General features: G+C 35.9%; 1 protein-coding gene across 6 annotated transcripts; it reads right to left on the reverse strand.

Annotated features, from left to right (window-relative positions):
- Nucleotides 1–31,086: 31,086 nt before the first annotated feature.
- On the reverse strand, nt 31,087–114,105 carry CEP120 (centrosomal protein 120). 6 transcript variants are annotated; one of them, XM_032476593.1, is made up of 21 exons: nt 113,974–114,105; nt 113,654–113,731; nt 111,183–111,339; nt 109,384–109,498; nt 106,375–106,516; nt 92,502–92,650; nt 76,487–76,684; nt 74,587–74,814; nt 73,374–73,590; nt 71,974–72,151; nt 69,696–69,845; nt 68,845–69,027; nt 67,027–67,123; nt 66,790–66,942; nt 66,125–66,214; nt 59,908–60,000; nt 58,696–58,857; nt 55,858–55,980; nt 49,193–49,291; nt 36,746–36,891; nt 31,087–32,918 (listed from the first exon to the last, which is right to left on the reverse strand). In XM_032476593.1, exons 2-21 carry the CDS (start codon nt 113,700–113,702, stop codon nt 32,684–32,686), a joined length of 2,964 nt encoding a protein of 987 aa, XP_032332484.1. In that variant the 5' UTR covers nt 113,703–113,731; nt 113,974–114,105; the 3' UTR covers nt 31,087–32,683. The 6 variants fall into 6 exon arrangements, with proteins under 6 accessions (XP_032332484.1, XP_032332485.1, XP_032332483.1 ...); XM_032476594.1 differs by having other exon boundaries at nt 113,654–113,734; nt 113,974–114,094; XM_032476592.1 differs by having other exon boundaries at nt 113,927–114,086.
- Nucleotides 114,106–144,179: the final 30,074 nt, after the last annotated feature.

Here is a 144,179-nt window from a genome sequence, read left to right on the forward strand (position 1 = left end):
TGTTCTATATAGAAAAGGACAATAAACAATCATCATAATAAAAGGAAAATGAGGTGAAATGGTGGAAGATATTAAGTGTATAAAGAAAAAAATAGTGCAGGTTGATTAATGCGGTCTGAGATGCTAGGACAGAGTAGAGGGGGTTGTAATTTTTTTTTTAATAGGGTAGAGAAATAGTTTTATTTAGTCAGTGGAATACTTCTTATTTTTTATGGTGTTTGTCTTTCTCTGACTTAATTCTACTTAGCATAGTGCCCTCAAGTTCCATCTATGTTGTCCCAAATGGCAAGATTTCATTTTTATTTAAATGACTAGAGAATATTCGTGTGTGTGTGTCACAGTTTATCTATTCATCTTGTCAGTGGACACTTAGGTTGCTTCCATATCTTGGCTATTGTAAATAATGCTGCACTGGACATGGGGGTGCATGTATCTTTTCAAGCAAGAGTTTTTGTTTTCTTCAGATAAATACTTGAAAGTAGAATTACTGGATTGTATGATAGTTCTATTTCTAAATTTTTTGAGGACGCTCCATATTTTTTTCCCTAGTTATTGCAGCAGCGTACATTCCCACCAACACAAGGGTTCCCTTTTTCCACATCCTCACGAACACTTGTAATTTTTTGTCATTTTGAAGATAGCCATTCTGATAGATGGGAAACGATACTCACTGTAGTTCTGATTTGTATTTCCCTGATGATTAGTGATGCTGAACATCTTTCATGTACCTATTGGCCCTCTCTGTCTTTGGAAGAGTCTATTCTGATCCACTGCCCATTTTTCAATTTGAATTGTTTGAGGTTTTATTTTTTGATTTTTGGTTTTTCTTTTGAGGTGTATGAGTTCTTTATATACTTTAGATATTAGCCCCTTATCAGATATGTGATTTGCAAATTTCTACTCCCATTCTGTAGGTTGTATTTACATGTTGTTGGTAGTTTGCTTTGCTGTGCAGCTGTTTAGATCGATGTCATCCCACTTGTTTGTTTTTACTTTTGTTGCCTTTGCTTTTGGTATCAAATCCAAAAAATCATTGCCAAGACCAATGATAAGTTTACCATCTATGTTTTTCTGTAGGAGTTTTATGGTTGCAGATCTTACATTCAAGTCTTGCATTCATTTTAAGTTTTGTGTATGGTGTAATAAAATAGTACAGTTCCCCCCCCCCCCTTTTTTTTTTTTTGCATGTGGCTGTCAAATTTTTCCAACAGCATTTATTCAAGAGACTGTCCTTTCCACTTGTATATTCTTGACACCTTTGTTGTAAATTCATTGACCATATGTGCATTAGTTTATTTCTGAGCTTTTCTATTCTGTCCCATTGATCTATGTGTTTTTAGGCCAATACCATACTATTTTGATTACCAGAGCCTTGTAATACAGTTTGAAACCAGGGAGTGTAATTCCTCCAGGTTTGTTCTTCTTTCTCAGAATTGCTTTGGCTATTTGAGGGTCTTTGTGGTCACATACAAATTTTAGGGATGTTTGTTTTATTTGTGTGAAAAATGCCATGGGTATTTTGACAGGGATTGCATTGAATCTGTAGATTGCTTTATATAGTATGGACATTTTACAATATTGACTCTTCCAATCCATGAGCATGGAATATCTTTCCATTTATTTGTGTATTCTTTGATTTCTTTCATCAATGTCTTACATTTTTTTGGTAGCTCACAGAGAAAAAAATGTGACAATGATTATATATATGTTCATGTGTAGCTGAAAAATTGTGCTCTACACTGGAATTTGACACAACATTTTAAAATGATTATAACTCAATAAAAAAATGTTAAAAAAAAAGTCTTATATTTTTAGTGTATAAGCCTTTCACTTCCTTGGTTAAATTTATTGGTAGGGTATTTTATTATTTTTGATATACTTTACATGGAATTATTTTCTTAATTCCTCTTTCTGATGGTTCATTATAGTTCTAGAAATGTGACAAATTTCTGGATATTGATTTTGTATTCTGCAACTTTACTGAATTTGTTGATTAGTCCTGACGGTCTTTTGATGGAATCTTTACAGTGTTTCTATGTAAAATATTATATCATCTGCAAATAGTGGCAGTTTTATTTTTTCCTATCTTATTTAGATGATTTTGTTTCTTTTTCTTCCATAATTACTCTGGCTATGACTTCCAATACTATGTTGAATGCAAATGGTTAGAGTGGGCATCCTTGTCTTGTTCCTGATCTTAGAGGAAAAGCTTTTAGCTTTTACCATTAAGTATGGTGTTAGCTCCAGGCTTGTCATAGATGGCCTTTATTATATTGAGGTAATTTCCCTCTATACCCGCTTTGAGAGTTTTTAGTCATAAATGGAAAATTAATTTTGTCAAATGCTTTTTCTGCATATATTCAGGTGATGATATGATTTTTATCCTTCACTTTGTTAATGTGTATCACACTGGTCATTATGCAGATGTTGCAACAGTCCTTGCATCCCTGGAATAAATTCTAGTTGACCATGCTGTGTGATCCTTTTGGTGTATTGTTGAATTCAATTTGCTAACATTTTGTTGAGGATTTTGCTATGCTTATCAGGGATATTGACCTAAATTTTTCTTTTCTTGTGACATCCTTGTCTGGTTTTGGTGTCAGGATAATACTGACCTCGTAAAAGGAGTTTGAAAGTGTGTTCTTTTTGGATAAATTTGAGGATTGATATTAATTCTTCTTTGAATGTTTGGTGGCATTCACCAGGCAAACCATTAAGTCCTGGACTTTTGTTTGTTGAGAGTTTTTGATTACTGAGTCAATCTTATTAGTACTAATCAGTCTGTGTAGATTTTCTTTTATTTTCATGATTTACTTTTGGTATGTTTGTAGAAATGTATCCATTTCTCCTAGGGTCAGGGGAGGCCTTATTGAAAGGTGATACTGGAAAATTGATGTTAATTGGGATGATTTCAAACAGCCTGCTCTACAGTTTGCTTTAATCATAACATTATTCTTTAAAATGTGATTTTTTAATGGATGCACATCATTCTATCTTATGAGTGAGCATAATTGTTTTAACTCCATGGTTGGACATTGGTATCAAGTCTACTTATTTTTTCTGTGGTACATTCATAAATGTAACATTTGTGACTTCTCTGTTTAATTATTGGAATTAAGAGGATAAAGGTAAGATTTAGCTCAGAAAAGAGACCCAGCACTAAGAATGTTAACTTTGTGTTAAATATGTTGAAATAGTTTTCTCAGTTGTCATTTACTTCTAAACTATTTATGATGTATTTTTAAAATAGCATTTGTGATTTCAGTTAATATGTATTCATTGTTAAAATTTTGGAAAACATAGAAAAGGAAAAGAAAACTCAAAATACCCATAATCACGTCTTCCAGAGTTAACCATACTTTGTGAAAATACACACTTACATAAAATTTGTACCATATTAAACATACTGTGTTAAAACATTATGTTCACTTAATTAAATGTGAACATCTTCTAAGTATTATTTTAAGTATTATAAGTATATTTTAAGTATACCATTCTACAGTATTCTTTTACAATATAATTTTTAATAAATGCATACTCTTCATTTTTTAGCCAGTTCCATAAACTATCCCCATTTTATTTGCTTAATTTATCACAATTATAAAATCTTTTCACATAATCCTTGCCAACAACTCTTTATTATTTCCTTCTATAATAAAGGCATAAATCTGTCATATATATTGCACATATTTTTCCTAATTTGTTGTTTTCCTTTTAGTTTTATTTATGTTGTCTTTTCGACTAAAAGAAATTAAATCTATCAATCCTTTCCATAAGGGATTCTTCCTTTGCCTTATGTTTTAAAAATCCTTTAGCACCCTGAGGTTTTTTTTTAAACCCTTTTCCCTGGTGGGATTTATTTTGGCCTATGATATGACATTTAGTGAACCAACTTTATTTCTTTTGGAATAGTTATGGCTTTGGTTAACCTTCAACAGGCCTTTCTTTTCTTTATTTTATTATTGTGTCAGTCAGAACTGTGTTCTGAATACCCCTTCAAACCATTTGTAAGATCAAAGGAGGTGCTTCTATAAGTATGCACATACTTTAGAATAGGAAAAAGATGGATTGAAAAGGGGAAAGAATTGTTTTAAAGAGAACAAATAAGTAAAAAGAATTTTAAATTTTCAATGAGACGTGCTAGGAAATAATGCATAATTCCAGAAAAAAGTCTTTTAATTTAACCATGAACTTCAAAACACATTTTTATATCTCCTTAGGAGTAGATTCACAAGCTGGAAAGTTGGTTTTCTCATTAGGACTTACGTAATGTATCAGTAAGTACTCTCTCGTTGCTCTGAGAATATGATAATAAGAGCTATCATATAGTCGGAACTTAGTGTATGCATTGTGCTAAGTAGTTCACATGTGCTATTTATTTAATCCTCCAAATACTCTAGAAAGGAGGTACTGTTACGATGAGGAAACAAAAGCTGAGTAGAGTAGAAGAAAAATTCCATAATCATGCAGCTAGCTGATTGTGTAGAGAGGTATCCTCAACTATTTCTTAGCAAAATTTACTCAGTGCAATAGTAAATACAAAACTGTAAGGGAAAGCCCTAATTGGATACACCGTATGGGATCCCCAACTTCCCTTCTCCAAGATGTCTTAAGCTAGTTTAAGTCACCCCTGACTGGTAAACTACTACATTTGATAATGATTTATATTTTATAAAGCACATTCACCTAAGAGAGTTGATGCTTACAGCATAAATCTTTGAGTTACCATTTGGACAGCTCAGAAAGTAGAGGTGCTAAGAGGTTAGGGAGCAGAGCTGGGATTTAAAACCAGGACTCCTATCTCTGCTATCAGTGCTTCCCATGACCTCCACACTGCAAGTTTAGGAGGTTTCTCTTCGGGAGTTTTTTTGATCCAAACCTCAAAGTGTTAGGACTTGTTGTTGTTGCTGCTTATTACCTGACCACCTCTGACATTTTTAGCAATGAATATGCTGTATTTTAAATTCTCATTACTGTAATGATCTAGGCCATCTGATACTTTATTATATATATTGAATAAGAAATACTATAGGTGTTCTTTTATCTAGTAAATTCTTGAGTGAATAAGTGATACAGTTTGGATTTTCCTGTGTAATATGTCTCCTGAGAAGACATAAAATAAAATTACATGCTGTTAATAAATGTATCATTATGGATATGATATTTAACACTTCATTATAATTACGTTCTTTTTTGGTAGTGCATACATTTACACAGAAACAGTTTTTCTTTATGTAGAAATATAGAAAATTTTCAACAACTGCATTGAAAACAATGACTTCTGAGCACTTCAGAGAAAAGAAGAGTAATTTTTAAATTGAAGTACAGTCAGTTACAATGTGTCAATTTCTGATAAACAGCAGTGTCCCAGTCATGCATATACATACATATATTCATTTTCATATTCTTTTTCATTAAAGGTTATTATAAGATATTGAACATAGTTCCCTGTGCTATACAGACGAAACTTTTTAAAAAATCTATTTTTATATATAGTGGCTAACATTTGCAAATCTTGAACTCCCAGATTTATCCCTTCTCATCCCCTTTCTCTGGTAACCATAAGATTGTTTACAATATCTGTGAGTCTGTTTCTGTTTTGTAAATGAGTTAATAGTGTCCTTTTTCTTTCTTTCTTTCTTTCTTTTTTTTTTTTTGGATTCCACATATGATTGTTACCATATGGTATCTGTCTTTCTCTTTCTGGCTTACTTCATTTAGAATGACGATCTCTAGGTCCATCCATGTTGCTGCAAATGGCAATATTTTATTCTTTTTATGACTTAGTAGTATTCCATTGTATAAATATACCACAACTAAAAGAAGAGTAATTTTAAAGGAAATAATATAAGGGAATTCTAAGTTTTTCATCTTTTATGGCCTGTTCAAATGCTGCCTCTTAGATGAACTTCCTGCTCCGAAGTATTTGTATCCTTTAAGCGTCATTACAATAGTTTTTAACATTCAATTCCATTATAGCTCTAATCCCACAGTATACCTTGTACAGGTGATTTGTGCACATGACTATTTAGATTGCAAACCCCATGTCTTAGTCTTCTTTCTCTCACAATATCTGCACAATTGCCTGGTTTAAAAGATGTTAAATTGAGTAAGAGTTAATCAAAGTTTAAATAATGAAGAATATATATAAACAGTAATCTTAGGACTTTTGCTAGTTATATAATTAATATGAGGCATGCCTAACAAGAATGCAAGTCTCTTAAAGCTGGTTCTAAAATAGAATGGACAACCTAAATATTTTTAAATATCACTAAGAACAGAATATTAAATCTGTTATGGTAGAAACAGGATGTATGTTATAACTTTTGATTATATGAAATTTCTGTAGACAAATTAGTATATATTCCCAGGTGATATTTTAAGATTTTAAAACGTTGATACCAAGGTCAATAACTTTATTTACAAAAATCCATTGTAGGGGGAGCAGTAAAAGTGTAAAGTTGATTAAAATTGTTACCAGCTTAAAATAGGATGTTACACTTTTAAGATATTTTACATAAGCTTCATAACCACAAGGAGAAAGCCTGTAGTGGTGATGCAAAAGAAAATGGTAAAGAAGTCAAAGCACACTGATACCAAAAGGCATCAAAACATGATAAAAGCAGGATAAGAAGCAAGGAACAATGGATCTACAAAACAACCAGAAAAACAAATAACAAAATGGTGATAGTAAGTCCTTACCTATCAATAACTACTGTAAATGTAAATGGAGTATGGATAGAATTATCCAATCAAAAGACTTAGAATGGCTGAAAGAATAAAAACAAGATACAATGATATGCTGCCTATAAGAGAACTCACTTTAGCCTTTGAGACACACATAGACTAAGAGTGAAGGAATGGAAAAAGTCATTTCAAGCAAATGATAACCAAAAATTTAAAAAAGGCATGGGTAGCTATACTTATATCAGACAAAATAGACTTTAAACTAAGAATGGTAAAAATAGACAAAGAAGGTCATTACACAATGATAAAATGGTTAATCCATCAAGATGATGTAAATATTTGTGTGCCCAGCATCAGAGCTCCTAAATAAATAAAACAAACTAACAGAGCTAAAAGGAGAAATAAACAGTAATACTTGGGAACTTTAATACCCCACTCTCAACAATGGAAAAATCAGAGAATCAATTTAAAAAAACAGATTTGAACAAGAGTATAGACTAAATGTATCTAATAGACATATACAGAGCAATAGCAAAATATGCATTCCTCTCAAGTGGAACATGGTCTAGGATACACCAAATGTTAGGCCACAAAACAAGTCCTAGCAAATTCAGGAAAATTGAAATCATACCAAGAATCTTCTTTGACCACAATGGCATGAAACTAGAAATTAATAACAAGAGGAAAATTGGAAAGTTCACAAACACATGAAAATTAAACAACACTCATTAAACTATGGGCAGAGGCTCTAAATAGATAATTTTCCAGAGAAGGTACAAGAAAGGCTAACAGGTACATGAAAAGATGCCCAACAATGTAGTTATTAGGGGAATGCAAATTTAAGCTTCAGTGAGATACCACCTCATGACTGTTAGAAAGACCGTCATCAAAAAGATAAGAGCTAACGAATACTGGTATGGAAATGGAGAAATAAGAATGCTGTGTACTGCTGATGGGATTGTAAATTGTAAAGCCACTATGGAAAGCAATTTGGAGGTTCTTCAAAATAGTGAAAATAGAATTATCATAAGATTTAGCAATTCCACCTCTGGGAAATTATCCAAAGAAAATGAAACACTAACTCAAAAATATGTCTACACCTCTATTTTCCATAGCTTTATTTACAAGAGCCAAGATATAGAAACAACCTGAGTGTCCATCAAATGGGTGAATGGATAAAGAAGTTGTGACTGACACACACACACACACAGAGTGGTAATTATTCAGCCATAAAAAAATGAGGAAGTGCTACCATTTATAACAACATGGTTGGGCCTTGAAGGCATTATGCTAAGTGGGACAAATCAGACAGAGAAAAACAAATACTGTATGATCTCACTTACATGTGGAATCTTAAAAAGCTAAAGCAAAAACAAATCCCCCCCAAAAAACCAACCAATCAACCAAACAAACAAAAAAGCTCATAGAAATAGCTCAGACAACTGGTGGTAACCAGAGGTGGAGGGTGGAGGAGGTGGTATTGGATGAAGGTGGTTAAAAGGTATAAACTGCCAGTTATAGGAAAAATAAGTGCTAGGAATGTAATGTACAACACAGTAACTATATTTAACACTGCTGTACAGGAAAGTTGTTAAGAGAGTAAATCCTAAAAGTTCTCCTCACAAGGAGAAAATTTTTGTTTTTTAATTTTATCTATATGAGATGATAGATGTTAGCTGAACTTAGTGTAAATATACAAGTCAAACCATCGTGCGGCACACCTTAAATTATACAGTGATGAATCTCAATTACTTCTCAATAAAACTGGGGGAAAAATCCAGTGCAATGGCAGCACAATGCATATATACTAGTATTAAGTAACTTTAAAGTGGTACAGGCATAATGCTGATTGAAGGATGAAGATATTAATGCTTTTTTCCCTAAGGTAATTTTAATAAAGTATCCCAACTCAAAATATGTGTGATCTCCAGTCTCGAAGGCAAAAGAGATAAAAGCAAAAATAAACAAATGGGACCTAATCAAACTTATAAGATTTTACACAGCAAAGTAGACCATAAACAAGACAACCTACAGATTGGGAGAAAATATTTGCAATGTGACCAACAAAGGCTTAATTTCCAAAATATACAAACATCTCATACAATGCAATATCAAAAAAAACAAAACTGATTAAAAACATGGGCAGGAAGACCTAAACAGACATGTATCCAAAGAAGACATCCAGATGGCCAACAGGCACAGGAAAAGATGCTCAACATTGCTAAGTATTAGAGAAATGCAAATCAAAACTATAATCACCTCACACTGGTCAGAATGGCCATCATTAAAAAGTCTACAAATAATAAATGCGGAGAGGATGTGGAGAAAAGGGAACCCTCCTACACTATTGATGGGAATGTAAACTGGTGCAGCCACTATGGTAAACAGTATGGAGGTTTTTTTTTATCTAAAAACAGAGTCACCATATGGCCTAGCAATCTCACTCTTGGCCATCTAACTGGAAAAGACTAAAACTCTAATTTGAAAACCCAGTATTGATAGCAGCACTATTTACAATAGCCAAGACGTGGTAGCAACCTAAGTGTCCATCCATGCAGGAATGGATAAAGAAGATGTGGTATACATACATACATATATTACTAAGCCATAAAAAAGAATGAAATATTGCCATTTGCAGCAACACGGATGGTTCTAAAGATTATTATACTAAGTGAAGTAAGTCAGACAGAAAAAGACATATGATGTCACTTATGTGGAATCTAAAAAAATAATACATCTTAACTTATTTACAAAACAGCTACAGACTCACAGACATAGAAAATAAACTTATGGGTACCAAAGGGGAAAGGAGTCAGGGAAGGGATAAATTAGGGATTTAGGATTAGCAGATACACACTACTATACATAAAATAGGTAAACAGTAAGTATTTACTGTATAACACAGGGAACTATATTCAATATCTTGTAATAACCTACAGTGGAAAAGAATCTGAAAAAAATATATAACTGAATCCTTTGCTGTACACCTGAAACTAACAAAATATTGTAAATCAACTATACTTCAATATCTCAAAATTGTCTTTAGACCTCAGAATAAAGTCCTTTCTGGAAAGTTGTATGATTATATAGCATTTTAGAACCTATAAATACCTTAAAGATCATGTAATCTAAATCACTCATTTAATAACATTATCTATTAGTAAATATCACTGAAAAGAAATATTCAGTTGTTCCTAAAGATTATACAATGAAGTTAAGTTTCTTTCTTATTCCAGGGGCAATGACTAGCAACAGTTTCCTGGGTATTCAGGAATTTTTCTGTATACAATGCAAGCAAGCTATGAAACTGTGATGGCTTGCAGTAAATCTTGGAGATAATTTTCTATTAATATATGAAGAATTTTCTATTAGTATATAAAGACCTATCTTGCTTTTTAATATGAAATATTTAAACAATGGTTACAGGCAAATATTTAACAAATACTCTTAAAGACCCCACCTAGATTTAACAAATATTAACATTTTATTATTTTTTAATCTTTGCCTTTTAAGAAAAAGTTGGAAACCCTTTCATATCCTTTTTAATCCCTTTGACCACTCTGCACTTCCTTTTCCTTTCTGAGTATTCTCTTAAATGTCTGCATTAATGTTCATATTCCTGTCCTTTTTTTAACTTTTATTATATATGTGTGTTCCATAAGCAACTGATTGCATCATTTTATGTGTAATTGAATGTTCCATAATGGGATTATAGCTGGTTTATTGAGCAGTCTCTTCTCAATACGATGTAAGTCTGAATCGATTTAATTTTTCTTCACTCACTGCTCGTACTCTGTTAAATCTCTCCTATGCTTAACTACATCCTTGGACAAATGTCAGAACTTTCCAGTTACTTCAGGTTATTAAAATTCTGTTTAAAATTCAAATGTCATCCTATTTAAATCTAAACTTGTATGTTTTTATGGCACTTTATTAAGATATAATTCACATACAGTAAGATGTAAAAATATTAGGGATTACATCAAGAAAATTGAGAACTCTACTGTACAGTGGATTACACAGTATAGTGTGTAAATTGTATAAATACATTTGTACACATGTACCTACCCATGTGATCACCACTCAGAACAAGAACTAGAACATTCCTTCTCCCAGAAATTTCTCTCGAGGCGATATCCCTCGCTCCCCTCCTCTCGAAACAAAACATCAACACTGTTCTGACTTCTATCATCATCAATTAGTTTTGCCTATTCTTATGTTTCATGTAAATGGAATCATACCATATAATGTCTGGCTTCTTTCACTCACCTAATGTTTCTGAAATCCGTCCATGTTGTTTCATATATCAGCAGTTCATTCTTTTTCTTTATGGTGTTTTTGAGTGGTATTCTGTTGTGTGAGTATTTGTAATTTAGTCCAGTCTGCTGTACATGGGTTTGTGTTATTTTTAATTTTGGGATACTATGAATAAAGCGACCATGAACAATTTGTACAAATCTTTTGTGCACATCTGCATTCAATTTTCTTGAGTAGATGGCTGGCTACAAGTGAAACTGCTGAGTCATAGGATTGTGTATGTTTAACTTTGTTAAAAACTGCCAGACACTTTGAAAGTAGTTGTGACATTTTACACTCTCAGCCAGTGATATATGAGGACTCTAGTTACCACATTTATGTCAACACTTTGTGGAGTCAGTCTTTTTTATTTTATCCTTTCTGGTAGGTGGGTAGAAGTATCTTATTATGGTCATTTCCTATTTTTTAAATGGGAAAAAAAAACCCCATACTTAACAGTCATTGTTGCTTGTACCTGTGCAGAATACCTCTGGAAGGATGCAAAGAATCTGAACATGCTGGGTTTTATTTGGTGAGGACTGGGGAGCCCCTGTTTTGCTGGCGCACTGGTGTGGGAGGTAGACTTTTCTTCCTGTAACCTTCAGTTACTTTGAATATTGAAACATGTAAATGTATTACATTTTGAAAAAATAAAATTACTTTAAAAATCACTCAGTTACTCACCAGGTAATAAGTCTCCAGCCTGCTCCCAGCTCAGACGAGGCCTGTGAGCTGGGGGAGTCTTTCTGGTTGCGCTTTCACTCCAGGCTTTAGCAACCCAGTAGCTCCTTAGACTGTGGCCATATTAGTTTCTAGGAAACTTCATCTCCTTCCTCTTCCTGGCTCTTGGCTGGTTGAGCCAAGAGAGTTAGAGGGGAAGGGATAGACTTCTGTTTTTGTCCTTCTTTGTGTCCTTCTCTTTAATGTATTACATTGATTTTTCGTATGTTGAACTATCGTTGCATTTAGGAATAAATCCCATGTGGCCATAGCTTATAATCCTTTTAACATGTTGTTGAATTTGGTTCACTAGTATTTTATTGAGGATTTTTCCATTATTACTCATCAAGGATATTGAGTTGCAGTTTTCTTTTAGTGTCTTTGTTACTTGGTTAATGCTGTCTCATAGAATGAGTTTAGAAGTTTTCCAAAAAAGTGAAGTGGGTGGAAGAGTTTTCAAATGATTGGTCTTAATTCTTTAAATATTTGGAAGCCATCTGGGCTTCCTGGGCTTTTTTTTGGTGGGAGAGATTTTTTTATTACTGGTTCAGTTCTTTACTAGCTAAAGTTTTATTCATACTTTTATTTGTAATATAGTCTTGGTAGGTTGTCCATTTCTAGCAATTTGTCTGTTTCATTTAAGTTATCCAATTTTATTTTTATAGTTGTCTATGGTTTGTCTATAGTTTTTTTTATTTATGCAAAATAAGTAGAAATGTCCCCTCTTTCATTCCTGACTTTGGTCATTGGAGGTCTGGAGTGTTTTTTCTTACCAATTTTGTTGATCATTATAAAGAATCAACTCTTGATTTCGTTGATTTTTCTCTGTTTTCTTTCCCTTTATCTGCTCTAATATTTGTTTTCTTTTTTCTGTTAGCTTTGGGTCTTGTTTACTCTTTTTTTAGTTACTTAGGGTATAAAGTTAGGTTACTGATTTGATATCTTCTTTTTAAATGTAAGTGTTTATAGCTATAAAATTTCCTCTTAGCACTGCTTTCACTGCATCCTATAAATTTTGGTATGCTTTGTTTTGATTTTCATTTGTCTCATGATATTTTCTAATTTATTTTATTATTTCTTCTTTGACCTATTGGTTGCTTAAGAAAGTATTATTTCCACATATAAATGAGTTTTCCAGATTTCCTTTTGTTTGATTCCTGTTTCATTTTATTGTGATAGCAAAAGACTTTGTATAATCTCAGTTTTGGTAAATTTGATTTGTAGCCTAGCAGAATGTTTCGTGTGTACCTGAGAAGAATATATGTCTGAGTGGAGTGTTCACTGTTTGTCTGTTAGATCAAATTGGCCTGCAGTGTTGGTCACGTCATCTATTTCCTTATCGATCTCCTGCCTCATTTTCCTATCTGTTATCAAAAGTGGACTATTGAAGTTTCATACTATTACTGTGTTTGTATTTTCTCCCTTCGATTCTGTCAAAGTTTGCTTCATGTTTTTAGGAGCTCTAGGGTTCAGTGCATAAATATTTCTGATTGTTATGTCTTCTTGGTGAATTAATCCTTTTATTAATATGTAAATCCTTTTATTAATATGTAAATCCTTTCTTTGACTCTCATAACAGATTTTGGCATAAAGTCTATTTTATCAGATATAATTATAGCCATTCTAACTCCTATTAATTAAAAAAATTTTTGTATATGTATATTTTTATTAAAGTATAGTCAGTTTACAATGTATCAATTTCTGATGTACAGCATAATGCTTCAGTTGTACATGAACATACATATATTCATTTTCATATTCTTTTTCACCATAAGTTACTACAAGATATTGAATATAGTTCCCTGTGCTATACAGTATAAACTTGTTTATCTATTTTATATATATTAGTTAGTATCTGTACTTACTCTCTTTTAGTTACTGTTCACATAGAGTGTCTTTTTTTTATCCTTTAACTTTCAATCTGTGTGTGTCCTTAGATCTAAATTGAGTCTCCTGTAGATAGAACACAGTTGCTTCTTGTTCTTTAACCCATTTTGCCAATCTGTTCTTTATTGATAAAGAAGTCTAACCTATTTACATTTAAAGTAATTACTGGTAGGAAGATATATTATTACCATTTTGTTATTTGTTTTCTGTATATCTTACAGGTTTTTTGTTTGTTTGTTTCCATATTGCCTTCTTTGGTGTTTTGTTCATTTTTTTTTTCTAGTGATGCATTTTAGTACCCTTCTCGTTTCCTTTTTGTGTACATACTGTAGGTATTTTCTTTGTGGTTATAACAACTTCAGTTACATAAAAAACTCTTCCTTTTTTTGTCGATTATACCTCAATAAAGCTGAAGGGGAAAAATTTCTGCTTTACGGCTACCCCCACCCAGCTTTATGTTATTGATATCACAAATTGCATATTTATGTATTACTACCCATTAACATAGATATATAATTTTTATGTTTTTATCTTTTAAATCCTTTTTAAAAATACTGGTTTTATCTTTGTTCATGTATTTACCTTTACTGGAGAACTTTATATTTTCATATGTCTTCAAGTTGTTGTCTGATGTCCTTTCATTTCAAGTTGAAGAATTCCCTTCAGCATTTCCTGTAGTGCAGTTCTAGTGGTAGTGAGCTCCCTTAGCTTTGATTATTTCAGAATAGTGTTCATTTCTCCTTGATTTTTGAGGACAGTTTTACTGCATATTGAATTCTTGATTGGCTGTTTTCTCTTTCTTGCAGGACTTTAAATTGGTCATTGTAATGCCTTTTAGCCTCCAAGGTTTCTGTTAAGAGCTCTGCTTTGACTCTTACAGAGGATCCCTTGTATGTGATTAGTCACTCTTCTCTTGCTACTTTGAAGACTTTTTCTTTGTCATTGATTTTCAACAGTTTGTTTGTAATAGGTTTTTCCTACTTAGAGGTCTTTTATCTTTTTATATGTATCTCCATGTATTTCCTCAAATTCAGCTATTATTTCTTCACATAAAATTATTGTCCTGTTCTCTTATTCGACTGAACTCCTAAAATGTGGATATTGATCTTCTTAATGATATCCTGTACGCTTCTTAGGCTCTGTTTACTTTCTACATATTTTTCCTCCTCAGAATTGATCATTTCAAATGACCTGTCTTAAAATTTGCTGATTTTCTTTCTTTTACACATTTGAGTAGGCAGTTGAACACTTCTAGTGTATTTTTTAATTCAGTTACTGTATTTCTCAGACCAGAATTTCTTTTTGGTTCCTTTTTATTTCTATCTCTCTGTTGATATTCTCATGTTGATTATGGCTTTCATGATTTCCTTTAGTCCCTTGATCATGTTCTTCTTTAACTTTTTAAACATATTTAATATAATTTTGAATTTTTTACTATTTGCTTTCTTATAGTTTTATAGACATTTGATCAACATAGCACTGTTTAAAACATACAGCATAATGATTTGACTTACGTATATTGTGAAATGATTATCACAGTAAGTTTAGTTATCATCTATCATATAGATAAAAAAAAGAAAAACTTTTTTTCCTTGTAATCATTGGTTGGTTGTTTTTTTGCTATTGAATTGTGTAAGTTCTCTATGTATTTTGGATATTAACCCCTTACCAGGTTTATGTGGTCTGCAAATATTTTTCCCATTCCTTAGGTTGTGTTTTCTTTTCTTTTTTAAATTATGTCTTTTGCTATTCAGAAGCTTTTTAGTTTGATATCATCCCACTTGCTTATTTTTCATTTTGATGCTTGGACCTTAGGTGTTATATTGAAAAAATTATATGACCCATGTGAAAGAGCTTTTACCCTATGATTTCCTCTAGAAGTTTTATGGTTTTCCCTCTTAAATTTAAGTCTTTAATCCATTTCAATTTAACTTTTGTCAATAGTGTGAGATAAGGATACAGTTTCATTCTTTTAACTATGAGTATCCAATTTCCTCAGCACCATTTACTGAAGGGACTTGTCTTTTTTCCACAGAGTATGCTTGGATCCATTGTCAAATATTATTTGACTGTATATGCTTGGGCACTTAACAGATTCCAGGGATTAAGTTGTTTGGTTATTATCTGTCTATCATGTATATATTTTATTGGGATATACCTGACATATACCATTGTGTAAGTATAGAGTGTACAACACATTGATCTGATAAATTTGTATATTGCAATACGATTGCCACCGTAGTGTTAGTTATGTATCTCTGTCGTGACAGATAATTATCATTTCTTTTCTGTGGTGAGAATAAGTAAGAAAAAAAAAGAAACTTCATAGTGCCTATGATTCTTTCCTCAAACAAGGACATTTATTTTCTTTACAGACTTCAGGAAATAAAAGTATACTTGCAATTTTGCAAATTACATTTAAATTTGCAAAATATTGCCTATCAAGCCAGGGAGTTGGGCTCAGCAAACCTACTTTCAAAGCTAATGGTTCTAATGACAAGTCCTTTTAATTGAAAATTCAGCATGGGAAAGAGAGGTACACATATGCCTGAACTTGCTAGTTGCTCACAGAGTGCTATACTGTTTTAATTAATATAACATTGTAATATAGCTTGAAATCAAAAAGTGAGATGCCTACCAGTTTGTTCTTTCTCAGGATTGCTTCGGATATTTGGGGTCTTGGGTAGTTCCACGTAAATATTAGGAGTGTTGTTTTCTACTTCTGTAAAAATTGCCAGTGGAATCTTGACAGGAATTATATTGAACCTATAGATAGCTTTTGGTAATATTGACATTTAAAAGATACTAATTCTTCCAATCCATGAGCATGAAATATCTTCCCATTATTTGTGTCTTCTTTGATTTCTTTCATCACTGCCTTGTAGTTTTCATTGTAGAAGATATCTGACCTCTTTGGTTAAATTTATTTCTAAGAATATTATTGTTTATGATGCTGTAGGAAATGGGATCAATTTCTTCATGTCAGATAGTTAGTTTCTAGTGTATAGAAACACTACTGAATTTTTATGTTAATTTTGTGTCCTGCAACTTTTCTATGGCTTAATATGCACTCAATTTTTCTGCTTATTTCCATGAACTTGTAAAGATTTATTTACTGTTTTCTGGATATAAAATGCACACATATATTATATCTATCTTATTAATAATATTTAGATCTTCTACATCCTTATTTTTTCACCCCTTAATGTGTGGAAAGAAGGAGTCTTCATGTGCACGGAAGCAAAGATAACAACATACAGAGAGAATACTAATGAAGTTAATCTCAAGTCCATTCCCATTTCATTACTGCCATTGTTTTTAGTGTGGTGGTTATAGCCTCTTTAGTGCCTAGGCACTTCGAAAGCTGAATTTTCTGTCACTTAACAGGAAGACACTTAATTATGACTATGTCCTTTCTCGCTGATATTTTCTCTGGCATTAGTATTTGCCATTCTGTATTTTTCTCTCATCTTGGTTCCTTCAGTTATTTGTTACTTCCTTTTGAATTAAACTTAATTTTGTAACTCATCTGAAATTTCTTGTAAAGGGCAGCAAATATAAACCTGTACGTAATATCAAATAACTTCAAATATAGTGCTTTCCTACCTCTGATACGGCTGTCATAAACTACTTGTTTCTATATTCTCTGTTTCAAAAAGCAAAGATGACTGTGATACATTAAATAAATGTTTATCTTTAAAATAGTTAAAATAAGCAAGTTTCAGTGTGGTAAATGCTAAGCCTCAGTTATCTGGGAAATCCACTTAGATGGAAAAGTACAGTTGATCCTTGAACAATGCAGGAATTAGAGGCCCTGACCTTCCTCACAACTGAACTTTATGGTCGGCAGTCTGTATCCAATGTTCTGCTGTGGAATCAGCCATCTGTAGAATCCACCAACCATTCATCATGTAGTACTGTACTGTGTGTTTATTGAAAAAAGTCCACATGTAAGTGGATCTGCACAGTTCAAATCCATGTTGTTCAAGGGTCAACTGTATATGCCGTAATATGGACAATAGATACATTATCACTATACTGAATAGTATATTAAAAACTTAATGTGGTTGAGGAAACAACCAAGAATACCTTGGCAGCTGTTGTTCTAATAGTGCTATTTTGAAAAGTTTAACAGCTTTATTAAGGTATAATTGACAAAATAAACAGCAAACATTTAAAGTATACAGTTCAGGAAGTTTTGACATATGTTATAAACCAGTGAAATCGTCACCTTAATCAAGATAATGAATATATCTGTTACCCCTGAAAGTTTCCTTGTATCACTTTATAATTCCTCCACTCTGTTCCTTTTCTTTCATGTTCCTTAACCTTAATATAAATCGACTGGTGATCTGCTTTCTGTCACTATAGGTTAATTTTAACTTATAAGAACTCTCTATAAATATAATCATTCATTATGTGCTGTTTTTTGTTTGGACTTCTTTCAGTCTGTGCATACACTCTACTTTGAGATTAATCCTTGTTGCATCTATGAATAACTTATTGCTTTTAATTGGGGAATAGTATTCCACTATATGGATATGCCATAATTTCTCCATTCTCATGCTAATAACCATTTGGCTACAAATGAAGCTTCTATGAACATTTGTTTACAAGTGTTTGTGTGGACATATGCTTTATTTCTTGAGTAAACACCTAGAAGCTGATTGATCTACTTAGTTTATTTAGTCTATCAAGTATATTTAATTTTAACCATATTAACTGTTGTGTAGTAATATCTCATTGTGGATTTAATTTGCATTTTAATGACTATTGATATTGAGCATCTTTTTATGTACTTATTGGATATCCATGTCTTTCTTCAATGAGGCATTTGTTCAAAGGCTTTAACTTTTTTTTTTTTAACATTTTTTATTGAGTTATAGTTATTTTACAATGTTGTGTCAAATTCCAGTGTAGAGCACAATTTTTCAGTGATACATGAACATACATATATTCATTGTCACATTTTTTTTGCTGTGAGCTACCACAAGATCTTGTATATATTTCTCTGTGCTCTAAAATATAATCTTTTTTATCTAGTCTATAGATGTAGTAATTTTCTTTTCTTTTTTTCTTTAACATTTTTTGATTTATAATCATTTTACAATGTTGTGTCAAATTCCAGTGTAGAGCACAATTTTTCAGTTATAGATGAACATATATATATTCACTGTCACATTTTTTCTCTTGTGAGCTACCATAAGATCTTGTATATATTTCCCTGTGCTATACAGTATAATCTTGTTTATCTATTCTACATTTTGAAATCCCAGTCTATCCCTTCCCACCCCCTGCCCTCTTGGCAACCACAAGTTTGTATTCTCTGTCTATGAATCTGTTTCTTTTGGTTTTGTTTTTGTTGTTTTTTTTTAGATTCCACATAGGAGCGATCTCACATGGTATTTTTCTTTCTCTTTCTGGCTTACTTCACTTAGAATGACATTCTCCAGGAACATCCATGTTGCTGCAAATGGCATTATGTTGTCAGTTTTTATGGCTGAATAGTATTCCATTGTATAAATATACCACATCTTTATCCAGTCATCTGTTGATGGACATTTAAGCTGCTTCCATGTCTTGGCTATTGTAAATAGTGCTGCTATGAACATTGGGGTGCAGGTGTCTTTTTGAAGTAGGGTTCCTTCTGGATATATGCCCAGGAGTGGGATTCTTCAGTCATATGGTAAGTCTATTCCTGGTCTTTTGAGGAATCTCCATACTGTTTTCCACAGTGGCTGCACCAATCTGCATTCCCACTAGCCGTGTAGGAGGGTTCCCTTTTCTCCACAGCCTCTCCAGCATTTGTCATTTGTGGACTTTTGAATGATGCCATTCTGACTGGTGTGAGATGCTACCTCATTATAGTTTTGATTTGCATTTCTCTGATAATTAGGGATATTGAACAGTTTTTCATGTGCCTATTGACCATTTGTATTTCTTCCTTGGAGAATTGCTTGTTTAGGTCTTCTGCCCATTTTTGGATTGGGTTGTTTGTTTTTTTCTTATTAAGTCGTATGAGCTGCTTATATATTATGGAGATCAAGCCTTTGTCGGTTTCATTTACAAAAATTTTCTCCCATTCCATATGTTGTCTTTTTGTTTTACTTATGGTTTCCTTTTCTATGCAGAAGCTTGTAAGTTTCATTAGGTCACATTTGTTTATTCTTGCTTTTATTACTATTGCTTGGGTAGACTGTTCTAGGAGAACATTTTTGAGATGTATGTCAGATAATGTTTTTGCTTATATTTTCTTCTAGGAGGCTTATTGTATCTTGTCTTATGTTTAAGTCTTTGATCCATTTTGAGTTTATTTTTGTGTATGGTGTAAGGGACTGTTCTAGCTTCATTGATTTACATGCTGCTGTCCAGTTTTCCCAACACCATTTGCTGAAGAGACTGTCTTTATCCCATTGTATATTCTTGCCTCCTGTGTCGAAGATTAGTTGACCAAAAGTTTGTGGGTTCATTTCTGGGCTCTCTATTCTGTTCCATTGGTCCATATGTCTGTTTTTGTACCAATACCATGCTGTCTTGATGACTGTAGCTCTATAGTATTGTCTGAAGTCTGGGAGAGTTATTCCTCCAGCCTCTTTCTTTCTCTTCAGTAATGCTTTGGCAATTCTAGGTCTTTGATGGGTCCATATAAATTTGATTATGATTTGTTCTAGTTCTGTGAAATAAATCCTGGGTAATTTGATAGGGACTGCGTTAAATCTGTAGATTGCCTTGGGCATTGTGACCATTTTAACAATATTGCTTCTTCCAATCCAAGAGTATGGGATTTCTTTCCATTTTTTAAAGTCTTCTTTAATTTCCTTCATCAATGGTTTATAGTTTTCTGTGTATAATTCTTTCAGCTCCTTGGTTAGATTTATTCCTAGGTATTTTATTACTTTGGGTGCTATTTTAAAGGGGATTGTTTCTTTACTTTCTTTTTCTGTTGATTCATTGTTAGTGTAAAGAAATGCAACTGATTTTTGAATGTTAATCTTGTAGCCTGCTACCTTGCTGAATTCTTTGATCAGCTCTAGTAGTTTAAGGCTTTACCTTTTTAAAAATTGAGTTTGAGTGGTTTTTCTTACTATTTTCTTGGAATAGTTATTTATATATTCTGAATATAAATCCTGTATCAGATATGTGATTTGCACATATTTCGCCCAAGTTGTGACTTGCTTTTGTCATTCTCTAATCAGTGTCTTTGAAGAGCAGAACTTTTAATGTGGATGAATTTCTATTTATCAGTTTACTCTTTTATGGATTGTGCTTTTGGAGTTATATGTCTAATCCCAAACCACAAAAATTTTCTTCTAAAGCTTTATAGTTTTATATTTTACATTTAGATCTATGAACCATTTGGAGGTAACTTTTGTATATGGTGTGAAGTGTGAAAAGAAGTTCAGTTTTTTACTTAAGAACATTGAGTTTTCCCAAAATCATTTGTCAAAGACAATTCTTTACTCACTGAACTGACTTCTCATTCTCTTCAAAAATCAGCTTTCTGTATATATGTGGTCTTATTTAAAAAATAATCAAATAAACCTAATTACCTCCCCCCACCAAAAAAAAAAAAACCCAACAAGTGTATGGTTACCAGTGGGGGAATGGTGTCAGGTCAGGAGGGATAAATTAGGAGTTCGAGATTTGCAGATACTAATACATATAAAACAGACAAACTAGTGTCTTCTGTACTGCACAGGGAACTATATTCAATACCTTATAGTAACCTACAATGAAAAAATATGAAAAGGAATATATGTACATACATGTATGACTGAAACATTATGCTGTACGCCAGAAATATACACATTATAAAATGACTAAATTTCAATAAAAAATGTTTTTTATGCAAAAAAACCACACACAAAAAAACCCCAAGGTAAATTGTAGATGATGGGATTTTCAAAGCTATTCAACATCCTCAACCTGGAGTGATTCCATATAAATAAGTAAAGGCAGCTCAAAGGGGGAAAAATAGTCTATTTTGTCTGACATGAATATGGCACTTCAGCTTCTTATTGTTTCTATTTGCATGAAATATTTTTTCTTTCCCCTCACTTTCAGTCTGTATGTGTCTTTAGCTCTGAAGTGAGTTTATTGCAAGCAGCATATAGATGCATCTTGGTTTCTTTAATCCAGTCGGGCACCCTATGTCTTTTGATTGGAGCATTTAGTTCATTGACATTTAAAGTGATTATTAATAGGTATGTACTTATTGCCAGTTTTGTTACTTGTTTTCTAGTTGTTTTCGTAGTTCTTACATTACTGTCTTTTTCCAGTTTCTACCTTTGTGGTTTGATTATTTTCTTTAGTTGTATGCTTGTTCCTTTCTCTCTAGGTTTTGATTTGTGGTTTGTATATGTTGACCTATAATTGTATCTACTTGTTTTAAACTGGTGATAATTTAAGTAGAAACACATTCTAAGGTATCTACACTCTTGTACTCCCCTACCCTACATTTAGTGTTTTTGATGTCACATTCTACATCTTCATGTTTATCCCTTAACTGTTTATTGTACTTATCATTGATTTCACTATTTTTTAGCTTTTAATCTTTATACTAGCTCATCTAAGTGATTGATCCACAGCCTTTACTATTTATTTGCTTTTACTAGTAGGTTTTTTTCCTTTCCTATAAATTTTTACTTCTCATTGTAGTCTTTTCTTTTCCACTTAGAGAAGATCTTAACATTACTTTTAGGGTCAGTTTAGTATTGATGAACTCTTTTAGATTTTGCTTATCCAAGAATTCTTTATGTCTCCTTCAATTTTGAAGGATAATCTTGCTGGGTAGAGTCACCAAGGTTATGTAGGTTTTCCCCTTTCAGCACTTTAAATATATCATGCCCCTCCCTTCTGGCCTCCAAAGTTTCTGTGGAAAAATCATCTGATAACCTTTTGTGAGTTCCTTTGTATGTGACTTTTTTTTCTCTTGCTGCCATTAGAATTCCCTTTACCTTTGCCATTTTAATTATGATATGTTTTGGTGGTTTTTGTTGTTTTTAGCGAAGTATAGTCCATTTACAATGTTGTATCAGTTTCTTGTATCTGAATATCTATTTCCTTCTTTAAGTTTTGGAGGTCTTCAGACATAATTTCATCAAATACATTTTCTAATCCTTTCTTCTGTCTCGGACCCCTGTAATGCAAATATTAGTATATTTGTTGTTGTTCCACGGGTCCCTTAAACTGTTATAATTTTTTTTAATTTGTTTTCTCTTTGCTATTCTGAATGGATGGTTTCCATTATTCTGTCTTCTAGATTACTTACGCATTCTTCCATATCACCTAGTCCAATTTCAATTCCTTTTAGTGTGTTTTTCATTTGTTATTGTGGTATTCAGCTCTGTTTCATTTTCAATTTTCTAGTTCTTTGTTAAAATTCTCACTGTCTGTTTTACCTAGTTCAATGTGCATTCTTATTACTAATGCTTTGAACTGTATGTCTGGCAAATTATTTGTTTCATTAGTTGTTTTTTCAGAAGTTTTTTTCTTGTTTGTTCTTGCATTTGAATTCCTATGTCTTCTCATTTTGAGTATGTTTCTCTGTCTCTGTGAAATTAGGTTAAAACAGTTACCTATCATGGTCTTGAAGAGGTGTCCTTGGGTGGGTGTGCCCCTTTGTAGCCTGTGTGTCCAGTGACTATGGTGAGACAGCTGGGTCCGACATGAACAAGAGTTATATCTTCCCCCAGGGTATGCTGGCAGCTATCACCAAGGTGGGGCTGGAGATGGTGCAGCTAGAGCCAGAGCAAGGTGTGAGCTGGGGCTTCTGTGTTCAGTGGCTGACACTGCCCTATTGGAAAATGGGGTCAGGTCCCAAGGTGCTGCAGGGGAAGCCTGAAGTTTGCAGGCAAATGCTCTACCTAAGCTGTACCCCCTGAAGCCTGAAGTTTGGATCCAAGCTGGTTCTGTTCCTTTAAATGTGTGCTGCCCTCCCCCTCAGCATTGGCACCCTTCTCTCCAGAAGGAAGCAGGGCTGGAGCAAGAGGGGCCAGAGCACATACTGGGGTAGTCTTGGTATACCAGTCGGAGTTCCAGACCACTCCTAATCTGCTGCCTGTAAGAGTGCCAGCAGTGGCCGACACTGGCCCATTCAAATGTAGCGCCAGGTACAAGCCAACTCCATCCCCCACAAGGAGGATCTCCAAGTCCATGTAATCCCCGCCTTCCCACCCCACTGCTACCTTGTGTCCCCTAACAGGGGTGCAGGTCCTGACATGCTCGCTTCCTCTCCTTCCTACTCGACTTTGTGTGGACTTTTCTTCATAGTCTTGGTTTCTTTATAGCCTTTTTGTCTTTGAGCTTCTCATTTGGTTCATGTATTGTTTTCCTAATTTTATTGTCTTATTTGTGTTTTCCTATAGCTCACTGATCTTCCTTAAATCAATTATTTTTTGTATGTAAACTTTTTTTATTGAGTTATAGTTAAACCAATTATTTTTGATTCTTGGTCAATTCGTAGTTTTTTATTTCTTTAGCGTTGATTACTGGAGAATTGTTTCTTTAATGATATCATGTTTACTTGATTTTTCGTGTTTCTTGTACCCTTGTGTTGATGTCTTTGCATTTGACAGAATAGGACCTTTTCCAGATTTTATGGACTGGTTTTGGTGGGAAAGGGCCTTTATCAGATGGTGGGTGCCAGAGCACTGGCTGAGTGGGGTGTTGTGGTTCTAGCTCCAGGGAAGTCCCAGTGGTGGTGTTCCATGCAGCTCTGTCAGCTGAGGTCAGTGTTGGCAAAGACTAATGAGGTCTTGACCAGCCAGGGCCATGGTTGTCTGAAGCAGTGGTGGGGTCTGATGGAGTCTTTGGTGGTGAACGCTGCTGGGAACCTCCTGATCTTTTTTCTATTGCTGGAGGTTATGGCTGAGGGTATTCCTTTTGAATCCAGGTGCAGCTCATGAATGCCCTTGTGGTAGAGTTGGCACTGGTGTCTGATAGGCACCTTGGGACAGCTGTGAAGCCGAGCTCTGGCGTGTGGATGCTCACCAAGTAGCAGCGGGCCCAGGGCATGAGGCACCGGCCGGCTCACGGCGGTGGTTACCCTGGTGTCTGAGATGTACGTGCAGGCTGCGCAGCCGTGGAACCATGAGCCAGAGAGCGCGTGCATTTGTAGAAATGGTAACTCTGGCGTCTGGAGCACCGCCTCGCCCTCAGTAGTGATGGCTCCAGGCCTGAGATATGGGTGCACACAGAGCCCATGCATAGTCAGGGTCTAAAGTTCAGGGACTTGTTGAGCAGCTGAGACTCTGGGGTCTGGGACAGGTGTAGGTTTTGAAGGTGGGATGGTGCCCCTGGTCCCAGGGCACCACAACAGCAGCTCATTCTTGGGGGGTTGCAGTGTCTCCTGAGGTCACGATGGCATTGTCTGTTGGTTACCTCAGTGTTGAAAGCCATCGATGTCCTCTTTGGAGCAGGCCATTGGGATCCAGACGAACAAACACGATGGGGTAGTTCATAGCTGTTGTGGGGGCTATTGAGGTCCTCAGTGGCAAAGGCTGCTGGGGTCCTCCGCAGAGCATGCTGTGGGGAATGTGGTCGCCTTTGCCGTGTGGCTGATACGGAAAGCCCCCACGTTTTTTATCTCTTGGTTCCTAGCTGTCTCTGAACACCTCGGCTGTGCTGATCTCCCCAGAGAGCACTTCTGTGCAGTTTTCTCCAGTTTGGCTCCACTATGTTGCTATATATAAGCTCTTAATTGGACTCTTGGGTCCTCTCAGGGCTGTGTTCACTCCTGGGTAGCTGCATACTTGTATTTTCTTCAGGGACAAAGGCTGATATCTCCTATTCCACCATTTTGTTCTTTTCTGCCTTATTTCACTGGTTGTGAACCTTCCATACAATCTTGCGTCGAGATGGTGAAAGCAGATACTGTTCTTGCTATTGAGGGAGCGCACTCACTCTTTCACCATCATGTATGTTAGCTGCAGGGTTTTCGTAGATGTCTTTTATCAGGTTGAGAAAGTTCCCTTCTATTTTTCGTTTTCTGGGAGTGTTTATCAGGAATGGATGTTGGATTTTGACAGATGCTTTTTCTAACTTGACCACTGTTATCACTTGTACTCCAAACTGGCTGTTGCCGCCATGTTCTGTGAAATGCTTTGGACCCTATGGATTTTAAGGCCATCTTAGATTTCTGACTGAGTTTGCCTACACTCACACCTCCCTTTGCTAGTTAACTTTTAGGAGCACAGGCTTATAAACACACTGGTTTTTGTTGTTGTTGTGTTTCATTCTCATATACTTACCTCTGAAGTTTCAGAGTGACTAGCAGATATTCTAATGTTTATAGCATAATTTGTTCCTCTAGTTCAAACAGGTTTGATGCTACTTTTAATATCACATTTATTATCCGAACACATGAAATCTGAGAAAAAGTCTCTTGAAATAAAATAATTAACATGCACTAGCAGAGCTTTTGGTAATAATGCCGTGATTGGAAACTTGCTTACTCTGCTTTATAGTAACAGAATTGATCAGAGGAAAGGTAGAACAGTGAGTGTAGATAAAGGACGAGGAGAAGGAAAAGGCACAAATGCTGTTTTGGTCATTCTTTGCTGTTGATTACATGAAGGGATTGGAGCCCAAAAGTCACCTGTAGTTTACCAATAACCATAAAGGGCATAATCTCTCTCCAAGATATCATAGTAAGAAGAACAATATTAATGCTTGATACATGACTACAGTTGACCCTTGAACCACATGGATCTGAACTGTGCAGATCCAGTTACACAGATACCTACTGCAGTACTGTGTGGTCTGTGCTGGCTGAATCTGCAGATTCAGAACCAGAGTGGAGGGCTGACTAAAGTTATAGGTGGATTTTTGACTGTATTGTAAAGGGTCAGCTGTGTATAGAGTTTTATACTGAAAAAAGCACTGCCACATTATGTGTGTAAAAAAAAAATATATATATATATATATGTAAATATATGTAATGAATTTCTCAGTTTAGTTGATCTCAGTGGCATGGGTAGATGATTCTCTTTCACTTGGTAGAACGGCATGTGACTGGGAATTGCTAAATTTTCACACCCCCTGAAGGTAGTGTTAACATGACTACTGCACATGTGTTCCGGATTTTAAGTTTGGGTTCATACAAGAACATACTAGGTTGACAGTGGCTTTTCTTGGGTACGTATACTGCTGGATTTGTAGACAGATCTGGACAGTGACACTGAAATTCAGGTGATAATGTAAGGGGTCAAGAATAATCGAACCAGTGAAACCACTTGACAATTTTATAGACCTTAGAGAGGAAAAGGACAGGTGGCCAAAGGAAGTTGTCTCACAAGCTTTGCTTTCCCTCCCCTCCCCTTCCCTTCTTTGAGGGGTTTATAAAGAATCTCTTAGGGACAATTTCAGGTGTCATTTGTTCCTGGCAAGCGCACACTGACAGGGAGATAAGAGAGAAAGAAGTGCGGATTGATAATAGGGAAAGAGGCCCTAGGCTGAACACGGCCTGGCTAACACAATTTGTCTTGGCGAAAAAGGTCTGTGGGTTAAGTTACTTCTAAAGACTATTTGTCAAACTTTCCTATTTGGTACCTTTATTTTCTTTGTGCAAATTTTACAAATTTCAGTTGGTTACCTAAATAAACTTATGTCAGAAACCAAGACAAGACCATTCATCTCGTCTGCCAACCATCAGGAATTGAAATTTCCTTCCTTGAGGCAGCAATCAGGAGAGACTACACCAGTCTGCTGTACTGGCTCATCCAGTCTAAACAGGTGCTGAGTATTAACACCTCAAGTTCTGGATCTGCCATCCCATCTTCAGGGCATCACATTTTGCATGCACACCATCTGAGAACTGAACTCCGGTAGTGCAATACTAGCCTTGCTTGAAATCCAGGATTTCTCTCAAGGATTAGTAACCAAATCTTTCTCAGTTTTTCAGATTACAGAAAGAAGTCATAGAAATGAAGCCAGTTCTGTAATGGTTTCAGTCCTGCTCCATCTAGTCATTAATACGAGAATTTGCTGAAGAATTGAGCAAACCTGCTAGGCCTAGACTCTCTCACTGTTAGGTTGGCATTCACTAAAATTTACAATAATGTCAAAGGAGGATTTTGCAGTAATATTTCATTTGCTCTGGCCAAGTTTTAATCTCAAATATTGAGGAAAAATTTAGCACTCATCCAATGTATCTGCATGCTTTTGACTAGTTAACATGTTAATCAAAAAAAGGGTTGTGCTGTCCAACTATTAGATAAGCTGTTTGGAAAAGAGAAAATATTTGTCTATGAATTTGTGGATGAAATGTTTCCAAGAAGAAATTATAAATGGGCCCTATTTTAGTTCTCTCCTATTATGAATGACAGGTTTAACATTCTTTGAAACCCTAAGAATATAATGACTACATCTTTAAAAGCCTCTAGGGATTATTGTACATTAATGTATCAGAGTCAGTAAATTATTTATCTATAAATTCATCTTTCTAAACAGATTTCCACCCCCTTTCAATTTGAAAGCTAAACTTCTGAGTCTCTGTTTCAGCAACTTTATATCTGAAGAGCCTCCATCTGTAAAAACATTTCTAATGAAAACATGAAGACAACCCCCAGAGAAGCAAATAAAATGAGATTTAAGTATAGAGCAGCCTTTCTACGGTTACATTCCTAACAATGGTGGATTCTAATTTGATGCCAAATAGAGGTTATATAACAAAGTCAGTGAGCACTTGTGTTCTTTTGGTTTCAGTGAAAAATGTAGGTGCTTTAACAATTCCATCTGTATTTCCACATTTACAAAAAGATGGAGGAATTACATGTTCCTCTGCCTAGTCACAGAAGCAGAGGGCCCACCGGGTAGGAGATGCACGGTTGTGCTCTAGAGCAGGCTGCAAAGTCTGGGCTCCGAGGCCTTTGTCCCGGTTGCCCAAACACAAATAGGGAAGACAGATTTGAATTTTCAAGTCATAGTGTATTAAAAATTATCCACTCAGACTGTTCAGCACTCCCACCCAAACCACTTCATCAGGTAAGACCATGAACCAGCAATAAGACTACCTCCTAACAAAAAGATACTAAGTCTAATTTAGGGAACTAGGAATCCATTGTGAAAAATTACCACTCACTTTTATGTCCATGGTGTGGACTAATCTGCTCAATTAAATAACCAGTATTTTGTTGCCATTTTTCTTTTTAGAAAGGATTAATAGACCTTAATTTTATAAAGCATGAAGGCATTATAATTCCAAGTTTCAAGGATGCTCCAATTTACCCTTAGAAGTTGGGATGAAAAAGTAGCCATTCATTTTCACTAATTTCAGATTTTGCTAACAAAGGTGCTACAGACATAAAATGAAGTATCTGACCCATTCCTACAATTAAAAAGAAGGTAGTATCTTCAAAAATGGCTTGCCAGGAGATCATGTACAAAACACTTTCAGTGTTTAAACCCTGGGTATGCAGATCTGAAACAGTTTAAAAACTTGTGGTAAAATATACATAAAATGTTAACTATTTTAAAGTGTCCACTTCAGTAGCATTAAATATATTCACAGTTCTGTGTTTCCACTATCATCATCTTAAACAGAAACTCTGCCTAGTCAACTCCCCACTCTTGCACCCCCTCTGCCAGGTAACCTCCTACATTTTGTCTCAATGCATTTGAAACGTACTTAAAAAAGAAAAAAATCCAACAGACCAAACCCCTCAGTTTCAATAACGCCTGAGCAGTGAAGCCAGGAGGGCCTATTTTGTCAGCACTTCATTTCCCAGCATCATCATCATTATTATTTTTTTTGGCATTCTTTTTTTTTTTAAGTGGAGGTGCTGGGGATTGAACCCAGGACTTGGGCATGCTAACCATGTGCTCTACCATAGAGCTAGTTCCCTTCCCCCATCAATTTTTATGTCTATTTTGACTGGCAGACCATACACAATTTTTTTTCATTTATTTCTTCATGGATGCAGCAAAAATTGAGTGCCTACATGTGGCCATCACTATTTTAGCCCTGACATATGGCAGAAAGTAAGACAGACCTAACCTCTGTCCTCATGGACCTTATATTCTAGTTAACCATGATTCTCATTATCCCTGCTCTATAAATCATGTGAGAAAGTGTGCAATTTTGATAAGATACCGGTGGCATGACACAAGCCTTGGATTGGTAATGCATTTCCAGCACCACAGCAGCACTCAGGAGGTGTTACAGCAGAACATTAGCTACCTTTCACTATTTCTGGTCACTGCTTTACTAGGTAATAGATGATGGAACAGTGGAGCTACATTAACTGACTGATGAATGTTATACCCTTATTTTGGCCTTCTCCATCTCTGTATCATTGACCATCTGATAGAATGCTCTATACCATAGAAACTAGGCATAGAAAAATACTTCAGGTTTCCAATTTTAAATATCAAATTTGAAATTTCATTTGTATGAAATGAATAGGCAAATCCACAGAGACAGAAAGTAGATGAGGGGTTGCCAGGGCTGGGATGGGGGGAGGGAGCGTGGGGGCATGACTGCTAACATACCGGGGTTCTTCGGGGGATGATGAAAATGTTTCGGTATTAAATAGTGGTGATGATTGCATAACCATGTGAATATACTAAAAACCACTGAATTCCATACTTTGAAATGGTGAATTGTATGGTATGTGAATTATATCAGTAAAAATAATTATGTATTCAAGCCAGACAGATTGGTAGTGAGAGGCCGAATTTTAAAAGTCTATGTCAGCTAGCTAACAGAGGACCCTTCTTACAGACTGAGAACCAGGTCATTCCATTCTGAGGTGGCCGAGGACAGGCACGCTGAGAAGTCAGACTCGGGCTGGGCAGTAGCTGGACAGAGCAGTAAGTGGACGAGTCATCCGGTCAGACCAGTCTGGGTACGCTAGGGTGGTTTGTGCAGCGCCTTGATGCGTCCTTAAATCGTACTCAAAACTCCCACATCTTCTGGACACAGCAGGACCCCTGGTTTGGATAGAAGTCACTGGGATATACCTATAAAGGGACCCTTCAAATTTATACAGACGTGGCCCCACATATATGTGGAAGACAGCTACACCTCCCATGCAGTTATGTGTAAGCCTCAGACATGGAAACTAGACTTTCTTCCTGAGAAGGAATCACAAACATTTTAAAGGTAAACTTCTTTTCACATTTAAATATTTGACGAAAGGTCTGCGGTTACATACAGTTCTGGGGAGACTTAGTACTCGCTCACCTACTTGCACGCTCACTCGCTCATTCATTCATCTGCTGTAGTCACAATCAACTCCCAAGCACTGACTGATGATCATTTAGTAGAACAAATCGGTGTAAATACATTAAATGCCATTTACGAATGAAAGAGCTGCTGCTGAAGAACCACAAAAAGGTGTTAAAATTTTAGACTCTCCCAGTCAATTTTAGGACATAGAATCTAAGTATCTGCAGTGTAAGCACTTAAAAATCAAAACTACAAAGCAACCTGATACAGGAAGTGCCAGGCACTTGCCCAGTCTGTTTGAAACAAAAGTAGCAGACTACTCAAACTCAAATATGCACACAGTTAGGCTTTTTATTTGTTAAAATACACAGCCAAAAGATAACTTTACAGACGGCAAACCACACATCCATTTTAGAAACGTCCTTTTTGTTTCTTTAAATCTAAGGCCCCCTCTAGTGTTTGAAAACAGTCACACGCAGCACACAGTGCAATTGAAGGCACATTTTACCCGAGAGCTTCTGAAACAAAAAGAATCCATTCATGTGGCACAGAAATCAGTGAGAGAAAATGTCTAGCCATAATTAGTAATCCATATTCCTGCTAAAATTCACATATTCATTATTCCCTCATTCAGTAATTTCTCTCTTTACTGCTGGGTTGTGTTTAGATTAATACTTGTTAACAAGGGGGAAAAAAGTATGAAGTGTGTAGGGCCTTTTTAATTTCCCAAACAAGAAGTACGTCTCCTTGAACACAGCAGGAAGTTCAGTGTTACCGCACAGCCTGTTCTGCCTTTGTAGCAGCTATCAGTAAACAGCATGTACTTCCTGAACTACAGACAAAGGTATTACATTTGGGAATAAGAAATTTTAAACTACATACATTTCAGGACTCATCTAAAAGCATAAAGCTTTTCATTACCCTGTAAAATGAGGTGGAAAATGTTGCTTTGAGGGCAAATGTTGCCTTTGAAGAATATGATGTACAGGAATTCTTAAAAATGTATATACTGTCATGGCACTACATGAATCCAATGACTTAATCTCTGGTACTTTTTGTAAGACTGATTAAAATTAGGGGGAGTAAAAAATAGCACGTTTCCATCACTCTACTTTCTTAGCTAAAGCGTTTATGCATCTGTTTCCAAGTTATATTACAGAGGGTTTGAGTTAACAACTTGTATAACAATTACTGGAAAATGAAACTTCTATTTTCAACAAAAGAAAACAATGTAAGCTTGAGCAGGAAACTGACAGAAAAGACCTTATTAAGCTATTACTTCATATTCCTAAAAATTAAGAGTGCACTAAAAATTTGAAAAGTCAACAGTTGTTGAAACAAATTTAAACTCTAGTAACTATTTAAATAAATGACTAATTTGTCACTGAATAGATCACATATGGCTTCTCTGCACTGATCCCGCTTTCTGTTTTCAAACGTGTCACCTGCAAATGTTATGAGTTAAAAAGTGATTTTTACTGATGTAATTCACATACCATTTACAAGTGGTCTCAACTTTTAAGATATCTATATTCAAATGAACAGGACAGCATTTTTAAAGTGCAACATATACTCTTCTGGCTGAACATAAAAAATTATGTAACTGGAAATTACTTAAATCATTTCTCTGAGAGCGAATTTAGTGAAAAGCTGTTTTGAAAGTTAGCCATGAAATTATAAATTCTGAGAAACTCTGAAAAAGTCATTTAAAATGAGTAGATAAAATGCAGTTACAATAAACCAGAGTGGAGAGGTAGCATAAAGTAAATAAAATCAAATAAATACTATACAGTAACATAAAAAAAGTTTGCTTATAAAAAAATTAAATTGCTTTTTAAAATATCCATTTTCCCTTCTTTTGAGGGTTTTACAATTAAATCAAAATTTAGAACTGGAGTCTCTGTAAAGATTTTCCAAATGTTATTAATTACTGGCATTTTTTTTTGCCAAAACCTCTCTGATCTGTCGGTCGAGTTCACTTATTATTCGATCCTCGTGATTATACACACCCGTCTTCATCAAAGTATCCCTTTCTTCTATGAGGCGAGTCAAATAATCATCCGAGCCTTCTTCCAGTGTACTGCCATGTGGGCCGTCCGTTTTTCCACTCGCAATCTCTCTGGAATCCTGGTACTGTTTTTCTTCTTGTTGCCTTAACCTGAGAAAGTCAAGAACAAATGCTACTCTAGCAGGCAACAATCACTGTTTGGGTTTCTGGTTAACAACACCACTTAAAAACAAAATGATTTAATGGTAAAATGTTTTTAGTAATAGTTGCAGGAACAAAACAAAAACCACTTGGCTAGCCAGTTAGCACACACAGAACTAACTGTAGAAATGAAAACTGTAGAAATTTTGGAAATGTGTAGAAGCAAATAATTATAACCTTACCAGAGATAATCAATCTGAGTAATAGTTGTTTTGTATTTCTTTTCAATTAAAAAAAAAATGCATGTATTTTAAACATATTTTTCTAAAAAGTTAGTGATATATATGCAATGCTATATGTGTATCACTTATTAATGTTTTCCTATAACATTAAGTGTTCATTACGTGGCTTCATTACATTCCATCATTTGGAATATACCATTATTTAATCATCCTTTATTATTGATCTTTAGGTTGTTATTAAACCTTTGTTGTTTTTTGAACATAAAATTTTTTTCTAAATTAATTCCACAAGTATTTGTACCAAGCAGTGCTAGGTTTTAGGGATACTGCAGAGCATCAGAAAGATTATTTTCTGTTATTGTGAAGTTTTGTCACTAATTATTCATAGAAAGTGAAATTCTACAGCTATGAATGCCTGGTTCAAAGCTCATGTACATTTTAAGAGTCTGTATTGATAGCTTCAAGTTACGTTTATGACGATCTTATCTAGGAGATGAAGAAAGGGGAGCAGATGCCAGTCTGGGGTTTGGGCATTTCCAGTGGAGTATCATTAATCAGACTGCCTTGAAAATGGGGAGTATACTTGGCGTTACCATCACTTAGTCAGTGGACCAAGTTTGGACGTGGAGTAGGTTTTCATTTAATTTGGAATGTACAACTGAGACATAACTAACTTTATACTCCTCTATATAACTGGCTACAAAAATAATTTGTAACAACTCCAAAATTTTGCCTTTGTAAGTAAGATAAAAAGCAGCTGAGTCTAAGCCCCTGCTTTTAGGTGGTCTTCACAGTAAGTAAGCCAACAAGAACCAAATCCACTTCTGAATTTACACGTGGCATGCGGGAGAGGGGGGAAGAGCCAGCAGGTGAGTGTCCTGCCCTGACCGACAAGGAGCTCTGGGCCCCAGAAAAGGTGCAGGCTGACTGGTAGGACACAGTTGTGTTTGTTCAGATGACTCTCTGACACTTGGATTCCTAAGATTTCCCACAAAAGAATAGGAAACTGAAGTATGCAGTCCAAGAAAGACACCAAAAACTCCATCTGTTCTAAGAAAAAAAAGCCTAGTGAGGGCCCTGAGCTTTGGAACTGGGGTGGAAATCAAGTGATTAATGGGATACCGGTAAAATTGAGCAATTCACGGGGAGGAGTAAGATAAGATTACTGGATGGTAGTTTCTCCCTCTCCAATTCTTACAGCTTTCCTGGAGGAAGAGGTGTCCTCTAGGTAGAATAAGGACACACCATGCCAAACTGTACCAGGAAGTCCAACCATTTCCCTGTTCATCTGTTTATGCATGTTATGATAAATGAAATTTTTACCCAACTGAGTATCCCTGAGAATTCTTACTAAAATGCAAATCATCATTCGTGATCACAACAGGATTTGAGAACACTGTAGCTGAAGCCCATAAAGTTATCAAAGGAAACCTGACTTCCTTGAAACACCACGTGTGGACTCCACTCGCCCAGCTTTGTGTCGCTTTGTAGAACTGCCCTCTTAGAAAGTTCCTTTTTATTATTGAACTCAGTATGTGTCTTTATACTTTCCAATAACTGGCTATGATTCTGTTCAAGAGGCTATTAAATGGCAGCCCTCTAGATATTTGAAGAGAGCTTTCTCATACTTTGCCCAAGAGTTCTTCACAAGGTCAATATCTCTCACTCTCCTGAACACTTTTTGGTCCCCTTCCTTTGGGAGCTCTCTAGGTAGCTGATTTCCCTTGAAGTCCGTTGCACACTGGTAAGAACCCAGAGGTGGCTTTACCACAGTGAGTGTTGGACCCTCTTTCTATGACTGTCCCCAGCTGCACCGGCTCTTTGCCACTCCGTTCTTAGTCGCCACTTAAATCCTCCTAGGCTTCTTCACTTCAACTGCTTTATTATGTCTTCTCTATCACTTAAGAAATGTTTTTTATAATTTATAGAGAAAACTCTGCTTTTGTTTCTAATATATGTAATCTTGTTGGTTTCAGTCTTCCCTAAATCTTAATTTATTAAGATACTAATAATAAGATTCAATTTTGCATGACCTACACATTTGATAGGCGGATGGCTATCTTCATTTAAACCACCAAAACAGTGCTTAGCAAACAGCAGGGGCTTAACAGGTATTTGCTAAACTAAAAGCAAACATGTGCTATATATTACAGCAAAATATTGGAAGGCAAGGGGCATGTTATAATTAATTTGTAACATCTTTCAAGTCTATGACATAGTAGACACCAAATAAATACTTGCTGAATAAAAAGAGAGTAAGAATAATAGTGTGAATTGTGCCCTGTAGTATATGCACTGTAGACCTCGACCTTTTCCAACTGACATTTATACGTAAATGTTCTAAATGCAGTTGTGTAATTCAGCTCCAAATCCACCAAATATGGTGACTGAACTTTCCCAGTTTATACAGGGCTGTATCGTGGGATGTTTTGTCAAATCTATGAGATACGCACTGAGTGGTGTCTTCCCAAAATTCATACACTGAAGCTCTAGCCCTCAGTGTGATGGTACCTGGAGGTGGGCCTTTGGGAGATGCTAGCAGGGACCTCGGGATGAGATTAGGGTCCTTATTAGAAGAGACACAGGAGAGCTTGCTCTCTCTCCCCCCACGGCGAGGACTCAGTGGGAAGCTGACTGTCTACAAGCCAGGAAGAGAGTCCCCACCAGAAACTAACCATGCTTACACTTGGATCTTGAACATTTAGCGTCCAAAACTGTGAGAAAATAAATTTCTGTTGTTTAAGCCCACCCTATGGTATTTTGTTATGCCAGCCTCAGCTAAGACAGTATGATTTGCTGCAGCAAAAATACTAGTCTCTTGATAAACTAAGTTAAAAAGTCTTCCTGTAAACTCCGCTCCAAAATAAGACAGTAATTTTTTTCTTAGACTGCTTCCTAGTGATTATTCTCCTAACGTGAGATACTTGTGACATTGTTCCTAAGACGGACATGACACTACAGAGGAGCCCAGTGTTGCCTAGCAGTTAAAAACGCAACCTCTGCAATCAGGTCTGAGCTCTGGCTCCTCCATTTACTAGCTGTGTGACCTTGGAAAGGGTGCTTAAATCTCTTTAATCCCTGGTTTCCTCATCTCTAAATGGGGATAATATCTTCCTCAAAACGTTGCTTTGAAGATCAAAAACAGTGGAGACAGGCATATGAGACATTTAAAATAGTTCCTGACACACAGTAAGGGCAATAATTAAGAGCTATTCTTTTATTTACATTAATAATATAACTATTTGAAATTTCTTGTACTTTATATAATTAAAAATTCAGGATAATCAGTTACCTTGAAATAGTAACAATAATCCTGAAATTGTCACACAAGAATAAACTTTACTAATGTTATGAGTGGAAACAAAAAAGCTGAATAGATTTGATACAGCTACACTCATGGCAAAAAATGTGAGTGTAATGGTCTTTGGCAAAGACTTCGTATCACACAGGTCAGCTACGTTTTACACACGATGTACCCTATTCTTGAAAGGCCTGATGTACTTTTCCTGGACCAATGACCAATTAAAAAGTTGTCCTATTTAAACTTTAGTTTTTGTATGGAGAAAACAAAAATAATTTTTTAAGCTATTATACCTGTTCAGTTCGTTTCTTATATCCAACAATTCTTGTCGCTCAGTTTTTACTGTGTCTTTTTCCTCAGCAGCCAGGTAACGTAGTCTCATTTGTTCCAATTCTTCTTGCTGTTTTTTGAGACGAGCCATTTGACTTTCTTGCTCTCGCTTGAAAGAAACAAGCCAGATTTCTAATGTTAGGAATAAATATATTTCTATGACTGTGACTTGTGATTCTAATCCTGTTAGACAGTAACCGTGATACTGCCACACACTGCAGATTTTGTGAGTCGCATCTTATCTAGAAATGCCCAGGTTGTCTTTAAAAACTCCATGACTTTCCTTCCTGTTATAAGCCGTAAACATTCATGGTCCAGTCAGGACGGAGGTTAGCTGAATATCATACGGTAACAAGTTAAAGGCAAGAAAGAGTCTGCTGTCAACACAATGAGTTGCCACAGGACCAATGGTAAGAGCAGCATCGAAGAAATGGTTAATTACACAAAATTATCTAAGAAATTAAAATTATACAAAGAAATGGTAAACTATACAAAATACAAATTATACAAAGAGGTACCAAGAAAAATTCAATACTTGGCCCTGCACTAGTAACTAACCCCACTCCTACCTCAGGTAATAATGTATCTTTTCTACTCTTCCCTCCAGGCTCACACAAAAATCTATGTACATGATAAAATTTCTTTAATATAAATATGTAACACTACACAGAATGGATATTCCATAATTTATTCAACCACTCTCTCAAAAACAGACATTTTGGTACAAACAATGCTACAATAAAACATCCTCTCACCTAACAGTTTATAAATCTTTCTACATATTTCTTTAGGGACAAGAGCTTTTCTTTCTCTAGGACAGAACCCCAAAATGGGAGAGCCAGATCAATAGGTAATGTCATCTTTTTTTAAAAAGAAAACAATGAATGATAACAGAAAACTGCCAAATATTTATAAATGTACATTTTGATCAACTTTCACAAAGTGAACTACTCACATAACCACCAGCCAGATCAAGACACACAAGATTATCACAACCCCAGAAGTCCCCCATGTTTCTTTCCTTGTCACTAACCATTCATCTTTAGTAAAGATAATTACTATTCTAATTTCTAACAGCACCAGTAAGTTTTCACTGCTTTGAAGTTTATATAAATGGAACGGTGCAGTGTGTGTAGTTGATGATTCACATTACTGTGTCGCATTCCACTGGATGATTGCATGGTTTCTTCATTCCCCTGCTGAGGGACATTTGGGTTAGTTTCCAGTTTTGTACTGCAGAGCTGATGTGACCATTGTTGTACGTGCCTTTTTGCACTTATCTGTGTGCACTTCTATTGAGTATATACCTACGATTCAAACTGCTTGGTCATAGGGTATGAGAATTTCAGTATTAGTAAATATTGTCAGACAGTTTTCAAAGTAGTAGTGATGATTTATAACCATTCCGGTGCTCGATATTCTTGTCAGTACTTGGTAATACCATTTTTTTCCCATTTAAACCATTCTGATAGGTTAGTAGTGATATTTCATGATTTTATTTTGCAATTTTTTCAAATACTGATGAGGCTGAACTTGTTTTAATACTTTAAATGGTATTCTTCTTTGTAAAGTTCTTGGTCAGCCATTTGGCCCTTTGCTCTCCTTGGCCATTCGTCTTTCCTTATTGATATGTTTGTAGTTCTTTATATATACTGGGTAGGTCCTGTGTTAATTATTCAAATTGTAAATATTTTCCATGTGTCTTCGTCTTGTGTTCTAACTCCTTTAAAGGTGTTTTTAACTTAATTTTAATATGATCCAAATTTAGCTTTCTGTTCTTTACTGGGTAGTGCTCTCTATGTCCAATTTAGGGAAATTTTTGCTGCCTCAGTCTTGAAGATACTACTTTATGTTACCCCTTGAAGCTTCATTTAGATCAAAAATTCATATGCAATTGGTTCTATGCATGCTGAGATCAAGTTTCTTTTTCTATCCATAGAGAATTACAATTTTTAACCCATATAGAGTTACCAATTTACTAGCAATATTTACTGGAAAACAATCTTTCCCCCCACTGCCTGGGCTGTGTTCACTGTCATACCTCTGTCCTCTTATGTATGAGTTTATTTCTGGATTCTCAAGCCTTGCATTAAACTTGACTGTCTTAATTACTGGAACTCTTGTAACAATAGCTCTGGATATCTGATAGTAGAAGTCTTCTATCTTCAAAATTCAGTTATTCTTGATTTCTGTATTTTCATATAAATCTGAATTTCAAGGGTTGAAAAAGAAAAGGCCTGCTGGAATTAGGATTATGCTGAATCTACAGTTCAATTTGTCCAAAACTATTATCTTTACAATATTGATTATTCAATCACTGAACACAGTTTACCTCTCCATTTGTTCAGATCTTCTTTAATTTTATACTTCCCTATATATTAAGAGTAGCATTTTTCTTTGAATAGTGTGCATAGGTATTTCAAGTTTTTAAATGCTATTGCAAATGGCAGGGTGTAAATTTTTTCGTTTAATTGTCTCTAGAGAATCAAAAATGCTATGTATATTCTGATTTTGTTTCCAGCAAAAAACTTATTAATTCTTAGTTAATATCACTTATTAATTCTAATAGGTCATCTGTAGATACTTTTTGGTTTTCTAAGTATAAAACAATTGTCATCTGTAAATGATGACAGTTTTATTTTTCCCTTTCCAACTGATAACACCCTTTCTTTTGGCCTGTTTCACTGGTAACAAAGTTTTTAAGAAATGGTAATAGATGGCATCCTTCTCTTGTTCTCATCTCGGGAAAAACTTTAAGATTTGTCATAGATTCTATGTAAGTATCCTTTATTAGATTAAGAAATGTCCCCTACATTCTTAGTTGGCTAAGTATTGTTATTATAAATGGGTACTGACTTCTGCACTTTTGATCACTTGATTTTTTTTCCTCCTTTATTTTTTAAGGTGGTAAATAGCCAACTTCCGCTGTTTAATAAACTTCGTTGTGATGCTTACAAGTTTTATATCTATATTCATGAGACTGACTAGCCAATTAATTTTCTTATAACTTCTCTGTCAGATTTTAGGATCAAGGTTACGCTGGTCTCATTTTTAAAGAAGTCAGACGTATTCTCTCTTCCTAGTTTCTGAAACTGTTTGTGTAACATTAGTGTTATTTCTAAAATATTTATTAAAATTGTTATGTGAAGCCATTTGGGTCTGGAGCCTTCTTTCGGTGAAGACTTCATTACAGATTCTATTTCTCTAGTAGTTGTAAGACTACTATCATGTTTCTGTGTAAGCTTTGTAAGTTCTGTTTCCTTAAACACTCCAACTTCGCTGACTTTGTTTTTCAGTTTCCCCATAATTCATTTATTCATGTTGATTATTTCCTTCCTCCTAATTTCCTATTCGTTTACTGACTACTTGACAGGGATATTTAGAGAATAGATTTTTATGCTTTTCTTATTTTCCAAGTGAACTTGAGGTTAAAAACTTCCGTAAGGACTGCTTTCATTAAAGCTCATGTCTTGATAGGTTTTAATTATTCAGTTCAAATTCACTTGTGGTCTCCAGTTTAGCCATGGGTTATTAAGAAGTGTACTATTTTCAATATTGTGAACGTTGATTATCTCTTTTTATTAGTAACTTCTAGCTTAGTTTCACTGTGGTCAGAGAACATATTCTGAATTACAACTTCCTGAAATTTGTTCAAAATTGTTGTTCAGTTTGACATATGAGCAATTCGGCTAAATGTTCCAGTGCGTAGAGAACGATTTGAATCCTGGACTTTTTTAAGTATCCTTCTGTGCACACCGATGGTGACAGTATCTAGCTCTTCTAAATCTTCATTTTCTGTTGTTGATTTGCTCTAGCAGGTCCCAGGAGAATTACAGTAAAATAAACCATTATTATGAATTTTTCTATTTCTCCTTTTAGTTCTATAGATTTTTGCTTTATATAAATTTGTGGCTGTTACCAGGTACACACAAATGTACAACTGTTGTCATCTTCCAGGTGACTGACCCTTTTGATTATAAAAACTCAAATCTTTAACTACAGTAAGCCTCTTGCTGTAAAGTCTTAAGTACTGTTGAACGTTCATTCTTTGAGTTAATATTAAGGTATTATATACTTTTTCCTCTTTTTAAATTCAGCCATTCTGTATCTTTATATTTACGGCATCCTTATATCTATCTAAGTAGCATGCTATTGTTTAAGTCAGTTGTTAATTGATTGTTTTTAATGACAATGCTTAGTTTTTATCTATATTTAAAGCAATTGGTAACATACTATATGGGTTTAAATTTTTACCTGCTACTATTGTCTGCTTGTTCCATCTATTTTGTATTGTTTCTCTTCTTTTGTCCTTTTCAAGATGAATCTAATATTTTGTCATTCCATTTTCCCCTTCTTTCAGCTTGTTACTCATTCTTACTCTTTTAGAAATAATATAAATTAGGACTTCTACAACCTCACGGATAATGCAACACTTTTAACATTTTAACCCTATTTATCCCGTCATCTCTTTTGTACTGTTATTTTTGTCATGAATTTTAATTCTCTATACATTTTAAATTCAATATGTTGGGATTATTGTTTTCTCCCAGTTTTTGTTAGTCTGAAGAGTCTCATGTCATTTTGTGAAGGGCATTTTCACTGGGTACAGAATTTTAGGCTGGCAGTTATTTTCTTTCAGTACTTTAAGGATGTTATTCTGCAGTCTTATGAATTCCTTTGTTTGTTTATTTAAAGTTCATCTGTCAGTCTCATTGTTGCTCCTATGAAGGCAATGTCTCCCTCTACCCTCCATGGCTTTTAAGATTTTCTTTGCTTTTTGGCTGTTTTAAATCAGCACTGTTATTAAGGCTCCCCTGGCCACCCTTCTATGTGATGGCACAGCAGAGAGATGGCCATTTATGACCTGGGAAGCAGGCCCTCATCAGACAGAGCCTGACCCTTTGTACACTTGGATCCCAGACGTCCAACCTCCAGAAAAGTGAAAAATAAATTTCTGTAGTTCACGAGCCGCCCAAACTAACGCAGGGGTCTGTGCTCACACCAGAGGTAGTCGCTCTCATATACCCTTATCCTGTGTTGTACTTATGTTCTTTGTTGTATCTTCTATCCTTTTTTCTCTTCCAGCTTGGATACTTTTTATTGGCTTGTCTTCAGTTCACACATCCCTGGTTCTGCTGTTAATTCATCCACTGAATTCTTACATTTCATTTGTAATAATACTTTTTCAGTTCCATATGTCTGTATGATTGAAAAGATTCCACTTTCCTCGCACATTTCTCCATCGTATCACCTATTTTCTAGAACACAGTGGTAGTAGTTATTTCTAACTCTGTGTCTGGTGACTCCAAAATCTGGTTTACCTGTTGATTTATTTCTATTGAGCAAAAGACATAAAAAGGCATTCCACAGTAAAGACATAAAAGTCTAATAAACAAAGAAAAAGATGCTCGAAGTCAATAGTCAGGGAAATGAAAACTTAAGCCACACAGTGATACTATTTCAGACCCACCACACTGGAAAAAACTAATACGTCTGATAACAGCCAAGCATTACACATGTGACACATGTGTGAAGAATAACAACAATTATATACCACTCTTGGGAACTGCAGATTCACGCAACCACTTTGGAAAGTGAAGCAGAAATGAGGGAACCCTATTACCAGAAGCTCTACTTTTAGATACAAACACTAGAGAAACTCTTACATGTTAAAAAAAAATTTTTCAGTGTTGTCTTATTGTAAGAAAACTGGGAATACTCATTTTTATAAAGCAATAAAAATAAACTCTAGCTATCTGCATCAGAATAGCTAAGTCACAAAAACAACTTTGAATCACACAAGGTAGTCACAGAAGAATGATTCAAAGAGAATATTTTCATGCATAGTTTAAAAACAAAAGTGAACAGTGTTGTTTACCAATATTTTAAATATATCTTATAACATTATGAAGAAAAGCAAAGGAATGATAAATAACAAATTCAGCAAAGTGGTTACCTATGGAGAGGATGCAGGTAAGAAAGGGCACACAGAACACTAATCCTGTTTCTTAAACTAAAAGGTAGGGGTTGAGGTGCATAAAAATCCTTTTTTTCCCTCTTTGAAATATATGATATATTGAATGTATGATATATTTCATTTAAAAAGAAAGAAAAAGACATCCAGATAAAAATACAGTCAACTGTTATCTCTGCTTGAAGAGGTGATAAGGTTTAAGGTTTTTGGTGATTTTTATTTTCTATGTTATGATGCTCCAAAATTTGGATTTTTTTACACTAAGCAAATATAATTGCAAGCAGGAAAAAAAAAGGTCAATTATTAAATTTTAGGTTACTTTGTAAAACTGTAACTTTATAAAAGTTGAAACACTTTAATTCTAAAACACAAGAAAAGCCTTTAAATGCCTTGAATTTTTAATTAAGTACACAGCATTAATAATAATCACACATGCACACACAAAAATTAGAGGTTAGAGGAAGAAATCCTCTCTGCTGCCAGGTGCTTGGGTTAAAGGCTCCTCAATCAAGTAAGTATAATCTCTATTTTGCCTTGGCTGCCTATAAATCCCGAGAGGAGATGTAAACACACATACACTAGACTAAACAGCGGCTAAAACGTGGCCACTACTTACTCTCCCACTCACACACGCCATGGAAGTCTGTGGGAAAAAACTTACAACTAAACTAAGGAACTCAAGTCAAGTTTTCTGAAAATAACCCAGAGCTGACAAGTCAGTAGGAGGGCCTGGATGGTTTCAAGACACAGTTTTTAACCAAGACTTGGACCTCCAACTGTTTTCTTAAACAAAGATTTATACCCCATCCTTGGCTAAATTACTTATAAATTAATCAAATTAATTACTCTGAGTGGATAAGCAGGAGGCTGGACAAGATAGGGCTAATGTCAGCCAATGAAGTCTGTGTTGTTTTAACTAAATATATCAGCTTAATTTTAAACAGATCTACTGTGCACAAATATGGTAAGGGACCCACATCCTACCCAAAATCCTAGTTCTGTTTCCTGTCCCATGAACAAACGTACCTACTTTTAATATATCTGACATGATAAAAATGTTAAATTTCCTACAACAACAAATTCATACCTGTTAACAATGCTTCATTTATTTTTAAAAAGTGGTGGCTGTTATTCTTCTTACATAACTATATTCTAATGTATCAAGAAGTGTTTTTAAGTAACTACGGTATTTAGAACACAGGAGTAAAGTGATCATCTTAACTTGGAGATTGGAAAAAAAAGCAAACTAACTTACCTCTTACATGTCTAACAACTAGAACTCTTTTTTTTTAAAGTCAGTGTTACACATCATACCAGAGATACCAAATCCAGAACGTAGGGGTATCACTTGTCTTCTAGATTAGGACCCATTTTGTGCTATACTTACTTAGATTTCACAGCTGTCGCCTACCCAGTTACCAAAGAACAAAAATAGTTTACAACTTGGAAACACAGGCTTTTATGGTTGTGAATCAGAAGAAAAGATTTTTTCTAAATAATTGGAAGATTATGATTTTTTAATTCACAAATTGACTACACTAGGTCACCTGTGAGTAATGGAAATCTCTGTTTAAACATTCTTTTGGCAATAGGCGCTGAGCATTAGGTCTTATTTCCAAGCTTTCCCAGCTGGATTTTGTCATTAACATTTATTAACAATCTAAGATATGGCCGTCCCCGTCTAATCCGTACTACACAAATGTTTTGTATGGCCCTCCAGAGGATTTTGCCGTGACAAATTACTGGCAGAGATTATAGCCCCGTGGCTATTCACCAGAGGCAATGTAAAATTAACATGGTACTAATCCAATTTAAACAAGAAGTTGCACAAACAATCCTCTGAACAAAAGTAGACAGAAGATTCCAGTTTTATAGTTGAACACAATAAATGTGTTTTGAATAAAAAAAGTTTTAGGAAAAAAACTGAAGTAACTTTACACATACGAATTGTGCCTATTTGATAACGTTTATTAATTTTCATCCTCCAAGAGCAGTTAGTGGCAGAGCACAATTCCGTACGGTAATCCCAAAGTCTGTTACACTTCCTAAAGTGTTGCATCTCAAATGTGGTCTGTAGAACATCAGTGATTCCCAGTGACCTTGAAATTTGTTTACAGTGTTGTTTCTAAAGCAGAAAGTGTGTGGGATAAGGAATAGAAGTGGTCTGTACTGAAGATTACTGCACTCATGAAGGAATGAGACTATTTTCTTTCATGAAGCAGAAGTTTGGAGTTGAACCAGTGATTTAACACTATGTTTTCTTAGTACAATTACAGTAACAAGACAAAGGAGGCATCTGAACTTTCGTGATAGCGTCTCTGTTATGAGGCACAAGTAGCTAAAATTACTTTGCCAATGGTTTTTAGGCAAAAGGGTAGAAAAAAAACAGGAAAAGAGAGTAAGCAGAAAATAATGGATTAAATGGAAATATTCAGAAGATAGCAAAAGTGGATGTATGAGGACGCATGTGTTACGAAGGAGGGGCGCTTTGCTGGGAGGGAGCCTTTTACACTGAATCTCCTTTTAAAAGAGTCTACCTCTCGGTCCATGAACTGAGGGGAGTCTATTTAGAACACTGTTTTCTTATCTTCTTACATTAAAAAACCATCTCAAACAGTGAAAACAATGTTATCTGTCAATATACACATATGAACGAAACTTAAAAATCAACTTACTTAAAGTAATTAAGTTCTTGCCTGGATATTTCTTAATAAGAAACATGACAAAGATAATGAAATTATGTTTCAATAATTAATTACTCATTTCTCCAGAAGACATGCCCTTATCAACAGCTAACAGTTTTCCAGCTTTTCATTACTGATTCTGGTAATGCCTTATGATTAATTACCATTGCATTAGTCTCTTATCTTTCATAAGTTGCATACACTTCTTCAATGGCAGGCACTGTCCTCCACTTCTTCCCTATTTACTATTTTAAAGCTAGAATGATTTCAGATCTAATACTGATGCTTAAAACATTTTTTTAAACCATTTCTTCCTTAGCTATGAGTGACAAAATACAATGATAACCCCACTATCTTGATTTTCTAATAGCTGTTTTCTCTTAATTTGCTAACTTCATTTGCATTTCTTACCACTCTGCCATATTCTTGCTAAATATCAACCCTCCCAGCTGAACTGTAAGCTCCCTGAGGGAGAGAAATGCATTTAGAGCACCTGGCATCTGCTAGGGACGTACGTGGTAGGCTGTGTATAATAAGTGCCTGCTGAAGGAATGAACAAATAATTATAGATGTTTCTTCACACTCAATGCAGTCTCATCTCTTTACACCCCAACTTTAGGAAATTCACGTACTGACACTATTGCACGTCTGCACATTTAGCCCTTATATAGGTTTTTTCCTTCTATCAGATTCTACAGAACATCTATTAAAATACCATCCAAATACTAACTACTATTATTACTGAAACTTTACGAAATCCCACTTCCCTACCACTATTATTATATAACAACATCCTCCTAATCTCTACATTTAAACATTTTCAAATTATTGTTGGTGTTCTATTGTTTCCTGAGACAGCTAGTCAGTCACAAATCCTTCCACTATTTGTTCTGTTCATCAATATCCAAAGCTACCATCTAGTTAGGTTCCCATTGACCAAAACCAAGAACACTACACAATAGCTTTATGGCTCATGTCCTTTTAACAATGGTTACATTTACTGAGCACACACTATGTACCAATATCTGTATTAAATGCTTTACAGACTACTCATTTAATTCTCAGAAAAACCTGTGAGAAAAGACTTTTCGTTGTACAAAAGATGAGACTAATCAGAGAAACTGGTATTTCCCAAGTCGCAGAGGTAGCTAAGAGGTAGCGCCAAGATTCAATCCAGCCCTCTTGACTCCCAGGCTGTGTTCTCAACTATGTGTATGCTGCCTCTGATAGAATTTGTATCCCATTATTTTTAGCAGCCACTCTCATCACATGACTTGCTTGCTCCTAATTCCACAGGGACGCCTCCCTATGGTACTACAGATAACCTAAATATTTTGGCATCATGACTTTATATTAGCTTCTTTTTCAAAGTCACTTTAATTCTCATTGCCAGAGCCACTCTATCTAACAGTCAGTGATGGCATTTTCCTTCCTACCACAGGCCAAGTCATGACTTCTGCTTCAGTACTCAGTCAGAAATCTCTGAAGTCTTCCATGGCTTCTCTTTGAAATTCTTTCATTATTTGGCTTCCATGGAATTAAACCATAAGATTATAAAGGGGAAGAGGCTCAGCCTGGACTCTGGTCAAGTAATTCCAATCCTAGCTCTATTCTGTCACTTAGTACTGTGTGATCATGCGTGATCAACTTAACTTCAAGTCTCAGTTTCTTTCATTAATGGAAATAATACCTGCTATACGGGGATCTTGGTTGGGATTAAATGAAAAGATACGAAAGGCTCAGCACAATGCCTGGCACGCAGTAAGCCTTCAGTTACCGCTGGCTGCTCTGTCAGTACCGTTGTAATTATCCTCTTTCTCGCTAGGTGCCATTTCCTTTATCAGCTTTCTTTCCTCCTCCTTAAAACATTTCTACATTCTATCTGCCACAGCTTCAATTATCACCACTGCAAAGGATTCCCTTCATCTGTTTTTAATTAAGCCCAATTATCCTTCCAACATCAATCCATATTTCTTAACTGCTCACTGAATTTCCTTCTGTAAAAATCAAAACTCCTTCCCATGCCCCAGTCAGCTCTTGGTCTTAATAACTGTATTTCCAATGCTGGAAAACTCTCTTTCCATACACTAAGGCTTGAACCTTTGACATCCCACTCTGCATTCTGATCAGGTACATTGCACTGTATAAAATCTACCAAAACCAGTTCTTTTATTTTATTTTATTTTTTTAACATTTTTTATTGATTTATAATCATTTTACAATGTTGCATCAAATTCCAGTGTTCAGCACAATTTTTCAGTCATTCATGGACATATACACACTCATTGTCACATTTTTTTCTCTGTGAGTTACCATAACATTTTGTGTATATTTCCCTGTGCTATACAGTGTAATCTTGTTTATCTCTTCTACAATTTTGAAATCCCAGTCTATCCCTTCAAAACCAGTTCTTTTAAAAGAATCTCCTTGTCACATTCCCACTGCTACCACTCAAGTTCTGGTCCTTATTTCCTGAAATGACTTCTAAAATGGGACCTCCTCTGTTCTCCAAGGAGAATCTATACTTTCTGAATTCATGCCTCTCCACCAGAATCATTCTACTCATTGTATTTACAACAGTTTCCCCATTACTTTCCTAAATCACAACCAGTTCTCCAGAGGTCCATCTCAAGTACCTCCTCTTCTAAGACACTTTCTCTAAGTTCTATCAAATAGATACACTTCCCCCTCCTGAGTACTCCAAACTGCAAGCTCCCTTTAAAGGCAAAGACCTGTTCTACTTCTATAAATCTAAGGTAGTGCCTTGAACACAGGAGGCCCTTATTCACTCATCTATCCTTAGTCTTTATGAACATTTATAAAACTTATTCACTGTGTGTAATATTTTATGCTTAAGCTTACATCTCAATTCATCTACAAGCTATGTTAAGGCAGACGGCACTATTTAGTCTCATGCAGTCTAGTACGTACTCCTCTATGAATGCGGTGAGCATTTAGTACAATACCACAAAGATTGTCTAATAGCATTTGAAGTTTTTGGAGACATTAAAAAAAAATACAGATCTGAAAGACGCTATGGACCAAACTTCACTCAGGACACAACAGATACATTTAAGAAAAGCAAAACTTAGAATAAACTAACCACGAGTGAGCCTTAAAAGTTTTAGGTCAAATACATGAGATTCAAAATAAAAATCTTATTCATGTTTTATTTGATCTTAATCATTTGAAGAAATTAAGAGCCCAAATGAAGATTAATTCCTTATGAAGCTAACAGCATTTGTTACTAAACAGCAGGAAGAAAAAAAAAAAAAAACTTAGTAGTTTCCTGAATTCTTCTTACCTAACACTTTTAAGTTCTTGAAAAATTATGCAAAAATACCCTGTGATTCCTTTCTCAATGAATAGATTACTGTGTCTTTCCAGGAATAACATTTAAAATACGTTCTTAAGTTCCTCCCCCAAAACGCACTCCTGATGGAAGGAAATTAATACTAAAGGAAAAAGAATGGTAGTTTTATAAGTGAAAGTAAAAGAAATTATTCCCAATTTCCTGTGTAGAGGATAATTGGCAATTTAAAAAAAGGACCTAGAAGTTTCAGTTTTTAATTAAGAAAAGGAGGATCTAATATGTAACATTTTTTTAAAAAGCCCCTAATCTCAAATGTAGCACTGAAGCTTCAAACGCAGACAGCTGAATATAACAGATACTGCCAAATATGCACACATGTAAAGAATCAAGGGAAAAGGACATAAAAAGAATAATCCATCATCAGCTATAAACTACATACCTGTTTAAGTCTGGCAAGTTCTTTCAAAGCTCGTCCCCACTGCTGCTTGTAATGCAGTTTAGACTTAGTTGCAGATTCCAACTTTCTTTCAAGTTCAACCTAACAGTGATTAAAATCATATCAAGTGAAACACTATACCACTGTGTACAATCACTGAAAGATAATATATACAAAGAGTCTGGCTTAAGAAAAGAGTTTATATAGTGTAACATACGACATCATCTAAAACTGTTATATAATTTACTGTAAATATTATGGCACGTGAACATTTTCTTGTTTAAAATATAGTTGTATTTTTACTGCCTTACAGCCCATACTAAAAGGAACTGAATCAGTCTTAACCTCCAGACAGTTGCTATAAATGTATTTTAAAAATACATATTACATAAAGATCATAGAGTGAAAAATACATTCATTTTTTACAAAAAGCAGTTCTGTTAGCATTCCAATTTAGCTGACACTCTCAATCTTAGAAACCAAATTATTCCTTTTGGAAGCCTGTCATTACGTGGAATTTTGTCTTACAATGATGAGAGCTAGTAGAGATACTTCTATAAGTCTATTTTGGCAAAAATCATAGAATACTGAAAACAGTGAAATGTTTTTATCAGAAAGCAGTTTACTAAGAAAGAGTACAAAGTCAAAAATATTTTAAGAATGGTAAAATAAACCCAAGAGGAAGAAAAATAATTTTCCTAATAACACTCAACTAACTTTTATTTTCTATTTTTCCTCAAATATATAAAGAAAAACACGAAAGAGATTCAATTAAAAAAATATGGTTATTTATACTTGCAGCAGGCAATCTGTTGTGCATGAACTGAAGCCAACTTGGCTATATTTTGGAATGTACTCTCTGTTTCAAACCAAGTACCAAACAAATTCATGTAGCCAACAGACAGTTTTACTATTTAAATGATAAGGTAATAATATGCCTGAATTATAGTAAAATACTGTTAACCAGTGTAATATTTTTATATCAAGTCTAGTTTTTCCCGTACACAAAACTCCTGATGTTTTGCAGAAAAATAAAACCCAAGACACTAGCCAAAAATTCAAACTTCAGAAAACTCAAGAAGAAAATGAAATGAAAGGAAAAGCAGATTGCCAAAATCCTTTCACAAAAGACCAGAACATTCTCTGCAGTAATATATGACTTCATGGAGTTAAGGTCTTTCCTGCTTTACAAATCCCTAGTGCTTGGATTTAAATGTGTTGACATTTCACAACTAGACTCATACATCTTAAGTTGAATAATACTCTGAGATTATTAAAGATGATCTCTCCCACTTATGCCCCAAAGATTTATACATATTACTGTGTAATTTAACAAGAGGACATATGTCAGAGGAAGAGCAAAAATCTGTTTTTTAACTGAGATAAAAGTAGTATTCAACTATAAAAGTGATATCGTGTCCCTGGGTTTTGGAGAAGGTTGAGTGTCCGGGAGAAGCCCCCGGATGAGGGTTAGGACAGATGAACCTAAAGAGATCGCTTATACCCACCAGACTCCATCAGGAAAAGCTGGGTTGGACGTATCAATTTTGCCATGATTACCAAAATAATTCATATTTGCCTAGTTATTCACAGTAATGTCAATCATGTATAATCAATACATGTAAATTTTTTATTCTTAACAAAGAAACGGTAGCTAACAAATCTGAGACACATAATATCATTTTTCTTATTCATCCCAAGTACCAAATCAGTGATTCCTAACTTTTTTTTAAGGATACAGATGCTTCTTTGATTCTACAGAAGTATATGGACCCAGTTCTCAGAAAAGTGTACACAACCAAAGTTTTGACATAATTTCAGGGCATTCAGAGACCTCACATTAAGAGCCCTTTTTGTGAGTAGATAAGAGACTAGGGGAAGCCTTTATTTGCATTATTTATGTATTCTTATAAGCCAAGTTATAGACTCTTGAAATGCAACCTTGGCGCAAGACCCAGAGTCAATTCAGAGGCACAGCAAGCACAGACTTTCACTGGTTCTTAGTTACCCTGTTTCTATCCTTGATACACCACAGCTCTAATTCTGTAGTGGAGGTATGGCATTTGCCTCTAATCTATTCTGCAGTTCCAATCTGTCCCAAGGAATTCAAGATTTCTCCCCTGAACTATTTTTCAAGTTTGATTCTTTTACATTCTGACTGCCATTTGCTAAGCTCAGGCTCGTCTTGTCTTCTCTTGTCTCCTCAGCCTCAGATGTATTCTACCTACAAATCTTGCAAACCACTATCATATCAATCTATTCTCTACTAAAAAATACCCTACAACATCTACTACTTGCCTCCAATATTGAGCCTGATCTCCTCTGCCTCGGTTTGGAGGCAGTCTGAAATAAAATTTCCATCCCACTTGCTTAACCTGCTTTCTTGGTATTCCTCAACAGGAAACCCTCTACTCCAACCACCAGGTTTGGGTCCCCTACACCCACCTCCTTATCCAAGTTACTTCCTGAGCCTATCAATTCTTTCTTTTCTTCACTGCTTACTTTAAAACTTCAGGTTCAGATCAAATTCTTCCTCTACATGGAGCTGTCTTAAAACTACTGTATTCTGGACACCAAATGATTTCTCCTTTCTGAATTGCAAAGAGTTGCTAGTTCACTCCCTGGTATTTGATTATTCATGGTCATTTAAGGTTCTATGAGCCATTTCCCCAGTCATATTACAAACTCATTAAAAGTGAGATCTGAAAAGATAATGTACTTTTCCTCTTACTCTTTTCTTTTTTCTCATTTTCCCCTTTGCCCTAAGACATGGGTCGGCACAGTAGCTACTTGCCAAATGTTCTTAAATACACAAATTTCAGTTTCTATCTAATCCTCTGTATGCCCTACTAGATTACAATGTTTTGCCTATGTTATGCTTTTTAATTCCCAGCTATCTTTAAGCCATCTAAAAGTCACTTTGAGCTGAAAGCAAATCATAAACTTATTCACATAATAAAGAGAATGAAGAATTCTATCTGGTAAAACTATATCTTAATGTTAACTTATTTTTAGATCATTTCAGTGAAAAAATGGGAATATTTGTATTATATTGAAGAGAATGAGTAATCAGAAAAGAAAAAAGCTCTCAGTCACACATAATCAGAGGTTAGACTAAATCAGGTATTTTTTTCCACTTAAGTCTTCCTTTTTGTGCTTCTATGTCTTTATTACTTAAGAAATAAGATTCTGCCCTCTTCTGGCTCCAAAAAAACTTACAAAAAATTTTCAGAACAGCTGAAAAGCCTTTTACTAGGCATATAAATATACTGGATGAATGTGTTAGAGCTAATATAGAGGTAGTTCAGTTATGCTTTATTTTTTTCCACAAGTTCATGGTACTGTTTATACTCTTAATGTTTGGTGATTTTCATCCTTTTGGTAGAAGTGTACTTAAAAGAATTTTTTAAATCACTTACAATTTATTTCTATAGTGGATATTATCTAGTATATATTCAGAAAAGATGAACATGATCACATTGTTACAATTTTGAGATATTTGGCCCTGAATTTCCCCAAAGTAAAGTGGAAATACTCCTGACACCTACTTAATGGAGCTTGTAAGAACTGATGAGGTTATTGTCTGAATATCTCAAAAAGCTCTAATATGCCACACATTTTGTATTTATAAAAGAAAAAATGCTTTAAAACTTGTTTTAATCAAAAGGGTTGGGAAATGTGCAGCTGGATTCAAGGTCATTGGTAGAGAAATAAGGCGGCCAAAAATGGAGACTGAAGGAATGGTCCAAATATGTAAGAAGCAGAATCAACAAGACTTTGCAATTACATAGATATGGGGGTAAGAAGAGGAACCAAAAATAGCTTGGCTTTTGAAAAGCTGCAGAAGTAGTCCATGAATTCAGAAACATTAAAAGAAACCCAGTTAATACCCTTTACAACTCATTTTTTTAAACCACACTCTTATTCTTGTTTCCAAACTTTCTTTATATTCACCCTTTTTGCTTCTTTAATAGTTCTGTCAAGGACTAAAATTTATATCTATTCTTTGACCATCCCCTCCTCACTTAAAGCTTCAGTTTCTTCTAGCAGTTAATTCCTTATCCTCAATCTAAAAATACTCTGATTTTCCTACCTCTAAATAAGCTTTTCTCAAGAGTTTCAGAGCCTTGGGCTACATACATCTCTTCTTGTTTTCTTCTCCTCTAGCCTTCTGCAACTTGGCTTCTTAAAAATCAGTGACCTCTTAACTGTCAAGCACACGGTCTTTCCTCAGCCATTCTTGACATTTCCCTCATGCGGGATTGCTTTCACACACTCATCCTTGAGACTCCTTTTCTTCTGGACACAACACTAGGTTGTTTTTTTAAATTACTTCTCTAAATCTTTTTAGCCTCCTTCTCTAACTCTTGCTCGTTCTCAAAGCTAAACTTTCCCCCTAAGTTTTATTATCGGTGTCCTTCCTAAACACTCCTTAAGTAATTACATCTACCTCCAGAGCTGTTACTTTACTCAAATGACTCCCAAATCTGTATGTCTGTATTTTCTCATTTTTAACTGCTTAGATTATTCCATTAGCATCTCAAATGTATTATGTCTAAAATCAGAATTCCCTACAATTTCCACCTCCCCAAAAAGTTCATCAAAATTCATTTCTATTAACAACCCTTCTAAGCCAGTCTTCTAAACTTGACAGTCATCCCTGACTTTTCTTACCAGATGAAATATGAATTCTTTAAGCAAACAGTTCCCCCATCTGGCTGAAAATTACCTTTATTTCCAGCTTTCTTATCAGGCTTATATGTCTTTTAAAACTACAGCTGACATTTGCGCAATGAGGGGGTAACATGCGCTAACCCTCTGTGCAGTCAAAAATCTGCATATAACTTGACAGTTGGCCTTTAGTATCCTGTGGTTCCACATGTAGTACTACAGTACGTATTTATTGAAAAAAATCCGTGTAAAAGTGGATCCTTGCAGTTCAAACTCATGCTGTCCAAGGGTCAACTGTACTCCTATAATGATTAAACTCTAGTTTCTATTCAAGTAATTATCCAGATATGCAACAGACTTTTTCATCTTCATACTGCTGTTCAGTATCTCTTGTTGGAATAGCCTTACCCATAGATTTACCTGTTTAAAGTTTCACCTATTCTTTAGGTTCCATATCCAATCTCATTTCTTTGTTATACTTAATGTGTTGATTTCAGCAGAATTGACTTTGTTTTCCCTTTGCATTCATGGTATATAGTAAGAAAAGGTTAGATGGTATCTGTTATTGTTTGTCTTTCACTCTAAGTATTTGGGTAAGTTCTTGTCTCCTTTTGTAACTCACTACTTATGTGACTCTATCCTGCACATTTGTGAATCATTCATAATGGCAGTTAGCATGGTAACATAAATAGGATACATCCTTGCTGGAAACTGAAAAACCAATTGTATCAGTCGGCATCCTGCCAGGAAGCCAGAGGTAATTTAATACAGGAAACTAGTTATACAGATAATGCAAGACCAGAAATGCCAAAGAGGATATGGTGAGGCAGTCTAGTGATCAGCAGCAGCAAGAAGCCCCTAACTCTACTGGGTAGGAGGGATTACAAAAGGGTACCAGGAAGCAGTAGTTTTTAATACCAGGAACCCACAAACTGGGGGTGTCCAGTGGGCTAGAAACACAGAGGGAACTGCCTAAAGGCGAGAAGGGCTGTCTGGTAGGAAATGGAACCACAAAAAGATATAACTACTACCAGAGAAAATAAGGGAGGCAGAGAGATTTAAAAAAAAAAAAAAAAAAAAAGAGTAGAAAGAACTACCTTGGCGTCTTCCCAACTGCCATCCAGCGATCCTGTTAGTGGCCCCTAGCCCCTAGTGGCTGCATGTATAGAAGAGAAAGGGCGAGGAAGCCTTCAATACAAAGCTGAGTGCAGACAGGCAATGGCTGACACAATTAAATTGTTAAACTTCTAAAGGTTATTTTCCTGAATATGCTGTATCTTTTTAATAATGCCTAAAAAATATCAAACTACAAAATGCAAGGGCATATACTGTCAAACTTAGATTGTCTGTGGGCATTACATGTTTTTTAATGCCTGGAACTTGAATATTCTTTCTATGTGGGCAAATCCAATATAAATGAGAATTAGCACGTGGCTTCCAGCCTTAGAAAACAAAATAGGGTGGCAATCCCTTCTTCCAAACTAAGAGTAGAATGCAGGCGTGTGATTTAAATACATGCTCCTATCCGGGACACTGCATTTACAGGGTAGTCATACGCAGAGAGAGAATTCACCATGGCGACTGCAAAATGAAGAGTTCCAAAGTATAACACTGGAACCCAGCAGACATGGCACCCAACAGTAGCATCCTGAGTAAACTTTTCGTACAGGATGGGCCCATGACTCGCTTTCCCCAGTTCCTGCCCATGTTTTGAAACTGATTCTTTAGCTTTCCTGATAGTTTTGTGAATTCCCTTAGTCCAAGAGTTAATTCAGTTCTATTGTTTGCAACCAAGGACTTTAGTATAGGCTGTAACTGATAAAAACCAAGAAATTCATGTATTGACAATGTCACGTGCCTCAGATTCTCTAATGTATTCTTTGATATCAGAAAACTACAGTTAGAGGTTACTAACATTGTATATGCAAGTATCATGTATTGATTTTATTAATTGATCACTAGGGCTAGTTAAGTTGCCATAAAATTGACACAAGTACCTTTTCCAAAGTGAGAAGATTTATCTCAGACTGTAGTCGGATTTCTGGTTTGTTGCTTTGCTGATCCTTGAACTGATGGAACTCTTTTTCCAAAATCTTATACTTATTTTCAGCATCATTAAGCTGCATTAAAAAAAAAATGTAGCCATTTTAAAACTACAGTATGCAAAGTTTAATATTACAGAATTCAACTGTTTTGTTTTTTTCTTACTCTAAGGCATGTTCATATTTAGAAAACTTAGAAAATACATAAATTATCATGAAGAAAATTAAGATCTTTAGGCATCTTAAAAATTTAGTAAAATCAACTGATTAACAATAAGACAAAAGGAGTATGAAATTTCTTATAAAAACAGTATCATGAGAACATCTTAAAATTTTAAGTGGCAAATGAAAAAGTCATAAAAATGCTAAAAATAACTTCTCAAAGTGTCATGTGTAAGATTGAAGATTACAAATAAACCTGATTATTAAGGAAAATAAGCTTAATTTGAATGCAGTATTTACTGTTCTAGTAATTTGATACTCTGGAATTTCATAATTCCAATACTATACAACTTAAGATAATTTACAATTATCCCTTCACACTTATACGTAAGAAAACTGAGGATCAAAGAGCTAATTACTGAGGCAGTGCCAAAGAGCCAGTGGGCTACTCAGTCGTATGAACGGAATTCAGATCTTTTCATCCCCTAGAATAATGCTCTAATGAAAGCAAGCAATACCTCCTTAAATTTAACAACAACAAAGAAGACTGCCTTAACTAAACACTTTAATTTCCCTTCAAACAGTTTCAGAACTACCAAAAAAAGGATATAAAGATGTTTTTCAAATCTGGGATTTTTTAAAATATCAAATGCAAATAAGTACTGTTAAAGATGCTTGCCGAAAACATACACCAATGTGACTATCTCCATCATTAGATAAAACAATTATCTATCTCTTTAGACATAAGACTTAACTAAATGTGAAACACTGAGAAAATCTGTAGCAAAAATGGAACTTATATTACGAATAATACTTGTTTTATGCTAATAATTACCAACAATTCTAATTAAGATTTATCTAGCATCTTTAGGTAATTAGTATTCCACAGATGGAAATTTTCCATGTAACTGAAGTTTACCTTTTGAACATGAAAACTTACATTTTTAAAGTCGAACAGAAACCTCTCCAAAGTATCTCTCACATTTTGTTTTAAACAAAAGCTAATAAACTTAATATTTGGCATTTTTTGACCATTCAGGGACATTATCAATCTACTACTGGGCATTATCAACCAAGCTACTAGGCACACTGGGCTCCTTTTCTTTTGCTAAGCGGTCCATAAATTGTATTAATGTATTAATAATGCATAATGTATTAATTAATTGTATTAATGTATTAACAAACTGCTGTAACATATCCTAAAGAAAGAGAATAGGAGAATGATATCTCAAGAAACCATAAAACAAAAACTTGACCTAGACTTGGGCAGCAGGGGTCAGGGAAGATTTCTCTGAGAAAGTGATGCTTCAGCTGGAAACTGAAGGATTAGTATAGTTCACTAGGCCCAGAAAAGACAGAACACACAAAGATCCTAAGGGTGACACATGCCCGGTATGCCTGAGGACCTGAACAAGACCAGCGTCGCTGGAGAGCACAGAGCAAGGGTGACAGGGTGGGAGATGAGGTGAGACAGGCAGGCTGGGTCCAAAGTATGCAGAGTCTTGTAGGGCAGGGTAGTAATTTGATCCTTACCCATGAGAGAAAGGTGTCATGATTCCCAAATTTCAAAAACATCACTCAGGCTGTGACAGGAATAACAGGTTACAGGGGTCAATTACTGAAATCCAGAACACTTACAGGAAGGTCCAGTATGGGTAGGAGGATAATGTTGGGTTTTAAAAGCCTTTTAAGACACCCAAGCAGAGATGTCAAAAAGGCGATGAGACAAATGAGTCTAGACAGGTTCGGGATAGCAGTGTGTAAGTCTCAGAGGTACAGATTTATCTCTGAAGCCAGGGGCATAAGTAAGATTGTTTTGCACAAAATAATTACTGAGCCTGAAGGAAGTACAACATTTAATGGCTAGATAAAGGAAAATAAGCCTGCAAAGGACCTGAGAGGTGGCCAGAAAAGTCGAAAAAAATAAGGAGAATGGTGTTACAAAAGCTGAGACAAGAGAATATACAAAAACAAGGACAATAGTGTTGATGCTGTCAGTAAGACTGAGTTACATGAGAAAAGAAAAAAACCCACTGAACTTAGTGACCGAGCCGCTGGTTGCTTCTCTGACAACTGGCTGGCTGGGGCGATGGGGATGGAAAGCTCAGGGGGTGGGTTGAGAGATGACTGAAGGAGAGAAAATGGAAAGGAGCATAGACAATTCTCTCATGGAATTTGGTTAACTGAACTTGGTCCAGTGATGCATATAGTTTCCTTAAATTTTTCTTAATTTTTTTCTTTTAAATGGAGGTAATGGGGATTCTACCCAGTACCTCATGCATGCTAAGCAGGTGCTCTACCACTGAGCTATACCCCCTGGTCCAGTGATATATGAAAAACATCTATGTTTGCTAAAAGGAGATTTACTAGGAAAAGATTTTACATTGAGAATTAACTAAAATAAAGTACAACTTAAGCAACTATTTCTAAGGGGGGTGAAATTACTCCAATAAAGTCCTTAGCTTTGACTTAGGAACAGAAGGTCTAACTTAAAGAACACCTGAATCTCAGTGCAAGGAATATGATTAATAGTCCAAATTACTGTGAATTTTTATAACTTTAGTGAACCATTTCTATTATGTCTAGAATGCAATTAAACTCTTAAAGAGGTGATAGCTATTTTAATCCCACCTGTTGCTGAAGTCGATGTTTATCTTCTTCTAGCTGCTTGATCTTTAACCTTTCTAGTTCAACTTGGTGGACACAATCTTCTTTGGCCCTGCGGACAGAGTCCTGGAGTTCCTGCAGGTTCCGTTCACGTTCTGATTTCAGCTCCTTTCTTTCTCTTTGAAGCTTAAAACAGGTACATCTTTAAATGGTTGACCCATTACTAGCTGTATTATATTGTTCAATATTCTGTCATCCTTATTCACAGTCAAATGTTCAGAGTATTTTACAAATCTATTATCAGATCATTTTCAGTTAGAGTTAACATTTATTTATTGAAATTATAAATTTTTAATCATTTAATTCTAAAATACAAAGTATATCCAAAAATCCATGCATGATATATAAATTCAATTGAAAAGGCCCCAATAGCTGAAAATCCCTATTTGAATAAAACCTGTTTTATTATGTAAGCAAATATGCCCAAGTTTCTTTTCTTTAGAAAATTATTTTCTGCCTGATCACAAAGAAGATAACAGAGCCTTAGTATTAGGAACAAATACACATTATATTTAGGTTTAAATATGTGTATCAATTTAGAAGTCCCCGAAAATGTGTAAAAGCTAAGGTTAGGGTGACATGCTGAGAAAATTTTAAGAACACATTTGGGTAAAGAAGAGGCATATAAATTTCATGTGGAAGAAACTCTAATCATTCGAAATGATCTTTATAGTAATTTAAAAAAGCATTTAGGGTAAAATTTAGTGAAGACCTAATAAAATGCTAACTAGGCACAGTACTAAAGTAAGTGTACACTTTCTTGGGATCTGACCTTTAATGGGCAAGAAGATACACCCTTCTCACTGAAAACACAGCTGGGGTTCTAGGCCCCTGAGCCTGTGCTACATTTTTTCTTTGCTCTGGTCAGTGCAACTGTCCATTCCCTCCACACGATTGGAAAGGTAACCAAAACTCTCCCCACTACGGCAGAAGTCAGCCCAGGCTGACGGAGGGACAGTTAACCATTTCAAGTAACAAATGTTTTCTACGTATTCCTTACACTCTGACATATAAAATGTGCTTTATCCAGCTGAGTAGTAGTTTTCTCCGTAATGTCTCAAAGACTGTTTCCATGAACTGTATTTTATACAAATATAAAGGAAAAACAAATGAATGGCATGAACGTTAATACATGGACTCTGTGAAGTAAAGACAGATGGCAGACGGATACAGTACCTCCGATTCTGCAGCGGCAAGCTGCTGCTCTCGCCTCTCCAGGTCAATTAGGGTTTTCTGAAGTTTTCCTTCTAGAATAGTATATTCAGCCACCTAAAATAGAATAAAAGTTTCCTTATCTTTTCCTCAAATTCAAAACACAAATTTAAAAATGTATATATTATTATTTTACAGAAATAGAGGACTGAGAATAGGAAAATCATGAATTATATCCACCAATTCAAAGTAGAAATTCTTTCTACTCTACTCTAAGGAAGGAAGCCTATCTAGCTTCTGCATGGCTATCTCTAGTAACGTTCAGTGTCCCAAGGAAGCGCTTCTGCCACTGGTAGGTAGTGAGACTGCTAGTAGGATCTTCTGTTTAGTCAAAACTGAGCTCCTTAAAAATCTTCCTTGAGATGGTGGAGGTGGATTGCTCAGCCTGAGGACAAGCACCCAGAGAAAGTGCTCTTGGAGGGAATCTCTCTAAAACTGGAACGAAGGGAAGAGAACGCTGCCCGAGCAGCTGCCCTAGCAGAGGCTGCAATAAAAAGACAGTTCTTGGGCTCACAAACTTCATGCAAGGGTAATATTAGAGTGGGACTGGGGCTTGCTTTAGAAGGTGAGCACACCCGTGGCATGTGCTGCACTGAACAAAGGAAAATGAAGACCTATTAACAGGGTGAGGAAAGAATGTACTGAAGTTGCTAAGTGGAATTCACTGAACATGTTAATTTCTACTAAATGCAGGATATGTACAAGCACTAAAGAAAGCATGATGAATTGGACTCAATCTTTGACTTCAAGCACAGTTGAAGAAGAGGTTCACACAACTAACAATTATGGTCACATTGTTTAAGTGTGGTATTGGCAAAAAAACACACATGTGGATCAATAGAACAGAATAGAGAGCACAGAAATAAACCCACAGACCTGTGGTCAATTAGTCTTCAACAAAGGAGGCAAGAATATACAACAGAGAAAAGACAGTCTCTTTAGCAAGTGCTGTTGGGAAAACTGGACAGCAGCATGTCAATCAATGAAGTTAGAACACTCCTTCAGACCATACAGAAAAATAAACTCAAAATGGCATAAAGACTTATATATGTAAGAAAAGACACAATAAACCTCCTAGAAGAAAACATAGGCAAAACATTCTCTGACATAAATCTTAGCAATGTTCTCCTAGTGCAGTCTACCCAAGCAATAGAAATAAGAGCAAAATAAACAAATGTGACCTTAATTACAACCTTTTGCACAGCAGAGGAAACATTAAGGGAAACAAAACGACAACCTACAGTGTAAAAGAAAATATTTGCAAATGATGCCACTGACAGACATTTAATTTCCAGAATATATAAATAGCTCATACAACATAGTAACAAAAACTCCATCCAAAAGTGGGCAGAAGACCCAAACAAGCAATTCTCCAATGAAGATATACAAATGGCCAGTAGGCACATGAAAAAAGGCTCAATATCACTAATTATCAGAGAAATGCAAATCAAAACTACAATGAGATATCATCTCACACCAGTCAGAATGACCATCTTTAAAAAGTCCATGAATGATAAATGTTGGCAAGGGTGTGGAGAAAAGGGAACCCTCCTACACTGCTCGCGGTAATGTCATTTGGTATAGCCACTATGGAAAAACACTATGGAGATTCCTCAAAAAAATAGACTTATGATATGACCCAGCAGTCCTACTCCAGGGCATATATCTAGAGGGAACTCTAAATCAAAAAAGATACATGCACCCTCAGTGTTCACAGTGGCACTAAAGACAGTAGCCAAGACATAGAAACAACTGAAATGTCCATCGACAGATGACTGGATAAAGTAGTTGTGGTGTATTTATACAATGGAATACTCCTCAGCCATAAAAAAGAATAAAATAATGCCATCTGCAAGAACATGGATGGACCTGGAGAATGTCATTCTAAGTGAAGTAAGCCAGAAAGAAAAAGAAAAAGAAAGTATGATATCACTCATCTGTGAAAAAAAGAATAAGAGAACACTAATGAACTCATATACAAAAGAGAAATGAACTTGCATACTTAATAAACAATCTTATGGTTAACAGGGGAGAAGGGATGGGAAGGGATAAATTTGGGAGTTTGAGATTTACAAATGTTAGCGACTATATATAAAAATAGATTTTAAAAGTTTCTTCTGCATAGCACAGGTAACTATGTATGTACATGCATGACTGGGACATAGTGCTGTATACCAGAAACTGAAACATTGTAACTGACTATATAATTCATTTTTTTAAAAGGACACATTGTTTTAAAATGCTGGAACAGATAACATTATAGTAAGTGGGTTGATCAGGGAATGAAAGACAACTTGCAATAGTAGAACATCGTATTTTGAACGGTAGTGTTCTGGAAAGTTGTAGATCGAAATTTATATAAAATGATGTCAAGGGAAACAAGGTCTAGAGGGAAGAAAATGTCACACGTATATCGCAGCCTGAGAAACAGGCATGGAAGAAACGATTATCTTCATCACTAATGGTGAGGAATGGTTGTAGATTCAAGAGGAGGAGGAGGAGGAGTATAGAGGAAAGAGGAGGAGTAAGAGGAGGAGAAGGGTAGGGGCAGTATCTCTCTCACTATATGATGGAGGAGGAGGCAGCAGCTAGTGTGTCTGTCCCTGTCTCTCTGTCTTACTAATAAAGGAGGAGGAGAATGCTAGTGTCTCAGATTCTGTCCCTGTTCCTGTCTCTTTCTTACGAATAGAGAAGGAGTAGGAGGAGTCAGCTAGGGTTTGTCTGTTTTTGTCTTGCTTTCTATGTATATTATCTACCTACCTAAGTAATGGAGGAGGAGGAGGTAGTGGCTGCTTTCTGTAATTCTTTCTATCTCTATGCTAACCTACTTATCTATGTATCTACCTACTGAATGGAGGAAGAGGAGGATAGCATCTCTGTCATTCTTTCTTGCTATCTATCTGTATTTCTATCTACCTACCAAATAGTGGAGAAGGTGGCTAGCATCTCTATCATTTTTCTATCTTTCTATCTACCTACTTCTCTACCTACATACCTTCCTATCCACCTTCCTACCTACCCTCCTATGTACGTTCCTACCTACCTACCTACCTAATGGAGGAGGAGGAAGCAGCTAGCATCTCTGTCATTCTTTCTATCTACCTTCCTATCTACCTACCTAATGGAGGAAGAAGAGGCACCTAGCATCTCTCATTCCATGTATCTACCTACCTTCCTACCTACCTACCTCCCTACCTCCCTCCCTAATGGAGAAGGCAGCGGCGGCTAGCGTCTCTTACCATTCTTTCTACCTTTCTACGTATCTACCTTTGTACCTATCTACCCACCTTCCGACCTTCCTATCTATCTATCTACCTGCCTAATGGAGGAAGAGGAGGCGGGTAGTGTCTCTATCATTCTATCTTTCTATCTACCTACCTCTCTACCTTCCTGTGTTTTATTGCTTTACTGCACCTAAATGGAGATTTATGAAGCTCAGCTCAGCTATACCTATATGTGTATCAGTGAAGGCTGGGGCAAGTATTCAGACTGACCTATTTCCATTTATTAAGATGTGGAATCAACAAGAACAAATTTATATAGGATGAAGATAGTTTGTGTTTAGACATGTTAAATTTGAGATGCATGTTAGCCAGTAGGCAGTGAGTGCAGGCAGCTGAATAGTCAAACACAGACTCACGGAAGAGGGTGAATGGATATAGACCTTATATATGTGTAATATGTGCACAGTGTATATAATTTGTATATAATGGCAAGAAAGTGGCTGAGATCACCCAAGGAGTGACTACACAGAGAGCAAAGAGATTAAAGGACTGGGCTTTGGAGCAAGCCAATAAAGCCCAGAGAGGCTGAGATAAAGAGAAGGATCTAGCATGATGATTAAGGAGACCAGTGAAGACAGTAGAACAGTAGGATAGTAAAGAAAATCAAGTAGAGGGAAGTGTTTTAGAAAGGCAGAGATCACACTGGGTGAGGATGAGGGACGCTTGTTTAAGAAAACCAGTGTGAATTAATTGTTCTACAGACTCAGAAAATGAAACTGGTTAGGGCAAGCAGTAGGACTGTAGGGTAGCACTGAGGATCCCTTAAGGCTTGAGATCTTGAACTTCCTTAATTTCATTTCCTTAATATCCACTTTCCTTTTGTTCACAATCATGTCATTATCTTACCTTACTGTTAGGTTTTCAGCCTTTATTTTCATTTATACACATATTACTGCTTTGCTGGTCTCCCTGACTTTAGTCTCACATTCCTTTGTTCCATTCACTATACCTCCATCAAAACAACTGTTCTAAAGTGAAAATCTAATTTTCTTATTCCCTTATATAAAAGACACCATGAAAAGAAAATTTCTCAAATTTCTATCTTTATCAAGCAGGGTTTATCATTTGCACCACAGCAGTGTCAACTGATTTGCGTGACTGTTTTCTCTACATTCTCCTAAAATGGTAAACAACTCTATCATTGTAGATGCATAGGAAAAAGTTATTCCACTACCAACCATGGATGCCTCTGGATATTAGGGCTTAATTCTCTCTGAAAACCCTGGCAAACAAGGATCAAGTCCATACTCCTCAAAATGGAATACAAAAGCATTTACATTACCTCCCCTTCCTCATTTCTTGAGGTACAGCCTTTCCTCCCTTCTTCACATCAAGCTACATACAATTTTCTTAATACTAAGCCTGTTTCAAACTTCTATTTATAATGTCCCTTGATCACCTGGCAATATCTATTAATCTTCACCAAAGTGAAAGTATGATCTTATCTATGAACCACTTCCTCATGCTGCCTTATGCAGAATTGATGTCATCCTTCTTTGTGGGTATGATAGCTATTCCAGCTATCTTATGGGAAGTCATAAGGAAGACAGAATAAATATTATCTATTCAGAGGGCAGAAGACCAGAATATTATAGTCATAAATTACTTTAGGACAAATTCATTAGTTAACAATCATTGAGTTTAGCATGATCATCTGTACAAGGTGATTATAAAAGGCAAAATGTAAAAGGAGAAAAAAATGACCATATACTGGTGTCCAAAAATAAAGGTCTGGTATAGTTGCAAATATTTTCAATTCACCTCTGAGGCCCCAACTGACTGTAATATTATCTACTTCAAGGTCAACTAAGGCTTCATTTGTTTGGGGAAAAGTTTATAACTGAAAAGAATGAATTATTATATCTATCTACTCTTTCTCAGGTAACAGAATAATTCTTCCAAAATGGTCTCAAAAGATGACAAAAAAAGAAAGAACTGGAAGATTTAAAAACCAAATCAACCACAATGATACACTTTTAGGTGCAGCTCATGTGCATGAAATATTCATTTACTATTACAAATATAATAATAATGTATACTATTTGAGTTCTAACTTGATGTCATTTATTATACGGACTGGTTCACCATTTCATCTTGAATTGATGGACTATTAGCTAGTTAATATCTTTTTTTGTAGGAAGATACAAGCTTTTCATAGTAAGTAAATGAGCTTCAATTTACTATTAGCTCATTATTTTGTGCAGAATAGCAGAAATAAAAATAAATTAGTTGCATAATGTTCCACCAACATTACATAGACTCCCTCAGGTAAACTTTCAAAGTATTGATGAAGTCACATATTGTTTTAAACTTCAGATTAATTTTAAAAATATGAATTTTACAAACCTCAACACTGGAAAACTCAATTGTTTTGTTTTAAATTGCATTGTTTTAAAAAATGGCTTAAAGATTAACTCATCTTAAAAGTTAGATGAAAAATTTTAAAATTTAAATATTTTCCAGATTACTCAGATTCAACTAACATAATACTTGAAAACTGTGAATACTACTTGACATAAAAGTCACTTTTAAATAAAACTAGTACAATGCTTAAATATGTGTAAGGATTTCTAGTTATCATTTGGTTATTTGAATATTTCTTGAAATAAAAACTGGTGTAGTCTTACCTTCTCCTTCTTTGATCTTTTTTTTTAAAGCTCATTTTTTATATTTATTCACTTTTTGAGTGAGTAAGTAACCCATCAGCAGGGTTCAAAATCCAGAGTATACCTTACAGTGAAAAACTTCCCCCAGCCCTGACCTATCCATTAACTTTATCCAGACCAATACAACTGCTATAATTAGTTAATCCTTCAAGAGATTTTCTTTAACATATAGCGAAGGTACGATCATTAATATTCTTCTTCTCCTCCTTCAATTTTTATACAAGTTATTACCTTTTTCTTTACTAGTGATTCTCTCTCTCGGTCCCTTTTTTTCCATTCCTCTGCAAGAGCTTGCATATGAGCGAGTTCTTTCTGCTTTAGCTATAAAAAGAAGAAAAATAAAGTAAAAATATAAACCCTATATATTTCAAAAACAACAAATCAGCTACTTTCAGTTAAATAATTAATACTGATCACTGATACATTTCTTTCAGGCATTCTACTTTATTTGAAACAAAAGAGAGAATGCCTGAGGTGACTGATATCCATATAATTATAATTCAGGACAAAGTTAATGGTAAGCTGTTTTCTACCTTTTCCTGTTTAACAACTGATGATTCCAGATTCCAGGAGGGTATGCTAAATGAGGACCCGAAATGAAAAGAAACCTTCAAGTTCTTAACCTCTGAATTCTAACTTTCAGTGCTAATTGTGCCCATGAATCATGGAGAAAGTTTAGGGGAATCCGCCTAAGTGGATTCTGCCCAGATGTCTCATTGAGTATTTTTTTATTCTCCTTTTTTTTTTTTTTTTTTTTTAAAGAGTAAGGATTCTTGAATTCAAAGGGACTAGCTAGATAGGGTACTCATGGAACATAGAGACAAAAGCCTACTATGGAGAAGAAAAAATACACAAAAATAGAGTTTTAAAGTAACATTTAAAAAGTAAAAAGTAACCTGATTTTCAAAAATGTCTTCTTGCATCTCCTTCCACATTTCTAGCTCAAGTGCTGCTTTGTATTCCAAGGTTTCACGAGGCTCTGTTTGGATTTCTGAAGGACAAGGCGCTGGAGGAAGAGAAGATGGCTTTTGTTGTACAGCAGATAAACCCTAGGATATGAATGAAAAAAGCATACTGAAACAAACATACACACATATACAAAGAATAATTTCATGCCATTCAATGACATTTACCTGAGAAGAATCAGAGACAAAAACCTCACGCATTTTTACTAGTCCATAATCTTCCAGAGTCACGGTGTAAGAAAGATCTATTATCCTGTTATTTGACCTACAAACGAAATCAGAAATACCTTAAAACTCGTGGAAACACTTTTATATTATTTTTCCTTCTATCTCCCCAATGCTAGGGCATTGAATAGGCAACGTATCTTGTGCCTGATACTTGCTGCTCAAAGTGTGGCAGCTTCAGACTTCAAGACCTTCCATATAAATGATTTTATTTGATCACCAATACCATATTAAGTACATACATACATTTACTAGAAAATGACATACAACAGTTGTAGATTATTTGAAAAGACCGAAAGTATAAAAAAATTTTTAATCTCACTGCCCACCAGTAAATACTGCTAAAATTTAATTTCCTTCCTCTTTTTTATATATATGTAGATATAGGTGCTCTCATGCATGTTAAAATCATAGTTTTGTCCTTTTTTCCCATTTACAGAGGAGCATTTTCTCCTGTGTAATGACAAATATTAATTCAAAAATGTAATTTTTAATGCCTGTAAAACATACTAATGAATTTATGTAGTAAAATTTTTAAAAATTAAAAATTATTAATTATTCTCAACTATTTTTCTCCTTTTCCTGGGATGAACACATTTATTCACAAATCTTTAACTGTATAGGAGCATGGTTTCAGGATTAATTCCTAGAAGTAGGATAATTTTCTTAATAATAAATACCTTCCTGTATCTCAAAACTGCATGTAGTATTTAATATTAAATAAAGATAAAATGTTAGAGGCAAATAAATTCTTGGCAACAAAAAAACATGGCTTTGTCTAAATCAAATAAAACCTTAACAAATACATCCCACACAACTAGAACTCTTAATCAACTTTTATGTTTTCTTCTTCTAATCTCACAGATTTCAGAAAAAGTAAATGAAATAAAAGGAAGCACTATCATATCTGAAGTTGTCCTTTAGGAAAATCTCATAAAACTGTCTACAGAGCAGGGCAATGAAAGTTAATATTCCTAACAAACAGCATTAAAATAACTTCAAGTAATGACTGTTTTCATTATATTCTACACAAAATAACTCATTCTCTAAAAACCTGTTCCAAGATCTCCAACTGAATAAAAAGCTTTACTAGACACTTCACTCTCTGAAAGTGGCTATGGATGAGAAAGAATAAGAGACAAAATTTCAGTAATACTTGTAGATCTCAGCTTTTTACTGGGCCTGATTTTCTTCTAGATTCTTACTATGCTTTTAAAAAAAAAAAAAGGCATGTGATATATAAGGTTAAAATCAATTAAAACTTCTATTATTAAATATAAAAAGTTCATGCAACAAATATTATTTTGCCTAAAACATACGAACTCAAGTTTTTCACTGCAGCAGCGAATTTCAGGGCAAAGAACAATACTTATTTTTTAAAGTGCCAAATCTTTTGTAACAGTCTCAAACTAGATTTGAGGCAAAAGTTAAAGTATTTTTCAAGCAGAAAAATTCAAAACAGTGTAAAACTCCATTATAAATTTGACCTTGAATTACTAAATTTAAAACATGCAATCTTGAACTTAAAATTGCCAGGCTAAAGAAAGGAGAGATACTCAACTTTCTGAGTAAGCATTACAGTATTATGGTAGCACACATTCTCGCTGTGAGAGTATACAGTAGGGGTCAAAAAGCTGACGAGCAAACTGAGATATAGCCCCCATAGGTCAAAGAGAAAAGGTCAAAAACGAAAGGATAAGAATGTAGGTAGCTAATCAGAATAAGAAGCAAAGCTAAGACCAATTATAGGAACCGTATTACCCTTGTGCTGCTATAATAGGCACACTTTCACTGTAGGTTTGTCGCCAACACTGTTCACCATTTGAACCTAAAAAGCGAGTCTTTTCTGAAGACAAGACATTAGAAAGTTGGATTCTGGCGACTCCCAGAAGTAAATCTTTACTCATTTTATCCTTGTGCCATAATTCAACCAGTAATGGAATCCTAAGGAAAAGAGAAACACATGACCATAACTATCAACTCTGAACTAAGACTTCTGGACTAAAATTTCTGAATTCTTTTCATGTAGTCAAAGATGTTTTTGTTACCTGGAATGTAAAGGCTCAATTCTACAGGTAACAAATAGAAAAATACTACTACATTTTTAACACCTCTTTCTATGCAATGAAGAAAACCCTTCCAACACTATGATTCCTATACAAACGATTAATTATGTGTAGTTAGTTTTCATTCTTCTAAAAAATTTTTTGAATTGTGATACGCTGAGAAAGTAAAATGACATTTCACAGATCTCATTTTTCTTCACAAATCCATTTCATATAGCTGGATCAACACCTTCATTTTATAGATTAAAAAAAAAAAACAGAAAAAGGAAATAATACATGACAGCCATTAGGTGAATCAATAATAAAAACTAAACAGTTTGTATTTATCTTCTCATGTTGTATTAGGAAAAAACAAGACTACTTTTCAGAGTTCCTTCATTACTCACATAGTTTTAAGGAAGTTCTAATATCCAAACTCAGACAAACTCAAAAGCATAAACTTCTGTGGGTTTAAATATACAGGAATTCCTCTTGTTAATAAGATACAAATTTTCAACTGGTGATTTGAGAAAACAGTATCATACACACACACAGTGTATACATTACCTTAAGAAAGTATCCTGCAGCTGATGAGGCAGAGTTGCAAAATCAAATGCACAGTAAGACTGGGGAAGAAAGACTTCCATGTTTTTCCGAACTTCTATAGGAGGGTTAGTCATAATAGGAGCTGCACTTCCAAAGAAAGGATATGAGTACCTAGAATTTAAGAAAAACAAAATCTTATAGTTTACAGATGAGATTTATTAGAAAGGCTGTTTTTAAAAAGTGTAATATTAAGATTATGAGCAAATAGAATTTTTAAAACAGATAAATAAATGTTACAAATACATTATGGTTTTACTCCTATCACCAATTTTTAAATTGTATTTAGTCTTTGAACTGATAATCAATGAGAGCAACTGAAATACATACTACAGATGAATCAAACAGTGACATAACACCATTTCTTTCTTTCATCATAAAAGCCACACCACATTAAATAGAAGAAAGTCTGACTACGGCTGAACTTATTTTGTATTTAAAGTAATGCTCACTTTAATTTCATCTTATATTTTATTATTAAGAAAACTAGAATTGAAACTCTCGTAGTGAAAACTGCTTTTCCTACAGGAAGAATCCTGTGCATACACTCAATTGGTATATAATTACATACACTGAATTTAGATCATCTCAGCAAGTATATCGCCTAGACATTTAATCACTACACTACATAAATTTTATCAAAGTTAAATGCCCAACATTTAAAAAAAAAGAGCTGTACAATGAGTCAAAGACTGAAACACGAGTCCTTATCAACCGATTTCTGTAGAGTCTTAAGTTGATCATAACCATTTCCTTGGGGTAGAATACTTTCTCTTTTCTATGCCAAGTGAATGTCTAGCCTCCCTCATGTATTAACTCTGGAATTTATCTTCACCAGATAGAGTTCTCTGTTTATATGGACCATGTATCCCTAATACTGGGCAAACTGTTGGCACAGTGTAGGCACTTAATGATTATAAACAAAACAAACAAAAAATGATTCTATGGAAAGAAGGAAACACAAAAACTAGTATTAGTGCTTTCTAAGTGGGCTCGTTCAAGGCTTCTCCCTTATAGCATCCAGTTTTAAATCATCTCTGTGCTCTGGCCAACATCATCTCTAAGTTCCTAAGATCAGTTTCTCTAGTAGCAGCGGAAGAGAAAACGGAGTAATTCTTTGTTATATACCCTCTGTGAGGAAAGCTATGTCTATTAAGAGAAAACTTTTCTTTGCCTTTCAATTTAAAAATAAGTAACATTTTAGTAAAGATTCTCTGCCTTTGACATGAGGTAAAATACAGAACTTAAGCTGGATGGACAGACTTCCATTCTGTGACTTTACTATCACACTCAACGCTGGGCCCCTTTGATTCTGTCTGTTATTCACACCAGAGCTCAGAGGATTATGGAAACAACTTGAAAAGGAATCAACTGAAAATTTAGATACAAGGATTTGATTTATGCACCGAAAGGAAAATATGCCTTGAATAACAGGAGGAAGCAATGAGTAGTTGCTGACATTCCTAGGAGTGGCAATCCACAATGATAGGAAGATTTTCTCATTTTAATCACATATAGATCAACAACTTCATTACAGATGCTAATGCTCGCTCCACAGTAATCAATGAGAACCTTAAATACTCCAAACTAAAACAATTATTTTATTACATTCACTATATATATATCTCAGCCAAAAAGTCTAGGAAATGTAAGATTATTAAAACCAAGCCATTGTGTAAAGCCACTTAACTGAGTAAAATATCTGTTTTAATTCTTTAAATTGAACAGTGTGGACACATTCCACTTACAGTTCATTTGGTATGGTTTTTAGATTCATAGGTATGAAACGTATATATTAGGAATATAACCTCCCATTATAATACAGTTTTATATTAAAATCAGATACTGTACTTCCATTATTTCGATCTTTGGCACCTTTTCTAGAAACACCATTTAAGTTCCAGAGTCACTGCATCTTAAACAGGAGCATAAACAAATTATTATAAATACCTACAATTATTGTATCAAAATAGGCAAAACTGTTACTTCTCAAACCACCAGTGCCACCCTGTTTACGTTTAAAGTCATTAGGACAAGCCCCCTCCCCCCATTCTATGACTTCACCATCACACTCAGTGCTGGGCCCCTTTGATTCTGTCCATTATTCACACCATTTAACCAGTCCGCTGATTTAACAAATGTTGTAACTCCTTTGGTGACACTTCTCCTCTGCAACTCCACCAAATAGGGGAAAGGCATATCTCCTCAGAAAATAATACTTTGAAACAAAAGCAAATCACACCTTAATATACAGTTGATTGGAAAGCCAACTTCCAAATCATGGATACTCCTTAAGTCTATTGAAAAGCAAAAATGATGTGATGTTGCTGGAACAGCAATCTTCTGTCCTGAAGCTGTTTCTGAAGCAATGGATGTAGTCACTGGCTGGGCCAGTGAAGCAGGTACAGAAGAAGTGACAGCTGAAATGAACATAAAATTTTTTTAAAAAACTCCACTTGCTAACAGTTTCTTTTAAATTATTCAGATAATTTAAAGATACCATCTCATTTACCTTCAAACATGGAATTTGACTATTTGATTTTATAAACATAGGAACTGAGGCATAAACTTCTTAAAGTGACTTGCCCCAAATTCTGTAGATTTTAATTCCCATTATGGAACTGTTTAAATAACAGCTTACTCTCAACATATATTGCAAAACATAAAACCACACAATACCGATGCAGTAATGTATGACAGCAGCCTGACAGACACTAACTTATTTCCAAGAGGCAGGTGACCATAACTTAGTATTTGAAGGGTTGTATTTGAGACTTACTGCAGATAGAATTACATCACTTTTTAAAAAGTAGTTTGGTTATTTTTAGCACATGTGACAAAGTCTAATAAAAAACTAAAACTTGAAAAGACAGAGGTATCTAGTCCAAACCTGCTATACACCAGAGACATTTAGTGAATGGCCCAAGTCCTGTAGTGGAGCTACTCAGTGACAGAGCTCTTAACTTGCATCCAAACTTCTAACTCCTAATCCACCACTACACTAATTACTTAATGCTACTAAATTTAACTATAGCTCCTTATGTAACAGACGGAGAAATTTTATAAGGCCAGATAAATATGCATTCAAGTATGCATTCTTAGACTATTTCTTAACTTTAGGATCAAAAATGATTATTATGAGGATACAAATTAGATTTCTTAACATATTTGTAATTCTGTAATTCTGAAGGATACTCTAAAGCACATATCACTTATTTACTTTAAGTATTTTCATAAGGGACAAATAAAATAGATGATCATCACACTTAAAAAAAATCATTATTATGAGTTTCCTATAAGATGCAGTTAATAGCTTTTCTCTACAGTTCCAATAAATTCAAGACAGTCAAGAGTCTGCTAAACATCTATTTGAAAGAACTGTAGTCTTTAACTTCTTTTGAATAAGCTACCATTTCTAGTATGAAAGTAAATAAAAAATTCTTACACTTTAGCAAATTCTATCATAAGGTTAAATAAATTGTAATTACTTTAAACTCATTTTTTTTTTAACATCACCACACATTATTGGCTCTTTAAAAACAATTTTTACTTAGAACCCATGAAAACTCTCATAGTCATTTATTCAATTATTAGATGGCTGAAAAATCTATACCTACAAGATTTGTAAAAGGATTATCTTACCCTTTGGATTTGGTTTTGTATCCTTATCATACTGTAAGCTTTCCACTTCACTTTCTGTTGCATCATCTTTTGTTGGAGGTGACTGGTTGTAAGGTGGAACAGGGGACACGCTTGGAGATTTTGGCCCAGTATGTATCTTCTCCTTTATGGGGGTTAAAACTCTCTTCTTTGAATGGTGTGGCTCATTTTCATTCTGGGTCTTTAATTGAATTAAAGACTAAAAACAATTTTTAAATAAAGTATAATTTGCAAAGGACTTTCCTTCATAATCAAGCAAAAAACGTGATTCTGTTTTTAAAAAAGATAAGCTTCCTTTCCCAGTTTGGATATTCCTAGTCTATTTTTCTTCATAATTTGCAAATTTTCTTATAGCATCTAGGACCAGAAAAAGGAAGATGAACAGGAAGGAAATATGATATCCAGAGCTCAGTATCATCCTAATGTGTAAGAAGGGGTATTTGATAAAATAAGTCAAGCATAAGTGAGGATAGGGAATATCCTAGAAATGGTATTCCCACCAAGGCAATACAAAGGAGGTCTATACATTACTAAAAATTAAAAAAAAAAAAAACCTGAAAACCCAGATGTCTAGTATGATGGTCTCTCTTTGCTCCCCAACCTCTAAAAATACATGAATATATGTTTTTTCGAACTCTCACTTCATTCACAACCTACATAAAAAGATTCCATGTAGTTCTTTAAAAGAACAGGACACTAACGTTGATTCTAGGGCAAAATATATAATCAAAAAACATACACATTCAAATAAATGCCCATCTCTATTGCCTAGAGACTGTATGAAGGCTATAAAAAGCACTCATGAGCCAAGACTCTTACCTAAGCTAAGGCTGAGCCAACCAAAAAAGATTCACTAATACCGATTTCCAGAAACTAGGTCTAAAAATGTTCTCTTCTACTGGGGTTCCCTTTCTGCCATAGTCATTGCCTATGAGCTCGGAGTGAGAGGAATTGTTTCTACTACACAAGAAGACTGTTGAAAGGCTCTGGATAGAGTCACTTATGAACCACGACAGAAGCCATGGCACTTTTCAGAAGGGACTTTTTGGAGAGGAGGTATCATATAATGAAGGCCACCAGTGAAGAGTAATAACTATTTTCTTATGCTAGGTAACTCTTCTGAAGTTCCACTTTTGTGAATAATCATGAGCAACATCGAAGAAGCCAGAGGAGGGGAAGCAGGTTCACTACTTGCCTGGGCTTCTATGCCTTCTCTCTGCAGAGCCACAGACACTCCCACAGTGGGGGCCAGCTCCACAGGAATAGGAGCCAGCTTCTGTTTGGCTCGGTTTGGAGGGTCAAGGGTAAAGGCACCCTCAACTGTGACTGGGCGCTGGTTGATTTCTGTACTACCCTTTTTCAGTAATCCGGTTAAGGGTATTTCTGTACTTCCAAGTGACTGGTCTCCACAGCAGAGATGGATCTAACATGAAAGGGAAAATCAAAATCAGGCTTTGTATTTTCTCCTTTATATTAAACACACCAACTTAACAAAAAGTCACAAAATGATCCATAGAAGGAAAACAGAATGCAGGTTATCTTATTGGCCTGCAGTGACTAAGTACGACTATCACACATGATTGTTAAAACTGCTGATAAGCCACAAAGTTTACCCAGAATTCCTTAAAAAGCTATTAATTCTTTTCACTTTTTTCTTTCAGTATGTACACTCTGTGATTGTCACCTTCTTCTCTTTTCTGTCTCTGGTGAGCTATGGTTACTTTCATATTTTACTATGCTTTTTACATATGCAAGTTGCATCAGGAATATATGAATTTAAACAGAAAACAAATACCTCAAGCATTTTTTTTCTATTTCCACTTTAAAATTAATTTAAACACAGTTCTTAAAAAATCAGTGGATCCAGACCTATTTGGAAATTAAAGAACCTCAAATAATTTGTTTTATTCACCCATAACACACCTTGAATGTTTCTCTCTTTTCTTGATTTTCAAACTTTATACATAAAACAGTGCTTAACAGTAAATGGTAAAAGAGAATACCTCTGGGGTGGAATGTATTGTTAATCACTGCTAGCACATCAAAACTTGGACATGACCACCTTTTGCAACCACCAAGAAAAAAAAAAACAACCTGTTCCAGGTATGTGTTATATGTATCACATAAACTATTCTTTTCCCTTACTACACTGAAGCCTTAGCAAACTTAATATTCATATGAACCATATGCAATCATTACATAAAAATATTCTTAGTTCCAGAATCAGCCATGACCTAAAACAGTCTTAATGTTATTAGGTGTGATGTTTTTAATGGGCTGGAGAGAGAGGATTTTTATGATTTAAATGTCCTTGAGAATCAAACTAATAAATAAGTCATTAGTTTTGGTAAGGACTATAAATATGCTGGATGTAGAATAAAATTCAAAGTGCTTTTCCCCTGCATTTCATCATTTTATATAAACTTCAACTTTCTAAATACCTTGGATTTAGCAGAACCACCTCTAGAATTGAGTTCCACTAAAATTCTTAATGCGTCTTTTCATGTCCCACTCAAAACACAAGCAAAGTCTAGTGAGTGGTCACCTTACTTTAAAAAAATGACTACCTAACCCACTGTTTCACTATCCTATTTCCATCTGATTAAAAGCAATCATAATAAAAAACAGAAAAGTAATTTTGGACTAGGTAAGATTCACTTCTAAATAGAGTCTAATTTAAAATTGGTTTACAGAAATACTCAGCCCAAGGGCAGGTTTTAGAAAGTTGTTTTAACTCTTTGCTTTTAACAGCAGTAAGATGTATAAAATCTAGAGTGTGTTGTATGGTGACAGCTAATCTCTACTAGCAATAATGAAATCCGCTTCGTGCCCACAGCTTTAAGCCTCAGGTACAATTTTTTATTATAAAGGACTGATAACTAATCTATCTTTTTTTTTTTTATAGTAACTAGGTTAAGGTGGTATCATCCCCTAAAATTCTAAAGAAACTGTCATGCTATGACTTTGCAAGTCAGGATAATTCCTAAAACCTTAAAAGATGTGGCAGAAAGATGATATCTACTTCAGAAATAAGAGAGTTTAGCTACCTCTTAAAAAATCATCTCTAATAAGAAACAACTTTCTGCCATACCTACCTGCAGTTTAGACTGAAGAGCCAGGTAAACACGAAGAAGTTCTATATTGCTACGTATTCGAACAGACGCTCTCTCTGGCTCAAAGTTTGGGTTGATCAAATCATTGAAGGGTTCGTTTGTAACATCATTTCCCAGTAAAGAATAGTAAAAGAAAAACTCAGGCTGTCTTTCTGGAAGTTTCATGGTACATGGAATTAACTAAACATTTAAAGGGGGAAAAAAAAAAGATTACTAACTTTATAAACCACTACACATGCTCATGACTGATAAATTCCTAAAATATTTGCTAAAATGTTGATTTTTTTATTCCAAGTCATAAAATTAATCACTCAAAATTTCCAATCTCTACCAAATTAGTTTCATTAATTTTTAAAGGTTTATCTTACACAAGCACAGAGACTAAACTACTTTTATAGATTTATGTTTTAATGTTTACATTTCATTCAATTGATTCATGAATGAATACACAAAAGTTCTTTTAGAAGAAAGTGGTCAAATATTTTACCTGGAGCTTTCCTTATTTCCACGTATCTTATTTCATCTTACCTTTATTCCACTATCCACTCCATAAATGAGAGGTTTTTAACAAATCTTAACCCAGGCTATTTACTGTAACATCTTAATCTAGACCTCTGATAAAATACAAATTAAAAAAAAAACTTTTTTAGCTACCCTCAAAATTTGGAGACCTATAAATTAACAGTAACAAAAGAGTGTCTTTTGTACTAGGAGTGTTACTTCTCAAAGTTGGTAGGTTCATGGCCACACAGAACATGATGACATGGGATTCTTATGCCATAAAATGTACAATATCTTCTAACAGACTTTTAATGTTTGGTAGCACGTTGTTTAAAATAACAATAAATTGTAAGTAACTGACATGTTCATCAACAGGAGATGATGGCTTAAATATGTTTGAGTTACCATACAGCATGGTTGCTAAATAATGATATACTGATATGAAAGTTATCTAAGACACTGTTAAGACAAAAAAAGTTACAGGACAGTTTGTACAGTTTGTGAAATAAAAGTACTAACCACTTAGATACAAACAGCCTAGTATTGAGCACACAGTAAATAGTCAATACGTATAAGTATTTTATATAAAGTATATTACTGTATATAAAGTACATTATTACTTTACTCCTATACTTTAAAATGTATGTTTCATTGAGTACATTTTAATCATGTGGACTTTAATCATATATATTTATATACATTGAGAGCCAGCAACTATACACCTGTAGTTGTTAAGAGCACGGTTGTTGAAAAGGACTAAAAGAGATAATATATGTTCACCTCTACAATTCTGCACATAGTCAGCTGTTACACGAACGAGAAAATGTCTGAGGAAAAAACAGACTACCCTTAAGGGTGATTATTTCTGAGGAGTTTAATTAAAAGATACTTGCATTTTCTTTTATTTTCTTCTGTAACCAGAGAGCAATAAAAATTTTACGAAATAAAGTTAGCCCTTTGATATTTCATAGTACCATTTAATTCTAAGTAATTACCACTAAGAGAAGAGATTCTTTTAAAACATCCTTTATCATCCATGGGTTTAGAAACTAGTTTTTTTTTTTTTTACCCTTAACTTTCAATATTTAAAAAGTTAGCAAGAGTATGACCATGCAGTATTCCTGCTCCAAATTCCTTCCTTCTACTACTTTAGAGTATCAAAGTTCTAAGTCATTCATTTGCATCTCAAAGGTGTTTGTTTATTTCTAGATGATTTCTCACACTGCCTTCCACTAGCGTGAGGAAAAAAAAAGAAACTACATCATTATTTTTTTTAATCCTTGGCTTGTCTGTAAAGAATTAAAAAAAAGCAAACAAGTAATACTAAGCAGTATCAAGGGATAAATAAATTATTGGGCTTAATTTTTAGTGCATTTTTAAAAATTATTGTATAATACACATAACAGAATATTTACTGTTTTAACCATTAAAAATTGTACAATTCAGATTCAGAAACAGGCTGCAGGCTCCAACCTGCACAGGCAAGCATTTTCCCTAGCTTTGTTTTACAAGTTGGAATCCTCTGCTGACCTCCACCCTCCCATTTCCACTGTTGCACAAGAGTTTATCTTCCAGAACACTGCTCAGCCAGATTCGAGTATTTTTCCAGTTACCAAGAGAATTTTATAGCAAAGGCTTATAGATGAGAAGGAGTTTCAGCTTAATACCTGATTACTTCTACCACACTGCTGGATGCTTCAGATGGGGATCTGACACTAGCCTTGCAACAGCTTGTTACTGGAGTCCAGCAGATGCAGGACTATACTTAAAGCTCTATGGATTGGGTGATAAATATCTGAAAACCAGACAGTCGTCTCTGTGAAGATTTATCTAGCTGGGAAGACAACATTTCCAAGGAAAAATAATAAATCATAAGGACAGACCTAGAAGAAACCACAAAAAAAAATCTGCTAAGGACCAATAAAAAATCTTTTGGAAAAAATTTAAAGAACACAAGTTTCTCTGCAACTTTTGGTTCACAGAAACCTGTTCTCCATGCCATTCCTTCAGGGGATCCTGATTAACAGATGACTAGCTGATCTGATCAAGATGGAGAATTAGCAGGACCACAAGTTTGTCTCTCCTTGTGACTACAACAGAAGCACAACTAACTAAACAACCATTGGGAAAAAAAAAAAAAAAACTGCAACTAGTGAAAAAAGAACTTCAACTGGAAACATAAAGACAGAACCGCAGTGGGACATTAGGAGGGGCGTGCTTAAGATATAATCAGGCCCCATACCTGCCGGGGTGGGCAACCCACAAGCTGAAGAATAATTAAGTCACAGAGGCCATCCCACAGGAGTGAGAGTTCTGAGACCCCACGTCAGGCTCCCCAGCCTGGGGTTCCACCATTGGGAAGAGTAAACCCCAGGAAATGTGGTTTTGAAGGCTTAGCAGGGCTTGCCTCCAGGAGCGCCACAGGACTGGGGGAAACACACACTTCACTCTCTTGGGAAGCACACACAATTTTGCACGTGCTGGGTCTAAGGGCAGAGGCAGTGATTTCACAGGAACCTGGGCCAGACCTGCCTACTGGTTTTGGAAGGTCTCCTGGGGAGGCAGGGGGTGGGTGTGGTTCACCCAAGTGGCCCTAAAAGCTGGTGGCTGATTGGGGGGGGTGTTCATATACACGAGCTTTCCTGGAGGCTAACATTTTGCTTGGATCATTAGCACCAAAACCTAGCCCCACCCAACAGCCTGTAGGCTTAAGTGCTGGGAAGTCTCAGGCCAAACAACATAGTAGGTGGGAACCCAGCCTCACCCATCAGCAGACTTCCTGAGCCCACAGTCACCTCTAGACACACCCCAAGACATGGCACTGCCCACCAGAGGGCCAGGACAAAGCTCTACTCAGCACTGGGCAGAAACCTACTCCTGCTAGGAAACCTGAATAAGACTCCAGCCCAGCCTCATGCACCAGAGGGCAGAAAACCAGAAATAAGAAAACAACAATCCCAAAGCTTGTGGAAGGAATCTGCAAACACAGACCACACCCTACCCTGGGATTGCCTAGACCCTGGCCCTTGGGTGACAAGAGAGAAGTGTACTGCTGGGACACATAGGTGGTCTCCCACAGAGGGCCACTTCTCCAAGGTCGAGAAACGTAACTAACCTACCTAAAAGCAGAAACAGAAAGTTAGAAAATATGAGGCAGCAGAGGAGTATCTTCCAGGCCAAGGCACAAGATAAAATACTAGAGATATAAGTGATGAGGAGTTCAGAGAACTCAGAAGTATAGATACACAAAGGGAGGTTCTTAGAAAAGAATGAGAAAATATACAGGATGCCCGAACAGAGTTGAAGAATTACTGAAATGAATAACACACTAGAAGGAACGAAGAGTAGACTAAATGAGACAGAAGAATGGATCAGTGAGCTAGAAGACTACTGGAAATCAGTACTGCAGAACAAAAAAAAAAAAAAGAAAAAGAAAAAGAAAAAAAAATGAAAAACTAGGATGGCTTAAGAGAACTCTGGGACAAAATGAAGCACACTAATATTCCCATTACAGGAGTCCCAGAAAGAGAAGGGACAGAGAAAGAACTTGAGAAAATATTTGAAGAGATAACAGCTGAAAACTTCCCTAGCTAGGAAAAGGAAACAGTCACCCAAGCGCAAGAAGCACAAACAGTTCCACACAGGATCAACCCATAGAGGAACACACCAAGGCACATAGTAATCAAAATGACAAAAATTAAGTATAAGGACAGAATATTAAAATCAGCAAGAGAAAAGCAACAAATAACACACAGGGGAACTCCCATTAGGTTATCAACTGATTTTTCAGCAGGAACTCTTCAGGCCAGAAGCAAGTGGCACGATATATTTAAAATGATGAAAGGGAAAAACTTACAACCAGGAATACTCCATCCAGTAAGGCTCTCATTCAGATTTGATAAAGAAATCAAAAGCATCACAGATAAACAAAAGCTAAAAGAACTCAGCACCACCAAACCAGCTTTATGACAAATGTTAAAGGAACTTCTCTAGTAATCAAACCACAAGAAAAGAGAACAAAAAGAAGAGGGGGGAAAAAAAGACTTCCAAAACAAACCCAAAGCAATTTTTAAAATGTCAATAAGATCATACATTATCGATCATTACCTTAAATGTAAAATGGATTAAAAGCTCCAACCAAAAGACATAGACTGGCTGAACTGACACAGAAAAAACATCCATATATGCTGTCTACAAGAAACCCACTTCAGAGCTAGAGACACATCCAGGCTGAAAGGGGATGTAAAAAGATATTCCATGCAAATGGAAACCAAAAGAAAGTGGGAGTATCAATACTTATATCAGACAAAACAGATTTTAAAATTAAGATTGCTAGAAGAGACAAAGAAGGACATTACATAATACTCAAGGGATCGATCCAAGAAGATATAACAATGGTAAATATATATGCACCCAATATAGGAGAACCTCCTATAAAGCCATTAACAGACATAAAAGTAGAAATCAACAGTAACACAATAATAGTGGGGGACCTTAACACCCCACTTATATCATGGACAGGTCATCCAGACAGAAAAATCAATAAGGAAACACAGGTCCTAAATTACACATTAGACCAGATGGACTTAACTGACATCTATAAAGCATTCCATTTGAAAGCAACAGAATACACTTTCTTCTTGTGTGTACACTTCTTACAAACATTTTCCAGAATCGACCACATGTTGGCCCACAAAGCAAGTCTCAGTAAATTTAAGAGAACTGAAATTATACCAAGCATCTTTTCTGACCACAATGCTGTGAGGTTGGGAAACAACTATAAGGAAAGAAAAAAACCTGCAAACATATGGAGGCTAAACAATATGCTACTAAACAACCAATGACAAACAATCCTAAAATTTATATGGAACCACAAAAGACCCAGAAATGCCAAAGCAATATTGAAGAAAAAGAACAAGGCTGGAGGAATAACCCTCCTAGGCTTCAGAAAATACTACAGAGCTACAGTAATCAAAACAGCAGGGAACTGGCACAAAAACAGACATATGAATCAATGGAACAGAGAAGAGAGCCCAAAAATAAGCCAACAGACCTATAATCAATTAATCTTCAACAAAGGATGCAAGAATATACAATGGAGAAAAGACAGTCCTTTAAGCAGGTAGTGTTGGGAAAACTGGACAGCAGCATGTAAATCAATGAAGTTGGAACACTCCCTCATTCCATACACAAAAACAAACTCAAAATGGCTTAAAGAATTAAATGTAAAATAAGACAAGATAAATCTCCTAAAAGAAAACATATGCAAAACATTCTGACATAAATCTTACCAATGATCTCCTAGGGCAGTCTACCCAGGTAATAGAAATAAAAGCAAAAATAAAGAATTGGGACCTAATTAAACTTAAAAACTTTTGCATAGCAAAGGAAACCATTAGCAAAACAAAACAACCTAAGGAATGGAAGAAAATATCTGCAAATGATGCAACTGACAAAGGCTTAATTTCCAGAATATATAAACAGCTCATACAACTTAATAACAAAAAAACAAACAACTCAATCCAAAAATGGGCAGAAGACCTAAATAAGAAATTCTCCAATGAAGCCATATGAATGGCCAACAGGTACATGAAAAAATGCTCAATATCACTAATTATCAGAGAAATGCAAATCAAAACTACAATGAGGTATCACCTCATAGCAGTCAGAATAGCCATCGTTCAAGTCCATGAATGCTAGACAGGGTGTGGAGAAAAGGGAACCCTCCTACACTGCTCATGGAAATGTAGTTTGGTGCAGCCACTATGGAGGAAAGTATGGAGATTCCTCAAAAAACTAAAAATAGACTTACCATATGATCTAGCAATCCCACTCCTGGGAATATATCTGGAGGGAACCTTAATTCAAAAAGATACATGTACCCTTAATTTCATAGCAGCACTACATACAATAGCCAAGACAGGGAAGCAACCTAAATGTCTATCAACAGATGACTAGATAAAGAAATTGTGGTATGTTTATACAATGGAATATTACTCAGCCATAAAAAAGAATAAAATAATGCCATTTGAGCAACATGGATGGACCTAGAGATCATCATTTTAAGTGAAGTAAGCCAGAAAGAGAGAGAAGAATACTATATGATATCACTCAAATGTGGAGTAAAAAAAAAAAGAAAAAAAAAGGGCACTCTAAACTCATCTACAAAACAGAAACAGACTCGCAAACATAATAAACAATCTATGGTTACTGGGAAAGGAGGTGGGAAGGGATAAATTTGGGAGTCTGAGATCTGCAAATGTTATCTACTATATATAAAAATAGATTTTTAAAAGTTTCTTCTGTATAGCACAGGGAACTATATTCAATATCTTATAATAACCTTTGATGAAAAAGAATATGAAAATGAATATATGTATGTACATGCATGACTGGGACATTGTGCTGTACACCAGAAACTGACACATTGTAACTATACTTCCACAAAAAATGATTTTTAAAAAAATGGATCACTGAAAAAATCAAAGGGAAAATGAAAAAATACTTTGAGACAAATCAAAATGAAAACACAATGATATAAAACCTCTGGGATGCAGCAAAAGCATTTCTCAGAGGGAAGTCTACAGAGATACAAGCCTACCTCAGGAAACAAGAAAAACCTCAAATAAACAACCTAATCTTACACCTAAAGTAGCTAGAGAAAGAAGAAAAAAACCCAAAGTTAGTAGAAGAAATCATAAAGATTAGAGCAGAAATAAATGAAATAGAGACTTAAAAAAAAAAAAAAAGAATAGAAAACATCAATGAAACAAAAAGCTGGTTCTTTGAAAAGATAACAAAATGATAAACCTCTAAGTGGACTCATCAAGAAAAAAAGGGAGAGGGTCCAAGTTAACAAACTCAGAAATGAAAAAGGACAAGTCACAACAGACACCACAGAAATAGAAGAGATCCTAAGAGGTTACTATGAACAACTGTACACCAACAAAAAGGACAACCTAGAAGAGATGGAAGATTTCTTAGAAAGGTACAATCTGCTAAGACTGAATCAGAAAGAAATAGAAAATATGAATAGACCAATTACCAGTACTGAAATTGAATCAGTAATTTAAAAACTCCCAACAACAAAAGTCCAGGACCAGATGGCTTCACAGGCGAATTCTACCAAACATTTAGAGAAGAGTTAACACCTATCCTTCTGAAACTATTCTGAAAATTTGCAAAGGAACACTTCTGAACTCATTCTATTAGGCCACCATCACCCTAGTGCTAAAACCACAAAGATATCACCAAAAAAAAAAAAGAAAGAAAAGAAAAGAAAAGAAAAGAAAAGAAAAGAAAATTACTGGCCAGTATCACTTATTAATATCAACAAAATACTAGCAAATTGACTCCAATAATGCATAAAAGTATCATACACCATGATCAAGGATTTATCCCAGGGATGCAAGGATTTTTCAATATCCGCAAATCAATGTGATACACCACATTAACTACTGAAGAATAAAATGCATATGATCATCTCAATAGATGCAGAAATGACTTTTGATAAAATTCAACATTCATTTATGATAAAAAGTTTCCAGAAAGTGGGTATAGATGGAACATGCCTCAACATAATAAAGGCCATATATGACAAACCCTAACATCATACCTAATGGTGAAAAGCTGAAAGCATTTACTCTAAGATAAGGAACAAGACAAGGATGCCTAGTCTCGCCACGTTTATTCAACATAGTTTTGGAAGTTTTAGCCATAGCAATCAGAAAAAAAAAGAAGAGAATTCAACTGGGAAATGGAGGAGTAAAACAGTCACTGTTCGTGGATGACATGACACTATACGTAGAAAACCCTAAAGAAGTGGACAGAAGACTACTAGAGCTCACCAAAGAATTTGGTAAAGGTTCAGGATACAACATTAATATACAGAAATCAGTTGCATTTCTATACATGGACAACAAAATAGGAGAAAAATTAAGGAAACAATACCATTTACCATCGCACCAAAAAAAAAAAAAAAAAAAAAACACTAGGAATGAACCTACTCAAGGAGACAAAGGACCTGTACTCCAAAAACTGTAAGAACACTGATGAAAGAAATTGAAGATGACATAAACAGATAGAAAAATAAACCCTGTTCTTGGGTTGGAAGAATTAATATTGTTAAAATGGCCATACTACCCAAGGCAATATACAGATTCAGTGCAGTCCCTATCAAATTACCAACGACATTTTCACAGAGCGGGAACAAAAAATGTTCAAATTTGAATGGAAACACAAAAGACCCTGAATAGCTCAAACAATCTTGAAAAAGAATGGAGCTGGTGGAATCACACTCGCTGACTTCAGTAATCAAGTTATAGTAATCAAAATAGTATGGTACTGGCACAAAAACAGACACACAGATCAATGGAACAGGATAGAAAGTCCAGAAATAAATCCACATATTTATGGTCAATTAACTAATCTACAACAAGAAGCAAAAATATGTAATAGAGAAAAGACTGTCTCTTCAACAAGTGGTACTGGGAGAACTGGACAGCTACCTATAAAAGACTGAAATTAGAACATTCTCTAACACCATATACAAAAATAAATTCAAAATGAATTAAAGACCTAGATGTCAAACCAGGTACAATAAAACTCCTACAGAAGAACATAGGCAGAACATTCTTTGACATAAATCACAGCAATATTTTTTTTTATCCAGCTCCTAGAGTAATGGAAATAAAAACAAAAATAAACAAATGGGACCTAATTAAACTTAAAAGCTTTTACATAGGTAAGGATACCATGAACAAAATGAAAAGACAACCTATGGAATGGGAGAAAATATTTGCAAATAATGGGACTGACAAGAGACTAATTTCCAAATATACAAACAAGCTTACATAGCTTAATACTAAAAAAAAAGCAACTCAATCCAAAAATGGGCAGAAGACTTAAATAGACATTTCTCCAAAGAACACATCCAGATGGGCAACAAGCACATAAAAAGATGCTCAACATCACTAATTGTTAGAGAAACGCAAATCAAAACTACTGTGAGATATCACCTCACACCAGTCAAAATAGCCATCATTCAAAAGTCCATGAATGATAAACGCTGGAGAAGGTGTGGAGAAAAGGGAACCCTCCTACACTGCTGGTGGAAATGTAGTTTGGTGCAGCCATTATGGAAAGAAGACTAAAAATAGACTTACCATATGATCCAGCAATCACAATCCTGGGCATATATCCAGAGGGAACTCTAATTCAAAAAGATGCATGCACCCCAATGTTCACAGCAGCACTATTTACAATAGCCGAGACATGGAAACAACCTACATGTCCAACAATGGATGGGTGGATAAAGATTGTAGTGTATTTATATAATGGAATACTACTCAGCCATACAAAAAAATAATAAAATAATGCTATTTGCAGCAACATGCATGGATGGACTTGGAGAATGTCATTCTAAGTGAAGTAACCCAAAAAGAGAAATACAAATACCATATGATATCACTTACATGTGGAATCTAAAAAAAAAAAGACAAAGTCAAGGACCTTTAGTTCCTCCTCAAGGCCTACAGTTAATATCCTGCGCTATTTTCTTGAGTTCTTTTGCAGATACTGAAACCCCCACCAAGTGGAAGAAGCTGACTGCATGCTGACCACAACACATGGACTCTAGACCAGTTGAAACCACAAGGTTGATGATGTTAATACCCAATTACCTCACCACCAACCAATCAGAAGACTGTCCAAGCTGATCATGCACCCCACAATACTATTCCTCACCTTGTCTTTAAAAGCCTTTCACTGAAAGCCATCAGGGAGTTCAGGCCTTTTGAGCATTAGCCGCCCATATTCCTTGCTTGGCCTTGCAATAAACACTGCACTTTCCTTCACCACAATCCGGTGACAGTAAATTGGCTTTACTGTGCATGAATAAGGAAACCCAAGTTTGGTTGGTAACAATATCTTCCCTCCAAGACTGAGAACTCCGATAGGGTAAAGAACAGGTCTTACTCCCATTCTCCAGACAGTAGCAGCATACTAGGTGCTCAGCATAAATAGGCCAAACTGAACTAGTCTATGTGCATGGCCTCTTCACAAACTTCCATCAATTGTTCTATAACAATGGTAACCAAAGCCTAACATGCATTTTAGTTTCGAGATTTGTAAATTCACCATTGATTTTAATCATCATTCCTGTTATCACTTGGTTAGACAAGCCCTTGTAGCCCAAGGATATTATTTTGTTTTCTGACAGTTTAGGCTCTCTGCTCTTAGCCTCTTTCAGACTATTGCTTTTAGGCATTTCTTAACTTCTAATACCTAAAACAGATGGCAGGGAGAGAACATGACAAGAACTGATCTTCAAACCAGTCTATTTATTGGGAGGTTTGATAAATAGGTTTTATGAAGTGATGAACTAACTTTTAAGTGGATAAAAAGAGTGGTTTGAATTAGCTGGGGATTTAGGTTGTCTACATACACTGCAGGCAATCACTACAGAGAAGAGGAAATAGGACAGTCATGTAACTATTCCATATTAAATAATAGTATGCCTTGGGAAATTCAGCAAGATATACAACCATGGTTAACCCTCCTATTGCTATGTCACCCTTTCTATGAAAATAAAGATTCAATATTTGAAGGAAAAAAAAAAGTCTACCCAGGGTAAATGCTGGAAAGGGTGTGAAGAAAAAGAACTGCTGATGGAAATGTAAATTGGTGCAGCCACTATAGAGTACAGCATGGAGATTCCTCAAAAACTAAAAATAGACTTACCATACGATTCAGCAATCCCACTACTGGGTATATATCTGCATTTTACTTGAGGAAAATATAATTCGAAAAGACACATGTACCTCAATGTTCACAGCAGCACTATTTACAACAGCCAAGACATGGAAACAACCCAAATGCCCACTGACAGATGGATAAAGATGTGGTATGTATACGTGTGTGTATATTTATGTCTGTGTGTATGTATACACACACACGCACACACACACAGTGGAATACTACTCAGCCATAAAAAAGAATAAAATAATGCCATTTGCAGCAACATGGATGGACCTAGAGACTGTCATTCTAAGTGAAGTTAAGTCAGAAAGAGAAAGAAAAATGCCATATTATATTACTTATACATGGAATCTTAAAAAAGGACACAAATCAACTTATACACAAAACAGAAAGAGACAAAGACATAGAGAGCAAACTTATGGTTACCAGGGGGGTAAAGGGGGTGGGAAGGGCTAAACTGGGAATTTGAAATTTGCACCTCTTGGGGAGTGATGGAAATGTTAGCTATCTTGATTGTGGTGGTTTCATGGGTATATACATCTATCAACATTCATCAAATTGTACATCTGAAATATGTGTAGTTTACTGTACAGGAACCATACCACAATAAAGGTGTTTAAAAAATTGTACACTTCAGTAATGTTAAGTATATTCACAATGCTATACAACCATCACCAGCCTCTAGTTTCAAAACTTTTTCATCAGCCCAAACAGAAACACCAGAACCATAAGGCAGTCACTCCCATTCTGCTTTCCCAGCAACTTCTCCTACCCCTGGAAACTACAAATCTGCTCTTCGTCTCTATGGATTTGCCTATTTTGGATATTTCATACAAATGGAATCATACGATACGTGGCTTTTGTGTCTGGCTTACAGCACTCAGCATGTTTTCACCATTCGTACTTGTTGTAGCATGTATCAGTACTTCATTTCTTTTATGGTTGAATAGTATTCCACTGTATGTATATACATGATGTTCATCTATTCATCCACAGATGGACATCTGGGTTATTTCTGTGATACTATGAATAGAACCGCTATGACAATTAGTGTACAAGTTTTTATTTGAATACCTTGTTTTCAATTCTTCTGATATACACCCGGAGTGAAATTGCTGGGTTCTATGGTAATTCTGTTTAGTCTTTTGAGGAACCTATTTAGCTGCATTTTCATTAGAGATAGCAAATAGCTTACAAAACATCAATCTGTGTTTTTTTTTTTTTTAACTAAACTGAGTGATTTGTCCTAATAAGTTACTTTGTATTACCAAGAACTGCATTTTACTCGTGGATTTGATAGGTGAATTACCCACAACAAGCTTTCACCATATAAATATAGCTTCACACATACAAACTATATGCTAAACACGTTAGTGCTGTCTCATCCTTCATGCACACCTGCAGAGCTGGTAGTATCACCATCATACAACCAAGAAAATTCAAGCCTAAGAAAGGTTAAGTAAGTTGCCTGAGATAAAGAAACTAGTAAGTAGTAAGAATGAGATTACAACTCAAATTCATCTTACTCTAAAACCCCTTCAGAGACAAGAGAGCAAACTATGGAAACAATAGAATGTGGAAGGTGACCATGTGGCCAGAAATAACTAGGCCATTAGTTATAAAACCTTCTGAAGACTTGGTTTCCTCATCCTGAAAATGAAAATAATCATCCCCTAAAGTTGTGGTAGGACTCAATGCAATATTAGCAAAATGTCTCTTTCACAAAACATAGCATAAGTGATTGATAAATATTAACAGTCATACCTTCTGGGGGAGTTGAAGAAATATTTTTAAAAATAAAACAGCAGTTTTAAAGACTTTGCACGTATTTACTAGCATAGTAAAAATACAGTAGACTCATTATCTAATGTGCGTTCTGATGTGGTCAATCTAGCTTTCCCCCCAACCAGTGTGCATTACTAAAATCTGGGGCAATCCACAAGTAGAGCTTTATGAAGAGAAGAAGAAAAATAAGGAAATGGATGGAGAAACACAAAAGGACATACAAAATGTCAATGAGGAAATCAGAGTATCACACTGAGGGAGAAAGACTAAAAGCTCAAAGAATACACATATAAAAAGTACTTTTTGTAGTGGGCATGAAATTCAGTGTGACAAAGTTAAACATATTTCCTCAGAAAAGTCTTTACCTGATAAATCTAAGATTTAGTGTGGTCACTAACTCATATTTCACTTACAAATATGGATTATCTGGCAAATTTATACCTCTAAGAATGTGAATAGTTGGATAAAAATTTTATAGTCATAAGCCATATTCTCTTTTTTTTAAAAACACTAATTTGTCAGGTGCTATAGATCAACATACTGTCAGAAAAACTCGATGTGATCCTGAAAAGGACAATGAATCAGCAGCTACTTTTGTACTGAGCCATTGCTGGAAAGAGGCAATCGGCCATAGGCCCCGAGCATCCCTGCATATTTCTGCTGAGCACACTAAAACTGACCACTCTTACCCAGGCCACCTCCCAGGGTTGTTTATGCAGCTTGAAACCCTGAGAAATAAGGTAATGTGTCTTCCCAGACAAAGACCAGGACTGCTTACAATAAAAGTGGTATATTCCTCAGCTGTGACACACACCCAGTGAGTGTGGAGCAACCAACTAGGCCCCCTATATCACCGCCACAGAACCTGGAGTAAGAGGCACTAAAAGAAATATGCTATTTCTGTTGCTTGCTGTGCTGAGTGATACACTCCTTTGTCTCTGACCCAAGAATCTTCTGTCTTCTGCCAGCATCCAAGAAAAACAGTATCAGGCTAATTTGTTAGTTTGTAAATAAGAAAAAATCCAATCCCAGACCTGAAAGCTATTGAGACCTGAAAGACTGAGACAATGTTCCCAGCATAGTATATTTTTCCGGAAAGTAAATTATTTAATACTTGGAAAAAAATCCTTTCATACCAGCCCTTATAATGTCACACAGTACAATGCCAAACTGTTTACCTATAGTCTTTCTTCTAAGTTCTGAGAGATTTAATTTCTCCTCCTACTATCAAAATCATCCCAACTTATTCTTTTCCTAAAGCAAAACTGCTTTCCGATAATTTAGAAAAATGTTTTCTTCATATTTTTTAAGTTCACTTGCAAGTCTTTTTAATAATGAAAAAACAGATTTTAAAAGTAAAATGTTTTCTATAGCACTAGAACCAAAACAGACACGTAGATCAACGGAACAGGATAGAGAGCCCAGAAATCCCACACAGTTATGGTCAGTTAATCTATGACAAAGGAGGCAAGAATATACAATGGAGAAAAGAGACAGTCCCTTCAATAAGTGGTGCTGGGAAAACTGGACAGCTACATGTAAAAAGAATGAAATTAGAACATTCTCTAACATCATATACAAAAATAAACTCAAAATGGATTAAAGGCCTAAATCTAAGACTAGATACTCTAAAACTCCCAGAGGAAGACATAGGCAGAACACTCTCTGACATAAATCACAGCAATATTTTTTTCAAACCAGTTCCTAGAGTAATGGAAATAAAAGCAAAAATAAACAAAGGGGACCTAATTAAACTTAAAAGTTTGTGCACAGAAAAGGAAACCATGAAAATAATTAAGACAACCTACGGAATGGAAAAAAGTATCTGCAAATGATGAGACTGACGTGAGCTTATTTCCAAAATATACAAACAGCTCATACAGCTTAGTATCAACAACTACAACCAACAACAACAAAAACTCCATTCAAAAAATGGGCAGAAGGCCTAAATGGATATTTCTCCAAAGACACTGAGATGCCAACAGGCACATGAAAAGGTGCTCAATATCACTAATTATTAGAGAAATGTAAATCAAAACTACAAGGTATCACTTCACACCAATCAGAATGGCCATCACTACAAAGTCTATAACTAATAAATGCTGGAAAGGATGTGGAGAAAAAGGGAGCCTCCCACACTGTTGGTGGGAATGTAAAACGGTGCAGCCACTATGGAGGACAGTACGGAGGTTCCTTAAAAAACTAAAAATAAAGTTATCATATGATTCAGCAATCCCACTCCTGGGCATTTATCCAGAGAAAACTGCAACTCGAAAAGATACATGCAGTGTTCATACCAGCACTACATACAACAGCCAAGACATGGAAACAACATAAATGTCTGTCGACAGATGACTGAATAAAGAAGATGTGGTGTGTGCGTGTTCGCACACACACACAATGGAATACTACTTGGCCATAAAAAAGAATGAAATAATGCCACTTGCATCAACATGGATGGACCTAGAGATGATTATACGAAGTGACATAAAAAGACATATCAAATGATATCACTTATATGTGGAGCCAAAAAAATAAATAAGACACAAATGAACTTATTTACAAGCTGGAAATAGACTCACAGACACAGAAAACAGTTAACTATGTTCACCAAAGCAGAAAGGTGTGAGGAGGAATAAATAAGGAGTTTGGGATTACCGTATACAATTACTATTAAAAAAACAGATAAACAACAAGGACCTACTGTATAGTACAGGAAACTACATTCAGTATCTTATAATAACGTATAATGGAAAAGAATGTGAAAAAGAATACATATATATGCGTATGTATAACTGAATCACTTTGCACATCTAAAACTAACAACTAAAATCTAAAACAACATTGCAAATCAACTATAGTTCAATAAAATTTTTAAACTATTAAAGAATAATAATAAAATAAATGTTTTCAAAAGTTCTTTATGAATCACCAATCTGAGGGAAAGACTAACCTGCTCCAACTGGGTGGCGAATGCTATGGTCACTGACAAAATGAAGAAGTCAGTACAATACTCTGCTGGTCCGATCTGATGGTAGCCTCCCTCCTCATTCAGCACTGCCACAATGTCCTTTGGGTCAAGTCCAGACAGGCTGGCAGGTACTTTATGGAAAAAACACAATTAAACTACATTGTAGTTTTCCATAAACAATTATAAGATTTTGAAAGCTGGTTTTCTTTTGCTTTTTCATTTACTTGGCAGTTTTCATAGATACAGTTGATGTCCAGTAAGGTTTCCTTTGATTTTTAATATATTCTCCAAAGAAACCTTATTTAACCACCATTTTTTTCTGCACATAAAAGTCATATTTTGAAATAAGACACTTGTAAAACTTCAATTTAATAAACCACATAGAAAAGGCATCACAGGTTTCCCAAATGAAGTGAATCTAAACTGTGAACTAAAATAAGCAAAACTGACCCAGAATTGCCAAAGCAATACTGAAGAAAAAGAACGAAGTGGGAGGAATAACCCTCCCAGACTTCAAACAATATTACAGAGTCACAGTAATCAAAACAGCAGGTACTGGCATAAAAACAGACATGTGACTCAATGGAACAGAACAGAGCCCAGAAATAAACCACACACCTATATAGTCAATTAATCTTGTCAAGAATACACAACAGAGAAAAGATAGTCTCTTCGGCAAGTGGTGTTGGGAAACCTGGGCAGCTACATGTAAATCAATGAAGTTGGAACACTCCCTGACATCATACACAAAAATAAAGCCAAAATGGCTTAAAGACTTCAATATAAGACAAGATACGATAAACCTCCTAGAAGAAAACATAGGCAAAACATTCTCTGACATAAACCTTGGCAATGTTCTCGTAGGGCAATCTACCCAGGCAATAGAAATAAAAGCAAGAATAAACAAATAGGACCTAATTAAACTTACAAGCTTCTGCACAGCAAGGGAAACCATAAGTAAAACAAACCTATGGAATGGGAGAAAATATTTGCAAAAGGTGAGACTGACAAGGGCTTAATTTCCAGAATATATAAACAGCTCATACAACTTATGAAGGAAAAAAAAAAAAAAAACCCAATTCAAAAATGGGCAGAACACCTAAACAAGCAACTCTCCAATGAAGACAACAGACATGAAAAAATGCCCAATATCACTAATCATCAGAGAAATGCAAATCAAAACTACAATGATTTATCACCTCATACCAGTCAGAATAGCCATCATTTAAAAGTCTATGAACAATAAATGCTGGAGAGGGTGTGGAGAAAAGGAAGCCCTCCTACACTGTTGATGGGAATGTAGTTTGGTACAGCCATTATGGAAAATAGTATGGAAATTACTCAAAAAACTAAAAATAGACTTACCATATGATCCAGCAATCCCACTTCTGGGTATATATCTGGAGGGAACTCTAATTTAAAAAGATACATGCACCCAATGTTCATAGTAGCACTATACACAATAGCCAAGACATGGAAGCAACCTAAAAGTCCACTGACAGATAACTGGATAAAGAAGGTGTGGTATATTTATACAATGGAATACTACTCAGCAATAAAAGAGAGTAAAATAATGACATTTGCAGCAACATGGATGGTCCTAGAGATTGTCATTCTAAGTGAAGTAAGCCAGAAAGAGAAAGAAACATACCATATGATATCACTTATATGTGGAATAAAAAAAAAAAAAAAAAAAGAAAGAGGATACTAATGAACTCACGTACAAAACAGAAACAGACTCCTAGACATAGTAAACAATCTATGGTTACCACGGAAAGAGGGTGAGAAGGGATAAATTTGGGAATTTGAGATTTACTAATGTTAGCCACTGTATATAAAATTAGATTTAAAAAAAAAGTTTCCTCTGTATAGCACAGGGAAATATGTTCAATATCTTGTAATAACCTTTAATGAGAAAGAATATGAAAATGAGTATATGTATGTATATGCATGACTGGGACATTGTGCTGTATACCAGAAATTGACACATTGTAACTGACTGTACTTCAATTAAAAATAAATGAGTAAAAATAAGCAAAATTTGGCTAAAAAGAAAGGTGACTGAATAGAGAATGAAAAAGTGTCCAGGCAGAAGGAACAATATATACAAAGACTCAGAACCAAGAGAAAGCATGTGGTTAGAGAACTGAAGTAGGTGAGGCGTGCTAGACCAGACTGAGGATCAAGTGCGGAAAGAGCATAGGGGATAGAGTGATAAGTAGAGGCTGTATCATAAATAGTCTTCTTGAATGTGTTGAAACATTTGGATAGTTTTCAAAGATTAAGAGAAAACCATAAAACAATTTTGAGAAGAGAACAGATACAACTAAATAGGCTTCCATATGAAGAAACTGGAAGGGGATAGGGTTTCCTTAAATTGATTAAGGAAAAAAAAACACTAAATAACTAAAGCTAAAATAATAGACAATATTCTGTAATAGGGAGTAGGCCAGTAAGTCAGCACTCTCCAAGTTGGTAGGTTCAGACTCATACAACTTTTTGGAAGGTAATATATCAGGGCTTATCAAAATTTTATATATGCATACTGTATAAAGCAGCAGTCCATGACTCCTTCAGGAGTTAACCCTGAAGAAAATGCTTACTGCAGCATTGCCTAAAAATAGCATAATGGTTAAGAGCACAGACAAGAGTCACAGACCAAAATTCTAATCCCAGTTCTGTCATTCAGTAGTTGTACAGGGAGATTATATAATCTCCTTTAGCATCCATTTTTCCTTCTGCAAAGCTTTTACAGGGTTGTTACAATCAAATTAGATAACAAAAGTAAAGCACTTAGCATAGTGCCTGATAATTCAGTACTTTAATAAAGGTAGCCATTAAATATTAAGGTCAGTAGAGTTCAGACATCAAAATAGTAACTATGACAGGTTTCTCATTATCAGAAAGGGGTTCTAGGATAAATCTTATGGTGTAGGATTAAAAGGATTGAAGGTGTCACTGTGAATGAATGTTGTTTAGTATATGCATGGATAAAAGAGACATAAAAGCATATATGTACAGATACTTATGTGTGCGTGTATATATATATATCTGTGTATGCATGTATATGTGTATATGTATGCAAACATGGGGACAGCAACAGGTACAGTACAGGGGACAAAGGCTGACCGAAAGACTGAAACCTAATCACAGGACTATAAAATGCTTCCCTTCCCGGAACCCTCCTACACTGCTGGTGAGAATGCAGTTTGGTGCAGCCACTGTGGAAACAGTATGGAGATTCCTCAAAAGACTAGGAATAGACTTATGACCTAGGAATCCCACTCCTGGGCATATATCCAGAAGGAACCCTACTTCAAAATGACACCTGCACCCCAATGTTCATAGCAGCACTATTTACAATAGCCAAGACATGGAAGCAGCCTAAATGTCCATCAACAGATGACTGGATAAAGAAGACGTGGTATATTTACACAGTGGAATACTATTCAGCCATAAAAATTGGCAACATAACGCCATTTGCAGCAACATGAATATTCCTGGAGAATGTCATTCTAAGTGAAGTAAGCCAGAAAGAGAAAGAAAAATACCATATGAGATCACTCATATGTGGAATCTAAAAAAAAACCAAAACATAAATACAAATCAGAAATAGACTCATAAACATAGAATACAAACTTGTGGTTACCAAGGGGGCGGGGGGGGTAGGAAGGGACAGACTGGGATTTCAAAATGTAGAATAGATAAACAAGATTATACTGTATAGCACAGGGAAATATATACAAGATCTTATGGTAACTCACAGTGAAAAAAAAAAGTGACAATGAATATATATATGTTCATGTATAACTGAAAAGTTTGCTCTACACTGGAATTTGATACAACATCATAAAATGACTGTAACTCAAAATATTTTACAAAATGTAAAAAAAACAATGCTTCCCTTCCCCCAACACCTTACCACTACATTACTCAAAGCCTATTTTCCTTTATCCAATATATTATGTCTATCATCAACAAAAAATTACAAGGCACACTAAAAGGCAAAAAAAAAATCCATAATCTGTGCTTCCATCTTAGGAAAATAGAAAAACAGGAGCAAATTTAATTTAACATAAGCAGAAGAGACATACTAAAAACTACAGAAGAAATCATAGAAATTGAAAACAGAAAAATCAATGGAGAAAAAAACAAAATCAAAAGCCAGTTCTTTGGGAAAAAAAAATCAATAAAATCAATAAGCATCTAGCCAGCCTAAGGAAAAAAAGAAAACACAAATTACTATTATTAGAAATGAAAAAGGGGACATAACTACAGATGCCACGGACATTAAAAGTTTAATAAAGGGACAGTATAAACAACTCTATGCCCACAAATTTGATAACCTAGATTGGAAATGGTCCAATTCCTTTTAAAAACACAATCTGCCAAAATTCACACACGAAGAAATCCTCTACAATTTTTTTCACAAGACAATACTAAAGGGACTACGTCGTAACTCACTATATGAGGCCAGCATTATCCTAATATCAAATCCCGACAAAGACATTACAAGAGAAAACAACAAAGACCACTATCTCTCATAGTCATAAATGCAAAAATCTTCTACAAAGTATTAGCTAATCAAATCCAACACAATGTATAAAAAGAACTACAAACTACAACCAGATGGGGTTTATCCAAGGTACAGAAGATACGTAACATTCAAAAAGCCATTAATGTAATCTATCATCTCAATAGGCTAAAGAAGAAAAACCACATGGTCGTATCAATACATGGTCGTATCAATACATGCTGAGAAAAGCATCTGATAAGCTCCAACACTCATTCATGATAAAACATTCTCAGTAAACTAGAAATAGAGAGTAACTTCCTCAGCTTGAAAAACAACATTTACAAAAAATCTACAGCTGACATCATACTTAATGGCTAGTAGCTTTCCCTAAACTAAGATCAGGAATAAGGCAAGGATGTCCTCCTTCACCACTGCTGTTCAATACCATACTGGAAATCCTAGTAACTAATGCAGTAACACAAACAAAGGAAACAAAAGCTTGCAGATTGGGAAGAAAGACATAAAACTGTCTTTGTTTCCAGGTAACTAGCCTATCCATCTGTGGAAAGATCAAAAAAACAAGAACAAAAACAAAAAAAATCAAATTAAAAAAACCCTATTCCTGGAACTAATAATAAGCAATTATAGTAAGGCTGCAGGAGACAAGATTAATATACAAAAGCCAATTACCTTCCTATAAACCAGTAATGATCAAGTGAAATTTGAAATTAAAAATACCATTTACATCAGCACCCAACATAGATATTTAGAAATAAATATAACAAAATATGTACAAGATCTATATGAGATAAACTACAAAACTGATAAATAAAAGAACTAAATAAATGGAGACAGATTCTATGCTCATGGATAGGACAACTCAATATTGTCAAAATACTAGTACTTCCGGCTTGATCTATGCAATCAAGTAGTCCCAATCAAAGTCCCAATAACTTATTTTGTAACACGGACAAATTGATTCTAAAGCTTTTATGAAGAAGCAAAAGACTCAGAATAACCAACTCAATACTTAAGAATAACAAAGATGGGAGTACTGATACTACTCAAACTCAAGACTTACTATAAAGTTACAATAATCAAAACAGTGTAATCCTGGTGAAATACACACAAAGATCAATGAGACAGACAGAGAGCCTATAAATAGACCCACATATATACAGTCAACTGATCTTTGACAAATATGTGTTTGTTTTTTGGTTTGGGGGGTTTTGGTGGGGGGAGGTAATTAGTTTTATTTATTTTATTTTGATGGAGGTCCTGGGATTGAACCCAGGACCTACTGCAGGCTAAGCATACACTCCACCACTGAGCTATCCCCTCCACCTTGATCTTTGACAAAGGAGTCAAGGCAATACAATGGAGCAAAAATAGTCTTTTCAACAAATTGTACTGGAACAACTGGACATCCACATGTGAAAAAATGAATCTAGACACAGACCTTAAAACCTTCACAAAAATAAACTCAAAATGCATCATAGACTTAAGTGTAAAACATAAACCTGTATTAACTCCTAAAAGAAATATAGGAGAGGTTTTCCCAGGCAAGATGACAGAGTAGTAGGACCACGAGATCGCCTGTCCTTGCAACTACAAAAAAATAACAACCAACTGCTAAACAACCATCTAAGAAAAAAGACTGGACCCTAGCAAAAAAGATCTTCTTCAACTGAAAACATAAAGAGAGGACCGCAGCCGGACAGCAGGAGGGGCATGCTCACAATATAACCAGGCTCCATATCCCCCAGGTGTGAAACCCACAAACTGAAGAATTATCAAGTTGTAGAGGCCCTCCTACAGGAGTGAGTTTTGGGCCCCAGGTCAGCTCCCCAGCCTGATGTTCTGGCATTGGGAGGAAGAGACCGTAGGACACCTGGTTTTGATGGCCAGCAGGGCTTACCTCCAGGAGCCCCACGGGAATGGGCAAAACAGACTTCAGTCTCTTGGGAAGCGTACACAGAATCTCAAATGTACCAGGTCCAAGGGCAATAGCAGTGACTTCATAAGAACCAGGGCCAGACCTACCTGCTGGTTTCAGAAGTTCTCCTGGGGAGATAGGGGGCTTCTGTGGCTCACCCAGGGGACATAAAAGCTGGTGGGGAGTGTTCACCTACAAAAGCTTTCTGGAGGCTGACATCTTGAATGGATTATTAGCACCAGCACCTAGCCCCACTCAACAGCCTGTAGGCTTAAGTGCTGGGAAGCCAAGGCCTAACAACGTACTGAGTAGGAACCCAGCCCCAATCATCAGTAGACTTCCTGAGCCCACAACTGCCTCTAGACACACCCCAAGACATGGCACTGCTCACCAGAGGGCCAGGACAAAGCTCCACTCAGCACTGGGCAGGCACCTACTCCTCCTGTCAGGAAATCTGCATAAGACTCTAGTCCAGCCGCATCCACCAGGGGACAGATACCAGAAATAAGAAAACAACAATCCCAAAGCTTGTGGAAGGAAATCTGCAAACACAGACCACACCCTACCCTGGGACTGCCTAGACCCTGGCCCTTGGGTGACAAGAGAGAAGTGTACTGCTGGGACACATAGGTGGTCTCCCACAGAGGGCCACTTCTCCAAGGTCAAGAAACATAACTAACCTACCTAAAAACAGAAACAGAAAGTTAGAAAGTATGAGGCAGCAGAGGAGTATCTTCCAGGCCAAGGCACAAGATAAAATAGTAGAAAGAGATATAAGTGATGAGGAGATAGGCAATCTACCCAAGAAAGACTTTAGAGTAATGATGGCAAAGAATTAGAAAATGTAAAGGATGCCCAGAGTTGAAGAATACAATTACTGAAATGAATAACAGACTAGACGGAACCAAGAATAGACTAAATGAGGCACAAGCACAGATCGGTGAGCTAGAAGACAGATAAGTGGAAATACTACTGCAAAACAAAACAAAACAAAACAAAACAAAACAAAAAAAATTAAAAAGAATGAAAAGAAATGAGGATAACTTAACAGAACTCTGGGACAACATGAAGCACACTAATATTCCCATTATAGGGGTCCCAAAAAGAGAAGAGAGAGAGAAAGAACCTGAGAAAATATATGAAGAGGTAAGAGCTGAAAACTTCCCTACCTTGGGAAAGGAAACAGTCATCCAAGCACAAGAAGCACAAAGAATTCCACACAGGATCAACCCAAAGAGGAAGACACCAAGGCACATAATAATCAAAATAATAAAAATTAAGGATAAGGACAGAATATTAAAATCAGCAAGAGAAAAACAACAAGTAACACACAGGGGAACTCCCGTAAGGTTATCAGCTGATTTTTCAGCAGAAACTCTTCAGGCCAGAAGCAAGTGGCACAATATATTTAAAGTGATGAAAAGGAAAAACTTACAACGAAGAACACACTATCCAGCAAGGCTCTCATTCAGGTTTGATGGGGAAATCAAAACTGTCACATAAACAAAGACTGAAAGAACTCAGCACCACCAAACCAGCTTTATGACAAATGTTAAAGGAACTTCTCTAGTCATCAAACCACAAGAAAAGAGAGAAGAAAGAAAGAAAGAAAAAAGACCTACAAAAACAAACACAAAACGCTTATCAAAATGGCAATAAGAACGTATGTATTGATAATTACCTTAAATGTAAATAGATTAAATGCTCCAACCAAAAGATGCTGACTGGCTGAATGGATAAGAAAACACGATACATATATATGCTGTCTACAAGAGACCCACTTCAGAGCTAGAGATACATGCAGGCTGAAAGGAGATGGAAAAATATTCCATGCAGATGGAAACAAAAGAAAGCTGGAGTAGTAATACTTGTATCAGACAAAATAGATTTTAAAGTAAAAATTGTTACAAGAGACAAAGAAACATTACATAATGCTCAAGGAATCAACCCAAGAAAAGGCTTTAACAATTGTAAATATATATGCTCCCAACATAGGAGCACCTCAGTATATAAGGCAATTGTTAACAGACATACAAGTAGAAATCAACAGTAACACAGTAATAGTGGGGGAACCTTAACACCCCACTTACATCAATGGGCAGATCATCCAGACAGAAAATCAGTGAGGAAATACAGGTCTTAAATAACATATTATGCCAGATGGACTTAACTGATATCTATAGAGCATTCTATCCAAAAGCAAGAGAATATACATTCTTTTCAAGTTCACATGGAACATTCTCCAGAGTCGACCACATGCTGGCCCACAAAGCTAGCACCAGCAAATTTCAGAAAACTGAAATCGTACCAAGTATCTTTTCTGACAACAACGCTATGAATTTGGAAATCAGCTACAAGAAGAAAACTGCAAAAATTGCAAACACAGGGAGGTTAAACAATATGCTTCTAAACAACTAAGGGATCACTAAAGTAATCAAAGGGGAAATGAAAAAATACTTCCAGGAAAATGAAAATGAAAACATAACAATCCAAAACCTCTGGGACACATCAAAAGCAGTGCTAAGAGGCAAGTTTACGGTGAGATAGTCTACCTCAGGAAACAAGAAACATCTCAAATAAACAAACTAACCTTACACCTAAAGCAGCTGGAGAAAGAACAAAACCCAAAGTTAGTAGAAGAAAAGAAATCAAAGATTAGAGCAGAAATAAATGAAATAGACTAAAAAAAAAAATGGAAAAGATCAACAAAACTAAAAGCTGGTTCTTTGAAAAGATAAACAAAATTGAAAAATCTTTAGTCAGACTCATAAGGAAAACAAAGGAGAGGGCCCAAATTAATAAACTCAGAAATGAAGTCCCAATTGATACCACAGAAATCCAAGGGATCACAAGAGGCTACTATGAGCAACTATACACCAACAAAAAGGACAATCTAGAAGAAATGGACAGTTTCTTAGAAAGTTACAATTTGCCAAGACGGACCCAGGAAGAAACAGACAATATGAGCAGACCAATTACCAGTACTGAAATTGAATCAGTAATTTTAAAATTCCCAACAAATAAAAAGTCCAAGACCAGATGCCTTCACAGGCGAATTCTACCAAACATTTTAAAAATCGCTCATGCCTATCCTTCTGAAGTGATTCCAAAAAACTGCAGAGAAAGGAACACTTCCAAACTCATCCTATGAGGCCATCATCACCCTTGTACCAAACCATAAAAAGATATCACAAAAAAAGAAAATTACACTCCAATATCACTTAAAAATATAGATGTATATTTTTGCAACAAAATACTAGCAAATCAACTCCAACTATGCATTAAAAGGATCATAAACCACTATCAAGTGAAATTTCTCTCAGGGATGCAAGGACTTTTCAATATCCACAAGTCAATCAATGTGATATACCACAATAATAAACTGAAGAGTAAAAATCATATGATCATCTCAATATATACAGAAATATTTTTGACAGAATTCAACATTCATTTACAAGAAAAGCTCTCCAGAAAGTGGGCACAGACAGAATATACCTCACTGTGATAAAAGACATATATGATAAACCCACAGCTAACATCATACTTAAAGGGGGAAAACTGAAAGCATTTCCTCTAAGATCAGAAACAAGACAAGAATGCCCACTCCTGCCACTTTTATTCAACATAGTTTTGGAAGTCCTAACCATAGAAATCAGAGAAGAAAAAGAAATAAAACGAATCCAAATTGGAAACAAAGAAGTAAAACTGTCACTGTTTGCAGAAGATATGATACTATATACATAGTATAGCATATGAGAAAACTACTAGAGCTCATCAATGAATTTGGTTAAGTTTCAGGATACAAAATTAATATACAGAAATTTCTATACACTAACAACAAAATAGCAGAAAAAGAAATTAAAGAAACTATCCCATTTACCGTCACACCAAAAAGAATAAAATGCCTAGGAATAAACATACCCAAGCAGGCAAAAGACCTATACTCCAAAACTGTAAGACACTGATGAAAGAAACTGAAGACATAAACATATGGAAAGATGTACTGTGTCCTTGGATTGGAAGAATCGATACTGTTAGAACGGCCATACTATCCAAGGCAATATACAGATTCAATGCAGTCCCTATCAAATTACCAATGACATTTTTCGCAGAGCTGGAACAAAAAAGTTTAAATTTGAATGGAAACACAAAAGACGCTAAATAGCCAAAACAATCTTGAAAAAGAAGAATGGAGCGGGGGAATCACACTCCCTGGCTACAGACTATACTACAAAGCTACAGTAATCAAACAGTATGGTATTGGCACAAAAACAGACACACAGATCAATGGAACAGGATAGAAAGTCCAGAAGCAAACCCACACACTTACAGTAATTTAATCTACAACAAAGGAGGCAAGAACATACAATGGAGAAAAGACAGCCTCTTCAGTAAGTGGTGCTGGGAAAATTGGGCAGCTAATTGTAAAAGCCTAAAATTAGAATATTCTCTAACATCATTACAAAAATAAACTCAAAATGGATTAAAGACTTAAATGCCATACCAGATACTATAAAACTCCTAGAGGAAAGCATAGGCACAACACTCTTTGACATAAATTGCAGCAATGTATTTTTAGAACCAGCTCCTGGAATAATGGAAATAAAAGCAAAAATAAACAAATGGGATCTAATTAAACTAAAAAGCTCTTGTACGGCTAAGGATACCATCAACAAAACAAAGACAACCTTCAGAATGGGAGAAAATATTTGCAAACAATTAGACAGATAAGGGACTAATTTCCAAATAATACTAACAGCTCATACACCTTAATATCAAAAACAAACAAAAAAAAAACCCAATCCAAAAATGGGCAGAAGACCTAAACAAGCAATAAACCAATGAAGATAATAGGCCATGAAAAAATGCTCAATATCACTAAGTATCAGAGAAATGCAAATCAAAACTACAATGTGGTATCAGCTCACACCTATCAGAACATCCCTCATTAAAAAGTCTACAAACAATAAATGCCAGAGAGGATGTCGAGAGGAAGGAACCGTCCCACGATGTTGGTGGGAATGTAAATTGGTGCAGCCACTATGGAGGACAGTATGGAGGTTCCTTAAAAAACTAAAACTAGAACTACCATATGATCCAGCAATCCCACTCCTGGGCAAATACCCAGAGAAAAATGTAATTCAAAAAGATACATGCACCTCAGTGTTCATAGCAGCACTACTTACAATAGCCAAGACATGGAAATAACCCAACTGTCCATCAACAGATGACTGGATAAAGAAGTCGTGGTATGTTTATACAATAGACTACTACTCAGCCGTCAAAAAGAATAAAATAATGCCATTTGCAGCAACACTGATGGACCTGGAGATCGTCATTCTAAGTGAAGTAAGCCAGAAAGAGAAAGAAAAATGTCATATGTCACTTACATGTAGAACCTGAAAAAAAAAAAAAAAAAAAAGAACCCGGAGGGGACACAGATGAACTACTTATTATTTATAACTTAGATAACTGATTTCTTGAATATGTGTAAGCTCATCTGACTGTCTTTTATGACTGGATTACTGTATTCTGTTGCTTCTTATATTGTGGCTGGCTTTATTCCTTTGGTAACTACATAAGTTTAAAAAACTAAAGCTCTAAACTGTTCTTAGAAACAATGAACAGTACATACATTTAAATTAAACAAAGTATGTGCAATATATTATATATATGTATTTATATGCAGTATGTTGTATATGTGCAGTCACATGATATCAATTTTACCTAATAAAACTGAAAAATGAAAAAAGAAAAAAGACAATATAGGAGAAACCTAGATAACTTTGAGCTTGGTGATGACTTTTTAGACATAACATGATAGGCACAATCCGTGAAAGAACTGATGAGATAGACTTAATTAAAATTTTAAAACTTCAGCTCTACTAAAAACAATGTCAACAGAATAAGAAGGCAAGTCATAGACTGGAAAAACTATTTCCAAGAAAGACATCGGATAAAGGACTGTTATCTGAAACATACAAAGAACTCTTAAAATGCAACAAAACACACAACCAATTGAAAACCAGGCAAACAGGCACCTGAGAAGATACACAGACAGCAAGTAAGCACATGAAAATATGTTTACAACATTTATCATTAGAGAAACACAAATTAAAACAATGAGATACCACTATACATCTATTAGAACATCCAAAATCCAAAACACTGACAACACCAAACGCTGACAAGAATGTGGACCAGTAAGAACTCTCATTCACTGCTGTTAGGAATGCAAAATAGTACATTCATTTTGGAATACAGTTTGGCAGTTTCTTACAAAACTAAGCATGCATTTACCAAATGATCCAGTAATCACACTCCTTGGTATTTACCTGAGAGCACTGAAAACTTAGGTCCACACAAAAGCCTGTACAGTGATGTTTCTAACAGCCTTATTTCTAATTGCCCAAACCTGGAAGCAACCAAGATATCCTTCAGTAGCTGAGTGGATAAATAAACTTGGTCCATCCAAACAATGGAGTATCATTCAGCTCTAAAAAGAAGCGACCTATCAAGCCACAAAAAGACATGGAAGAAACTTAAATGCATATTACTAAGTGAAAGAAACCAGTGTGATAAGGCTACATACTGCATGATTCCAACAATACAAGATTTTGGAAAAGGCAAAACTATGGCGACAGTAAAAAGATCAGTGGTTGCCAAGGGTAACGGGGGAGGGAGGAATGAACGAGCAGAACACAGAGGATCTTTAGGGCAATGAAACTATCCTGTAGGATACCACAATCATGGACATGTGTCATTACACATTTGTCAAAACCTATAGAATGTACAATACCAGGGACAAACCCTAATATAAACTATGGTCATTGGATGATAATTATGTGTCAATATGGGTTCATCAATTTTAACAAATATACCACTCTAGCGGGAGATGTTGATAGAGGTGGGGTGGCGCCTCTGTGTGTGTGTGGGTAGGTATCTGGGAACACTCTGTACTGCCCATTCAAGTTTGCTGTGAACCTAAAAATGCTCTAAAAAATAAAGTTTATTAATAAAAAAAGAAACAAATGAAGGCTTTGTTGAACTACAGCTGAGTTAACAGAGAACAGTATAACCATTTTTGGCTTTCTTGCACTCATCCTAGGAAGAAAATTTTCCTAAACAGCAATTTTTATAAACAATATAAAATTCTTCTTTGTTCTGTTATATATCAAATAAAGAAAAGACAATCTTTCCCTATTGCTAATTTTTGTGAACAAGAGCTAAGAGCAACAAGTGTTCATATGTAACAAGGCTGCAACATTTGTCTGATGCTCTAGAATAAAATCAATTTCCACTCCCACATATAATTCCTTATACTAGCTCCTCCCCACTCTTCCTGAAGTTCTAGTCCACAGCTGTAACTTCTCAAAGAATGTCCTTAGAGATGACACACAAACCTTTTCCATCTCGAGGAGGGGCTCCTTTTGCTTTAAAACTATCCACTGGTGCCTTTGTATCTGTTTCCAAAGCAGTGCTTATCTGTATCTCAGACTTGAACTTGGTGTATTTATTACTCAGCAACTGGTACCATCTTGGTGCCTAAAGAGTAACAACGAAACAAGAGCAAAGCACCTTGAGAGTAGGAAATAAACAGTAGTGAGAAATGTTCTACAAGGTTCTAAATGTATTTCCTGCAGTTTCTCAGTATTTCACTTCTAGACTATTTTTCCCCCATATTTTCCTCAAAAGAAATTAATTCTGCTTAGGAAACGAACTGAATTTCCTCCTAAAAAAACTAAGTAGAGGTTTAGATTGTCTTCCTTGCTTCCATTCCCATGTTTCAACAGGTAATAATACATTAAAGAGGAGGAAACACAATACGTATATTTCTTTCCATCTTCACTCTTATATCCCAATCTCACTTCATCCCTTATACAACAGAAAAAAAGACTATTTTTTCCATTTTCCTAACTCCAAATTTTTCACCTTTTCTGCCTGCCACATTTCTGCTTTGTTCTATTTATATCAGATTAGGAAAAGAAAAGCTTAATGTTAACAAAAACACTAACAATAGGCTAAAGTAAAGGTCTAGCGGGAGAGCTCTGGGCTATAATTGATATTGAAACAAAGGCTTTTTCATAGAATGAAGTATCCTAAATTACCTGAATATCCTCCCCACCTCACAAGCCCCACAGTAACCTCAGAAATTCTAGTACCTAAATCAGCCTGCAAAATCTCATGGCCCAGGACCACAGGTAGCACTAGTGCAGGGGCACCATTCCAATACCTAAAAAAAGCATTCTTGCTCTGATCACTGTAATAAAAAGGCATATTATAGTGATCAAAACCAAAAACTGCTGTTTTATATTCAACTTATGTTTGTAAGTAAAACAGGATTAACTAGTCCATAGGTATTTAAGAAATCCACAACCAAGTTTTTTTAAAGGCAAAAATTCACAATACAGTTTGTTCCTATATTTCTTAGGACACATATTTTCTAATTTTAAGCCTGAAAAAGGATTTTTAACTACTCACAGAATTTATGACATATTTTTGTCATTAACTAAGAAAAATAATCAGTTTTTCTGTTTGTGTATATTTACAGACAACCAATTTATTTTGAAATACAAATATTTTACTACCCAATTTCAGGTATTTCTGCTGGCAAACAGAAGAGATTTGGCAAGACAACATTTGGTTTTCCCATAACTAAAATAATCTGAAACATTTCTCCATAACTTTGATCACCAGTATGACGACAAACTGCCCTGAAGGACTAGACAAGGGGAAAAGGAATGACAAGAGCGTTTAGAGGCATGATCTCCACTCAGATATCCTCCTAGGAGGATTTACCTTCTCTTTAACCAAAGAGACTGCACAAGTATTCAGGGTTTAAAACTAAAGAAGGAAAACCTTTTTCAGGACTGAGTGTCAGAGAGGGATGAGTACCCAAGGATGGAAAAGAAATAAGTCCACTTTTAAAGCATTTTGAAATTGGCACAACATTGTAAACTGACTATACTTCAATAAAAAATATATTTAAAAAATAAGCAACATTTTAAAAAGTAAAATTTCAGTTTCTTTTGAAAAACTCCAAATTTGAGCCAGGCTGACTAGCTCATTTGCAAATGCAGGCATACCTTGGAGACACTGCAAGTTTGGTTCCAGACCACCATAATAAAGTGACTATTGTAATACAGCAAGTCACAACAATTTTTTGGTTTCCCAGTTCATACAGAAGTTATGCTTATACTATACTGTAGTCTATTAAGTATGCAGTAGCATTATGTGTAAGAAAACACATTAATTAAAAAAATACTTTACTGCTAAAACATGCTGACATCACCTGAGCCTTCAGTGAGTTGTAATCTTTTTACAGCAGTAACATTGGAGATCACAGATCACCATAACGAATATAATGAAAATGTTTGAAATATTACAAGAATTACCAAAATGTGACAGACACAAAGTGAGCAAATGCTGCTGAAAAATGGCCGCAAGACAACTGGTTGATACAGGGTTGCCACAAACCTTCAATTGGTTTACAAAAAAAAAAAGCAGTACCTGTGAAGCACAATGACGTGAAGTGCAACATAGCGTGGCATGCTTCGACCGCTGCTATCAGCAGCACACATCACTGACATGCAGTTTTTTATTCATTTAAGATTCAAATCAACAGAGGACTTTAAAATAAAAAAGTTTTTACTTTAAGAAAGTTGTGACAAAGTCATTAAGAAAAACTGAAAGTAACCATTTCTAAAATCAAAAACATACAAAAAAGGTTCTAAGATATTGAAAAAGACATGAGGCATTTTTTGTAATAAAAAGCAAAGAAATCAAGACCCAGAGTTCTTCCTTCTTTTGGTGGGAGTGCTGTTTATAACACCTAAGTGTGTTTCAGTAAGTCACTTACTCTGACTACTACAGAAGGAAAATAAGAAGCAGGAAGCCAATTATGATGGCCAAGGAAAGAAAGGATGGTGGCTGAGGTTGAGAGGGCAGCAGTGAAAATGCAGAATAGTAGATGGATCAGGAGGGAAAACAACTGGAAAGGGTGCTGTGGAGGCCAGAAAAGGGAGGTGTCTAGGAAGACTTCTCTATTCTAGCTTGCGTAACTGCCAGCAGACTGAGGACCACCCACTGAAGCAAGGAACTCTGAAGAGGCGCACCTCTGAGAGCAACACTCAGGAGATGAACATGTTCAACTCGAGGTAACAGCAATTTAAACATAGATTTGAACTCACAGAGAAGTTTCTTTGAGAAAGACAGTTCTAGGTCAAAGGAACAACCAAAAGATCACAATTTTCTAAATCAAATTCATTAACTAAAACATAAGAACTACCGTATTGGTTCAAGCCCATGACCTATCAGGTCCAATATTCCATGTCCTTTCCATCAATCCGATACTTAATGAAAACCACCACCTGTTTGACATAATCAGTAACAAAACATCAGAAGGTCAGTACCTGCTTTGTTTCTTGAGCAGTTCTTAAGTCTAGAACAATGTAACCTATCATTTCCTTGGCTGAAGATAAAGGATCCAAGGCAAAACACTGGAGTTTGATAGGAGTACGCTGTAGCCTGTAACGAAACAATTTACGTGATAAGTAAAATTGCTTTGCTTAATCCTGAACTTTCTATTAGCTTTGAAAGAGCTGCCTACTACTAGCAAGACAATGTAATTTTGTTGGATAACCTGTATCTATTCTATACTTTCCAACAAACTCTTCAACTGGCATGAAGCACTAATTATGTCTACCCATCTACATACCAACTGAGTAACATACAAAACGTCAAAAATTTTAGTCTCTCTCATCTAAGAAGCTATCATCTAGGTCAATGTTTCTCAAGCTTCTGTAATATACAGAAGTCTTTTTAAGTAAAAAAATTAACCATGAGTCAAGATTGATTCTAAACTGTTTTTCTTAGACTGTCACACACAAAGTTTCAAATACACATATGTATATGCTTATAGTTCTTTTTGTGGCTAAAAAAAAACGAAATAAACTTAAGAATTAAATGCCATATTATCTTCAACTATTAAAATTAGGTAAACAGTCATTCAATGTAATACATGCTAAGGTAATGTAAGCATGACCTTGACTGGTATAACATAGGTTCTTTTGAGCCTAGAACCCATATACCGGCTCATACAGTAAGCTGATTAGATTTTGCCACCACTGTTACCTAATGGAATGACTAAGAAACCTCCACTTGACACAGAATCATTATTTATATATTCAATTTATCTGTGTTATTTTCTCAGCCTACAACATATAGGGTGATACCACTTGGCACCAACACAGCTGTTTACATAGCCACCAAAGCAGGCCCTAATATCTTATAGCAAGACTATGTCTGAGGATATACTCCAGAAGTCAATGAGATGAAATACAAAATTATGAATCCTCCAAGAATTTAATACCCTTTCAAGTAAATCCATGGACTAATCTAGCAATGGAAGAAAATTTCTCCTTGCTTTCATTTATTTTTTGACCTTTGTACTCTGATTTAGTACTAAGAAAGAGCAAACAGTGAAGTGATTATATGTTACCCAGAGGAAACATACTTTCAACCTTTTTTAAAATAAAAGTATCAGTGTTCCTGCCTGCTTCTGGTCATCAGAGTTCATGAAGTAACAAGAAGCTACAACTTTAAGTATGTTTCAGATACTTAATACAGTGTTTACAGGTCTAAAATCAAGTATAAATTTAACTAAAAAAAGAATTCCTTATGTAATCACTACCTATCTCTATATCTCTTTGGCAAGCCAGACAAAATATACAATAAATGAAACAACAGAAATTACAATCAATTCCAAACCATATTTAATACTGGGTAGGTACCATTGTGGCATTTCTAGAATATCTATTCTCTCAGAGGTTAGCACAAAAAAAAAAAAAAAAAAAAAGATAAAGAAAGAAAGAAAACAAACAAACAAACAAAGCTAGCTAAGTGTAGTGGTTAAAAGCTTAGCTCTGGAGTTGCCCTGGCTGCCAGGCTCTACCACTGTCCAGCTTACTGACTTAGGCAAGTTATTTAACCCCTTAGGCCTTAGTTTCCTTATCTGTAATATGGGGGAAATAATACCTACTTCATAGGGTTGTTCTGATGTTTAAATGAATAATTGTTGCACAAGTATTTAAGAAAATTTCCTGGCATATTAAAAAAAATCTCTCAACAAATATTATTATCTAATTAGAGATATGTTTATTTACTTATTACAGAATGAAAAAGTGCAGAACACATTGAGAATAGGAGTCACCTGTGCTGATGAAGTGCTTTCCGGTCAATCTCCCAGGCTAACTCAGTAGCAAATTCTGGCTGGTCAGTATGGTCCACAGGGTCAGTAGCCAATTGTTCTCCATCAAACTTTGCTTCTACTACAAGCATATGTTTTGGACGTTTGGGAAAATGGCGACCTAGAAAAAAAGACTATGCAGGTTAACTGAAGTGCCCAAAAATCAAATAGGATCATTTAGCATGTGTTTTAAAAACTGACATGTTAACAGTGATTGACTTATATAATCCATAAACTACCTCACTAGCACACACTTACAATTCATGATTCATAAGAAACATGAATCAAATTGAAAGCTGTAATTTATAAATCAGTGCTTCTCAAACACTAATGTGCAATGAATCACTCAGGGACCCTGCTAAAATGTAGACTCTGGTTTAGTAGGTCTGGGAAGGCCTGAGAGTCTGCATTTCTAACAAGATTCCAGGCAATGTCAATGGTGTTGTCCTTGGTTCACACTTTGAGCAGCAACAATCTCAATAACATTTAGAATTAAAGAGTTGAAAATATGATTACACCAATTTTAGATATTACTATACTGGTACTTAATACAGAACAGCTAAATCATCTGGAGAGTTGAGAAATAAATCAGCAAAAACAAATTTACTTGCATCTTAATTGTCCTCTTAACACAGTTAAGAATACTTTACCAATTAGCCAAAGGAAAATAAACATATTTATTCATCTCACTGTCAAGGATAATGTTATATTACCAATATTAAGATAAATATTCTATCTACACATTACTGTTCATTTGTACCACCTGACTCTTCCTTTATTGTTTGCTGAGGGCATATTCAGAGTCAGTATTATGTCAGAAGATGAGATGCAAAATGAATAAAACAGAGTACCTGCCTTGAGGAATTGAAGGTCTAGTGGAAAGAGGCAAACTTAATATTTAAAACAGGATGCTAAAGACCTAAGAAAAAAGCACTAAGAATCTTACAGCCAACATATTTAGAGGCCTGGTGAGGGGGATTTCAGTGAGGGGAGTTTTAACCACTGTTAACTCAATACGTCCCAGCTGCTACTCACCCTAGTACAAGCTACTCAGTAAGTAATTAAGCGGGCCAGAAAGACCTTGATTGCAAACCTGTGAGTTTCGTCCTGAAATTCTCATTTGAAACTCCCTGTTAGGAGTCTTACCACATGTGCTACCACTCTCCCAATTAGCCTCTCGATGGACCTCATTTTCAGCTGCCCTAAATGATCGCTAAGTTCCCCCAAATGAAATTTCAAAAATGTCAAAAAACCTGTATTTTCAGACTATCCTAATTACAACCTCCAATAGCTTGAAAACAGAGGATATGCAGTGGAACAAAGAGGTACCTGCCTCGTCCTAAAAAAAATGAATACCTTGAGAACAGAAACCCTGTTTCTCAGTCTTGGAATCCAGTTAATAGCCCAAATTTTGTTTCGAGAGAAACCCATTCTCTTTTGAATAAAGGGCATTTCTAGAAGTGTAGTCAAGAAACTGTAAGCAGCTCAATATAACTGAAGAACTGGTAACACAGGAGGGGAGAGAGGCTGAAAAGGTGGGCACCGCGTCCACCATAAAGGACGTATAGTCTTAGGACATCCAAGGATCTTAAGAAATTAGATTTGCATTTCAGAAAGATTATTTCCAAAATGTAAAGTGAACAGTGTTTTCTGAAAAAAAAAAAAGAAGAAGAAAAAAAAAACATTTATGAAACAGACTACTGAAAAGATTACTACAGTACATAAGGTGGATAATGAGGGCCCCAAAGCACGGCACTCACGATGGAAATTCATTCATTTAAAAGTTTATAGGAAGTACTTAACATCATTTTAAAAATCAACATCTAGTGACCGTTTGGACATTGGGGATGGTGAAGGAACCCAGGAAGCCATGACTCTCAAGTTCTCGGTCTGAGGCAACAGTATGGTTCCGATGAATGGAAATACAAACACAAGAGTAGGAAGAGCTTGGAGGGACTGGCATGACAAGTTTACATGTTTGTAACAAAACCTAAGTGACCTTCCTGACTCCAGGTTCTCTTCCCTGCACGCTGCCATTCAACCAAATTTGCAAAAAGCCACTCTCCTACTTAGGAATATACTGTCTCCCTATTACCGAGAGGTCGCTAAACAGAACGTGCTTTCCAAGCACACTTTCAGCTCATAATATAAACGCCACTGACATGCTGCTTCAGATGGAAATCGTTTTTCCAACATTCTCTGGGTCTACGGCGAGTCACGCTAAATATCACCTATCCCTAATAGCTCTCGAGCTCCCCTGAGAGATTTTTAAATCCACTGCCTAACAGACCTTAATACGTACAACTGTGAACAAGTCTCTGAGGACCGCACCAGCAAAGATGACAGGTTCTTAAAGTTAACAAAGCCTCGGTCCCACACTCCTTGGTTACAATTCAGGAAACAGCGGTTGCAAAAGCAAGTCCTGGGCCGCTCACCTTCTAGGATGGACACGACAATGAGCAGTTGGTCGGACTTGGAGACCATGGTCGCGGTCGGCGGCCCGCAAGCGGGGTCTGCTGGGAGGAAGAGGGGCCTGGGTGAGGTGCGGGGAGCCCCCGACACCCGGCAGGGCTCTGGGCCAGGTTCCCGCAGCCCTGACGCCCGGACCCCGCACTGCGGCCCGCCTGCAGCGCGCCCAGCTCCCCGGCCCCAAACCGCCAGTCCCCGCCTAACCCGGCCCCGACTCAAGGCAAAAGCCGCTCGGCCACCTGACCCGTCCCGTCTGCAGGAAGAGGCCAGCCCGCCGCCAGAAGACCTTTTGCCGCCTGCGAAGCCGCTTTTCAAACGCCCCGGCAGCCGCAGCGGCCGCCGCCGCGCCCGGCTTCCGCCTAGCAACCAGGCCCGCAGGCCCAGCGCCCGCGGGAGGCTGGAGGACAAAGGGTGATAGAGACGAGAGCAGTCGAGGATAGAACGCCCCTCAGCCCACTTCGTCTCCTGCCCTTTTAAGCTACGTTCCAGAGCCCTGGGGAGAAGACTAGCCATTACCTCACAGCGCCCCCTGCTAACGGGGAAAGGCGGACGATTTGATAGAGACCAACTGCGCAAGCGCGCTACTGCCGTAAATGCTTTCTGAAGTTCCTCGGTAAGGAACGTGAATGTAACGTATTCTCTGCTTTATGCCCTACACACAATCTGGAAATACATCAATAGAGATTAAAAAGAGAGCGAAAGAGAGAGAGACCTCCGTTCAGGTCCCTAGTGTCAACGCTGCGTAAAAGTTAAGTCACAGAAAAATAATGATATAAGTGTTAACCCTAAAATCCCTAAATTGTTCTCGTGCGGCATGTCAAGTTTCCACGCTCTGTAAAGAAAGTGTGATTGTAGCGTCAATACGGTAATTACTGTAACTGTTGGCGGTGACGTAAGCTCTCTGAGAATTTCCTGCACCTTAGAAATAACCCTGAAAACAAAAACATTATCACGTGGGCAGAGAAATTAAAGGTATTGGTTCTTCCATCCCCTGACGACAAAGCAACTAATTAGCAAAATCAAGACCAAAAATTAAACACGGCATCTCAATGCTGTCAACCGACAATTTCCCCGTTACACCCCTTCTTCCCCAAAACTTCAGGCTTTATTTTAGGAAAGATTAGGTATCTTTTGGAGGTACCTTAGCTTGAAACTGGACCTTGGGCGTGGTAGTTGGGAGAGGGGAAGAGAGAGAGAACGGTCGCCACTTCCCACCCCGCACCCCGCTTTGTGCCCAAAAGAAAAAGAGGCTGTGCAGACGACTGACTAGATTACTTCTAAGACCTTTTCAGGCCCGTTCAGAGGTCTCCCCGAAATGAGCCATTATGCAGTATAAAATCGAAGTAATGATCTACTTTGGGTTCATCGTTGAACAATACATTTTTTTGCGGAAAATGTCAAACAGACTCAAAAATAGATAGGATAATATAGTGAACCAGCAGGTACCCAGAAAACTGCTTCGACAATTATCAACTAAAGACCAGTCGTCTACATCTTTTGGGAAGGAAAAGGGATTTGAAGGAAATGCTTAACGTCTTATCAGTTCATCTCTTTCAATATGTACCTATACAAGATAAAGATTTTTTAATCTTAAAATATTAGGTACTTAACCACAATTGCATTATTATACTGTAAAAATTAAATGACAATATACACTTAAAATTTTCGTGATTGTCTAGTAATTTTTTTCAGTTAGTTTGTTCAAATCGGGATCCAAACAAGTTCCAAAATATGATGTACTTTGTTATCTCTTTTAATCTATGTAATGGGAGTTACTCCCTTTTTTTTTCCTTGAAACTCTACATTGAAGAAACCAGTCATGTATCCTACAGTTTACCACAGTCTAAATTTTGCTGATGCAATGCCAATGTTGTCATTTACCATATTCTCTGTTGAACAGTCTAATAAAGATGTCCACATTGACAATACTCAAAGATTATTAGCAAACAGATCAACAACAAGCAAATGACAAGGTTATCAGTGGTATAAAATATTAATTAGCATTAAACTTTAGGCAAGGGAGATCAAAGCACTGAGACTAAGAGTCTCCAAAGGAAAGGACACACAGGCTATCAGAGTTGGGGTGCCTTCCGCTGCCATTTTCATGCTGCATGACCTTAGGCAAATCACTTTACCTCTTTTAGCCTTAGTTTCAGCTCTACAGTGATAGCTTAGATGATTCCTTAGTTCAGGAGTTAAATGTAGTAAATGCCATTTAGTTATTATCTTTTTATGAGAACAATCTCAGACTTTAAGTAGTAGCTTTAAAAGAACTGGGAACTGCCATCAAAATACCTCATTGTTCTGCTTTAGGAGAGCCAGCAAGCCTGAAAACCTAGATTGTAAACCATCACTGAAGGCCAGAGAATAATCTCAGATCAGAAAAAATCTGACAAATTATTAAATTTAACTAACAAACTTTTCACCTAGTAAAATTTTCACAAAGTTTTCTTTATCAGGATTTCCCCCCTCAAACAATACTACTACTTCTAAAATCACTTCATCACAGCTACTGAAAAGTCATCAACTTAGTTGGCATTGTTTTTTTAACAGACTACAAAATTAATGACATGAAATTTCTCATTTATCCCACCTAGAAATGGAAGTACAATTCCATCAGCATCTAGAGCCTCCTTATCTGTTATTTTATAATCGAATTTGCTTTCCTCTGTGATATTCAGCAGTTATACCTTCAGTTCTGGCATAAATCATCATATTTTAGCTTAAATTCAAGACAGAAAATTTTGTTATAAGTTTATGAAGTACCAATAACTGTTTCAATATACATAAGTAAATGCTAATAAAATATTTTGTGTATTACATAATGTGCGATTCATTACATTGTAAACACACAAATTCAAACTAGGTTTGATTAAAAGCTTCATTATGAAATCATGTTTGTCAACCTAAAAGCTTATCATATTAGGTATCTCTCTATTTCTATTAATTTCCCAGAACAAAACAAAGCATTTTGACTTATTTTAAAACTTTTCTTTTTCTGTAGCTACTTTACATTTTGGAAAATCACTTGCAGGTGTCTGTTTTGCATCTTTTCAGCAATTCTGTGGCCCACCACAGGAGGGATCATAAGCTGTGTTCCCCTTCCTTGCCTCTTCTTGTCCCCTCCCCACACATACTCGCACGTGCACACTTCGTAAAATTTAAGGCAAGCTCCCAGGACTAATGTAATTAACATATCTTTTGAATAACTGCTTTTTGTAAAAGCACGGTGTCACCCTGGCCTTCAAGAGGCACTTAGAAAATAGCCTCCTTCTGGAAGAGGGAGCGGGAATGGATGTAGTCACTAGTACTCCTTTAGTGCCAAGATGACTTGATTTCAATTCAGGATCTGACCACATTAAACTTGGCGATTATTTGGGTGCCTTTAATCCCTTGAAGAAGGGGCTGCTAACATCTATGGTAGGAGAGACAATGTAGCCCAGGAGTGAAGAATCACACGTGTCTGCATTCCACGTTCCTCAACTTCCTAGTTTTGTGACTTAGCCAAATCACTTTTCTCTGAACTTCAGTTTTCCCATCAGTAGAACAGGGACAATAGCCCTCACCTCATGTGGTTTTTGCGAGGATTAAATGGCCTTGCCTCTTTTAGGGCCTAGGACATGATGAAATCTTTGAATATAGTGGGTATTTTATTGTTAAGATGGAGGGATAATTTATTCTGCTATTATTTTATGATTTGTTCCTTTTCTGCTTTTATAAAGATAACCAGATCCTCTACCCTCTCACCTGCTTCTAGATTTACTTTCTAGGGATAATATCCCCCAAATAGCCCCTCTCTCTGGCTTTTGTGAAAGACCACAGCAGAACATTCCAAAGTCAACCACTCCTCAGGTCGGGCAGGTGCTGTTAACTAGTGAAGTGGGCTGGGCCAGGCCGAGCAGAAGCAGAGTACCGCTGTCTAACGGGACAGCCCTTCTCTGCCTCAGCTGGCTATTGTTCTGCCATAAAGGCCGATTTTCCAAATCTCCCTATGGGGCTAGAATTATTGATTTTTATGTGATCTTGCTCAATTTTTAAATGCTGGTAACTAATTTCAGTTAAAAAAAAAAAAAAACCCACTGCATGAGCCAAACCAAAACTTCCACCAGCCATGGGTTAGTTACCTCTGTCCTAAATTCATTAAGGTGGTTAGAACAGTTGTCCCTGGAGGGCAGAGAAAAGAGACCAGTAAGGAAAGGAGAAGACATTGCCTTCAACTGGGAAGGAGAGGGGTGAAGGGGAGCATGGCATGGGCCCACATACCCCTCCCTGGAAGAACCTTCTGGAGGGGACAGAAATGGGGAGAGAAATGAAAACTTAGGCCCCAATTTGTCATCCTTGGCACAGGTTCTTATGCCTCTAATTTGACACAGAATCAGCAAACTCACTAGACTTTAAGGGGCCACGGAGGCTTGGATGATGGACAGCTGATCAGTGATCCACAAGGGCAAAAACATTCAAGGTCTCCTCAATATTTGCTCAGTGTGAGAACCCCAATACCTTTGCACAACAGTTTGGGCATGTAGTGGGGAGCCCCAGTGATGCCTGAAGCTGAAGTTTTGCCTGGCAGAAGGAGTTTGGGATTTAATTTAAGAGTCTAAAGAAAAGCAACATTTCTGGCATTTCCTCCTGTGCGGCGTAAGCTTCATGAGGTTACTTGAGGCTGGGATGAGCTTTGAGCCACCCTGTCACTTCATGTTGTCATAGCGGCTCTCTCTGAGGCAAGGTATAGAGTAGAGGGTGGGCGAATGCCCTCTGCTCTGTAGAGAACAGAAGAGGTGGAGACACTTCAGGAACTATGGGAAAGGGCTGCCGGCCAACAGAAAGTGCTTCTACATTTTGCTCTGGAAAGACTGTGCCATCCATAGAGTGCCCGCCTACTAGAGGCAGCAGACTTTTAGGGGTTCAGTTTAGGGGCAGAGGATAGAACACATGGTAGATGCTGGGATGAAAGACCTGCCACTGTAACACTGGGACACTGAGAAAACTATGTGACACTGTGGAACTTTGCTTCACCTATTACATAATGTCTGATGTGTGTTGATTTTTTTTTTTCCTCTAAAAGCTTCCTTTTGAAACACTGAAGCCAATACATAGATGAAGAGTTGGTGCCAGCCTACTCAGCTGTCTGGTGGAGAAATTCTGCAGGCTTCTGGGTGAGTGGCCCATAGAAGTCTGTCCCCACTAAATGGTAACACAGAGCCTTCTGTACTGTAAGATATCCCCGGCTCAAGATTTCTATTTAATGCTGATATTACAAGCACACCTGAAAGGTATGAAACTATTCCCTGCCTCTCTGTTTATAGTGAACAACAACAACAAATTACAAATAAATGATTACACGCCCATTTCGAATTAAGAAAAAGGCTCTAAAAATATGGCCTAGATTCAGAGAAGACAGAAGCCTCCCTTAACTTCTCACCCACCTCCCAAAGCAGTAGCACAAGCAGCTAGCAAGCTTCCTCACACCGTTTCAGGAGTGGCATAACAAAGTCGTTATCTCTTGTGATTTTGCGTAAATCACAAGACAGTCCTTCCTAAATTTTTACATGTGTTTGTGCTGCCAACATAATACTTTTTATTTGCATAAATGTGTACTTTCCAAGCACACATTCACATCTAGTGAATGTAACAAGGCACCAGGATGTTGAATGGTGACTTCATCTGTTGCCTTGGGGTTGATACCCATGATCCAAAGGATGGCAAAGAGATGTCATGTCTCCCTCATTCTGAAGAGCACCCTGGACGACACTCTTCTCTAGGGCTTTGTAAGAGGTGACAACACTGACTTTGCTACCCACATCCATATATATAGCATATAACCTACCTAACATTATATTCAAAGATGATGGGCTGAGGAGGAGTGATAAACCTGAAGTTCTTCCCATTGTAGAGGGTGGGAGTACTCCCTCTCCTCACCCCAAGGCAAGTAAAAGGGAGTGAATCCAAAGGAACTTCTCGTTGGATGGACCTCCTGGTCAGCAGCTCACTGTGGACATGAGTAGGAAGACGAGAGAGCAAGAGACTCTGTATGGAGGGGGAGAAAGTGATTGATTGATTATCAGCCTGTGTTCACATTTTATTGTGGCAAAAATGCACAAGAATCCCATGGATGAAAGGAACATGGCGGTATATCACTTCTAGAGTAGAAATTTCTGTTACATTGTGGGGCAACAATGCTAGTCACTGGCAAGAAATTAAAACACTGTTTTTACATTAAAACAAGCATGAAACTATATGGATACAATAAACATTTTGCACGATTTTAAAAGATAGAACATAACACTTCAAAGAAATTTGGTTTGGACTCCATCTTCAGCATTACCCCCACCCAGACTCCGTCCATGTCAACTCTCCTCTCCAGTTAATGGGTCACTTGATGAACCCTTTGAAAAGCCCCTCACACACATTCTTGAGCTGGATTCATTTTAAAAGCTGTTTACAATAGTAAAAGGGAGAAATATAATGTCTAAGGGGAAGTAATATCCTACTTCCATATAACACTCCAGGGGGTTGGAGAAGATTAAAGTTGCCCTAATTATATGTTGAAATTGTTATTGCAACATAGTGAATGAAGTTCTTAGGAAAGTAGACTTTGATATTCTCATTATACCAGATTTAAATGGTTGGACATTTTTAGCTAAGAGGTACTCTTAGTATTGTTGAGTGTGAAAACAGAATGTTAGTGTACTCTGTAAATATTCACAATTGTGAATTGGTTTTTTATCAAAAAAAATGATTAATGTCCCAGATAAGAGTTGAATACAAGGTAAAATGCAGTGTTTTTTTTTTTTTGAAAAAGGTTTTTGGCTAAAAACTGCAGCATCAACATTGACTGGCTTATCCTAACATTAACCAGAAATATATAATCTTCCAAATAACAGTAAATGTAAATTCTAGTAAGTTAAAGAACATGTCTATTTTATTTATTATCATATTGCTAGTACCTGTAAGGGTGTTGGGTAAATTTGTAGTAGAGGCTCAATAGATTCTTGTTAAACAAATAAAGCCAAATTTAAAACAATTATAGAATTATATCTGCACCAGTGACAGACAGTAATAAAGATGTAATTTGTACATGTGTAGAAGGCAAAGGTGAATACATTATTTGGTGCAGATAAAGAAATACAGCTGTGAAATTTTCTTGATCAGATTGCACCAGCCATTCTCAGATACAATAAAAACATTTTGTAACCCATTTAGTTTCAGGAACTTTTTAACAATATGAAAAGTATTGATTTCCTGGACTAGAAGAGAGTGAGCACTTAGTGGTGCTTTGGGAAAGGCTCAGAGGTTAAGATAATAAACAGATGATTCTGCACGGTGTTAGGGATTAGAGTGAGTGGGTTAATCTTGAAAAAGATGATTATTCTACATATGTTAAGAGGAGAAAGGAAAAATTTAAAAAAAAAGAAACAAAAAGAGGTATAATATTAAACTTCTATGTTTCACTACTGTTCTCATTGGCAGTGCCACAAGAAACCTGACAAAGAGGATTACTTCATTAGGGAGTGAGAACAATAGTTAAATAAGAAACAAAGAAATACTTTAAAATCCAGACTTCTGCAGAATTTAAACCAATAGTGATAGATACAAGAGATATGTTCGAAATATGTTTTTAAAAGTATGTATTTGTCAACAAGTTAACATAGAAATATAAATAATAATAACTCTTATTTAAACAATATTTTCATCATATTAGGGTGTGGGATATTATAGTTTTGTCCACCATCCAGGCAGTGTTTATTAACAAACTGGTTTCTGTCATCTCTATCAAGGAATATGAACATGCCAAAATGATGTCTATTCAGCCTGGTGAAGTTAAAAAGACATTTTATTACTTGTTTGTTGTTATTTGCTTGTTGGGAATGTTAACACTGTTTTGATACAGAGCATCCCAAATCCTTGTTTACATTAAGTCGTTACGTTAGTAGCACAAGTGCCAATGAAGTACAATCTATTAATTAAGTTCCGTAAGACAGGACTTTGTTTGTTCTACTTTTTATCCCCAGGGTCTAGAATAGTGCTTGGCACATGATAGGTATTTAATAAGTATTTGTTGAATGAATGGACAAAACTACAAAATTTTAGACAGTGGGTGAACTCTAAACCTAACGTGATTTGACGTATTTGACCATTATCCTCTATTATGAAGTAAATTTATCAAATGTTAAATATTTTCTTGGAATATTCATTTTTCAAAATAAAATGCTACATTATTTTGTTAAATTTGGCTACTAGCTTACTTTCGTCAAACTTTTACACTTCAATTTTTAAATGTAGAAATCAGAAGTTTTCAAGGACTTTCTCCTATTTCTTAACTGGACCAAAATAGAAACATAAGATTCCCAGGAGTTTCTTCAAATTTCAAATACCCAAATTCACATTGCTGTCTATCTTGGAAAATTTACCTCTGAACTTAATCTGAGGAATTGAATAAATTTATCCTATATCTATGCTTAGTCAAGTTCACTGGTGATTTTTTTTTTTTTAACTAAAGTAAGCTTCTAAGTTTTAGGAAAACTGAGCAGATGTTCCAGGGCTTGGACTTGGTTCCATTTTTAATATGTTAAATGGTATAACAAATGCATCGCAATGGACCCAATTACCATCCCATCCAAATGGTTAACTTACCATCTCAGAATAGAGCTTAGGGAGTGCTCCTCTTACACACATGGTCAGGTTTCTTTTCTTCTTGTCCATTCCCCTGAAGGGTTTTTGCCTAGATCAATTACCTTTCTCCCTACCCAGCCTGGTTCTCAAGAGTATAGGTGCCTAATGTTACCATTTTGATAAGAATTGGTGAAACTTCATAGTGGTTCCTTGTATTCATTAACTTCACATCTGTTTAAATCAAACAAGTACTTTAACCTGATACGTGGTAATGAGGCAATTATTCCATACATTTTTTTTTCTCTCACTCCTCTCAAATCACCCATGGCTATATTTAAAGATAATAACATATCCAGATATGTGATTTATTTTGGTCAAAATTTCACTCATTGGGATATTTCGTTTACAAGTCCTCCCCCCAAAATAAAGTCTCATTGAGTTAAAACGTTTTACGTTTTTGGAAACAGAACCTACAAATCAGTTAATGTTGGTTGTTTGGACCTTATCAAGTATTGCTTTCCATTCTAAAATCTCAAACATGAACCACCAAACACAAAAAAGAATAGAGTTGATTTAACACATTTTCCCTTCATTTAAGAACTTTCTCTTTTGGTGACACCGTATCTTTCTCCTACTTACTCGTGTCAGCAAAAGAGAAATCAATTTAAATCTAGATGGCCAATGCTCAGCTAGCCTGAATGCTTTATTTCCTCTGTGGCCACATGCTATTGTAATATGTAGGAATATATGAATCTTGCAGATTCATACATTACTTATATTTATAAGTAAATAATGGAGGATGAATGGCAAAGTGTCTGTGAACCTGTAGTCTGTGGAATAAATACTGCTGAGTTTAATGGAGAGAAAGTGGAAACCCCAAAATAAGCATCTTTGAAGGACAGAAGATATTCTATCAAAATACAGCCCTGGTTTCCCATAATTATTTTGGTACCTAAGTAATCTTAAAAAACATATAAGTTCAATGCAGTTGCATTTCTCCTAGAAAATAATCATGTGGATTACCTTGCACCTGTTTTCTTATCACCTCCCCTACCCTAGACCCTTAAAGGTACTGATTTCATAGATGTATGTGCTATAGAAAAAATTATGAAATTTCACCAAAGGAAAAAGTTGAGTTTTTCTTTTAAAAACTTTCTTCTGTTTTTGTGTTTTGATGTTGTTATTTTTAAATAGTTCAATAAACTTAAAGGTATGAATGAATTATCTGAAAAGGGACCACTTTTTTTAAAATGTAAGGACGATTTTTGTAATACTACAAATAGTTATTGAAATCTCTCTTCAATATAATTCTTCAACTTGATGATGTGACACATAAATTATTCAGGAAGAAATGTATCTTAATCACTTCTTATCAGCATTGATATTTTAAGATTGGATCTGAAGGACATTACAGGTAAAACACAGTTTAAGCACAAATCCTATTATTGAGATTTGCTTTAAGATGGTTGGCATTTTGTGATTGCTAAAAGCCCTCATCTCTTATAACCAACCATATTCTTATGCTGTATTTAATGGGAAATTTTAGAGTTAATATTTAAGATGCTATTTAAAGTGATTAACTTAAATCAATAGTTATAGCTCAAGCAGCTTCTCTTTCCCTAGCATTCCAGCCTAAATCATAAACCTGTATTTTGGGGAATTCTTCAATTTTACACATGTTGTATTGGTATGAGTTTGCTTTCAGCTTCAAGAAATGGAAATCTTGACCCCAACAGGCTTGCAGCCTAAGGAAATGTTTGTATGTGGTACTTTAGAAGTAGGGGAAGCTTCAGGGTTGGCACAGTCCCTACAAGTCTCTCATTTGTGCTCTTCATTTTGAATTATTTCATCCTCAGTGTCCCTCACTGGGGAGAGACTGTAACAGCACAGAATGATTTCCAGAGAAGGCAGCTTTTCTGGGACTTTCTCCTAACAGTAAGAACATATCTTTTAAGCAGCTGGTGTCTCATTAGCTCACACTGCCCCTCAGGCTCATGTCTGAACAATCCTGTGGTGAGGAATGCCAAAGCTCACTTGGCCAAACCCTACTCCTAAACCAGACACTGTCACAAGGGTTTGAGATTAGCTTTAAATCAAACAGGTCTAGCCCTGAGGATAGAGATTAAGTCACCTTTCCCTGAAGGACAAGGACTGCAGAGACAGGACAGCAAGATAGGATACAGTTAGGAAGGGAGGAGGGAGAATGGAACTAAACTGTATTTAGCAGAATATAGTAAAGCTTTTTCTTAATGGGTAGTTGCCTGTGATGTTGATCTAAATATTCAATAAAAGGCAACAAAATAATATAAAGTGGTAATTATCAAAGAAAGGGAATATCAGAAGCATCCAGAAGTATTTTTTTGTCCAAGTTAAATTCCCCTCCCCATTCTGATTTGCACCTACATGATGCTCTCTTCCTTATGCCACTGAAAACTAGTTACTCCTAGGAGCCTCGTTGGATCTGATGGATGATGATGTTAAAATTATTGAGAACCATGGCCGTAGAAAAGCTTTTTAACGTGAGGGGACAAAATAAATGGTTGCAAAGGAGTAAAACAATATATCTGGTTATTCACATTTCATCCTGGTGTTAGCCTATTTTCACTTGCTGTTTTAGTTTCACAAATTCTGAGATAAAGGCTATTATTGTTTTTTAATCCCTCCCCAAAAAAAAGATTTCACCTAACCTAGTGATATCTAACTCATTTTGTTTTGTTGACTCTGTATCTCACCTAACACTTGTAGAATCTTTGGTAGAGGATGATTGAGGACTAACTGTAGCAGTGCCATCCCTTTCTCAGGAAAAGGCAAAAGTAATTTGTCAAAGAGCCCTGGCCAGCAGTGGTCATCTTTCTTTTTCAAATTTTAAACAAAATAAAAATTCAATGCAGAAAATTAACACCTAACCCTCATACACTGTTGGTGCGAATGGAAATCTGTATAGCCACTGTGGAAAACAGTATAAAGGTGTCTCAAAAAACTAAAAATAGAACTGTCATATGACTGAGCAATCCCACTCCTAAGTATATATCTGAAAAAAATGAAAACACTAATTCAAAAAGATACACGCACCTCAATGTTCACAGTGGCATTATTTACAATTGCCGACTGTCTATCAACAGATGAATAGATAAAGAAGATGTTGTATATAATGGGATACTACTCATCCATAAAAAAAGAGTGAAATTTTGCTATTTGCTACAACAAGGATGGACTTGGAGGGTATAAAGCTAAGTGAAATAAGTCAGCCAAAGAAAGATAAATACTGTATGATATCACTTATATGTGGAATCTAAAAAATAAAACAAACCAGTGAACATAACAAAAATGACACAGACTCACAGATACAGAGAACAAACTAATGGTTATAGTGGAGAGAGGGAAGGAGGGAGGGGAAAAATAGAGGTAGGGGATTAAGAGGTACAAACTACTATGTATAAAATAAATAAGCTACAAGGATATATAGTACAACACAGGAACATAGCCAATATTTTGTAATAACTATAATTGGAGTATAGCCTTTAAAAATTATAAATCACTATGTTGTACATCTAAAACTTATATAATATTGTACATCAACTATACCTCAATAAAAAATTGAAAAAAAATGTATAGTCCAAAAAAAAAAGAAAATTAAGAACATATAGAAAAGTATAAAGAACAAAATTTAAAACCCTCATAATCCCTCTAGCTAAGGAACCATTGATAACATTATGGCATAGTCTTCCAATTACATGTATGAATAAATTGTAATATATATGTATAAGGCTTTTTAAAAGTCATACCTGACCAGAATTGCTGTTTTTGTAACCTGCTATCTTTGTTTATTATACCAGGAGCACTTCCCCCATGTATTCTAAATCCATCACAGAGTTTCATGATAGATTACTTAACCAGTCTTGAGTGGGCAGATATTTTACTCTTGCAAATAAAATACTTTGCAAAACTAGAATGTCCAACACAAACATAAGCCTAGCCTCTTATTTGAACTACCCAAGTCCTAGGGTTAGCATTAAATCAGAAATCCAGGAGGGAGGCAGAGAGTGAAATCCCAAGTTGTAAAACAAAAATTCGACAGAGGGGAAATAAGCACGGAAAAAAATTATGAATCAGATGTGTGCTGGGATTTCTTGGACATTTTCAGATCCAAGTCAAAAATTCTTCATCAACCTGTGTCTGCACCGAACTTCACTTATTAGCTGCTCCTTAACTGAGATGAAGGCTTTACTTATGTTAAGATCAGAACTAAAGGAAAAGGAAAAGGATCCAGAAAGAACCTCTGTCCTGTGGGTAGGGACTGTTTAGATACTAGACATGGCAGTTTTCAGGAGACAAAAAGGGGCAGGTAGCTCTGTCTTCTCATGGGCTCCGAGGAGAAGATACATCACTCTGGGGAGTGGACCAGGCCCCTGGCAGCAAGGGTTGACCACAATCCTGGCAGCAGCAGCTCAGGGTGGAGCTAGAAATGCCATTTTTCTAAGGCGCATCCTTTGGTGAACAACTGAAGAGTCACTAAGACCAATATCTCTGCTTATCTTACATGTTAGAGCTGCATTTCTAAGACTTCACATCTCCCATAGACCGCTTTGTGAGGTTTTCCTATCTGCCTACCACCTGTGCTATCAGTAATACGTTCTTTCAACTGACTCACTTTTTTTAACTTAAAAACTTTATCTTAAAGAAAACATGTATCCTATTTTAATTGAAAAACAGAATCATTTACCATAAATGGAATGGTGGGTGACCTCATGAATTTAGTGAAAACAAACATGCAACAAAAACTGTATTCAGTTAGGGCTCGATGCTGTTGCTTGCCAAAGGCCCTTGAGCCTGAGGCCTGATTCTGTTTGTTTAGGGAAAAAAAGGCAGGGAATGGGGAGGGAGGAATTAGCAAGTGTTAAAAACATTACTAACAAACCCAGACTGCCCAAGGACTTCCTCAGAACTGCAAGGGAACTGAATCACTTTCACTGTGTTATTTATATCACCTAGCTTCCTGTCCAGTGGGGGACACACCTCTCTAGCAAGCCCTGTGCTAGAGGAAGGGGTGGGGAGAACATCCCAATATTGACCTCAGGCCACACTTAGGAGCTATTAGGAGTTAAGGAATTACCATAAACCCCTATATTCTGTAATGGAATGATAGACTGGCCTGGGTACGGTCTCACTTCTCGTACACTCTCCTATTCTTCCATCTCCAAGTTCATATGTTGAAGTTCGAACTCCCAGGACTTCAAAATGTGACTATATTTGGAGATGGGGCCTTTAAAGAGGTAATTAAGTTGAAATGAGGTCATTAGGGTGGGCCCTCATCCAATATGACTGGTGTCTTTATAACAAGAGGAAATTAGGAAACACACACACACACACAAGGGGAAAACCACGTGAAGACACAGAGGAGTGACAGCCAGCAACAGCCAAGAATGAGGCCTGAGAAGAAGCCAACTGTGCCAACACCTTGAACTTAGATTTCTTGCCTCCAGAACTACTATGAGGAAACAAACTTCTGCTGTACCCAGTCCGTGGTACTTTGTCATGGCAGCCTTGGCAAATGAATACATCTTCCAAGTGGGACAATATTCAAAAGAGACAGATTATGTACAACTGCTTTGACTTGTTTCCTGAAATGTCACAAAGGTAACAATGTCTAGAGCACATGCGGAAACCATTTGGACTTGCTTACTTGGGTGGTAATGGGTACTTTTAAGGATACTAATGAAACATGTATAGGAAGACTTTCAGTAATATGCATATAAGGCTCCTGTTCAAGTCAAGTGATTAATAGCAACCCTAGGAGGGGAGGGTATAGCTCAGTGGTAGAGTGCATGCTTAGCATGTACAAGGTCCTGAGTTCAATCCCCAGTACCTCCATTAAATAAACAAACAAACAAACAAACCTAGTTACCACCCCCTACAAAAAATAAATAAACAAACAAATACACACTTTAAAAAATCTGGTGTATTGTTATGTTATGAGGCGTGTACTTCAAGTGAGGAAAGAGTCTTAGGTTAAAATGGAGGCATGAGTTTGATAATGTTCCTAGAGGTGTGGTCCCTGCCACAAAAAATGCAATTAGAACTTATTCCAAAATGACGCCCTCATAAAGTCATAAAATAAGCCAAAAATAAGATAGTAATTTGGTTGTCTCCATCAAGTGATAGCCATCTGTCGTGGTGTCAGTTGGATCTGAAACCTATTCTGGCCACTTGGAGGGGCAGCCTGACTCATGAGGCTGGCAGCAAGCTTCTGATATGGAATGTGGATCATGTATCCAGACCTCTGTCCCTCCAGTTTCCTTTATGATTGGAGGGATAGTCCAGCTGACAGATTTGTCAGTAATGCAAATCAAAGACTTTTCTGTACTCAGTTAGGTCATCCTCCTTGAGAATGGAGACAGTGCAAGAGCAGAATATCAAAGAGACGCTACTACATAAACTAGATGACCCAGTTACGTTAGGGAGAACCATCTAATTCAGCAATGCCTCATTCCCAGTGGGTATATGCCGGTGCTATGGTGATTCACACAAATGTAATTATTTTAGTCATTTGCCTTTACATTTTTCTGTTGTTTGTCTCTCCTGCTAAGCCCCATGGAGATCAGAAATTTTCAAGTTGACTACTTTATCCTCACTCTATAGCAGGGTGTCTGACACATAATATATGCCCAATAAGTACTTTCCGAAGTATAAATAAGAGATGAAGGCAGAGGCTATGAAACTAGAGCAGCTAGGTTTGACTCTCAGGTGTGTCATTCACCAGCTCTGTGACCTTGGGCAAGTTATTTGAACTTCCTAAGCCTCAATTTCTTCAGCTGCAAGGTGGCTGCAGGAATACCGACTTCAGAGAGTTATTTTAAGGATTCAAGGAACTAGCATGGCACCTGGCGTGCGAGTGCCTAGGAAATTTTAATATTATTATCATTATTCTAACATTACAGAAAAGCTGCATCTGTTTAATTGACAGAGAAGGGACTGTTTCAAGCTACAATAGATCATGTAAGTCATTGATTTTATTACTACCTTTTTTTTTTTTTCCTGTGTTCCTTTCAGGTTCCCATTTAAAAAAAAATTCTGAACACCAAAACATATATTTGGAAATAGTCATGATACTATACTGTAGCAGTTGTAATAATCACAGCCTATTTTTTTATTTTAGAATTTTGGTGTTCAAATCTAGTGAACCTATTTTATGCATCATTAACTCATAATTCATTAGGTAGACTAATGAAGACATTGAAATGTATTAATATATTTTTAGAATTATTATGCATTTAACAGAGCATTCCACATCATTATTAATTGTCCATAAAGTAAAGTGACATTAATGCAAATCATGATGAAAACTTCAGAATATGGCTGATTTATATAAGCATCTAAATGAAACACTTCTGTTTAATAAATGCATGCAGTAAGTGTCTTTTAATCACCTGTTACCTAGAAGCGGGTGTGGGTGTGTGGGTGTGTATTTCAGGAGCATAAACACTCTTGGGCTCTCTGAATGTAAAGGGATGCAGTTTAAAAGGAAGGCTAATGAAACTGGAAGTTCTGGTTTAGCTTTAGAGATATGTCTAATGACAGCTTTCTATGGAAGAACAAACAGCTGATGGTCAGTTTTCTATTTTGATTGTTATTTTTGCAGGAAAAATAAAGGGTTTTTTTTTTTTAAGAATCTATTTTTACTTATGAATCAAAGTATTATAAAATGCTGTTTCTATCCTTAATTATTTATTGTGTCTAGGTTTAAAATCCATTTTCCACCATGGTAGGAAGTGTACACAGATACACACACACACATATATGGTATACAAAGAACATATAATGGCCTGTTTTCAGTGGAGATTCACTATACTTTATGAAAACTATTAAATATGTCTCTAATTATTTTGAGTTACATCCTGTCTTGCAGAATTCTTTAATAGAGTTTATAATACCTTCTTCAAGGTACTATTTTATTATGAATAAACTGTGTCACACAATTGTAGATTGTTTAGCTCATTCTCCCAAAACCTTGTAAAGCAATCTATAAACAAATACACATTGTACACATTGTGAGGGAATACAAGAAAATTATGATATAAAGTTCCTGCCCAAAAGGAGTTTGTAAACTAATTAGGAAATAAGATATCTTCATAAAACCAGGAGTGAACATATGAACAAGACAGGCTTTTATATGAACACAAAAATCACTTTTTTCCTGCTTTTACATAAACATTTGGCACCTGTCCCCCCACCACACACTCTTTCTGTAAAAGACAGTTAGAGGAGAAATTCACACTTTTATTTTTCATCTTGTTTTGCTTGTGGAATGATCCTATGCCTTTCAAGAGCAGATTATTGTATCATAGAAGTACATATGGAGTCAAGAGCTCATCCTTTCCACTGGAAAAGAGTGAAAGGAGAGCCAGATTAAATAAGATGCTTTCTGTCTCCTTGACATGTGTCCTTTTACAGTTAATAAAGGCTAAGAAAGTCTGTTGTAGCTCAGTTTGCTGATGACCCAGAATTTAAGCCTAAGTCTCTACTTAGTGTTTCTATACAGGATATGTGCATGCATTGTAGTACATCCTCGATAGGTTGAAAAATTAAATTAACCCCCCAAACATCCATCCAGTGGCAACAAACCCACATATGTTATACTTCTGTTCTCTATTTTTTTATTCTTCTCTGCAGAACTGGGAGGGTGGCACTTGCTTATTTTCTAGGCTCAGAGAGAGTAAGAAAAGCTTTCATGTGCCTGTACATCACATTCTTTAGAGCCCCTGGAATAATGCACAACCTGGAGACTTAGCTGAGTAAATGTCTCAATTTACCATGTTCCTCAGGAAACAATGGAGAAGCATTAATTTAGGGTGACTTGCCCTCCCTCGGGTGACATGAAGTACCTAATTAAGCATAACTGGGGACACAGTGGCTCAGTGATTTTCACAAAGGGCACATGCTGTTCTGCTAATTTATTTCTTAAGTTCCAGTTCTTTTCTGTAAATGATACAGAGAGTAGACATTACATACTACCATTTGAAGTGCAAAAGAAGAATTCACAAGGACCAGACACTGAAAGTGGTGTATATGCATATACAAATTAATTTTGTGTTCTTTGGTTTGCCTTGATTTTCACTACTGGTGAATAACTGAGTTTTTCGGAAAGGGACTATTAGAAATTATTTTTTAGAACTGACATTTGAACTCTCTTTTGAGAACAGAAAATAAAGCCTTTTGAATCATTTTGTCTAGCAATGTGCATTTTTTAGCATAATTTAAATAATTTGTACAGCTAGGGATAACATTTAAAATTTGAGGCTTCCAAACCAAAATGTAAAAAAAGCTTCTTTAAAAATTCAATAAACTCATTTTGTTTAGTTTATACTGAGCTCTTCAATCAGTCAGAAAAACATTATCTAATAGAAATATGAGCAAAGAACAAAATTAATACAAATGGCCAAGAGGTAAATGAAAATAAGCTTAATCTTATATTTGAATAAGTGTTAAGTATGCGTATCAATGAAATATAATTTTTCACCTATAATTACTTTTTTAACATATCAATGCCCATGTTGGTGAGCTGGTGAGAAAAATGCCAACTCTTTCATGTTGTTAAGAGTTAGATTGGTACAAATCTATTGGAGGGCAATTTGGCAAAATATAGCAGCCTCAAAAAACTACATAAGTTACACTGCTAGTAATTTATCTGAAGAAGATAATAAAATAAATCCTCAAAAATGTTTTATATGTATATAAAATTTACACATACAACAAATTAGAATAAGCTAATTATTAATCAATAAGAGATTTATAAAATAAATTCTAATATAACTGCGATGGAATACCATGCAACCAACAAAAATGACAATAAATTAATAACATCTATTTTTACCATGGAAAGAAGTACCAAACATAATGCAGATTTTAAAAAACAGATTACTGTAGGATGTATATAAAATTCTCCTTACTTTATAAGCTGATGTGTGGAGAGACACCTGGAAGTATGTTACTGAAAATATTAATAGTGATTATTTCTAGGTACTGAAATCTGGGATGGTTTTTTTTTTTTAATTACATTCTTACTATTTTTCTGCATTCTTAAAATTATTACACTGAGCAAGCTTTACTTTTCTAAATGAACAAAAAGCAATTGCTCTCTCCTCAGTTTTGAAGTAAAATCTCCTTTTATTGATGACAATGGTATTTTAAAAATAAAACTAGGGAACACCTCAGTTCCATTACACTCTGTAGAGAAACATGCAAATTAAAATTATGCAGTATTTTTAGTAAATCGGTGTGAGCCTTTTGTATCTGAAGCTTTGTCTAAGAGTAACCAGTAAAACAGGTGTGCTAGGCAGGGTAGACCATCTGTTTCTCTTTGCAGAGATTTTTTTTTTTTTTTTTCCCTAGAGATTTTTTTTTTCAAAGGATGGAAAAGGATTTAAAATCTATCCTCATTGACCGAAAAGCTAGGAGAAGAAAATTAATACCCTTCCTACAATGCAGCATTACCTGCTGTTGTTATTTTCAGTGAATATATATTTAGGAACTACCAACAATACTGTTCACAAAGTTTTGGAAATGCAAGCTTTGACTTGGGCCAGAGTCTCGAAATTTGCATGCCAAAAGGATGTTAATTAATAGCTGAGGTTAAAATGGAAACAGCCATAAACACTAAGATCTTTTCAGAAATTCCCACTTATGATTAAAGCTTTTTTTGTGCTAGAAAGTTTGGAGGGAGGGAGAGTCTCTTGAGCAGAGAAAATCTCTACCTGTCCTCCCCGCTTTGTTATTTCCTTCTACTGCCTGAAGAGAGAATCACGTTTGAGTTCCCAGTAGAGAAATTGGTAAGATTTCACAAAGGTATTATTTTTGCTTTTTAAAGAGTCCACACAATAGCTCTCCTATTTTAAAAAGTCATTAATGTGGTACAACCACTTTGGAAGACAGTTTGGCAGTTTTGTACAAAACTAAACATACTTTTTACCATATGACCCAGCAACCACACTCCTTGGTATTTATCCAAATGAGTTAAAAATTTAAACAGAGTGGTATTTGCCCAAATGAGTTAAGAACTGCCACATAAATGTTTATAGTTGCTTCACTCACAATTGCCAAAACTTGGAAGCAACCAGGTGTCCTTCAGTAGGTGACTGGATAAACTAACTGCGTTACGTTATACAATGACAAAAAGAAACGAGCTATTAAGATGTGGAGAAACTTAAATGCATATTGAAAAGATAGGAAGGAACCTCTGATGTTTATTGCTAACTGAAAGAAGCCAATTTGAAAAACCTACATACTGGATAATTTCAACTATATGACATTCTGGAAAAAAGCAAAACTACTGAGACAGTAAAAAGTTCAGTGGTTGCCAAGGGTTTGTGGGGGAGGGAAGGAGGAAGAGGTCACTAGGTGGAACACGGGATTTTTTGGCACTGAAATTACTCTGGATGATACCATAATGGTAGATACATGCCATTATACACTTGTCCAAACCCAGAAGATGCACAAGACAGAGGTAAATTCAAATGTAAACTATGGACTTTAGGTAATAATAATATTGTATCACTATTGACTCATTAAATATACTACACCAAAACCAGATATTAAAATAGGGCAAACTATGAGGTGGGGGAGGAGCAGGGAGGGGAGTGTTTGTGAATTCTTTGAACTTTCCAGTTTTTCTGCAAACCTAAAACTGCTCTAAAACATAAAATCTATTAATTTAAAACAAAGAAACAAAAAGGTCAATAATGGCTGTTCACATCATAAAGCTCTGCAAGTTACCTGTGGCTTGGCTCTTATGGGCACTGCCAGACCTGGATTGTAGTGCTGTGTCCTACAGTGTACAGTACACCGTTGTGAATGGTAGACTCATAAAAGAACTACATTGGGTGCATACATACAAGCGATTATATTCATTTTTATCACATGACAAAATGTGATAAGGTATTGATACCTTGGAATATTCTGATCTCAAACCTCATTTTCAAAAATTTTAGCCCTAAATTCCTTTGAAAATATTTTATTTGCCATTTGTTGTTTGCATTTCAGAGGTTTCCAAGTATGAGAAAATGATTTGGAAGATGTGAAGCAGGACACCACTACATCTTGATAATTATGTAGTTTGAACGGGCAGAGCACACATTTTTTCATAATGATGCATTTTATGTTTTCATAATTATGTATTTTATGTTTTTGAAATCACTTGGTTGGAAACCCCAGTAGCTATGAAAATGCACCATTCAAATCTCCTGCTACAGGGTGTGTAGTTGATGGACAGCCCAGCCCTCTGGGTTCACCTTTGTCTGAGCTGAGGACACACTTCCCCTGGGCTGCTCCCAGCCAGTGACTAAGCACAGAGAGCTTATCTGTGCAGGCCTACTGCTGCCACAGGAAGGACTCATCTACAAGACAACTTTTGCTCAAGGACTTCCCCTTGGAATGGCCAGAGCTCACTTAGGCCCCTCCAGTCTGAGACTCCGTTCCAAACCTCTTTGCTTTCCCCTCACCGTTCACAGATGTTAGACCTACATTGTGGTCTGATGACTCTCCCTGCCTTCTCCTGCTTCCTCCTCTTTATCCTTTACAAGTGTTTTCCCTCTAAATTTCTTCCATGTCTGATCCTCCCTTAGCATCTACTTCTGAGAGGACTTGAACTAATACAAATACCAATCCCTATCGCATGGTCATTTTTATTCTTAGAAGCATAATCATGTCAATGAAAATCTATAAAGCTCACACATCAACTTTTATGAATTAAACTCTGATATCCACAAGTTGCAGAATTCTTTTTGTTGCTATAATGTCTGTGTAATTTTTAATTTTGAGGAATATCAATTTAATTGTTTATAGTTTGCTATGCAGTTCCCAAGCAGACCTTGTACCTTTGTAACTTAGGTATTTCTGTCTCTCTTGCTGGTATAAAAAACAAAAGTAAGAGAGAGATTTCAATGTAGCAAGGCTACTTAGTAAGCATCATTTTTTTCTCATATAAGTGCCACAAGAATATCTTATCTTTTCCATGTAAATACAACTCAGGAAACTAGTCCTTTTATTATCTGTAAATGTGTGACAGAGAAGATTTGGAAACAATGATGTCTGGCCAAGGTGCAAAGGTTGTCTCCTCAGTGAGATTAAATTACTAGAAAGTGATTGTGACACAGAAAGTTGAAACCTAATTAGTTGAATTGCAATCTGTCAGAAGGAAAAAGTTATTCACGGAGAGGCAGTAGTCTGTATAGATTCTGGAAAAAGAAACCCTTCAAGGCAAAATTTGTAGTCATTTGGTTTTATTCAGAAGAGAGAGCAATGTGGCTAATTGGTATGAAAATTCAACAGGATTGAACCCAGGACTTTGTGCATGCTGAGCACACACTCTACCATGGAGCTATACCCTCCCACTCTGGCAAACTTCTGATCTGCTTTGAAATGATTTTTTTTAATATAAATGAAAAAATCACCATTATAGACTCTATCTCAGTCTCACATAAGTTTTGTTAGTCCTCTGAGCTATACCAACTCTAAGGATGCAGGCAATATGGAATTTCTGAATCTGCAAGTACTGGTCCTTGTCCACAAGAGCTTATGAATTGGTAAGTCAGTTTCTACACACACATCATATCTCTTCTCTATAGCACACATCCTGAAAAATCATTTTAAATACATCAAATTTTTTCATTACTTACCAGAACTCCAGAGAAGAGACCGCTATGCTTCCAAGGTAATTACCAATGTAACTGTTACCGAGGGCAAATTTGTGTGCTGGACACACTGTGAGGCCAAACTGAAAACACCGGTGTTTACAGCAGAGAAGGTTTATTGCTCGGCCGAGCAATGAGAACAGGGGGCTCATGTCCAGGAAAAGTCCGAACTCCTTGAAGGATTTCAGTAAAGCATTTTAAAGGCAAAATGAGGAAGGGGCATCCCAGGGTATGTGATCAGCTGGTGCACAGTTCTCTTACTGGTTGATGGCGAAGTAACAGGGTGGTATCACAGGGGTTAACATTATCAATCCTTAGGTGCCAGAAGGTCAGGGGCTACCTGCTTATGATCATCAAGTATCAAGTAGTTCATTTCTTCCATTTGGTAATAGTTTTTACCATCTGAAAAACTCAGGAAATATGCCTGAGATACTGTTATCAGAGAGGAGTTAACAGCGGAGGATATGAGGGAAGGGTCTGTCCCTGGAAGGCCCCATGGGGGCCCGCTCCTTTATATAAGTATTGTCAAGAATTGTGAAGGTACTGAGATTTCTACTCTACCTGCTACCTCACAAGTTAGTCTGCTACAGTATCCTGGATGCTGGTAGAAAACACAAGATCCCTGGATCACAGATGAAGGACCACAATAGCAACAGCCAAAATTTCGGCATTTTTGTGCTAGTTCCCTGACTTTCATTTCCCACAGAACACCACAAAGAGGGCCAAGTGACAGCTGAAACACAACTGATTGTGTTAAAGTAGAGGAACCCAGACCCTAGAGAGCCAGAATCTTTTACAAAGGGCAGCGATCGTTCCTGTGCTTTGCTCTGGAGGGCAATGTTATCTTTGCTCTGCAAGATGTTAAGGGTGCCTGCCCATTGCTCTGGAGGCTGATTCTGTGCCTATCTTTCAAGGCTGTAAGTAAGCCTGCCCTTTACTCCAAAGGGCGACACACTTTTCCAAGTGTGTTCATTATGTAAACATCCTTGAGATTGTCCAGAACAAAGGACATCAGTGCCTCACTTACAATACGTGCATAAGTGAGACCCACAAAGAATTATCTCCCAACATATTGCAAAAATTCTCGGTCCTGAAAACATTACCTAATAGACCAATGGTTTGCTTCTAGAAATTTTATCCTTCCATGATCCTCATCATATAGGGATAAATCTTATTACCCAGCCTAGTCTACTTTGAGATAAAGGAATATTTATTACAATAAATAATATAAAATGGCATTACATATATATATTTCAGTTTATGCCCTTTTAAATACTGGCTCTTTTTCCCCGTGATATTTCTAATTATTTCCATCATTGTAAGTTTTCATAATGATTATTTGGTTTCTGATCTTTCCACCTTTAGAATTGTTAGAACATGTTCTGATTCTGATTTTATCTTGCAAAACAACTCACTAGTTGGGAGTACTCCTGAGACTTGGGTATTTTGAAAGGTTAGTAAACTGTTACGTTGTTTCATTATTACTATGGTCATTACAGTTTTCTTCTCCTTTCTGCTTTCAGAGCTCTTGTTTGTGTCATGCTACAAAACATTTTTAATCCTTCCTTGCTAACTTGTACCAAATATAACATCTATCAGAGATCTGAGACTGCAGTTGAAAAGAAAATCTCCATTGTTTGTTTATGCTAATTGGAACATACTGTCTTATTTTCTTTTTCTCAATGAGATGTAGAAAATGATAATTTTGTCTCATTTACTTTTTAAAAAAGCATTTAGCATTTTACACAGAGTAAGAAAGTGGTTGTGTTTAAAATACAGTGGGTAACCTTGAAGAAATTCCCTGTCATAAATAGTTAAACTCTAAGGGACAATCATTTCTCATTTTACAACTATAATTATCTATGGCAGATTCATTTGTGTGGATATTAGATTTGTAGGCAATGGAACACTTCTAGAAAAGTTTTTATTGAAGTGTAGTTGATTTACAATGTTAGTTTCAGGTGTACAACAAAGTGATTCAGTTGTACATATACATACATATATTTTCTTTTCAGATTCTTTTCCATTATATGTTATTACAAGAAACTGAATATAATTCCCTGTTGTTTATCTATTTTACATATAGTAATTAACTCAGAGTCCTTTTATTGTAAGCAGGCTGCTCACTGTAAGAACAAAACCAGTTTTAGCCTCTTCAAAAGCTCCTTATTTTGAGGGCCAGACTTTGGCTTGATAACTAGAAACAGTTCTGGCTCATGGCCAGCTTTGTCTCCTTCCACACAAACATTCAGCAGAAGATTAGAATCACAGAACCATGGTGTGGAAGATGCATTAGGAATTACCTAGTTCTACTGGTTCTCGTCACTTTATGTGATATAAATCTACTAGCTCCAGGGTCCCACCATGACAGGAAAAACAGAAACAGAAGCCCAAAATAGAAAATTTTCTCTGAAAAGTTTTGTGCTTTCTGCCATTGTGATAACGTCTTAGGATTTGTTCAGAAGACTCAGGCGTGCCACCCATGCTACATCTGAGCCTTAGTTGAGAGCCACTGCTAGTTTTAAGGTTAGGAAACAGGTCTTGATAGGCAGAAGTCACGCAGCTGGCTGGTGGCAGAGTCAGGATTATGAGGTACATCTCTTCCCTCCCAGGTGTGTTTTTTGATATCTTGCCTCCTCCAGGGCACTGGGCAGATACTCGCTTGCCCCTGCAGTGACCTAACCCTGTTTCCCTTTATGCTCTGTACTCTGGGCGGGGCTTCATTTGATGAATGAGTTAGCCTCAGGCATAAATTTGGCAGTTTTCTTTAATGCTTAAAAGTCATCAGGATACCATTAGCAAATTAGAGTTTTAGTTTATCTAAAAGGCACCCTAGAAGCCTGAAAGAATTTTTGTACCCTTAAGTACATGAAGCCAGAATTGAGAACATTTAATTTAGTAATTTAATGAATAATACAAAAACTTTTGTCTTCTCAAAAATTGTTTAAAAATCTACACCTTTCACTTGATGAAAATTTTATCATATTTCCTTCACATATTTACCTTGGTGACTATTAGTGAATCATGGATTGGTTGCATATTCATTCATCTGTGTCACATTGAGAGACAGGAACTTGAGGATAAAGATAAATCCAATATGCCCACAACTCAAGTCACTCAAAATATAGGAAAGAATAAAAAGTACATAAAGAGAAAGTCATTTGGCTTGAATAAGAGTGCAGAGTGTCATGTTGTAAGACCTTTACTTTCCAAAACACATTGTAAAATCTCTGCTCTTGTTACTAATATAGAATCCTATTATATAAAAATATTCAAGACTGTTAATGAAAAATAGCAAATAAATATAAAATCATATATTTCAATAACTGCTTATTAACAACGAAAGATTTTCATAGTTTCCCAAGGATTCACATGTACATCATCTTACTTAATCTTCAAAACAACGCTGGGAAATAAGTAGGATGTATAATTCTATCATCATCTTATAGGTGAGACACTGAGACTCAGAAATTTGGCACCTAGCACAGGGTAATCAATTAATACACTCAAGGCATTGGGGTTTATCTGCCTTCTGATCTCTGCCCTTGCTTAAGGTCCTGTGAGCTGGAGCTCAAACTTAAGGCAGCTTTTAGTAAACCCAGGCAATGTTTTTGGATCCTTTCTCTTTGACTATCCTGGGAACCCAGAAAGAAATGTAAATTCACTTTGGCCTCTGTCTCTTAAGCCTAGAATAAAACATAAAGAGAATGTTCTTGGCAACCCTATCAAGTATCAGCTGATCGTATACATGTAGGTTTATTTCTGGGCTCTCTCTTCTGTTCCATTGGTCTGTATGTTTTGTCTTCATGCTGGTACCATACTGTTTTCAACAGAAGAATGGATAAGGAAAATGTGGGATATATATATGATGGAATATAATTCAGCCATAAAAAATAAGAAAACCTATCATTTGTGATAATGTGGATGAACCTGGAATACATTATGCTAAGTGAAATAAAATAGTCACAGAAGGACAAATACTGCCTGATTCCAGTATTTACATGAGGTGTCTAAAGTAGTCAAACTCATGGAGGCAGAAACTATAATAATGGTTGCTAAAGGCTCGTGGGGGTGTGGAAATGAATAGCCATTATTTAATGGGTTACAGCTTCAGTTATACTAGATAAATAAATTCTAGAGGTCTGCTGTACAACACAGTTCCTAGAGTTAACAACATAGTATCGTGCACTTCAAACTTTGTTAAGAGAGATCTCTAGGTGTTCTCACTACTTGCCCCAAAATTTTTAAGTGGCCCAAATAAGGTTGAATTAACAAAAAAAGTCTTAACACATCTAGTCTAAATTCTCAAAAATGAGAACTTAAAAAAAAGCACACATCTAAAAAACATCCTTAGTATTTTTAGTGATCAAGCAGAACTTTCTCTCATCAGATGTAAATACCATCATCAAGTTGTAACACGTCTACTTTCCAAAGGTAGAATGATTCAAAGAAAGGCTGCCCTTCCTATTACCCAGAGTTCGATTATATTCTTTCTCTCCGTCATTCCCTAACTAGCTTACCACTATGAACTACTGTTTGCAGGTTTCTGATGGTTTTTTGAACCTCTCACAGAGGAAATTCAAGTGAATAAGGTAAAAAGTGTGGCCAAAGGAATCCATATGGAACTTGCTTTTTTCTTCTTTCATGTCCATTTCATACATCAAGCTACCTCATCTAATCCCTTTATATGTTTAACTTTGCTTCCCCAATTTGATAGTTATTCATGAGTATTTAGCTACAAGGCTCAAGTTAAGAAATAAGTAATTCCAGTGATTCCAGTGTTTTTATATGCTGATTAGCCACCCTTATGTTAAAGAGCCATTTATCTTCAAATCAAGCTATATTTAGAAATCAGTCAGTACTAATTAATTTATAGTAATATAAGCAGTCTCTAATTTTTATGCGGATTTATAAGGGTTAGATGATGTTCCTGAAATAAAATAGAAAATCACATAAGGTAACCTGATTTTCCTCAGACCCATGGGATTACTATGACAAGACAGTGTAGTAAAGGGGTAAAGAGTGGGGTCTGGAGTCAGTGGGGTTTGCCTAGGTGGGTCTGATTTGGGGCACTGCCACTGTTTCACTGTGTGATCCTAGGCAAATTATTTAATTTCTTTGTGCCTCAGCTTTCTCATGTTAAAAAAAAATGGAGGTAATAATAGTATCTGTGTCATAAGGTTGATGATTTTGGACATGTAGGATGCCCAGAAGAAACACTATCGATGGTCATTATTACACATGAGCTAATATTCATGGGAGAACACTGGTTCATTCCCCTGTCTATTATTGCAGGAATTCAGCCTCTATTTAAAGTCTCCCCAGTTTATTTCTAGGATTTTCCTATTATGGTTCTCATGAGTTCACAAAAAAACTCATATTCTTCAAGTATGGCCTAAGCCACCCAAGGGCATCTTTTGACTCCCCTGCTTCTGGCCCTGTAACAAGACTGATACCCAGCCGTACCAAAGTGCTGTCTCTAGATGCCTCCATCATCAGATTCCCATGGTACCAAAGCCAGCATCTGTTCCACCTGGAAGGGAAAGGTATACATCTCCTCCTGTTTCCTGATGTCATGTTTTACCCATCTTGTGCCTCACAAAATTGGCTTCTATGCCTCATGCTTTCTGCCTCTTTCTCTATAAGCTCCACACTTGAAGCCCCGGCTGGGGGAACAGTGAGATCTGAGGCCAAAAGCCCCTTGTCTTCTCTACTACCTTTCTACTGTTCAATGAGAAATGCTCCTGCAGATGGACTCGGGAAAGTCCTGTCCAGCAGTTCTTCAGATGTATTTGGAGGGGCTCAAATCTTACCCCAGCTTCAATTGTTTATACAAAGATGTTAATGAACTCCTGACACATTCTTTAAGCAAATACCAGAGAGAGACTCTTCCTAGTGCCCCTTTTCGGGCAATTGTACATTCCTGTACCATTTTCAGGAAATATATTTTCTAAACAAAGTAAAGCTTTCCATATGCTTTTGTGATTTTTAGCATGCCACTACACGACTACCATAAAAGGCGTGTTGCTGTTAAGACAGTGCCAACTCTGTATACTTCCTCAAACAAGTTTCCATCAAGCATACTAAATCTCTCCATAATATCAGCTAGGAACAATGTTCTCAGTTGGATGTTATATCAGTTGAGGCAATCAACTGATTTAATGTTACCCAGAAGGCTTTTTTTTTTTGGAGGTTTAGAATAGCAGGTGGAAAAGGAAATTAATATGCATAAAGCTCTGGGGAAAATACAAAGGTTTTCATGGTGGCAAGGAGTGGCAAATTATTTGTTTCTGCAGGGTTTTCCTGATGGATAATGTTTATATGCACAAGTACGTATAGCCACTGTTTCTACAAGCTTAGCAGAGGCACAGTTGGCTACAGGTTGCACACAAGAATCTGAAGGCAGGTGTAAACCCCATTCCTCACCTCCCACTAATCTGCCACAGCCTGGTGATTAGGAATCCCTCGTTCCACTATTAATCCTTTGTTCTACAAACATACTGCCGGACAATTTGTGATTGCGGTTGCTAATATATCTTGAAGTATATCTAACCTTCAGCTGATGTTCCATCTGGTGGTGTTTCCAGTTTTTTGAGTTTTATCTCTGAATTAACTTTAATAGAAAATGCCAATGTCCAGAAGCATTACTAATAACTTGGTTCTGGAACCTTACCTACCTCTGTATTTCAATAATGTACATTTTTATTCAACTCCAATGAGCTTGGAATGTTGAAAAAAGTGCTTCACACAGTGATTCTCCAATGTGGGCATAGAGCAGCCTCTCTGTGCCTTTTGAGTGTACTGTAATGAGAAGGCTTGGGTTAGTCTGCTGCGGAGCAATTGAAAACAAGGCAGCTTCCATGAAACAAAGGCTTGGGAAAGACTAAGAGTAGAGACAGCTGCTGAACATCAAGACCAGGCTCTGCAAGCAGCAGTGGCAGCTGAAGGGAAACACTGATATGTTCAAGTGGAAAGTATTATTGTTCATGCACAAATTTTCAAAACCACTGTGACTATACCGTCATCACTGTCACTAATATCACCTTGCAAACATTTACATTTTAAAATAATCTGCATAGTAAAATCAGGATACTTGATTTAACATAAAAGTATATTTTATGATATAGTAAAGTATATATTATTTATAAGGTTTAAAAGGAAGAAGAAAGCCCTAAAGGAACTGCCCCAGTCATTCAGAGAATGCAAATGTTCTTGTTTTGGTCACCCATCCTCTCTAATACAGCTCATAGGGACTACTGAAAGCCTTCCTATTGCTAGGAACTAGAGCACATAAAGCGACATTCACTTAGCTTCCTGCAAATGACAGAGCTAACAAACAGCTTGAAGTTTCACAGTTTTAGAAGAGACAGCCATTACCCTAGTGAACCTGTGTCTGAATACATGCAAAGGATGCAAATGACAGTCATTTTCCAATGTTGTGCAGCTAGAAACAGAGATGCTGGACCAGACCTGCAGACTGTTTAAGTGTCACCAGTCTGTCCACCTCTGTTAAATTCCTATTGACATTTTCATTAAAAAGATAGGAGGGGGAGAAGGAAAGGGAAATTAAAGGAGGACAAAAGCTTAGCTCTTAGAAGTAGGCTCACTTATTTGCACTTAATATTTTTTATGCTTTGATGATTTGGCAGGTGCAGTGAGAGAGACTAATGCCCAACTTTGGCATTTCTCTCAGCTCCCCATTTACAAACTCAACTGGAAGCCCTGTCCAAATCACTCCATGATGTAGGCACCTTAAATCAAATGGCCTGTTTTGTACATGAATATGTCCCACCAAATGAATAATTCCCTATTTACTGAGGTTTTTTTTCCCTCAAAAGGAGTAGTAGATTTTTACCTAACCATCTATATATGCTCGTTCAGTTCCTGCTAGTGACAAAGTCCACTCTTTCACCAGGTGATTACCTAGAGCATGGAGTACAATGTATGATCTCACGGACAGAGATTATGGGGATGGGAGGAGGCCCATATAGAGAGTGAACCCTTGACCTAGAACTCATAAATACAATGCAATTGCCAACTGAACTCACTGGCTAAAGAAAATGAAAGCATTTCTAATCAGGAGATAAACGTGATTGCTTAATACTTTCTATTGGATAGTATGTCATCCTCAGGACTTTTGTTCCAGGTTAAATAGTCTGTCACTTTTATTCTGTACTCAAAAAGCTCTCCTTTT

This window comes from Camelus ferus, chromosome 3 (assembly GCF_009834535.1).
Source record: "Camelus ferus isolate YT-003-E chromosome 3, BCGSAC_Cfer_1.0, whole genome shotgun sequence".
In the NCBI taxonomy this organism is placed as follows: domain Eukaryota; kingdom Metazoa; phylum Chordata; class Mammalia; order Artiodactyla; family Camelidae; genus Camelus; species Camelus ferus.

Bases quoted from the DNA above. Each gene is read 5' to 3' on its own strand.
- CEP120 (XM_032476593.1), bottom strand. From the start codon at position 113,702: ATGGTCTCCAAGTCCGACCAACTGCTCATTGTCGTGTCCATCCTAGAA. The intron at 69,028-69,695 runs GTAATGTATACA...TCTTTTCCTTAG, and splicing joins CTGCAGGATACTTTCTTAAG to GATTCCATTACTGGTTGAAT. The intron at 58,858-59,907 runs GTACTGTATCCG...ACCTGTTTTAAG, and splicing joins TTGCCGCTGCAGAATCGGAG to CTTCAAAGAGAAAGAAAGGA.